Source organism: Oncorhynchus clarkii, chromosome 1 (genome assembly GCF_045791955.1).
Source record: "Oncorhynchus clarkii lewisi isolate Uvic-CL-2024 chromosome 1, UVic_Ocla_1.0, whole genome shotgun sequence".
Taxonomy (NCBI): domain Eukaryota; kingdom Metazoa; phylum Chordata; class Actinopteri; order Salmoniformes; family Salmonidae; genus Oncorhynchus; species Oncorhynchus clarkii.
The window spans coordinates 45,289,798-45,433,976 of record NC_092147.1 but is presented as its reverse complement, the minus strand read 5'-3'; the positions used below and the strand labels follow the sequence as shown (position 1 = coordinate 45,433,976).

Sequence of the window (144,179 nt, the reverse complement as noted above, 5' to 3'; positions counted from 1 at the left end):
GTATTCAATCCTCAAAGAAACATTCTACAAACTATATTAAAAAGAAATGGGAGGAGGAACTTAACATTGAAATAACTGATGAAACATGGTTGAACATATTAGAGACTCAACAAAGCTCCACCAACTCAAGGTCACGGAGAGAATTCTGTTGGAAGAATGTTATACGTTTCTTCATAACACCTAAACTGAAATCAAAACAGACTGGCTCACTACACCCTTGTTGGAGAGAATGCGGTCTATTGAGGGCAGACCACTCTCATATCTTTTGGACTTGCCCCGCAAACGAAACTTACTGGGGAGAAATAAGATCGAACATTGGAAAAATAATGGGATTTGACACAGAACAAACATTAATTTCTTTGTACATGGGTGAAATACCTGATAACTTACACAATAGAGAAAAGTACCTCTTGAAGGTCCTACTGGCAGCCAGTAAAAAGGCTATCACTAGGAAATGGCTACAAAAAGACCCTTCCACAGTGACACAATGGATAGACATTGTAGAAGAAATACACCACATGGAGCGTATGACCTTTGCTTTAAGAACTCAACAGGAGAGAGGTCAAGAATACTGGGGAAAATGGGTTTCGTACTTGGAAAAGGTCTAATACAAATATGTCAATGTAACTAATATGATGATATGATGATGAAGGTATGAAGTGCACTGTAACTGCCAGATCTCTTTTTTGTTGTTCTTTTATTTGACTTTGTTTGTACTTTCTTTGTGTTCCTACAATAAAAACTAAGTATAAAAAATTTAAAAAAAAGACTTGACTAGGTTGTTGATATCTATGTTGGCCTGGTATGGTTCCCAATCAGAGGCAGCTGTTTATCGTTGTCTCTTATTGGGGATCATATTTAGGCAGCCATTTCCCCACTGTGTTTTGTGGGATCTTGTTTTTGTGCTGTTGCCATTGAGCACTTCATTGACTTTATTTATGATTTATTTATTTATTTTTTCTTGTTCAAAGTTTCACTTTGATAAATATGTGGAACCCAGATCACTCTGCGCTTTGGTATGCTTCCCACGGCGATCGTGACACGGTATGTATGTATGTCACTGATAAAACAAACAGTTTGGTATGCTTCCAACGACGATCGTGACACGGTATGTATGTATGGTCACTGATAAAACAAACAGTTTGGTATGCTTCCCATGGCGATCGTGACAAGGTATGTATGTATGTATGTATGGTCACTGATAAAACAAACGCTTTGGTAAAGAGAAAAATGACCAAGGGGGTTGACCCTACAGCAGGAACCAGCAGCCCTAGAATCTTCACAGCCGAGCAGGGTCTCAGATGACATCACTGGGGGAGATGGCAGCATTGTTAGCGTCCCAACATGGGGCAGTGTATTAAATGCAGCATGAGCTTGATCCCCTTTCAGTCTTGACTTAGCTGCACAGACTCTAAGACCTATGACATAGTCGCACATTCTTAGTGTGACCTCACTCATGCAGCCTGTTGGCTCCCTTGGAGAGTTAAAAGTCACAAAGAAGAATGCTGATAGCCACCAGGAAGATTTCAGCACACTAACAATGCTCTTTTTCCCTGGGCCATGGGGTGAGTTAAAGAAGGACCTGCTCGTGATAGCAGTGGAGCGAGGAGCACCCACTTTGATTGACAGTGTCTGTCAGGGACAATGAACTCCACTTAAACATTGTATTTATGTGTTCCGTGTAGAGTTGTTCGACTGTGACCCTCCCATCTGTTTTTGCTAATCTGTCCATCATTTGGACCGGGCGTCTCTTGATAGGCATCCGTCCAGTCTCCTCTCGTTCTCTTCAGTACGTATAGACGGGTGTTTCAGATGGAGAAAAATGAAGAGGACAGTGAGCCTCACTAAGAACCTCACTTCAGTCGAGTTCAGACTTCACTGAATGACAACAGACGGAATACATTATGGAATATTATTGAATAGTTTGCGGTAGGCCTCGTCTCTGAGGAATGCTCATCCGAGCCAGATGTTGATGACAGGTTGCGGCTATGCTGGGTAACTGGCATCAACCCCCCCTCCCCCTGCTTTGAGAATGGGGTTTCCGATGACGGGCCTAATAAGTTATTATGCTGGGGGTGGTGGGGAGGTAGAAGGTTGGTGCAAAACATCAAGTGAGAGGCAAGGGGGGAGTTAACATAAGTACTCCCCTTGACGTATGCCCATTGATTGATTGACAGAAAGGGAAGTGATTATTACACGAGTGATCCCATAGGTTAATCAGAAAGCGTGGTGGAATTGCCTTAGTGTGCCATGCTCATTGGCTGAAGTTAATAGGTGAATGACATTCCCTACGCTTGCTAATGGTACAGACGAGGAGAGACATGACGCTATACTGATGAGGGAACATTAACAACTACCATATAAATACCTGCTTTGCTGATGAGGTAACATGGGCACTCCATATCAATACCTGCTATGCTTAGAATGCAGCATTATAAACACTACTATTAATACCTGCTATGCAGGTAGCCTAGTGGTTAGAGCGTTGGGCCAGCTGGATCGAATCCCTGAGCTGACGAGCTGATGCCAAGCTCAACAGATCAGAGGGCATCCAGAGGACTTTGAAGCTACTGCTTTAATCTGCATTATTACTGCTGACTCATTCAGCAGCAACATGTGCGCTTAGAGTATTTCTCAAAGAAACATGAGAAAGAGAAGATTTTCATAACCTTTGTTATTGGCCTTGACCCCATGTGTCCATTGACTTTAAGGGAACCCGAGAAAGCTGACATCAAAGCAGGATGAGGGGGGAAAAATACTCAAGGTTACTTGCGGAACCCAGGTTCTCTGATATTATGAGTGAGATATCTCACATGTGGGATTCACCAGAATCTCAGAAGCTTGAAAGAACCTATCACACACGTCTGTTGGATACAGACAGGTCGATTGGCGAATGAGGTGAGCCCCTCCCCTCATTACAAGGAGCCACTCGGCCGCCCTCTGTTCATTCTTGAACATACCGAACTTCCTCACACTTATGCTAGTAGGGGAATGAGGTGAAATACAGGTAACTGCCAAAATAAAGGAAACACCAACATAGTGTCTTAACAGGGTGTTGGGCCACCACAAGCCTCCAGACCAGCTTCAATGTGCCTTGGCATAGATTCTACAAGTGGTCTGAAACTCGTGTGTGTATTGGAGGAATGCGTCACCATTCTTCCACAAGAAATTCCTTTAATTTGGTGGAAAATGCTGTCTCAGGCACCTCTCTAGAATCCCCCATAAGTGTTCAGTTGGTCTGAGATCTGGTGACTGACACACACAACACACCTGGGTACCTAACCCTGAAATCTGAACATCTCCGGAATGACGTGTTGATCACACCCTGTTGAACATGCGGTCATCCGAGAGGGTTGCCTGATAAGAAAGAGAGGTATTCTATTCTCTGTGTTGGCACCAAACAGCCCTTTATCTGATTTGATCTTGAACCCTAGCTCGGAGAGGTGGGTTTAAAAGGGAAGTCGTGTCATGTACCTCTTAGAAACGGGATCGAAAAGCGGGTGGTCTCAGCGCAAACTGCAGTCTGTAGCCCTTCGTAACCATGGACCAGACTCAGGGCTGGACTGTGCATGCGCGCCATTTCCCTGCTCTTGCGGCGAGTACCCCACAGGTCGGTAGACTCTCGCTCACCAGTGGTGCCGGAGCGTCCTGTGGTGGTGATGGAGCGAGTCGCCCTTTCATTGTATTTTTGCTCTGTGTGCTTGGCATGATGCCTGGATACAACAGGGACTTTTATGTTGTTGAAAAGTGCAGTGTTGTCACACCCTGATCTGTTTCACCTGTCTTTGTGCTTGTCTCCACCCCCACCAGGTGTCTCCCATTATCCCCTGTGTATTTATACCTGCATTTTCTGTTTGTCTGTTGTCAGTTCGTCTTGTCTCATCAAGCCTTTCCGTACTCCTGTTTGCTCTAGTCGTCCCAGTTCTGACCTTTCTGCCAGTCCTGAGCCTGATCCTGCCTGCCGTCCTGTACCTGCCTGACTCTGATTTGGATTACGACATTTTGCCTGCCCCTTATAGTTTAATAAACTCTGAGACTCGCACTATCTGCTTCCTGTGTCTGCATCTTGGCCTTATCCTAAACCGTGATTAGTGTTGACACAATAGAACACGGGGACAGTGCTTGGTGGCACGTCACAATTTGTTTTCCTGCCCCGGGTGCCTGAACCAGAGCCGGGGGGGTAGAGTAAATTCCCTCCGTCTTCCTTAAGAGTGAACACATAGAAATGGGTTGCTGCACATAGAGAAGGGTTCTAGGAGCATAAGATGTAAAGTAGGAAGGAAAAACTTTGAGTGGCGATACAGTGCATCTGTATTTTACACTTTTTCAAACACTTCTAGGTTTTATATTTTTAACCTCTTAAATGTAATGGCATAATGTAGATTCTCGCCTAAATAGACATACCCATATTTGGAAAGAAGACATCTGAGAGATTATGAGGAATTGATCAGAAGATAGGACTTACATAGTTCAGAATACATAAGATCAAGCACACGCAAAATATGTATTTTGAAAGTAATCTTTCATTGACAAGCTATAAGTGAATTATTGATTCCCAAAGCTGTAAACACATCAGATGGCTTCCACAACATGTGAACAGTATCAGAAAAAAATGGGATTGATAGACCTAACAATTAGAAATGGCTAGATGTTTTAGTAAGTGGTATCAGATGTGGTCTCGGGACGTTTCCAAGTGTCCCTAAACCTCTCCAAAGTGGCATATGTCTGTAAATTAGATACTTCCAGTGCTATTACATATTTGCAATCCCTAAATGCCACTTGTTCAGAATAAATACACCATTTCTACCATATCAACCTCACTCAAACATTGTGGTGGTGTTATGGGGTATCCAGGGTACATTCAAGTGTCCTTTCGACCTCTACAAAGTGTCAGAACTTAGCTACCATCAAATGCTAGCATCAAATGCTAGCATCAAATGCAGCTAGTTAGTTTAGCCTACTCAAACACCCGGCGCAAACAGAGAAGGATGCTATGTTAGCTAGCTGGATATGGCTATCCAACACTGAAACTCTTCCAAGTCTGTATCAATCATTACAGGAATGTAAAAAAAAAAGGTGTTTCCTTGGAGAAAACTTCTGGGGTACTATAACTTAGTTCAGTTAAATCTCAATTTGCATCAACAGTTGACCAGATAAGAAAGGTTGTACCTAAAACGCAGGCTTTTTTAATGCCTGTTTCTGTTTAGTGTATGTATTTGTTTATTGTACTATACACACTAAGAAAAAAGGGTTCCAAAAAGGGTTCTACCTGTCAAAAGGGTTCTACCTGGAACCAAAAGGGGCTCTTCAACGAGTTCTCCTCTGGGGATAGCCGAAGAACCCTTTTTGGTGCTAGGTATGGTACCTATGGTACCTTTTTTCTGAGTGTAGTCAGCAAGAGATGAATCTCTCGGAGCTGAAACACAAAACATTGCACACCAGATGTCCATGTGAAGTCCCCCAAAAACGGCAAGCACATGGCCTTTAACGTAAAGTTGGCCATTAATTAATCCCTGTTTTTCTCTCAAAATACCCTATCCTTCGGCTCTTTTACTGTTTTCAACACACTCGGGAGCTGAACTATAGGGGAGTGAAAAGCTCCATAGAAGAAGTGAAGTGTCTTAATTAAAGCCCAGAATTACCAGCGCCCTCCACCTCTCCCTGCTCCTTTCTTCCAGGCCCAGAGAAGCAGGAGGAATGGTCCAATCCCACTTGAAGGCCCCCTTGTTTTCTACCGCCAATAGAAAGTCCCATTAGATACAATGACAGAGAGAGGGCTCAAACTAAAACTAAAACTCCTCTGTCTATGTCATCCCCGCTCATTATTTCCAAAATTAGAAAGCGAGAGGGAGTTGAATGTGGCTTCTTCAAATCCTCGGCATGGCAACACTTGATGCTAATTAACAGAGACTTATTGTCGCAAACCAATGTATATATAAGGGTTTAGTGGGCCTAGAGAAAAGCCCCAAAGTGAGGGCGAATAACTTAATGGATAACTGACACTCATTGGCTTTCACCCTGCCCAGCCTGGATGGAGCTACACTATATTGTCATTTTTAAAATGAACTAATTAACTACATAACTTCTCATAGAACTTGGTCTAGTAGTCAGTCAGTTCAGATAAATATGATGCACAGTAGATGGGGATAAGACAAGACAGTTATTTTCATTTTATGTGGGATACAGACAACTTAGAAACTGTATTATGTGGATCATACACAAAACTCCATATTCCAAAGCACCTTAGACTTGTTTTTCTAGGATCAAAGTGGAATATGGTTAGAGGAAGTAGAACTATAAATCACTTGATAAACAAATAACACGCTTTCTAAATACTGTAGACATTTAAGGAGTGTAGTAAAATATGCAGTTGCCATTTTAAGGAGGACGGATCTCTTCTTTTTTCCAGTTAATAAACAAATAATGTGACTCAATCCATCCAAAATGAAAGGCTCGAGTCCCCTGAATCCTTTCCCCGTTCCACTTTGGAGTGGCACAAAGAGAACGATCCAGAAGCCTTGGAGTCCGCACTTTCTGATAACTTTATACATGACTTGGCCGCTCACTCTATTATTCCCAGGCAGAGGATTCGTTTTCTTTGAGACTATGCTTTTCGAATTCATCCTCATTTTAACTTTTCTTTTCACGACCGCAACGTGCCCCTTCAAACAAATCAGGCTCTCTTTTCTTTCGGGTGGTGGATAGATGAGAGAGTATGTCAGTATGTAAATTGTCGGTACATATGAGGCCTTTTTTGTTGTTGTTCTCCTTTTTTGTTCACCCCCCCCCAAAAAAGAAACAATTATTTGGACCACAAAGGAGATGTGGAGGGGGGGATTCACGGAGCAAACGATATAAATCACATTTTGGGGAGTATTACAGAATAATTACACATATGCTTAGATGGGAGGCATTCATTGGGTTTCACAATATTTTAGGGATTAAAGATGTTTAGTGGTGCAGCCACTAAGGGACGGGGATCGTTGACACATTCAAATGCAAACGCGTAGCATTTGGAGAGTGTAATGCCGTCTGTCTCTGGCGCCTTCTACACATTTTGGAATGGCTTTCCTGCATCCAGGCACTGGGCCCTTGATTCCTAAATATGTTCCCTCGTATAAAGCAGGGGACAAAGGCAGGCAGCTTTCATTGTGTAAAAGTAATTACCTTTGAGCTGATCAGAAGAATCTCCTCCACCCCAAACCTCTGTCCACTAGAACAGGCAACTGACCACAAATACCACAGTGTTTTTATTTGTTCTCACACTTTAGTCCACCATTCTAACTTCATGGTGTAGTGAGAAAGCATAATACCTGCGGTGCTATTTTACAGGTGTACTTGTCTCTTCTGTCCCTTGAATGTCTTCAGAGAATATACCAGCGCAAAATAAAGTCAAAATATACAGTGCCTTGCGAAAGTATTCGGCCCCCTTGAACTTTGCGACCTTTTGCCACATTTCAGGCTTCAAACATAAAGATATAAAACTGTATTTTTTTGTGAAGAATCAACAACAAGTGGGACACAATCATGAAGTGGAACGACATTTATTGGATATTTCAAACTTTTTTAACAAATCAAAAACTGAAAAATTGGGCGTGCAAAATTATTCAGCCCCCTTAAGTTAATACTTTGTAGCGCCACCTTTTGCTGCGATTACAGCTGTAAGTCGCTTGGGGTATGTCTCTATCAGTTTTGCACATCGAGAGACTGAAATGTTTTCCCATTCCTCCTTGCAAAACAGCTCGAGCTCAGTGAGGTTGGATGGAGAGCATTTGTGAACAGCAGTTTTCAGTTCTTTCCACAGATCCTCGATTGGATTCAGGTCTGGACTTTGACTTGGCCATTCTAACACCTGGATATGTTTATTTTTGAACCATTCCATTGTAGATGTTGCTTTATGTTTTGGATCATTGTCTTGTTGGAAGACAAATCTCCGTCCCAGTCTCAGGTCTTTTGCAGACTCCATCAGGTTTTCTTCCAGAATGGTCCTGTATTTGGCTCCATCCATCTTCCCATCAATTTTAACCATCTTCCCTGTCCCTGCTGAAGAAAAGCAGGCCCAAACCATGATGCTGCCACCACCATGTTTGACAGTGGGGATGGTGTGTTCAGCTGTGTTGCTTTTACGCCAAACATAACGTTTTGCATTGTTGCCAAAAAGTTCAATTTTGGTTTCATCTGACCAGAGCACCTTCTTCCACATGTTTGGTGTGTCTCCCAGGTGGCTTGTGGCAAACTTTAAACAACACTTTTTATGGATATCTTTAAGAAATGGCTTTCTTCTTGCCACTCTTCCATAAAGGCCAGATTTGTGCAATATACGACTGATTGTTGTCCTATGGACAGAGTCTCCCACCTCAGCTGTAGATCTCTGCAGTTCATCCAGAGTGATCATGGGCCTCTTGGCTGCATCTCTGATCAGTCTTCTCCTTGTATGAGCTGAAAGTTTAGAGGGACGGCCAGGTCTTGGTAGATTTGCAGTGGTCTGATACTCCTTCCATTTCAATATTATTGCTTGCACAGTGCTCCTTGGGATGTTTAAAGCTTGGGAAATCTTTTTGTATCCAAATCCGGCTTTAAACTTCTTCACAACAGTATCTCGGACCTGCCTGGTGTGTTCCTTGTTCTTCATGATGCTCTCTGCGCTTTTAACGGACCTCTGAGACTATCACAGTGCAGGTGCATTTATACGGAGACTTGATTACACACAGGTGGATTGTATTTATCATCATTAGTCATTTAGGTCAACATTGGATCATTCAGAGATCCTCACTGAACTTCTGGAGAGAGTTTGCTGCACTGAAAGTAAAGGGGCTGAATAATTTTGCACGCCCAATTTTTCAGTTTTTGATTTGTTAAAAAAGTTTGAAATATCCAATAAATGTCGTTCCACTTCATGATTGTGTCCCACTTGTTGTTGATTCTTCACAAAAAAATACAGTTTTATATCTTTATGTTTGAAGCCTGAAATGTGGCAAAAGGTCGCAAAGTTCAAGGGGGCCGAATACTTTCGCAAGGCACTGTAAAACGTGTGTTTTCCTTTCACTCAACTGTGGTCATCTGTGATGAGATAGACAATAGAATTGTAGGATTTTTGGCCTGCTAAATTCTGCAGCTCAAATCAAGCTCTACTCCGTCATTTCACCTTCTCCGTGCCATAAAAAAAGAAACACATTTGTATCCAGACTGTAACAGAGACTCTGGATTTGATGTTCTCTTTCTTCTCCCTGCCAGTGTGGATCTGCCTGGCTGAAGTCGGGGCCATGAAATCCCTTTTTTGTTGATGTTTAGACATGGAAATGTAAAGTATTCATGGCAATTATAGGCATGAAAAATGGATGAAATTACAGTCTGTTTGTTGAAAGAGACCGAGCGGGTGCGAAACGAAAGGCGATTGGCTGTGTCTGCAGTGTGGTGGTGGCTTTCAAACAGGTGAAGGGCCCTGTGTGTGGGATGACTGGGATCGGCACGTGAATGTGGCAGGACAACAGGCCTCCTGCTGGGCCGGCACAAAGAGGGGGCACACACCAGAACCGCCAGGACATTGACTGAAATGAGCACCCACTCTTTCTCTGAGGGAAATCTTTTGGACCTCCTCGAGTGTTACAGATACGGCACATTTCACCAAACGAAGACCTTCAAATGGGAGGTGAATAGCTTAGTGCACGCTTTCATTTCCCCCAGCCCTTTTCAAAGGAGCGGCGATATGGGATGAATGAGCGCCGCTTGAGAATATCCTCCGTATCGCCTTTCTTTCTCTTTGTATGTGTGGGTGTGTGTGACTTTAGTCCTTGTGAAATTATTAAACAAAGCTGGTGTAGGAACCTGAATGAAAGCAGAGCATGCTGAGCGTGTGACTATAATCTGGTGAATGATGTTGTGGTGGACGTGATAACGTTTTCAAAGTGAAAATGAAATGAAAAAGCATGTATTTATCCACTCACATTGTGAAGGGAATTGTATTAGCCTTGACCCTATTTGTATATTACCAGTTTGAATATTGAATTCTCTGTTCTGTTTTGTAGCATTTGTCATCTTGCTTGTTGTCAATTCTGTGGGATTCCAAGAACCGATTTCATACTTCTTCAAGATCGTCCTTTTGTTTAAACAAAAAAAGTATATTTTAGTTTAAAAAAAATACTCTATAAGTGGCAAGTGTTTTTCTGCCTTTTATATTGAATGTGTTTTCACATGAGACAGTTTAACGGTGACACGGCAGAGTGCAAACAAGCCTTTCATTCAGAATCAATGCACCTCTGGGGTGGGAAAGGAAGTGGAAAGCAACTTCTTGGCCTCTCTGCGACAACCCCTTTAAGGCAGGCCATCTGATAAACCCTGTTAATGAAAACACACACACACACAGATCGAGGAAAGCAAATCATCCTATAGCCAAGTCCCATATTTCTTCTGCTGCACCCTGTGTGAAGCGCTAAGCTAACTGTGTCTTGAGATGTGGCAGAGAATGAAAGTCCAAGGAACCACTGTGGCCCTCTGTGGGTTCCATTCACAGCCATGCTTCCATGAATACAGCAAAATCTAAAATGAAACTTTCAATCTCTGCATCACATTCAGCTCCCTAAGAATGGGGACTTCCTTTTTAACAGCTTCCCCCACCAACCTTTTGTGTTCTCTCTGCTCGTAATAGTCTTTAGATTTCTCTCTGACCCAGCGAGCGTTATAGACTGCTGAAAGACTCCCCTTTGTCACACTCCGAGAGAATTATAAGGCAAAGGGGGGAAAAAAGGAGGCTTGTTTTTTTGTCCGAAAGTGATTCACTTTAAAAGAGAAAAGGCAATGTTTCCTGGATATGGACAAGAAAAAGGTGCATATGAGGAAGCAAGTAGTGTCCTAAAACTCCTCACCTTTTCTCCCTCTTTCAGAAAATGACTTCAGTCCATTGAAGGTCAGCATCCAGAGCGTGGCACCTGTTTAAAAATACACAGAAGTATTCATGTTTTATTCAGAATCAAATGTAGTATCAAGTTGAGAAAAGGTCCCGTAAAAATGTCTGGAGGGCCATTGGGACCCCCAGGACCTTTGTAAAGGGGACCCCTCCTCATCTGAAGGAGGAATGATTTCATGACTGAGTAAGAATGAAAAAACACCCCTCAAGAACAAACCTCAGCTCTTGTGACTATTTTTGTTATTTTCTCTCTGAGCAGTAACACCTACATTGTATTCAGAGAGACAGAGAGCATTCAATGGCCTCCGAAAGAAAACCCATTCACTTCAAGGCAGCTGGGCAGGCCAAGTACTCAGTCCAGCCTCTTCACTCTTGGATGGGTTTTGTACAAAGCTCAGATTCAGAAGCCTCTGTTTCACTCACTCTGACAGAGATTGACTATAAATTCACCTTGTGGGTATTTTTACAGAGCTTGCTAGCTTCTTGGAATGCAGGCCTCAGCGTATAGACACAGTGGCATATTATTCTACTTCACTTTATCCCCATTCATTTTTACTCACACAGATACAAGACATGAGAAAAGACTAAATGATGTTTTACTCATAGCGGAGTGTGTTTGGTGTGGGTGGCTTAGGCTATTGCAGAGGGCTTGCCTTTTCAGGTTTCTCCAGGCAGTATTTTAGGCACCCTGCTCTGTGTCTGTCCGTCAGGGAACTGAATACAGAGGACCCTGAAAGCCCCTCTTTAGAGGGCATCCCAGAGTTCAAAAGGTCCTGCAGAAATGTTTGGGACCTTTCTGTCCGCAGTCTTGACCATCAGAGGACAGGAGAACCACTGGAGGTTTCAGGGGCTGGTCACTTCATGAAGTCCCACGCCAAAAGAAGTCCCTTTGGGGGCGATTTCTTTATTCTCTTTATACCTCCACCTTCTCATGCATTGTGCTCTCCCTGGCCACTGTTTGTATAATCTAGAGCAGCGCTCCAACCTTTCATCGAAAGGGCCAGGATTTCTCAGAGTTTGAAACCGTACTCATTGCACATTGTTTGAATTGTATGTATTCTACTTCTGTCAATTACTCTTAATGCTATTGTCATTATCTCTCAGATGGATGCACAATGGAGAGCAATAGTAACAGAGTCTTTTTGTAGGTATTAAAGGAGGCCAAAGCCTATGGAGAAATGAGTGTGTTTTTTTTGAGAGTTTTGGGATGGACGTTGAAAATGAGGCCTGTGTTAAACACAGACTTAGGAGATCGTATACGTTTTTGTTCTATGAATTTTGAAGCATTTGTGTAATCACAATAGTTCATAAAGGTCATGTTAACTGACTGATATTATCTCATAGACCAAACTTTATAAGATCTCCTTAAAGCCTGTGTTATCCTCGGACCTTATTTTCGGCATTTATCACAAAGCCCCATTCAATTCCCCCATAGGAATGGCTGAACGAACCAGAGGTGACTCATTTCCGTTTTTTAGGACTACAAGCTGGCGAGCTCTATGTCATAGAGGTTATTCAGAACATTTGACGAGCATGGTAAATTCACCACTATTTTATAACGATATAAAGAATGGATAGAGCCAAATTCATATTTGGGCTATCAACAAAGCATGGAATAGTCCTATAAAAGTTGGTACTTACTCCGTTAGTAAAATATTTTCTGTCTTGGAAAAGAGTGTGGTAACAGGTGGAAAAAAGACAACTTGAAATATCTTTAAAGCCGTAGCCAGGAAGGTTTCCAGTGATTTCAATGAATGACTAGAGGATCATAGAAAGTCGGACAGAAAGGAACAGCATATGCTGAAAATGATGTCTCATCTCATTCACTTTGTATGGATCAACAGATCCTGCCCTCGCATGGTGTCATGACAACAATGATATTCAGTGGGGCAACCACATCAGAAGTTATTATACCTTTGATTCAGAGAACAAGGATACCAGCACAAGCAGCTTGGGATCAGAGGTTCTCCATATGGGGGTGAGGACGGGGGGGGCAATATCACCCACCTCTTCAGGAAGTGTACTGTGAAAGCCCAGAGTAGTAGGGAAGGGGCTCCCCACGGCCGTGTGGAGTCCACACAGCCAGCAGGCACAGCGGCTGGCAGCATTATCCCGTTGGAGGAGGAGATCCAGGGCTGCCAGTCCCCGTCCGCTGCTCCCCCATGCCTTTCAACCCCCGCGACCTGCCACACAGAAAAGGAGATTAGGATTAATCTTGCGTCTGACATGCTGATATTAACACCATTTTTTTCTGTCTTTCCTTTTAGTTGCTGTACATTTTTGGGCTTGTGAAAAAGGAAGGAGGGGTGGGGGCCAAAATCAAAGTCTGGGCCCTGGATTACTCCTAGAGAGGGAGGGGGCAGGTTCAAAGGGGTTTTCTTGTGATGGACACAGAAGGAGAATCATTTTGGCAGAGGACAATATAGTGTCAATATCACTCTTTTACTGATCTGATTTGGGATATGTGGGTTCAAATTGCCACGGGGAAAAAAGAGAGGGCTTCCATACTTTAGGTCTTATTTCTCTCGTCTCAAAATGCGCACTAACCAATGAAAATCGTCGATGTGGTTGCGCGTGATAAAACGCCACATGTTAGCTGTTCACACACTTAGCCCTACGATAACAAATCCTGCATTAGCCAATCAAAGATCTTAGACTTTGTATCCTACAACCAATGGCATTTTTAAAAAAAAAAGGTCAACTTGGCCATGAGACATATATATTTTATGCCTCCAAAATCAAGGTTCACTTTTGTTCCTCTTGGTCTGTCACAATTGTAGTGTGTCAAAGTTGCATGATGCATCCTTGACTAGGCTACTAACTACTAACGTTAGACAACTCTGGAGGCACGTTAGACCAAATTAAATAGGCACGTTTTCTCATATATGATAAAATATGACATTTTTGCTTATCACACACGTCCATGTGCTTTTATGCAAACATTTGAAATTAGGTTCAGAGTGTGAATACATGTCATTTAACTGTAAAAATGATGAATGAAATTCATCTGGTTGTCAAACAAATCACTTCAAAAAGTAGGCGACCTGCGGCAGCGCACATTCATCCACTTCATTTGCTGAATGGAAAGAGACATCTGTTACAAAAACCAGAGGTGACATTCGGCGACTGTCATTAAGCCTACTATAATCACAGATGCCAAGGGAAGCCATGCCTCTCAAAAATGGGAACAATAAAAAAAAGAATTAATTCTTTTTTCATAATTGTCCTTCAATTTGCAAGTGGCTCTTCATGTTTTTGTTTTGATGGACGATAAACTTACACAGAGTGCAAATTACAGGGGAGACATGAGCTCCTCTCTAAATATTGATCATTTGACCAAAACGTGCGCCTCCAGCAAGAGCATCAATCTCACCGGAGAAAGCATCCGAGCGAAACAGCGCCCCCCCTGTTTCTGTCTGGCCAAAAAGAGGGCCGCTGTTTCGCTCGCTTGGATGCTTTCTCCGGTGAGATTGATGCTCTTGCTGTCGGCACGCATCTTGGTCAAATTATCCATATTTAGAGACACCCCCCCTCCCCACTTAAGTTTGACTTTTGTTTCCTTAAGAGGAGCTCATGTCTCCCCCGTAATTTGCACTCTATGTAAGTTTACTGTATTAAATTAAATTAGATGAATGAGATGAATTAGATTAATTAAATGAGTCTTTGGCTTTCTATAAATGAATTGCAAGGCGAAGTCTCAATACAGGATCCCCACGCCGCGGCCACGCATATTATGCACTTGGCGAAATGCGAACCGACATGGCTCACTTTCAATCCGATTACTCGGCTAAACCACATCAATACCATCCAGCCAACAGGCGCTAGCGTCCCCCCATTCAAGTTGCCAGAGAACAACCCCAGCTCCTCCTTGGTACACAAGCACCCTCGCTGCCGCCGCAGAGCCCCCACGCTCAACCCATCAGCGAAACTCAAAAGAGCCCTTTCGACAAGGTGCTTTCCTCAGCTCTCCAAGCTCCGGCCTAAAAGAAAGCTAAGGATTGTGTCGACGTGCCCAAACTCCCACTGCAGCCCCGTCAGCACATACAAGTACTCAGGTTTAAAAAAGACTCTCCCCTCTAAGGACTCGGGGCTCTTTCGGTGTGCCATCTTATTGATTAGGTTTTCCCAATGTGTTCCCAGTATCAGAGACGTCATGCCCATAGGGGGCACAGGGGCACGTGCCCCCTCAGATTTGTCCTGTTTAAAAATATATATATATATATAATAATAATATTGTTGTTTCTGTGTAATACTACTAGCCACATAGTAATTTTAGGAAGTTGGCTTATAGCCCAGATCTCCCAACCTAATAACTAGCTACAAAGAAGCCATTTCAGGGTATCAATCAAATTAGAGTAGCTAGCTTGTCTAACTACAGGTAACTGCCAAAATAAAGGAAACACTAACATAAATTATCTTCAAGGGTGTTGGGCCACCACAAACCAGAACAGCTTCAATGCACCTTGGCATAGATTCTACAAGTGTCTCTATTGGAGGGATGCGACACCATTCTTCAATAATACATTCCAGAATTTGGTGTTTTGTTGATGGTGGTGGAAAACGCTGTCTCAGGCACCTCTCCAGAATCTCCCATAAGTGTTCAATTGGGTTGAGATCTGGTGACTGAGACAGCCATGACATATGGCTTAGATTGTTTTCATGCTCATCAAACCATTCAGTGACTAATCTTGGATGGGGACATTGTCATCCTATGGGGGCATAGCCATGGTAGCCAAAATAATGGCCTGCCCTGCATTTTTATACATGACCCTAAGCATGAGGGGATGTTAATTGCTTAATTATGTCAGGAACCACACATGTGTGGAAGCACCTGTTTTCAATATACTTTGTATCCCTCATTTACTCAAGTGTTTCCATTATTTGGCAGTTTCCTGTATCTTAGGTGGTATGCCTCCTGGCAAGGTTGGTAAGACTTTAGAAAAGCAAGCAATAACTTAATGTACTGAATAAGACTTTACCCAGGTTTTAGCAGAGATGCAGAGAAGCATATTTAGTTTATTTGAAAAAAGAACCACCAGCCAGGAGGATACAGACAGGTCAAGAGGTATGCTTAGATACGCAGAAAAATATACAATTTTTTTTTACATAACATTAAGCATACTGATTATGGCTCTAGATAACAGGATAAAGCTGTTTCAGGTGTTTGAAAAATACAAAATTCTACAACTTCTGGGCAGGGGGACTAGCCCTCCTACGCACCACCCCCAGCCTCATGTACTTTGTGCACCCTCAGATTTTTCGGGTACACGACGCCTCTGGACATTATAATGATCAATAACAACAATTCCACAGTTAGCATGACTAAGAGGTGTTAGCAACCAGCCTTTCATTTAAACTGGTGTTGACAACCACTAAGATTCCCCCCTTTTTGGGCTTTGTGGCAGCACTTTGGTTTTTCGTGGAGCACATTTTAACCAAAGGCGTTCACAAGACTTTTCTAAACAACCTGCCAGGTGCAGAGGGATCCCTAAAGATCCAACTAGGCAGTGTAATGCTATGAGGACCAAAAATATTAGAATTTTTATTAAATATGTCCCCTGAGCTCCCATGACTGATTTAAGACTAATGAGCATTCTATGAGGGTTTCAAAAAGTCCAATGTTTTTAGCCATCTATCTTAATGAGAGAAAATAACCAAGTTTTGAATTGAAATGGTTAGTTGAGCTAAGGGAGGGTACAAAAAGACAATGTTGAGGCAAATGTTTCCCATATACAGTACCAGTCAAAAGTATAGACACACCTACTGATTCAAGGATTTTTCTTTATTTGTATTATTTTCTACATTGTAGAATAATAGGGAAGACAATGAAACTATGAAATAACACACATGGAATCAATGTAGTAACCAAAAAAGTGTTAAACAAATCAAAATATGTTTTACATTTGAGATTCTTCAAAGTAGTCATCCTTTGCCTTGATGACATCTTTGCACACTCTTGGCATTCTCTCAACCAGCTTCGTGAGGTAGTCACCTGGAATGCATTTCATTTAACAGGTGTGCCTTGTTATTAAAAGTTAATTTGTGGAATGTCTTTCCTTCTTAATGCGTTTGAGCCAATCAGTTGTTGTGACATGGTAGGGGGGCTATACAGAAGATAGCCCTTTTTGGTAAAATACCAAGTCCATATTATGGCAAGAACAGCTCAAATAAGCAAAGAGAAACGACAGTCCATCATTACTTTAAGACACGAAGGTCAGTCAATCCGCAAAATGTCAAGAACTTTTAAAGTTTCTTCAAGTGCAGTCCAAGTGTTACCACGAAACCCGTGTGTCAATTGGTAGAGCAAGGTGCTTGCAATGCCATGGTTATGGGTTTGATTCCCATTGGGACCAGTAAGAAATTGTATGCTCTCACTATTGTAAGTCACTCTGGATAAGAGTGTTTTCTAAATGACAAAAACAATATATATAGTTAACTAAGCAAAACATAATTATGAATATATGACCAGATATAGCATGGACTAACTGACATTGGTAGGGGTTCGAGAGGAAAGCCATCATAGACAGATTGGCTACCAATGAAATTGGGGAACAGGTGCATTGAGAGCAACACACACTGAAACGCTTTGTCCGTTGGACTTGTGCCTCTCTCCGTTTGAAAACGGGGGTTATGTTTAAATGCAAAGTTAATATCGATGTAATGCTGGTCAGAGCTTCTCTGTATTTTAGGCCATTCCTAATCCCTTCAATGTTCCGCAGTGGCCGGATCCTAGTCAGAAACAGATGCTGAGCCAGACTTGAAGAGGGAGAGCCCGCGCAAGCAAGGCGGCTTAGCGAAGGTGTTAAGACCAAAGCAAAGCAGCGTGTAAAATAAATACCATTGCAAAAACACAATTTAAACTTGATGATTATCTTCTAATAATATAACCAATAATAGCCCACGTTACTTTTTAACAGATTTGGTAGTATAGTTTTTTTATTTTTTATTTCCCTGAATGTTGTCATAATTGGCAATCATGATCAAAACCCCTCCTTATTAGGGTATTTATTTGATTAAAGGAAAATCATTTAATTTGTCTAAATGCAAATGATGGGCATCTGCTCACTAAGTTGGCTACTCTTAAATATATTGAATAGACTGGCAGAGTGAAAGTCAGGTAAAGAGTCTATATATTCGGTTAAACAAATAGAGGTTGCAAGAAGGCAATATATATATATTCAAAATGTTAAATCACTTTACTTAATTAACCTGAATTTAAAACAGTTATTCTAGTAGGCTAAACGGTTCAAATAATCATGAGGCAGTATTAACGACTGAATCATTTTCATTTTAATGCAGCCACATCTTGTGTTTAGGGACAAGGAGGGTGGGTGGTGAGAGTGCACCTTATGTGGATATAATATCTTAAAAAATGGGTTTTGTTGTATTTTGTTGTATCTGTTGTATCTATATTTGGTTAAGAGAAAACAATCGTGCTGGCTTGGAAAGCTAGTAGAAATTAGTTACGGTCACTGGGGGCTAAGCTATACTTCCTGCAAACCATCTGCTTGATTTGTACAATAGGGGGATTTTCGAGGGATCGCGAAAGAATAAAATGCTTTGAACATATCAGTGCTGTTTTTTTTCTTCTGTGAAGGTGGGTGCTGTGTTAAGGTGTCTTAATATGGGTTTGGCTACAGTTTGTCTTTGCCCTGATAAATACACGATTCAATGGTCTGAGAGTAGTCTTCATCAATGTTAATGTGGAAGTGTTTCTGACGATGTTATTATTGTCATGGCTATTTTGCATAAAAGAGCCATAGCCCAACGCTATTAACCTGAAAATAGGTTAAATAGTCCAAAATAACAAAATCGGCCCTGCTTGCGTAACATGCAGGACTACTGGATCAGAGGGATGGATAGTGGGTAGCCAGCCTACTAGTGTGAGATCATTTGTCAAATATATTTAAATCATTACAAGTTACAAAAATTGTTAGCCCAAACTTAGCTTCAACATAAGAAAACGTAGGCAAAAAAAATCAGTACATTTAAAATCATGTGTTTGCTCAATTTGTCTCGTATGTACTTTCAACTAGAAATTATTATTTTGGCATTTTACATTAAAAAAATGTCTGAGGAACTAGTTACACACACTGCTTTTAATATACAACGTGTTCAACTAACATATTTGACACACGTTGACTACATTGTGCATGTTTATTTGTACAGTAATTAGAAGCCTATTAAACATGTCCTCACCTGGGATTTGAACTCACAACCTCATGGAGCGGTAGGTAGCCATAGGGGTTAAGAGCATTGGGCAAGTAACAAACGGTTGCTGGTTTGAATTCCCGAGCCGGCAAGGTGGAAAAGTCTGCCCTTCAGCAAGGCAGTTACCCCCAACAACTGCTCCCCAGGCGCCAATGACGTGAGACATCGATTAAGGCAGCCCTCCATGATTCAGAGGGGTTGAGTTAATGCGGAAGACGCATTTCAGTTGAGTGCAACTGTCTAGGTATCCCCCATTTCCAACAGTATTCCAAACTTTCTGTTACCCCACAATGTCTGTGTCAAGAACTGATTTCGCCTGTATTGGTGCACTTCAGAGTAAATCTCAGCTCTGTTAAAAGTACACTCAAGAAAAGCTATTTTGAAGGAGTAACATTAAAACAGATTAATATGTTCCACCATTAGACACCTGTACAACTGTAAACAAATACATTGAATCAATGATGAGATAATAGATTAACTGATAATATACACAGACATGGGGTGTATAGCAGGAAGATCGGAATGCCATGAACCAAGAGGTTGTGAGTTCAAATCCCAGGTGAAGACATATTGAATAATGATTACTCTATACATGAACAATGTAATCACGTGTCAAATATGTAAGTTGAAACCATTGTATGGCAAAAGCCTGTTCCACAGCCTTTTCTTAGTTGCATGAACATATGAGACAAATTGAGCAAACTCATCATTTGAAATGTATTTCACGTTTGAGTACACTTTATCATGTTGGTTGGTCATGTTTTTTCAGGTAACACTTTGAGCGAAAAGTTTAGTGAACAAAAACAAAGGAGGTGGAACCAGTAAGTTAATAATAATTAGTTGAAACAACTAGATTTGTTGGTTTGTTTTGTTGTTGTTTTTACAGTGCATGCATCTATCTTCCTGGGACGCGCCTATAGAGCATAATTTCATGGCGATTTACCTTTTGCGCCATCACTTAGGACACACCCGTTCTTTCTCTTCCCTTCGCATTCAAAGCAGAACAGTTGACTCTTCAGAAAGAAATGTGTAAGGTAACCACTTGAAAATGAATGGTTAGGATTTAGGAGAACAAACCCGAGAGCAGCAGTCAAACACCATTAGTTGCAGGTCTTAGCCAACAGGCCTCATGATTCACCTGTCCTGTCGTATCACACAGAAAATAACTTCGAAATACTGTATATTCTTCCTCAAATAAACTCTGTTGTTAACTCCCCCCCCTGTTTTATGATCTACTTCATCAATGGGCGTTTATCATTTTCCCCCTGCAAGCTATCCTGAAACGTTTTTGCTTTGACATACTACAATGAAATGAACCCACGTGTGGCCCAGCATGCGTCTGATCTAGCCCTCTAAACAATGTCTCCCTCTCTACCCGCAGTATACCGTGCAAGAAAAGTAAGTAACGGAAAAAAATCATGCCCTCCATCTATTTGTTTCAACTTGTTTCCAAACTTTTAACTCTTAAAAATATTATCGGACATTAATTGAATGACAGCCGTGTAAACTATGTATAGCTGTCATATTATAGGCTACCCAGTTTATTGGTGATTTATGACTAGGCCTATACATAGGGTACTAGGGGGTAACTACTAATTGATGACACACAAAAAAAAACATTTGGGAAAAAAATGGTATGTGGATGAAGGTCATGCTTAGGTGCTATAAACTATAAAGGGAAATAAATGGCTACAGTTGACACTTTTTTAGTTATGTCATGAAATCTTGTTTTTAGAAAAGGGGCGTTTTTCTTAAAAAATACCAGTTACCCCGGTGGAAGATTACGGCATAGGGTTTCATACATGTGTGCTAAAATCCATTTAATCCGTTTTATTTAGAGCTTTGTTAGTAAGTGATACTTAAAAGCTAAGTCTAGTTGTCTTATTTTGACGATTTAAATCAAATTTAGGGGGGGAAATGGTGTTGCACCATTAATATCTGCACTATGAGGAGATTTGATGTAAAGTCCCTCTTTCTAACTCACCTGCAAATTAATTGTATTTGTTCTTTCGTTTGTTTTTCCTTTTCCATACCATCCATTATGTACAATTGCACTAAATTTGATTTGAATAATGCAAGATTTTATTTCCCAGCAGTCTTTCAAATTACATTCGGGAGCAAAAGGTTTTCAACAGCTGTTTTTAATTAATACAAAAATAATATATTGGAATGGAATATAAATAATACAATTAAATAACATTGGAATATAACATTAACTTAACTAATTAACTCAGTGTAACATTGATGTGGCAACTCTCTTATGCTCTGCTATTGCACGATTCTAATTTGTACCTGTAGGTCACACATTTTTTATATTTTACTTTTATTTAACCTTTTTTTTAACTAGACAAGTCAGTTTTAAGAACAAATTCTTATTCATAATGACGGCCTACCCTGGCCAAACCCTAACCCGGACGACGCTGGGCCAATTGTGCACCGCCCTATGGGACTCTCAATCACGTCCGGTTGTGATACAGCCTGGACTTGAACCACGGTCTGTGGTGAAGCCTGCAGTATTGCAATGCCTTAGACCATTGCGCCACTCAGGAGGCCCCAAATAAAGCTATTCCCACTCACATTGGAGCACAACTCATGAGCCCACCTTCTGCACTGCTCACACCTAATCCAGTCTCCACCTGTGGCTAAAAACAGGGGGAGAGATACCAATTGAAAAGCTCTCTCTTAAAAATGTAGATAGCTACCTAGCTATATGACATAAAATGCTGTGTAAAATAGTTTAAAGGTTATACAGTTGCATTAACTTTAAAGCTATCAGTCACCAATTTAAACATTTACAACTGAAATGTAAGTTACGTTATCTTTTTTAATGTATTTTACCTCAGATGATCTCGTAGTAAGGTTAGTAGCTAGTACTCCTCGCAGCTTATGCTAACTAGCTAGCATTTACTGCTAGTGAAGTTGCTAGCTAGAAAGTTAGCATAAACTAGCGTTAACTGGGCTAGTCATGGGGAGCGGGGGTGAGTTGCCCCCAACACACTCATCCAACTTGTACTACTTTACAAATTTTTTTTTTTTCTCTTCTCTCTAAACAAGTGGATTATTTATCTTAAGGCCTTCCTACTTGTACATATGTATTAAAATATATAGATCTAACTTCACTGGAATATATCTACATCTTTTTCAAAATGTATATATTTTTTTTCGATCAATTTACCACAAAGGATTTTGTCACAGACAGGGAAAGTGTTGAGAAAATAATTTGGTGACATCTTGTGTTCTTTATGTGAACTACAGGGGGGGGGGGGGGGGGGGGGGGCTCGTTACCGCCTACTACCCTAACTATCATGAATTTTTAAATAAAAAAGGCCCTATGTCCTTTCATTTTCTTTTCTTTTTATAGATAAATCATAGCGTTCATTCTCGTTCTATATAAAGCTTAAAAGATAATAAGCATCTAATTAGGCTCAGTGCTTCTTTTTTTTGTCCTGTGTTTTGGTCTTCCAAGAAATAGGACACTAATTGCCAAGGCGCACACTGGAACACAACAATTATTTTGAATAAATTCAGTCCTTAAATTCAAAACCGTTTGGTGTCTTACAGCCCAAATTCACGTTCACTAAAGAATTATACTCTAACCGCACATTGAAATCAAGCTGAAAACGATTTTCCAGAAAGATTTGTGTAAGAAATAAAAAATGTTGAGAGTTTGACAGTTACTTCATGGATAAGAGATAAGAGCGCCAAGGCCAGAGCTGCACATTATTTTCAGCAGGACCATCGACATCAAACGTGATCGCTCAGATCACCAGTTTTAACACACCAGTTCAAATGCTCGGATATGAAACCTGTCTGATTTCCAATGAGAAAAACTGATTGGTACAGATGACAAAGCCTATTGTGCTCATAATATCCTACTGAATATGCTACAAAAAAAAATTTTAGACAAGAGAAAAAGGTCATACAAAAGAAATATAATACAGTCGGCTGATAATAATCCTCACAAAAACAATAATAATTATGATCATCATCATAATCATCATACCATAATAATACTACTAATACCCTAATAATAAAACAATAGCCTAACTACAACAATATTTTAAAAACAAGTGAATGTGGATAATATTTACAATTATGACATTTTACAATCAACTTTTGTGGTCATGTAAATTGTCTCACATTGCAACGCATCCTAATAGAAATGAGGGAATCCCTATATTATCCTAGTTCCTCTAACAAGTCCGAAACTAACGACATTATGCAGTTAGGTGCTCAAATGAAATGAATATATATTTTTTTTTATAAACCCCCTATTCACAGACTAACGTTGTTTTGGAGTCCTTTAAAAATAACATGTTTTATTAGTTTGTGTGTGCTGCCACCATTATCACAGTGAAAGTTATACCAGAGTGGTAAGTATATGTAAAACGGATGACTACACTTTCTTTGTTATAGGACATTGTCTAGTCTTTGCTTATGAAGTCTAATCCAATCATAAATTGTTTATTCGGACCAATCAGGAGGCACTGAATTTCCCCTGAAAGAAATTCACGTCGAGAACTTTGTTGAACTTCATTGTTAGGCTGTCAGTTCCGAAAGGGCTTTCGTAAAGGTCCACTATAAAACCCTTCTTCTAAAGGGAAGGGCCAGAAGAGAACTGTGAGTCTTTCCACTTGGATCCTATAGGCGAGGGGAAACTCCTTCAGTGAGAAAGGGCTCTTAACAATTACTTTTCCGTTACCCATCCAAACAGAGCAATGATGTTCCCTAATGCACTTGCGCCTCCCGCTATATGCCCAAGTCTTCTTCGATCGCCGGCGGCTCTCTCTCTGCCCCAGTCCTTGCATTCAGCTTTCCCCGCCCACTCGAGCTTTTTGGTGGAGGACCTGTTGCGGATCAGTCGTCCGGTGAGCTACTTCCACCGGACGATTCCCTCACCCAGCGTGTCTCCCCTGGCATCAGGAGCCACCACGCTGACCTGCAGTCATCACACTCACCAAGCTGTCATCTCCACTTTAGCACAGACAAGGACTGGTTCTCCTCAGACCGCACTCTCCATCAACCACGACCCTAACTATCTGAAGTTTGGAGTTAATGCCATCCTAGCACCATCAACGAGAAACGGTAAGATTATTGCGAAAGTATAGGCTAATGTAAAAATTGTTAAGAGTGAATTTAGCCTACAAACAGGCGAGCTGCTTTGAATTTATGCAAATGCATGGAGATTATGTATATTTTGTCTCTATGATTTAACGAAACGACAATTAATGTAAATGTTTCTTTCATTTTGAATCACAGCATCGTCTCCACGTTTAATGCATCATGCTATGCACGCAAAAGCCTTCCCTCTGCCATATTTTGACTGTTCGTTTCATCAGAGCATCAGAGCATCATATTTTCCAGGTAAATCCACTTAACCCTGTCATGCCCATGTATTCAGCTGATGTTGTTGAACCTAATAACAATCTGCCTTTATTAGTTGAACCTAAGGAGAATACAATCATTAGTTCAGAGGTTGGGAGCCGTAGAACGCCGTGGAATCAGTCTCGCCAATTTGATGCCCTATTTAGCAGTGCTGACATTTTGCATCAGTCCCCCTAATCTACAAATTAGCCGCAATTGTCATGGTCTAAATTTGAGGCGGATCCCCTCTCACAAGGAAGCTGCTGGCGTCTCTTCATTGCTTCTTTTTCCCACCGAGCCAGTGAATTTAGCTACTGATAACTCACAAAGCTTTCAGCACCATGACCAATTGGTCAGCTCCCTCCGGGAAGCCACACTTGACTTAAACATGCTGTTGATAGGCATTTACCAGTCATGGACTAATTCCCCATTAGAGGCTATTCACTATTTCAATATTCTCACAAGACCACATAGAGTGTTATGCATGTTTATGCATAGTGCTGTTGTGAGAAATCTAAAGTTAGCAAACAGTAAATGGCACAGGATCCTGGAGTAATGTAGTTCAAATATGACAGGCTAGCTAATGCTACAATGCTAGGTGTTATATATTTCAAGATTAAGAATAGCTATAGTGAATTCACACATCCTTTGGCTTTTGAATAGTCAACAATAAAGATAGTGATAAGAATAATTTAAAATGGCTACGCTATAAGGTACAGATCTGTGTTAAGAAGACTTATTTTAAGAGCAATAAAACAACTTCAGCCTTATGACTAGCTTTTTGTGTTGATTTAATGACAATGATGGGACAAAAATAGGGCCCAGCCATCACTAGGCTATTCTCCTGGACCCAATTTCCTAAAAGCATTTTTAAGGCTAAATTAATCGTTAGAACCTTTGTAGGAGCATCGCTAAGGGCTCTATTCAATCCGTATCACAGAAGTTAAGCGTTACAGCGTGGTTGAAATTTAATGGCAATGTTCACGTTGGCTGAGACAGCGTTCACGGTAAAAGCTGCATATGTCGGCTCAAAAGGAAATTACTTTTAAATGTAGCCCATTTGGCGCAATCAGTAACGCTTCAGCGATACAGATTGAATAGAGCCCTAAATATCTGAGCTGTTTCCCCAAAACAATCGTTATAGGCCTACTAAAGTTGCAATTGAAAACGCTCGTTATTTACCGACTGCCTCAGACCATGTAGAACAGCTAAGAGCGTATTTAGATGCTTTTTGCCCTTCGCGTCACTTCATATACAGCGGATTCCCAATAAACATATCAAGATGTGTAGGCCCTACAGTATCTGTCTCTCTGTGACCACCGATAACTTCAGAACGATGTTGCCTACAAATACAAATTAGCCTATGTCTTTGCAGTTGTTACAAACACGCGTAGGATAAAAAATGACTTAAAATGAAAACAGAGGGGACTGCATTCAAATATAAAACAGTAGGCTACATAGGCCTATTTTTATTCCCAATAGTTGACTTTTGAAATCAATATCATGTTCAATCTACTTAGTTATATTTTGCCAATTGTAGGCTACTGTATCATAGGCTGTAACAACATGTGCGCAATTATGTGCCAAATCTAGGCTAGTACTTTATTAGAGGGTAAGCCATTGGAATCGCTATTGGGAAACCGGGGCCAGATGATCTAGGCATGCGGTTGTGTTTAGTTTGAAAGTATAAATCTCTTTTGTGGCAGTAATATATGGCTTTAGTGTCCTGTCCTAAGCCTTTTTCAGTTAGTTCATTACTACACAATTACCGTTCACGCTTCATCAGCCCCTCTATCTTTCATTGGGGCTTTCGAAAGGGATACTCTGCCTTTTTACCATACCAATGCTATAAGGGACCAAGCAATGTGCTAATTAGCTGCTTCGTTCCAATTAATTCAGACGGACTGCATTTAAGAACTTAAGAACAAAAAAACCCGTCAATATTTATAGACTTCGAGATACTTTGCTTTAGACTACGAAATAATTCGCTTTTATGCACGTTTATCCCCCCCACCCACTCCCTGAAAAAAAGAAGGCTAGGCTACTTTGTTAAGCAAGGCTTACTTTGTTAGCCTATGTGTGCATTTCCTGGAATGACACGACGCAAAGCTAATGGTATGTTTTTTTCTTTTAGCATCCTCTTCAGTGGTTCCTATCCCCGGTACATTTTCATGGCCGCTGGCTGCAAGAGGAAAGCCCAGGAGGGGGATGCTACGACGGGCAGTGTTCTCTGATGTCCAGCGCAAAGCCCTGGAGAAAATGTTTCAGAAACAGAAATACATCAGCAAACCAGACAGAAAGAAGTTGGCTGCAAAACTAGGGCTTAAAGACTCACAGGTAAAATTAATAAAACAAAAATACAAAAACAACCAGTAGCCTAAGTGAATAAGACCCACATCAATGTAAAATATTCATTGTATGTATATTTGGATTACTGGCATGTTATAATATTATTAGAATAAACCATGACTAGATAGCCTTATAATATTTAATGTATTTTTCAAGGTGAAAATCTGGTTCCAAAACCGAAGAATGAAATGGCGCAATTGCAAAGAGAGGGAGTTGTTGTCCTCCGGAGGTTGCCGGGAGCAAACCCTTCCGACTAAGATGAACCCCCACCCGGACCTCAGTGACGTCGGGAAGAAGTCTTGCGAGGAGGAGGTAGACGCGTACAGCCCGCGCGCGGCCTTTTGCCGCTCACCATCAGAGCGCGAACTTTTGAACAGTGTGGAGTCGCACCTCTCTTCGCCTTGCAACTCCAGCAAGCACTCCGACTTCTCAGAATCAGAGGAGGAAGAGATTACAGTGTCTTAATTATGAATAATACACACGTTATGTTTGTATAAAGTTGTTGGGTCACATATATTGTTGCGTATATTGTATATATATACATTATTACCCAAATTAGATCCAAGCATCCTTTGATTTTAGTATATTATTTGTCCGTGATATTACCAATTCACCTAGCCCTATACATACATGTAGGGGCCATATTGGTTGTGGTAGATATTTCAGTGCTTATTAAGGGATTCACTTAGTAAATTAGATGTATTCTTGCAGCTTTTGCTATTTGTACCATATTTTGTAAGGGCCATTTTTATACCAAGAGGATTATACCTGATTTAAATGCTTATATTAGATGCATTGCTTTTAATCTATGTAGATGTTAAATCTATAACTTAAAAATAAATATATTATTTGTATGCTTTGTTTAAATGTTGTACTTTGAGAGTATTTTTTCAAATAAAACTAAAATGTAAAGAACGGCTGCTTTCTTGACAATGGTACAACAAACAGAATAACACTTAAATAGTTTCATTATATTCCCACTATAGCAAGTAAACAATGTTTGATAAGGTTTGTCACTGCTTTTCTTCTCATAAGAAAGACAAGAGTGTCTGAGAGAGTGCAGTGCCGTAGAAATGACAATGAAAAACTCTCCATCTGGGTTTTACACACTTCTACAGGTATTTTCATTTAACTAGGCAAGTCAGTTAAGAACAAATTCTTACTTTCAATGACAGACTAAGAACAAACAGTGGGTTAACTGCCTTGTTCAGGGGCAGAATGACAGATTTGTACCTTGTCAGCTCAGGGATTTGATCTTGCAACCTTTCAGTTACTAGTCCAACACTCTAACCACTAGACTACCTGCCACCCCAGTATAGGGCTATACAACAGGACGTCAGTCACATAGGTAGCCTAAATAATAACAGACCATTACATTATTTCCAACAATGCTACTGAGTTGAGACAATTGAAACGAGTTCAACACACTGAACATTGCTGAACAATATTTAAAACCACGTGAGGTCAAAAAAAAACTTTAACCATTTAAAACAACTTAATAAATAAACACTGGTTTATTGATTTCTCGATGAATTAAAAATATGAAAGATGGAAAGTACCGTGTTGTGACCAGATTTATTCTCACAGTCTCATAGTTGTTCACTCTTATAGAAAAAGGAACAACCTGTGGAGGAAGCCTAACTGTAGGCCTACACACATTACTCAGTAGTTTAGTAAAAGATGTACAGAATTTTTTTTGAAAACGTGGGATTCATGATCAAATATATACATCTTCACATTACAAAATAAAAATGTGCATAAACAAAATTCAAACTATTCAACAATTATCAACCACTAGATTCAATAGCATACCTTTCACGTCATTCCAACATCCTAACTGAGTGGGACCAAGAAAAGACAAACGACCACTTTGGTACCTGCAATACAAATCTTGACAATACTTAAAAATACAAGTAAACTGTTTTGGTTTCAGTCGAAAGTTCCAAATGAATGTTGCAAAGAATTTGTTACTAAGAACACTCATGGGATGAATAGCAACAACACTGACAGATAATGGGGACATTGTGAGGGGGAGCAACCAAAGTGGTACCTCGTAGTAGAGTAAGCTGCTCTGAGAATACTCAATTTTATGAGGGAATAAAGCCTAGTTACTCCAATACAGCACCTCCGAGGATCCAATTAACACTGGACGCAAATGGAACTGGTGCTAATTCTTCAGAGTGAGCGACTAGACACGGCAGCCTCCGTCTCAAAGCCATGCAGTCGCTCTGATCCTTTTCTAGCCAGAGACCTTTCAGATGTGGGTCTACATGTCCAATGCGCCTCTATACAGGGAAACACCGTGTTGGAACATTTCATGCAGGGATGGAGCTCTGTCTAGAGCTGAACAAAAGACAAACAAGGACTTTTGGGATACTGTCTGAAACGCTCACGAGGTGTAAAGTTCTCATCTTCCTCAGGAGAGCTCCAACAATCCGAAAAGTATCACTGATTTCAAGATATCCAAAACAAAAGCCTAGACCTTCTCGCTACCAGCTAGCTGCACATAAACGATGTGGAGTCATTTTCATCAAAGTACGAGCAAGTTAGCAGCCCCTAAACTCTGCACCGCCTCTATAGAAATCAAGTATATCAAAGGCATTGTCAATGCATGTGACCACCGTTGTTAATAAAGGCAGCAAGGCATCATTTGAAAGTTAAGCACCAAAAAGATGTCTCTTCACTAAGAAAATGCACACAGGTCAAGCTCTGTGAAGCGGAGTGACCGTATGTACAGTTTTTGCTACTCAGTTTGGACCACATAGCTATAGCCTAGATTAGGTCACAGTCAAGGCAACTGGTTTGATGTCTCATAAACTACGTCATTCATTCTATATGGCCGTGTCTTTGTCTGTGACTGTAAACAGACTCCTAATAAACACTGAACACAGTAGAAATACTGAGGTGAAATTATTCAGGCTGTTGAACTTCGACTGGGATTTCCATCTCGGGTTACCTGCACCCAGTACATCTATTTTTTATATTATGTATCAGTACACAGTGTAAATAGTGAGTTCCAACTGGTATATAAGATGCTCTGACTGCCTAAAGACATGAAATCGCAGAGGTCAAATTCTAACTTGAAATACATGACCGAACGTTGAACCTCATATCAATGGATGATTAACGCAAAAGGTATGTTCATTTAGGATGTGTCCCAGAGTGAGTACTAGCTGACAGAGGGAGACTCATAGTGTGTACTCCCGTGGTGAGTCCAGCATGTTGTCTTCATGGGGATCCTGGTTGCTGTTGGAGTCGCTGTCGTAACTCTGAGTGCTGCCGGAGCAGTGGGCTGCCTCCTTCAACCTCATCAGCATGTTCATCTGTGGAGATGTATAGAGGTCAGAGGTCAGATAGCTTGTCGCCTACATAGAGACACTCATGCTAAACATAAAGCCGCAGATAGTCTTTCAATAAGGTGCTTTTAAAGAGTATGTTCTTGGATACAAATATCAAGTCAAACCTTTGTTCATACAGACCATCATCACATACAGGATTATTGTGTAATGCCATACCAAACATACTTTCTTGATTATTTCCAAGTCCAACTATTTAGGTTAAAGGTTGTCAGAAAAGTTAACAGGAGGTGTAAGACTTATATCAACGTACCAGGGGGTCTCCGTCTGTGCATCCCTGGGGAAGCTGTTTTCTGGGACAGCCATCTTTGGAGATGGAGTATCCATCGAAGCCCACGTCCTCTGGCCGGAGCTGCAGCAGCTGGGGCCATTCGTGCTGCAGGGGGTTGGCTGCCCAGGGGTAGCTCTCCATCACCCACCGTGCTGGATCCTCCCAAGGAGCTCTTCTCCCATACATCTGGAGGATGGACAGAATCATAATAACTGCTCAGTGATTTTCATTAAGAACAGTAAGTGTGTGTCAGCTTATTATAAACAGTGCCTTCAGAAAGTATTCACACCCCTTGACTTTTTGTTGTGTTACAAAGTGGGATTAAAATGGATTTCATTGTCAGTTTTTGACAGCAATCTGCACAAACTACTCTGTAATGTCAAAGTGGAAGAAAAATCAGAACATTTGTAAAAAAATGTTAAATAAAACAGTAATATATCTTGATTCGATAAGTATTCAACCACCTGAGTCAATACATGTTAGAATCACCTTTGGCAGTGTGCCTTTCTGGGTAAGTCTCTAAGAGCTTTCACAAGTGGATTATGCAACATTTGCCCATTATTATTTTCTAAATTCTTCTAACTCTGTCAAATTGGTTGTTGATCATTGCTAGACAACCATTTTCAGGTCATGCCATAGATTGTCAAGCAGATTTAAGTCAAAATTGTAACTTGGCCACCCAGGAACATTCACTGTCTTCTTGGTAAGCAACTCCAGTTTGGCCTTGTGTTTTAGGTTGTTGTCCTGCTGAAAGTTGAATTAATCTCCCATTGTCTGGTGGAAAGTAGACTGAAATAGGTTTTCCTCTATGATTTGTAGGGAATTTCCTCCCGAGTCTGTAGGGGAGTTGCAGTGATGGGACAACCAATGCAACTACCAATTGGATATTACGAAATTAGGGAGAAAAAGGGGGTAAAAGTAAAAAAAATTAAGAAAAAAAAAACTTTCCCTTTGTATTCAGGAAAATAAGTTAATTCCTTTGGAACATTTTTTGCAGTATCACTTTAGTGCCTTGTTGCAAACAGGATGTATGTTTTGGAATATTTGATTCTGTACAGGATTCCTTCGTTTCACTGTCATTTAGGTTAGTATTGTGGAGTAAATAGAGTGTTGTTGATCAATCCTCAGTTTTCCCCCATCACAGCCATTAAACTCTGTAACTGTTTTAAAGTCACCATTGGCCTCATGGTGAAATCCCTGAGCGGTTTCCTTCCTCTCCGGCAACTGAGTTAGGAAGGACGCCTGTATCTTTGTAGTGCCTGGGTGTATTGATACACCATCCAAAGTGTAATTAATAACTTCACCATGCTCAAAGGGATATTCAATGTCTTCTTTAAAAAATGTATCTACCAATAGGTACCCTTCTTTGTGAGGGATTGGAAAACCTCCCTGGTTTTTGTAGTTGAATCTGTGTTTGAAATTCACTGCTCAACTGAGGGACATTACAGATAACATTTCAGCTTTTCATTTTGAATTCATTTGTAAGCATTTTGAAAAACAGAATGGGGTATTGTGTGTAGACCAATGACAAAAACATCTACATTGAATCCATTTTAAATTCAGGCTGTAACACAACAAAATGTGGAAAAAGTTAAGGGGTGTAAATACTTTCTGAAGGCACTGTACGCACTCTATGTAGTATCTCTCTGTGTCCGTGCGTTAGTTTAAGAACCATTATTAAAAGGGATAGCGCTACTACAAATGTAAATTGATGCCACATTTCAAACGTTATGTCATTGTACCTGCAGCCCCTCTCGGACAGCCTCCAGCATGTAGGGAATGATGGAATAGTTCCACAGATCTGTGAACCACACTCTGGATCCCTCCACATCCATGGGACAAGACAGGAAGAGGCGGGGCCCTGGGAGGTAGAGAGACAGACATTTTCAACAAAACATCCCTTTCATTCCATAGAACCTTCAATCTTGTCCCTCATATATATATATTCTTTATTGACAAATCTCAAATATACAATTGAAAAGTATGTGTTCATTCAAGTATAGTGTATTAATCTATTTCTATTTATGTGATTTCCTTTGAATCTTACCGATGGTGACATCCGAGGAGCTGTGGGACTCTAGGAAGCGGTTGAGGTGATGCCAGACAGTAGGGACCCACTCGATGATCCTCACCAGCTCAGTGTTGCGCTGCCGGCTGCTGATCTCCGTCTCCATCAGCCTCCTCCTCAGGAACCGACCCAGGAAGCCCTTCACTGGCTCAGTGTGGTTGGCACACAGCACCCACCTAGAGAGGACACACACAGGAAACAGACAACAGCAGAGAGGGTGATCAGTTACTGTTCAAACAGACCTCAAACCAGGGTTAGGCAGAGGACATATCACTGTTTAAATACCGCCCTCTTGTGGCGGCTACATAACACAGCAATTACATTTTACATTTCAGAATAGAGATGACATCAAATAACATTATCTTGTAACTGTAAAAAAGACAGTAACACATTATAGATATGATGTACCTGAAGTTATGATGAAGCTGCAGGTTGGGAGTGGATGATGTAGCCTGGTTCATTGTTCCAATGATATAAGGACTGGGAACAAACAAGGCAATACATTTAAGATTAAGAACAAGCAAATAAACACTGTGTGAGTGTGTGCACCTGTGTGTGTGTCTGTGTGTCTCTGTGTGTGTGTGTGTGTGTGTGTGTGTGTACTGACCATCGGTGGTGCTTGCAGCTGAGCAGGCCATTGAAGACCTCTCCTAGAGAGCTGACGTTGTGCAGGTTGTCCAGTACTACCACCAGGGGCATGTCCACCCCATGACTCGTACTGTTGCAATGGTCAGCCAGGTTAGAAAGGTACTGACGCAGCTCCTGGACACCAGAGAGAAGAGTTGACAAAGACAGTACAGTTAATCATTTCCACATGAACCACAAAATGATTCCCCATACAGCCTCTAAAATACCACAGTACATTACTAATGACATATCAAGCATTTCATCTATAGAGGGGTTGCAGGTGCGTCACAAATCACCGAGCAACCACAGCAGGCTCCATGTTGGAAGACCAGAGTCAGTCTGCTGGAACTTTGGTGCCTATGTGTCCTCCAATCTTCCACATGGCTGGCTGTAGTGATGGGAAACCGAGGCTTAGTGAACCCTTTGGGGCTTTCATGAAATTCCAATAGTGTGCAACTGCAGCCCGCAATTTGGGGTGTTCCTGCATGTGGGCATTCCATCATCTGCAAGAATACCTCTCCTCGAGCATCCCATTGGTTCCTTCATGAATATCCCCACCCCCCTTGAGTATCCCATTGGTTCCTGCATGAACTCTTACTAGTTAGATAGCACACAGTGTCGCCCCCGGCTCCCGCCTGCTGTGTACCAAAGTCCTCCTTCGGATTAGCTGGCTAAGCTAGCACACAGTGTCCTTTTCTCCCACCTGCCGAACAGCTGTTCTCGCCGTCGTTAACAGAAGTGCTGGAAAACATAGCCGAATCTAACTGCCTGTAGGTCAGGACCTGAAGCAAGGATATGCATATTCTTGATACCATTTGAAAGGAAACCCTTTGAAGTTTGTGGGAATTTGAAATTAATGTAGGAGAATATAACACATTAGATTTGGTAAAAGATAATACAAAGGAAAAACATGTTTTTTTCATTATTTTTGAAATGCAAGAAAAAGGCCACAATGTATTATTCCAGATTAGGCACAGTTTAGGTTTTGGCCACTAAATGGTAGCAGTGTATTTGCAAAGTGTTAGACTGATCCAATGAATCATTGCATTTCTGTTCAAAATGTTGTTTCAAGTCTGCCCAAACGTGCCTAATTGGTTTATTAATACAGTTTCAAGTTCATAACTGTGCACTGTCCTCAAAGAATAGCATGGTTTCACTGTAATAGCTACTGTAAATTGGACAGTGCAGTTAGATTAACAATCATTGAAGCTTTCTGCCCATTTCAGATATGTCCTTGTTACTTACAACCTTATGCTAATCACATTAGTGATTAGTAATTAAAAAAACTTTGGATCGATAAATTGATGATTACCAATAACAACTACTAGAGAGGTTTCATTTACAATCACTGTTTAAGAAAAAAAAAAAAAATCAAAAATCGATCCTGTCAAGATTCTATAAAAGTGTGCTATGATTTCAGGATAGATTCCTATGACATTTGGCTCTAGGCCCTGAGCTATCTTTCCACTTGATGTTGCGATTTGACCTCAGAGCATTTCACATGATTCTGTACGTAATTCCGAGACACATCATTGAGCATGATATGTTACGTTTCATATGGAATGTATTCATTTTTGGATGTCCCTCACCCATTTGTATATGTTACGAATTACAATGAGTATTATATGTTACAAATTTGCAGAACGTATAATATGTTTACGAATTTGCAAAACGTACAATATGTTCCAAATTTTGTAAATGTATGATATATTACGGATTCTAGTGACTAACATTAGCTAGTTCACTAACGTTAGCTAGGCTAGGGGTTAGGGTTAAGTTTAGGCATTAGGTTAGAGGGTTAAGGTTAGGGGAAGGGTTAGCTAACATGGTAAGTAGTTTTAAAGTAGATAAAAAGTAGTAAGTTGCTATGTAGATAAAATGCTAAAGCTGTCTGTGATGAGATTCGAACTCACAAAACTCTGGAATAACGCCAACTCATTAACCCCGATCGACCACACTTCTTTCATTTTTGACTTAAGTAACCATCTGTCTTATTTAGCCATTCCAAACGTAACATATCATACTAAATGGAGTGTCGCGAATTTGAGACCAGGTTGGCTAAGAAGGTATCTAGTTAAAAAACCGAAAGCTTTCAGCAGAGGTTGGTGCACTCGGTTACGAGTTCCAACACCTGTCTGATGATAGTGTGACGTCCAAAGCTTTGAACGTCATTATCACGTGGTATTGTTACTTTGATCAGAGAGGAAGAGAGGCCCAACTCGGCGGAAAATCTGTCTCCCTCCATCAGGTAAAAAAAAATGTATGGCCTATTTGCTACATGAGGTTTATTTGTGGAAAATAAGTTTCGTAATGCTGAAGTTGTTACGAGTACCGACATAAGTTGGACACCTGACATCCCGGCAACTGTGAGAAAATATCGGAGTTGTCTCTGCATATTCATGACATGAGGCTAGTAGCATAGCATCTCTCTCTATTGAATACAGACGGTTGACGGGATTACAATAATGAGATGTATCCACCAATCCAAAGAAAGGACAGGCAGGAACTAAACAGCCCACAGTGCCGCTTTGCAGACAAGGGCTTCCATTGTTAGAGACATGTATCTTGTCAGGAAATCCATAATCTTTGCTTTGATACAAGCATTGATATGTTGTGTCGAATCAGTATGCTTTGAAAATGGCATCAGAGCTCCGGTATCAATCATCCCATCACTAGCTGGCTGCATTTTGCTACCACCAAAAACCTTGGGAAGATTTCCCATTATTTTGTTTTTCTTAGGACCCAGAAAATGGAGGTAGTGGGAGAACATATTTATATTTACAAGATAAATACATTTAGAAAATGATCAAAAACAATATATTATTAGCTAGCTAGCTTGATACAGTAACTTCGTGTTAGTGTGCAGGCTAAAGTTAACCCAAATGAGCCTCTAATGTAATGTTATCTAGTGTCACACCCTGATCTGTTTCACCTGTCTTTGTGCTTGTCTCCACCTCCCTCCAGTTGTCACCCATCTTCCCCATTTATCCCCAGCGTATTTATACCTGTGTTCTCCGATTGTCTGTTGCCAGTTCATTTTGTTTCGTGAAACCTACCAGCGTTTTCCCCCCCTGTCTGTTCTAGTTCCTGTTTTAGAGTTTTTCCCGGTTTTGACGTTTCTGCCTGCCCCGACCTTGAGCCTGCCTGCCGTTCTCTACCTTGCCCCACCACACTGGATTATTGACTCATGCCTGCTCTGACCCTGAGACTGCCTGCCGTTCTGGACCTTTTGAACCCTATCTGGATTACTGACCTCTGCCTGCCTCTGATCTGTCATTTTACCTGCCCCTGTATTAGTAATAAACTTTTGTTACTTCGACACTGTCTGCATCTGGATCTTACCCGAAACGTGATACCTAGCTAGCTAGCCAACTTTACAGACGGTATAACTAGCTAAGTGAAAAAATATATCACCCGCAGGCTAACTCCCGAGTGGCGCAGTGGTCTAAGACACTGAATCTCAGCGTCACTGCAGTACCTGGTTCAAATCCAAGCTGCATCACATCCGGCAGTGATTGGGAGTCCCATAACGCGGCGCACAATTGGCCCAGCGTCGCCAGGGTAGGCCGTCATTGTAAATAAGAATTTGTTCTTAACTAACTTGGCTAGTTAAATAAAAACTTCATATTAGCTAGATATCTTGATGTATGTATCATTGAAAACTAAAAACTCAAAATGCATTTGTAGCTAGGTAGCTAACAGCCATGGACAGGGAAAAGATTAACTTTAGCAGCTCCAGCTGTCAGAGAATGGAGAGAGTAGGCTACTCTGGATAGGGCAAGTACCTTTGTGGTACTATTATGAAAATATTCTCCAGTACCAGTCCCTAGAGGGGAAAACTTAGGACAGAGATATACATGTAGCAACATAATATTCAGTGCTGTCTAATTTGAGTATATAATGAAACCTGTTTCTTTGATGTTTTCTGTTCTCAGGTAGAGAGCTGTGAAACCCTGCCTGCAGATGAAGATGTCCCAAGAGAACAAGGGTACTTGCAAAAGTATTCATCCTATTCCTATTTTGTTGCATTACAACCTGTAATTTAAATAGATTTTTATTTGGATTTCATGTAATGGACATACATAAAATAGTTCAAATTGGTGAAGTGAAATGAAAAAATTACTTGTTTAATTTTTTATAAACGTATTGAAAAAAGAAAATGGTGCGTGTATATGTATTCACCCCCTTTGCAATGAAGCCCCTAAATAAGATCTGGTGCAAACAATTACCTTCAGAAGTCACATCATTTGTTAAATAAAGTCCACCTATGTGCAATCTAAGTGTCACATGATCTCAGTATATATACACCTGTTCTGAATGGCCCCAGAGTCTGCAACACCACTAAGCAAGGGGCACCACCAAGCAAGCGGCAATATGAAGACCAAGGATCTCTCCAAACAGGTCAGGGAAAAAGTTGTGTAGAAGTACAGATCAGGGTTGGGTTATAAAAAAATATCAGAAATTTGAACATCCCACGGTGCACCATTAAATCCATTATTAAAAAATTGAAAGAATATGGCAGCACAACAAACCTGCCAAGAGAGGGCCGCTCACCAAAACTCACGGATCAGGCAAGGAGGGCATTAATCAGAGAGGCAACAAAGAGACCAAAGATAATCCTGAAGAAGCTGCAAAGCTCCACAGCGGAGATTGGAGTATCTGTCCACAAGACCACCATAAGCCGTACACTCCACAGAGCTGGGCTTTACGGAAGAGTGGCCAGAAAAAAGCCATTACTTAAAGAAAGAAAATAAGCAAACATGTTTGGTGTTTGCCAAAATGCACGTGGGAGACTCCCCAAACATATGGAAGAAGGTACTCTGGTCAGATGAGACTAAAATTAAGCTTTTTAGCCATCAAGGAAAACTCTATGTCTGGCGCAAACCCAACACCTCTCATCACCCCGAGAACCCCATCCCCACAGTGAAGCATGGTGGTGGCAGTGTCATGCTGTGGGGATGGTTTTCATCTATCTACGTCATATGTCACCTGGCAACACTCTTTTCCAATTACTGTATCCTCCAACAGTTCCAATTGAAGGAATGATGGATGGTGCTAAATACATGGAAATTCTTTAGGGAAACCTGTTTCATTCTTCCAGAGATTTGAGACTGGGATGGATGTTCACCTTCCAACAGGACAATGACCCTAAGCATAACGCTAAAGCAATACTCTAGTGGTTTAAGGAGAAACATTTAAATGGCTTAGAATGGCCTAGTCAAAGCCCAGACCTCAATCCAATTGAAAATCTGTGGTATGACTTAAAGATTGCTGTACACCAGCAGAATCCATCCAACTTAAAGGAGCTGTAGCAGTTTTGCCTTGAAGAATGGGCAAAAATCCCAGTGGCTAGATGTGCCAAGCTTATAGTGACACACCCCAAGAGACTTGCAGCTGTAATTGCTGCAAAAGGTGGCTCTACAAAGTATTGACTTAGGCTGTGAATAGTTATGTACCCTCAAGTTCTGTTTTTTTGTCTTATTTCTTGTTAGTTTCACAATAAAAAACATTTTTCATCTTCAAAGTAGTACGCATGTTGTGTAAATCAAATGATACAACCCCCCCCAACAAATCCATTTTAATTCCAGGTTGTAAGGCAACAAAATAGGAAAAATGCCAAGGGGGTGAATACATTCGCAAGCCACTGTACATCCTTCTATACCATGGTTTATATGTGTACCTATGTTAGCAAAAATACAGTTTAAAAGCCACGCACAATGTATAAACCTATTACAACTAGAGCAGACCAAACCTGCTGGGTTTGTAAACGTTAGACATTTTAGTAAGAAGTAGAGTATTACTACAAAAGCAAAAAAAGTCAATACCAGTGATGGCGAACCTCGCTCCACTGATCGTTGATCTACGTTGATCTATCTACGTCATATGTCACCTGGCAACACTCTTTTCCAATTACTGTATCCTCCAACAGTTCCAATTTGCAAATGTAAGGGGAATAAGCATTTCCATTTGTGAATCTCCTCTCTCATATATTTCCATATCGGTTACATTTTGGCACCTCCACTATCATACAGAAAGTATCCCTACATTCAACATATTAATCATGATAGTGTTTGACAGACCTTGCTGGACTTGTGGTCTACGTTGAATGTGGCAATGGTCCCATCGGTGACCTCTCTCCCTTCCCTAAGCACTATGTGTTCGGCCAATCGGCTGGCCAGGAAACTCTTCCCGGTGCCACTGGGGCCAGACAGGATGATCCGACGGTGCTCATGGAGCTGAGACACGTAGCGCTGCAGCAGGGGTTTGGGGATCAGCGTCTCAAACACCAAGTTGTCTTGGCTGTGCTCACATACACCTGCAGGCAGGGGGCAGCAGAGGACACATATATTAAAGTATAGGTTCACTGGTGTTGTTATTGACTGATCCAGACCGCTTTGAATTACATGGTTCAAATTGATTTAAATATTGACTGCTAGCAAAAACAATGCGAGTGGTAGAGGTATAGTTCTAATTTTCCAAACTTCCGAGAGTTCCATTCTTGCCCATACCTTTGAGGGAGACAGAGATGGTGTCACTGTCTCCAACGAGGTATCCACAGGGCAGAAGTTCAGGGGTGTCAGTCCCACGTGTGCGATGGATGTCCCCGATGCTATAGCCCAGGACACTGTCTGAGTTTAGACCCAGCTGGCTCACTGGGTCCACGTGGATAATGTACTCCTGCAGGACCAGGGACCAATCAAACATCAGATACAGGGCAATGGACCACCAACCAATCACATGTCAGATACAAGTGTCACTCTAGTCACTCCTATAACAGGCTGAGTTTTTAGTGTCTGTTGATTTACCTTAAAGAGACGTCTGACCACCCCATCCAGCACATCCCATTTGGTTTTCCCACTGACACCAATGCAACCAATCAGGAACTGGCGAGGTCTACGCTCCTATAAAATATGAGGACGAACTTATCATAAGATCTGATATTAAGGACAAATAAGGTGAAAGGCATACATTTTTTTGGTAGCCATTGTAATTTCTGGTGGGTTGGAAGTGTTAGAAGTTTCGTACCTCTTTCCACTTGGCATCCTCATCTAGAGTTACGACCACTTTGACGTGTCGTCCTTCTTTCCGTGAGCTACCGTCCCCGTTGTCCTCCAACAACATGTCTACAGAGACAGGGACATAGATATTAGCTACAGCAGACAGGACTACAAACACACACACACGGACAGGTGAATGCACGTGCTCACGCACAAAGACTAACACAGGCGCGATCGCATGCACGCACGCTCGCTCGCTCACTCACACACTCTCTCTTACCGAGGCTGGTGGACTCTGTTAGAGCGAGGCTATGCTGTGACTGGCCCACTGAGGGTGAGGCCACTGAGGCCTGTGAGGCTGCTCTGCTGCAGCTGCCCTGACTCTCCATCTTCAGACAATCGTTCTCGGTCTTCAGCCTCTCTATCTCGCCCTGCGGACAGGTTACAACACACCAGGTCACACACAGCTCATAGCATCGTACGACTTTGTATTTGGCATGCTTTGTGATGGCCAATGTTTGCGTGGTCATTGCTAGGGTGAGGAGTTTCCCCCTGACCATGCAAACCTTGACCAGGAAAATGCCAGGTCACTAGGTCAGGGAAACCTCCAGGCCCTCATCATGTCATATCAATGGTCACATGTGGTCCTGTTTCAGACACCCTCACCTGCATGCGGTTCATGGACTCCCTGAGCTGGTCCAGCTGGTGGGCGGAGCTGAGGGCCTCCAGGCGTATGTCAGTCAGCTTCATCTCCTTGTCTCGGAGCTCGCTGCGGAGCGCCATCACCGTCTCCGCCTCGCTGTCTGTGCACTCTGAGATCCTGCACACGAGACAGATGTCTGGTCAGTTCAGGGATAAACAGAATGCTAGTCCTCAAGAGCACATCCCCGAGAAACCTCATGGAGCACAATTATAATTTTCTTACAAAGATTTTTTTTTTTTAACTCAGTAACATGCTGTACAAATTATTGGTTTGTCACTGCAAAAAATTATTGTCGCTTATTCCAAGTTAATCCAGAGGCACTGAATCACTGTGCGATAGATAGGGGTTCAGGCAATTGTAAACAGGACAAGATCAAGGTCCTGTGAAGGATGTGTGTGATTGGCTCAGAATTCCAGTTGCAATGGCACAACATGGCATGAATGATCGAGTTGATATTAATTGGTTAAATAATAATTTGGTGCATCAAGGACATTTGTTAGGATTAGCCATCATCAGAATTGCTCATAAAGTGAATGTGGGTTATTCAGACATTTTTCATACTCTATTACCGAGCGAGAGAACCAGTCCTCAACACCCCAGTGATACCGCCCCAGGCACGCCCACTAACAGGCAGGGGAGAGAGAAAGGGACTAGAGACACACACAGACAAACAGACGGACAAGAGAAGAACAGCTTCAATACAAACATCCAACTATTGACTAAAACAATGAGGCCATGCAGTCTCTAATGATAACATACACATACATACACAGCTTGGGGTACTGGGATATACAGTGTATATATATATATATACACACACACACACACACACACACACACACACACACACACACACACACACACACACACACGGTACCAGTCAAAAGTTTGGACACACCTACTCATTCAAGGGTTTTTCTTTATTTGTAGAATAATAGTGAAGACATCAACACTATGAAATAACATATGTAGAATCATGAAGTAACCAAAAAAAGAGTTATTTGAGATATTTGAGATTCTTCAAAGTAGCCACCCTTTGCCTTGATGACAGCTTTGCACACTCTTGGCATTCTCTCAACCAGCTTCATGGGGAATGCTTTCCAACAGTCTTGAAGGAGTTCCCACATATGCTGAGCACTTGTTGGCTGCTTTTTCTTCACTCTGCGGTCCAACTCATCCCAAACCCTCTCAAATGGGTTGAGGTCGGGTGATTGTGGAGGTCAGGTCATCTGATGCAGCACTCCATCACTCTCCTTCTTGTTCAAATAGCCCTTACACAGCCTGGAGGTGTGTTGGGTCATTGTCCTGTCGAAAAACAAATGATAGTACCACTAAGCTCAAACCAGACGGGATGGCATATCGCTGTAGAATGCTGTGGGAGCCATGCTGGTTAAGTGTGCCTTGAATTCTAAATAAATCACTGACAGTGTCACCAGAAAAGCACCCCCACACCATCACACCTTCTCCTCCACGCTTCACGGTTGGAACCACACCTGAAGAGATCATCTGCTTACCTACTCTGCGTATCACAAAGACACGGCAGTTGGAATCTAAAATCTAAAATGTGGACTCATTAAACCAAAGGACAGATTTCTACCGGTCTAATGTCCATTGCTCGTGTTTCTTGGCCCAAGCAAGTCTCTTCTTCTTATTGGTGTCCTTTAGTAGTGGTTTCTTTGCAGCAATTCGAACATGAAGGCATGATTCATGCAGTCTCCTCCGAACAGTTGATGTTGAGATGTGAATGTTACTTGAACTCTGTGAAGCATTTGTTGTTTGGGCTGCAATCTGAGGTGCAGTTAACTCTAATGAATATTTCCTCTACAGCAGAGGTAACGCTGGGTCTTCCTTTCCTGTGGAGGTCCTCATGAGAGCCAGTTTCATCATAGCGCTGGATGGTTTTTGCAATTGCACTTGAAGAAACTTTCAAAGTTCTTAAAATTTGAAATATTTCCTTCTTTGAGTAAACTGATTGGCTCAAAGAAGGAAATAAATTCCACAAATTAACTTTTAACAAGGCACAAGGTTAATTGAAATGCATTTCAGGTGACTACCTCATGAAGCTGGTTGAGAGAATGCCAAGTGTGTGGGCAACTTTGAAGAACATCAAGGCAACATCAAGGCAACTTTGAGGAATCTCAAATATATTTTGATTTGTTGAACCCTTTTTTTGGTTACTACATGATTCCATGTGTGTTATTTCATAGTTTTGATGTCTTCCCTTGAATGAGAAGGTGTGTCCAAACTTTTGACTGGTACTGTATATATACAGTGGCAAGAAGAACCCTTTGGAAATACCTGTATTTCTGCACAAATTTGTCATAACATTTGATCTGATCTGCATCTAGGTCACAACAACAGACAAACACAGTCTGCTTAAACTAATAACACACTCGTGTTTTTATTGTAAACATTCATAGTGCAGGGTGGGAAAAGTATGTGAACCCTTGGATTTAATAACTGGTTGACCCTCCTTTGGCAGCAATAACCTCAACCAAACATGTTCTGTATTTGTGGATCAGACATGCACAACGGCCAGGAGGAATTTTGGACCATTCCTCTTTACAAAACTGTTTCAGTTCAGCAATATTCTTTGGATGTCTGGTGTAATCTGCTCTATTGAGGTCATGCCACAGCATCTCAATTGGGTTGAGGTCAGGACTCTCCAGAAGGCATATTTTCTTCTGTTGAAGCCATTCTGTTGTTGATTTACTACTGTGTTTTGGGTCGTTGTCCTGTTGCATCACCCAACTTCTGTTGAGCTTCAATTGGCGGACAAAGACACTTGGGAATGAATTTTTCGGTGATAGCAAGCTATCCAGGCCCTGAGGCAGCAAAGCAGCCCCAAACCATGATGCTCCCTCCACAATACATTACAGTTGGGATGAGGTTTTGATGTTGGTGTGCTGTGCCTTTTTTCTCCACACGGTGTTGTGTGTTCCTTCCAAACAACTCAACTGTAGTTTCATCTGTCCAGAGAATATTTTGCCAGTAGCACCGTGGAACATCCAGGTGCACTTTGGTAAACTTCAGAAATGCAGCAATGTTTTTTTGGACAGCAGTGGCTTCTTCCGTGGTGTCCTCCCATGAACACCATTCTTGTTTAGTGTTTTACGTATCGTAGACTCATCAACAGAGATGTTAGCATGTTCCAGAGATTTCTGTAAGTATTTAGCTGACACTAGGATTCTTCTTAACGTTATTGAGTATTCTGCGCTGTGCTCTTGCAGTCATCTTTGCAGGACAGTCACTCCTAGGGAGATTAGCAACAGTGCTGAACTTTCTCCATTTATAGACAACTTGTCTTACCGTGGACTGATGAACATCAAGGCTTTTAGAGATACTTTTGTAACCCTTTACAGCTTTATGCAAGTCAACAATTCCTCATCTTAGGTCTTCTGAGATCTCTTTTGTTTGAGGCATGGTTCACATCAGGCAATGCTTCTTGTGAATAGCAAACTCAATTTAAAAAATACATGTTTTTTTATAGGGCAAGGCAGCTCAAACCTACATTTCCAATCTCGTCTCATAGATTGGGCTCCAGGTTAGCTGACTCCTGACCCCATTAGCCTTGGGGTTCACATACTTTTTCCAACCTACACTGTGAATGTTTAAATGATGTATTCAGTATAGACAAGAAAAATACAATAATCTGTATTAATTTGTATTATATAAGCACACTATGTTTGTCTATTGTTGTGACTTAGATGAAGATCAGATCAAATTTGGTGACCAATTTATGCAGAAATCCAGGTAATTCCAAAGGGTTCCAATACTTTTTATTGCCACTGTATACTGAACAAAACTATAAACACAACATGTAAATTATTGGTCCCATGTTTCACGAGCTGAAATAAAAGATTCCAGAAATTTTCCATACGGACAAAAATCATATTTCTGTCAAATTTTGTGCACAAATTTGTTTACGTCGCTGTTAGTGAGCATTTCTCCTTTGCCAAGATAATCCATCCACCTGACAGGTGTGACATATCAAGAAGTTGATTAAACAGCATGGTCATTACACAGGTGCACCCTGTGCTGGGGACAATAAAAAGGCCAGTCTAAAATGTGCAGTTTTGTCACACAACACAATGCCACAGATGTCTGTGAGTTTTGAGGGAGCTCGCAATTGGCATGCTGACTGCAGTAATGTTAATGTAATCTCAGAGCTGTTGCCTGAGAATGTAATGTTAATTTCTCTACCATAAGCTGCCTACAACGTCATTTTAGAGAATTTGGCAATTTTATAAAAATGTAAAAAACTGAACCAATCACATTTGTGTAACTAGTCAGACCCTTTACTCAGTACTTTGTTGAAGCCCCACTGGCAGCGATTACAGACTCCAGTCTTCTTGGGTATGACACTACAAGCTTGACACACCTGTATTTGGGGAGTTTCTCCCATTCTTCTCTGCAGATTCTCTTAAGCTCTGTCAGGTTGTATGGGGAGTGTCGCTGCACAGCTATTTTCAGGTCTCCCCAGAGATGTTTGATCAGATTCAAGTCCAGGCTCTGGCTGGGCCACTCAAGGACATTCAGAGACTTGTGGCTGGGCCACTCCTGTGTTGTCTGACTGTGTGCTTAGGGTCGTTGTCCTGTTGGAAAGTGAACCTTTGCCCAAGTCTGTGATCCTGAGCGCTCTGGAGCAGGTTTTCATCAAGGATCTCTTTGTACTTTGCTCCGTTCATCTTTCCCTCAATCCTGACTAGTATCCCATTCCCTGCTGCTGAAACTCATCCCCACAGCATGATTCTGCCACCACCATGCTTCACTGTAGGGATGGTGCCAGGTTTCCTCCAGATGTGACGCTTGGCATTCAGGCCAAATAGTTCGATCTTGGTTTCATCAGACCAGAAAATCTTGTTTCTCATGGTCTGAGTCCTTGCTGGCTGTCATGTGTCTTTAATGAGGTGTGGCTTCCGTCTCACCACTCTACCATAAAGGCCTGATTGGTGGAGTGCTGCAGAGATTGTTGTCCTTCTGGAAGGTTCTCCCATCTCCACAGAGGAACTCTGGAGCTCTGTCAGTGTGACCATCGGGTTCTTGGTCACATCCCTGACCAAGGCCCTTCTCCCCCAATTGCTCAGTTTGGCCGGGTGGCCAGCTCTACGAAAAGTCTTGGTGGTTCCAGACTTCTTCCATTTAAGAATGATGGAGGCCACTGTGTTCTTGAGTACCTTCAAATGCTGCAGACATTTTTTGGTACCCTTCCCCAGATCTATGCCTCAACACAATCCTGTCTCGGAACTCTACGGACAATTCCTTCGACCTCATGGCTTGGTTTTTGCTCTGACATGCACTGTCAACCAGACCTTATATAAACAGGTGTGTGCCTTTCACAATCATGTCCAATCAATTGAATTTACCACAGGTGGACTCCAATCAAGTTGCAGAAACATCTCAAGGATGATCAATGGAAACAGGATGCACCTGAGCTCAATTTCAAGTCTTACAGCAAAGGATCTAAATACCTATGTAAATAAGGTATTTCTGTATTTTGGTGGTGGAGGCAATGTGATGGTCTGGGGGTCTTTCAACAGATCTTCTGTTGAATCTGACAATTAATCTTAATGATTGTACAGTCGTCTCAAATAAAACTGTGAAGCACCTCGGCGTTACTCTGGACCCTGATCTCTCTTCTGACAAACATATCAAGACTGTTTCAAGGACAGCTTTTTTCCATCTACGTAACATTGCAAAAATCAGAAACTTTCTGTGCAAAAATGATGCAGAAAAATGTATCCATGCTTTTGTTACTTATAGGTTAGACTACTGCAATGCTCTACTTTCCGGCTACCCGGATAAAGCACTAAATAAACTTCAGTTAGTGCTAAATACGGCTGCTAGAATCCTGACTGGAATCAAACATTTTTATCATATTACTCCAGTGCTAGCCTCCCTACACTGGCTTCCTGTCAAGGCAAGGGCTGATTTCAAGGTTTTACTGCTAACCTACAAAGCATTACATGGACTTGCTCCTACCTATCTCTCTGATTTGGTCCTGCCGTACATACCTACACGTACGCTACGATCACAAGACGCAGGCCTCCTAATTGTCCCTAGAATTTCTAAGCAAATAACTGGAGGCAGGGCTTTCTCCTATAGAGCTCCATTTTTATGGAATGGTCTGCCTACTCATGTGAGAGACGCAAACTCGGTCTCAACCTTTAAGTCTTTACTGAAGACTCATCTCTTCAGTGGGTCATATGATTGAGTGTAGTCTGTCCCAGGAGTGCGAAGGTGAACGGAAAGGCTCTGGAGCAACGAACCGCCCATGCTGTCTCTGCCTGGCCGGTTCCCCTCTTTCCACTGGGATACTCTGCCTCTAACCCTGTTACAGGGGCTGAGTCACTGGCTTAATGGTGCTCTTTCATGCCATCCCTAGGAGGGGTGCGTCACTTGAGTGCTTTGAGTCACTGATGTGATCTTTCTGTCTGGGTTGGCTCCCCCCCTTGGGTTGGGCCGTGGCGGAGATCTTTGTGGGCTATACTCGGCCTTGTCTCAGGATGGTAAGTTGGTGGTTGAAGATATCCCTCTAGTGGTGTGGGGGCTGTGCTTTGGCAAAGTGGGTGGGGTTATATCCTTCCTGTTTGGCCCTGTCCGGGGGTATCATCGGATGGGGCCATCGTGTCTCCTGTCCCCTCCTGTCTCAGCCTCCAGTATTTATGCTGCAGTAGTTTATGTGTCGGGGGGCTAGGGTCAGTTTGTTATATCTGGAGTACTTCTCCTGTCTTATCCGGTATCGTGTGTGAATTTAAGTATGCTCTCTCTAATTATCTTTCTCTCTTTCTTTCTCTCTCTCGGAGGACCTGAGCCCTAGGACCATGCCTCAGGACTACCTGGCATGATGACTCCTTGCTGTCCCCAGTTCACCTGGCCGTGCTGCTGCTCCAGTTTCAACTGTTCTGCATGTGATTATTATTATTTGACCATGCTGGTCATTTATAAACATTTGAACATCTTGGCCATGTTCTGTTATAATCTCCACCCGGCACAGCCAGAAGAGGACTGGCCACCCCTCATAGCCTGGTTCCTCTCTAGGTTTCTTCCTAGGTTTTGGCCTTTCTAGGGAGTTTTTCCTAGCCACCGTGCTTCTACACCTGCATTGCTTGCTGTTTGGGGTTTTAGGCTGGGTTTCTGTACAGCACTTTGAGATATCAGCTGATGTTCGAAGGGCTATATAAATACATTTGATATGATTTGATTTTTGGTGGTGGTAAAGTGGGAGATTTGTACAGGGTAAAAGGGATCTTGAAGAAGGAAGGCTATCACTCCATTTTGCAACGCCATGCCATACCCTGTGAACGGCACTTAATTGGAGCCAATTTCCTCCTACAACAGGACAACGACCCAAAGCACAGCTCCAAACTATGCAAGAACTATTTAGGGAAGAAGCAGTCAGCTGGTATTCTGTTTATAATGGAATGGCCAGCACAGTCACCAGATCTCAACCCTATTGAGCTGTTGTGGGAGCAGCTTGACCGTATAGTACGTAAGAAGTGCCCATCAAGCCAATCCAACTTGTGGGAGGTGCTTCAGGAAGCATGGGGTGAAATCTCTTCAGATTACCTCAACAAATTGACAACTAGAATCCCAAAGGTCTGCAAGGCTGTAATTGCTGCAAATGGAGGATTATTTTGACGAAAGCAAAGTTTGAAGGACACAATTATTATTTCAATCAAAAATCATTATTTATAACCTTGTCAACGTCTTGACTAGATTTCCTATTCATTTTGCTACTGATTTCATCTATGTTTTCATGGGAAACAAGGGCATTTCTAAGTGACCCCAAACCTTTGAACGGTAGTGAATATATGATATAACGCTGTTGAGAGAGCTGTATCAGACACTATGGGAGTCAGTAGTAATCATTAATACGGTCATGTGATCTTCCAGACCCCTGAGTTGACTGTATTAAATGAGAAAACAGGGAGCCTCCACTATGATCCACTATCCCCTCCCATTTAGAAACAGGTTAGTGTCTAATAGCCTGGGCCCAGGTACTCACAGAGAGTTGGAGTGGGAGTTCCGGATCATGGGTGTTGAGGCGGTGGAGCCGTTGTATGCAGTTAGCTTGGGGGAGGAGGGCAGGGAACAGTCGGCCATCTCTTCTACGTCGGAGTGGGAGGACGCAGACTTGGACGACTTCTTCTTCCCAAATGCCTGCTTGAAGGAGCTCCGCAGCTGCAGCCAAGGATGGGGATGGGGTCAGAGAAGAGAAGTAAACAGAGAGACCTGATTACATAGTAAAGCACACAGACATATAAGGGGCCCAGAAATACATTTTGAATCACAAAACAGTTTTCAAACTTCTACTCTTTCACTATCTCCACCTAATCAAGGAATAAAAGTCAATTTTGGAAATTAGTGTGTTAATCTTACCTCATAAACCTCCACACGGTAGGAGAGCACAAGAGGGGAAAGACAAGACCATAGCATGCTGATCATAGACCATTTCAACTTTAAGCGTGGAGACACAATAGAGGTAGAGTGGATTTGTAGAATAGAATAGGCTGTCCACAAGGCTACTCACTAAAGAGACTGAACGCAAACTATATCCTCACAGCTACAAACAAGGAATGAATAGAAGGCTAGGGAGGAAGAGTTATCACCTTTTATAAACTTCTCACTAATTGACACGACTACTCAACCACTAAAGGGGAGATGTAGATATTTAAACTCAGTAGTCATCTGCCCCCTTGTGGTCAAATAGTCAGGTACGCCACGGTTGTACTTCTAACTAATACACAGATACTAGTATCATCACCGTCTGCGTACATAGTCATCATTCACCTTCCCTCCAGCACACGCAACAGCATCATGTCAGGACAAAAGAACACACGCGCAGACATTTTCATTTGACTTCATAGGTTAGTACAGGCAGTGTTCAACCAACATACATACTGTGTCCACACCTCTTTTCTACAGGCAGAAAATGCATGAGTATATTGACCTAAGCTCGTGTCTCCCGACTAACAGATTACAGGTGACCTTTTCGTAGTGGCGTGCAGTTTCTTTGCGGTTTTGCCATGTGTAATAAGAGAACACCTCACCATTCTCAACTCACAATCTAGTTTCTAGAGCAGCTCACTAACAACAATAACCATATTCACCTTTGCTCCTGCGCAAGAAGGCTGAGCACAAACAGAAGGATTGGAGGAAAGGGCAAGAACATCTGACAGATTAGACGTGCAGACAGAGACAGAGAGACGAACGGACAGAGCGACAGACAGCTAGCCAGCCATGTTGATAAACAGACAGACAGAGGGACAGACAGACAGCTAGCCAGCCATGTTGATAAACAGACAGACATAGAGGGACAGACAGACAGCTAGCCAGCCATGTTGATAAACATACAGACATAGAGGGACAGACAGACAGCTAGCCAGCCATGTTGATAAACAGACAGACATAGAGGGACAGACAGACAGCTAGCCAGCCATGTTGATAAACAGACAGACATAGAGGGACAGACAGACAGCTAGCCAGCCATGTTGATAAACAGACAGACATAGAGGGACAGACAGACAGCTAGCCAGCCATGTTGATAAACAGACAGATATAGAGGGACAGACAGACAGCTAGCCAGCCATGTTGATAGACAGACAGACATAGAGGGACAGACAGACAGCTAGCCAGCCATGTTGATAAACAGACAGACATAGAGGGACAGACAGACAGCTAGCCAGCCATGTTGATAAACAGACAGACATAGAGGGACAGACAGACAGCTAGCCAGCCATGTTGATAAACATACAGACATAGAGGGACAGACAGACAGCTAGCCAGCCATGTTGATAAACAGACAGACATAGAGGGACAGACAGACAGCTAGCCAGCCATGTTGATAAACAGACAGACATAGAGGGACAGACAGACAGCTAGCCAGCCATGTTGATAAACAGACAGACAGAGGGACAGACAGACAGCTAGCCAGCCATGTTGATAAACAGACAGACATAGAGGGACAGACAGACAGCTAGCCAGCCATGTTGATAAACATACAGACATAGAGGGACAGACAGACAGCTAGCCAGCCATGTTGATAAACAGACAGACATAGAGGGACAGACAGACAGCTAGCCAGCCATGTTGATAAACAGACAGACATAGAGGGACAGACAGACAGCTAGCCAGCCATGTTGATAAACAGACAGACATAGAGGGACAGACAGACAACTAGCCAGCCAGCTAGATAGACAGAGAGTGGAGGACCTACCCAGTTCTTCTTCGTCTTTTTGTTCTTGGCGTCCAGCTCCAAGTTGCTGCCCACGCTGGAGTGGCTGGTGGCGCTGGTGATGCTCGACACACTGTCAGACGAGTGCTGTCTGCGGATACACAGATCCTGCTGAGACTGGGGGCTTTCATTGGCTGAGGCTGTGGGATGCACAAGAGAGAGAGTGAGACACAGACCAGCATAGAATTCTAATCCATTCTGATTCGGTGTCAGATGCCCTTTTTCTCACTAGCAAATAGTAATTTGTTCTTGTTGGGTTTCATGTTAATGTGGGAGGTAACTTCTCACCTGGCCTATCACCTTTGCATGTGAGCTCTGGCAGGTTGATGACACCGTCGATGGCTGCCTGGGCTGCTGTGTTCTGCTTCTTCATGTGCTCTACGGTTTTCCTCAGGTCGTTCAGCTCAGAATCCTAAAATACAACAACACGATGAAGCAACACAGGTAGCATCACAATCCATCCAAGGAAAGACAGACATATTTCTGAGGAAACCGACATTTTGACGGCTCCAGTCCTTACCTTCTGCTCAGCCGTGGTGGTAAGGCCCTGGAGTCGGATGTTCATGTTCCCCAAGCTCTGCTCAAACGCTGCTACCAGGTGAGCCTACGGACACAGCAGTACACATTCAGTTATCCATGTGTAAGTTTGCAAACTGACCTGCAGACAATGTCATTTGTCCTCCTTCAACTGACACACATTTGTAAGATTCGCAAGCGCCCCCCCCCCCCCCCCCCCCTCAGGCCTGGGAAAGTTTTAGGAAAAGGTCTCGCTCGTAAGAACACACCCACATACCTTTCACGACATGCAGACACAGAGCCAAAACAAAAACATACACAGGCGATGATGGCTTCCGTGTCAAGGTGTACATTGAGTATTTTGAGTAAGAACGACGGGAGTCGGGTTGCTCCACAGGGACAGCTGGGGGAGTCACTGCATGTTAGAAATGGATCCATGCTGATATAATGGGCCAGGCTCTCTGCCGACTACCTGTCTGGGCAGGGTTCCGTGGTTCAGTAGCCTGGTAGAGATGAAAATGAGGCCAACACGAGTCCTAAAAAAAAAACACTCTAGCTAGCCACCATCGGGCTTCGTGAAACCAGAGACCTGCTACCTTCTCACCGCCACAGACGAGCAGAGAGAAAGGAAAAAGAGGGATTCGGGTTAAGCGGAAAACATTTCGGATGTTTTCTCCTCGTACGCAGAGTAAACGGATCACACGTATTTGTTATCTTCTGTAGAGATACAGGTGTGAGAGAAACATGCTGCTTCAAGTCATGCTGGTTATCAACCTGCACGTCGATTTACTCATCAATGCCACAGCTGGAAATTTGACGAAGGTGTACAAAGAGATTGCAGACCGGCTCAGTACGCAGTCAGTTTGGCAATCATATGCATCCAAAGAAACCACCTGAAATGCATGAAATCAATGGATGGCTTGTGTTGTAGAAGATAAATGCTAAAACTATTCCATACCGTAGGTGCTAGGATTTCCAAAGCTGCGGTGGGTTTTAGATAGTACATATTCTCTTATGCATCGCTGTTGTTGATATGCTTTGCAAAGGACAAGAATCAGAGCAATCGATTCACATTACACAGAAAACCTAAAGCATGCAATTAAAAAAAAGAAGAAAAATCAAACATGAAATCAAACATCACGTTCCTGGTAGTTGATAACAGCTTTACAGGCTAAACAAAAGCAGAACATCAAGAGCATTGCAACAGAGACGAGCCTGTCCTCTGACATATCTAGGACAGACACACTGAGCTCCAACCTCTAGTTACAGCTCACAACCCAGCCATGTACTGTAGTAGCAGTAGTACGCAATACTGCTGTCTCCACAATAAACAGACAAATTACCCAGGATGTAGTAGCAGTAGTATGCTATACTGCTAGCTCCACAATAAACAGACAAATACCCAGGATGTAGTAGCAGTAGTACGCAATACTGCTGGCTCCACAATAAACAGACAAATAACCAGGATGTAGTAGCAGTAGTAGGCTATACTGCTAGCTCCACAATAAACAGACAAATACCCACAGGCCAACATACAAGATCACTTCCCAAACAAAACATCCAGAGACTCAAAGCTCCTGAAGCCCTGTGAGAGCCCAGAGGTTCCAGTCAGATCCCACCTCAGTGAGGTCCTGCTGTATGTTGCTGTCCTCCTTGTGGCCTGCAGGGCTGTAACTCTGGCTACGTCTCAGCCTGGGCTGCAGCTTGCGTCTGGCCTTCCCTCTGGTTGCCTCCTTCCCCAGGGACGGGTAGTGGTTCAGGGGACACCACGTCACCATCACCGGGCTGCTATCCCCCGGACTGGGGCTTTTGGCTGACATGGCTAAAGCGCCTCAGCTCAGGGTGATCCAGGTCCAGTCAGGGACCAGTCTGCCTTTGATAAAGAATGAGTCCGGTAGCAGACAGACGCTGAAGACGGATACTTAGGTGCTTCTGTTCTGATCATCACACAGAGGTATGAGTAAACACATGTTCTGATTCCTATCACAGCCCAGAGCCCGGCCGCCACGGAATATGAGCTGATAGCTTGGCAGAAGAGAAGGCGGGGAACAGATCTGGAGGGTTTCCATCAGACAGAGGGGCTGGTGTTGGGGCATGTGGCAGGCTGGCTGATTCCTCCACTATCAGGCTGTACAGTCTGTCAGGTCCTAGTGCAGGTATGTCTTACAGGGCTGGTAAGGCCAGGGGCTCAGGCCATACTCTAGCAGCCTAACTCGAGTTCTCTTACAAGGAACTACAGCCTTCATACTCCACCCAAGCCCCCCACAGCTGCTCTAGCCTGCTGTGTTGTGAAATCTCTGTTTGTGAGATCACATAACCAGTGTGGATGCGGGCCCGAGGATGTACCATTTCATTAGGCTGTTACTGACGCTGTTTCTGCTGCAGGGCTGTCATGTTTGTTTACATTCAGAGAGCAGATAATGGGGCTGAACGCCTGCTTCCCCTCTCAGACCATTACCCAGTGTCATGTTCAATGTGCAGTAGGAAGCCATGCAAAGGTAAACAAAAACACCACGCGCAATGCTGGAACTCTTTGACTTCTAGGCATTTTAAATTCTGGTAACACGCAACACTAGGACGAATCCATTCCAATGACCACAACCAAGGCATTATATACAGTTAGCAGGGTTTGGGTCAATTCCATTTAAATTCCAGTCAATTCACAACGTACACTGAAAGACCAATTCCAATTCACTTCCGTGCTTTTCAATGAGGAAAATGTGGAATTGGAATTTGGTTTACTTTATGAATTGACCGAAATTGAAATGCAATTGACCCCAACCCTGACAGTTAGTACCAGCGGAACCATGATGCCACAGTGCTTAGCATAGTAACCATTTGCCATCAAACTTACATTAGCACTCAGCTGAGTGGTCAAACCAGACACCTTCTCCTGGGAAGCGTCCAATTCTCTCCGCAGCTTACGAATCTGAGAACAGACAAACAAGGTAATGCTTATCGACAGGAAACATAATATTAGGATATAGAGTATGTCGTACCCAAATAACTTGCTGGCTCATTAACAGTTATGATGTTACAGTCCCAAAGGTAATCAATGGTGGAAGGTAAAGTTGTTCTCACCTCCGACTGAGATTTCTCCTCCGGCTATGAAAAAGAGGAGAGGAGAAGAGAAGAGAGGTTTATGCGGGTCACAGTATGCATGGGATAAGACAGCAAGGCAGACAATCTGAACATATTCAGTTTCCACCTCAGGCTATAAGGATTCACACAAGCAGTTGATTAGCAATGCAACTCGGCAGTCAAGTCAGACACATTGAGATGGCCCCTCTTCCCTTTCACCCATAAAGCTCACTGAGGGCTGGTTTCCCAGACACAGATGAACCCTAGTCCTGAACTAAAAAGCATGCTCAATGAAGAACATCAATTAAAATAACTTTTTATTTTTTAGCCCGGGACTAGGTTTAATCTTTGTCTGGGAAACCAGCCCTAAGTATATTAACATTGGTACTGTGTGTTTGGACAGTGTATCAAACATGAATCAAAGTGTCGCTCACCATGGAGTGGGCAGAGGAAGTGCTGGACACTAGAGACAGAGAGGAGCCGTGGACTGGAGAGAAACAAAAAAACAACACTCAACTCATTCCTCTGGTGACGTCAATCATGGATAATGGCTTCATGCAAGCTGTGATTCATCTCCCCTCGGACGACTTTGGAGACAGGAACGTGCATAAACAGCTCCCCTGGGTGAACATTTACAACAGAGGTGCTGCTCTAGGTGTGTGTGTGTGACTGCGCGTGAGTGCGTGCGTGGCACTGTTATGTTACTGTGACTCGTTCACGTTGTAGCCTACCCTTTAATTGTGCTGATATGGTTTGACATCCACACATCAGCCCCGATATCTAACTGTCTGACTACACTCACATAACCACATGTCCAGACTTAAAATCGCCCCGGTGAGACATACAGTATGACACATTCACACTTTAGCAGCAGTCATCAGCCTATACATCATCATTACGCTTTAGTGAGTGCTGTTACTACACTAACACAGCCTCGCTATATGAGCTGTCTCTCTCTCCATTAATCATAATGGAATGGAACCACAACATCACCGCAGGACTAAAATGACAGCAGGGGGAAGTGCCAAACTTAAAGGTCCAATGCAGCCATTATTATCTCAAATCATTTCTGGGTAACGATGAAGCACCTTACTGTGATTGTTTTCAATTAAAATAGTCAAAAAGAAACAAAAGAGCAATTTCGCAAGCAAGAATTTTGCTCGAACTGTCTGGGGGTGGTCTGAGTAGGTGCAGCAAAACGGAAAACTAGCTGTTATTGGACGAGAGGTTTGGAACTCTTTCTTATTGGTCTATTAACTATACTGAACACAAATATAAATTCAACATGCAACAATTTCAAAGATTTGACTGAGTTACAGTTCATAAGGAAATCAGTCAATTGAAATGAATTCATTAGGCCCTAATCTATGGATTTCAAATGACTCGGCAGGGGTGCAGCCATGGGTGGGCCTGTGAAGGCATAGGCCCAGCCACTGGGGAGCCAGGCCCAGCCACTGGGGAGCCAGGCCCAGCCACTGGGGAGCCAGGCCCAGCCACTGGGGAGCCAGGCCCAGCCACTGGGGAGCCAGGCCCAGCCACTGGGGAGCCAGGCCCACACACTGGGGAGCCAGGCCCAGCCAATCAGAATGAGTTTTTCTCCATAAAAGGGCTTTTCACATACATAAATGCTCCTGGGGCTGCAGGGTAGCCTAGTGGTTAGAGCGTTGGACTAGTAACCGAAAGGTACAAATCTGTCGTTCTGCCCCTGAACAGGCAGTTAACCCACTGTTCCTAGGCCGTCATTGAAAATAAGAATTTGTTCTTAAGTGACTTTTTTTTCCAGCTCATGAAACATGGGACCAACACTTTACATGTGTTTATATTTTTGTTCAGTATAATTTACTGCCTGGTGATGTTACCAGGCAGGCCAAAACAGGCTGTAATTACAGGTGGTCTTTTCAAACAGCTCTTAAACTAAAAGGGTATTATCATATTCACAATATTCCAGTATTTACCCAATCTCAAAGTGTGGAAATGTGTGTGTGTGTATATAATATATATATATATATATATATATAACACAGAGAAATCACGTTTTTGCCTGCACTGGGCCTTTAACTAAATGCTTAGCTGCTTGCCAAGCCTTTGTACAATTATTTAGAGCCCTGAGTGTGTTCTCTAATGTCCCAGAGTCCACTGAAGCGTGTGGATGTATAGTGGGGTAAAATCTTTCCATAACAGTCTGGATTTCCAGGCACTGGTGTCAAAACCATGAAGAGTTACGGGGGTTACAAGCTCAAGGAAACCCATGAAGAGTTACGGGGGTCAGCTAGTTACAGATAGTGACATTTAGCCCAGGTACACACTTAGTTGCCAGTTTATTAGGTACACCCATATAGTACCGGGTCGCATCCCTCTTTGCCTACAGAACAGCTTGAATTCTTTGGGGCGTGGAAACATTGCTCAGTTGGTATCAAGGGACCTATTGTGTGCCAGGAAAACATTCCCCACACCATTACACCACCACCACCAGCCTGTACAGTTGACAGCAGGCAGGATGGGGACATGGACTCTTGCTGCTTACGCCAAATCCTGACTTTGCGGACGCAACAGGAACCGGGATTCGTCGGACCAGGCAATGTTTTTCCATTCTCAACTGTCCAGTGTCGGTGATCGCTTGCCCACAGTAGCCGCTTCTTCTTGTTTTAGCCGATAGGAGTGGAACCCAGTGTGGTCGTCTGCTGCAATAGCTCCTCCATGACAAGGACAGACAAGTTTTGCGTTCCAAGATTCAGTTCTGCACACCACTGTTGTACTGCGCTGTTATTTACCTGTTATTTACCTGTTATTTTACCTGCACACCTGTTAGCTTGCACGATTCTTGCCATTCACCTTTGACCTCTCCTCAATGAGCTGCTTTCACCCACAGGACTACCGCTGACTGGATGTTTTTTGTTTGTCGCCCCATTCTCGGTAAATCCTAGACACTGTCGTCCGTGAAAAGCACAGGAGGCAATCCGTTTCTGAGATACTGGAACTGGCGAGCCCGGCACCGAAGATCTTACAAGGCTGAAAGTCACTTAGGTCACGCGTTTTGGCTCTTCTAACGTTCAATCAAACAGTAACTGAATGCTTCGATGCCTGTCTGCCTGCTTTATACAGCAAGCCGCGGCCGCGTGAACCATTTTCGTGAACGGGGTGGTGTACCTAATAAACTGTATAGCATTGCAGTAGGCCTATACAGTGCCTTCGGGAAAGTATTCAGACCCCTTGACTTTTTCCACATTTTGCTACCTTACAGCCTTATTCTAAAATGGATTAAATTACAAAGAAATCCTCAGCAATCTACACACAATAACCCATCATACATTTTTGCTAATTTATTACAAATAAAGAACAGAAATACGTTATTTACATAAATATAAAGACCCTTTGCTATTAACCTCGAAATTACTCAGGTGCATCCTGTTTCCATTGATCATCCTTGATGCTTACTCCCGCTCCTCGGTGCTCTACGTCGCTATTTGTCTAATCATTACGCACACCTGCCACCATTGTTACCTGCACCTCATGACACTCCCCTGGACTCCATTACCTTCCTGATTACCTCCCCTATATCTGTCACTCCCCTTGGTTCTTTTCTGAGGCAATATTGACTCTGTTTCTGTCTGTACACTTTTCGTGTTTCTTGTTTGGTACTATGTTATTTTTATTATAAAATGTGCACTCCCTGTACTTGCTTCCCGACTCCCAGCGTACACGTTATAGAATAATGCCTCCCCAAGGGGAAGCAGCAGCAGGGATTATATATATATTTTTTATTGATTTCGTCGACTCCCGCGCATTCACTATACTTGCTTCCTGACTCCCAGCATACACGTTACACTTGAGGTATTTCTACAACTTGATTGGAGTCCCCCTGTGGTAAATTCAATTGATTGGACATGATTTGGAAAGGCACACACCTATCTATATAAGGTCCCACAGTTGACAGTGCAAGTCAGAGCAAAAAAACAAACCATGAGGTCGAAGGAATTGTTCATAGAGCTCCGAGACAGGATTGTGTCGAGGCACAGATCTGGGGAAGGGTACCAAAACATTCCTGCAGCATTGAAGGTACCCAAGAACACAGTGGCCTCCATCATTCTTAAAGGGAATAAGTTTGGAACCACCCAGACTCTTCCTAGAGCAGGCCACCCAGCAAAACATGAACATGATGGTCACTCTGACAGAGTTCCAGAGTTCCTCTGTGGAGATGGGTGAACCTTCCAGAAGGACAACCATCTCTGCAGCACTCCACCAATCAGGCCTTTATGGTAAAGCGGCCAGACGGAAGCCACTCCTCAGTAAAAGGTACATGACAGCCCACTTGGAGTTTTCCAAAAGGCACCTAAAGACTCTCAAACCATGAGAAACTAGATTCTCTGGTCTGATGAAACCAAGATTCAACTCCTTGGCCTGAATGCCAAGCGTCACATCTGGAGGAAACCTGGCACCATCCCTACGGTGAAGCATGGTTCTGATAGCATCATGCTGTGGGGGTGTTTTTCAGCGGCAGGGACTGGGAGACTAGTCAGGATCGAGGTAAAGATGAACGAAGAGATCCTTGATGAAAACCTGCTCCAGAGTGCACAGGACCTCAGACTGGGGTGAAGGTTCACCTTCCAACAGGACAATGACCCTAAGCATACAGCCAAGACAACGCAGGAGTGGATTCATGACAAGTCTCTGAATGTCCTTGAGTGGCCCAGCCAGAGCGCGGACTTGAACCCAATCGAACAATGAGGGCCTTCTACACCTTCAGAGAAGGGCTAAGGATTTATATAATAATTCAAATAATAATAATTCTAATTACATTATTCTTTTCAATGATGTTCTGATTCAATCTTTTCAGTTTTTGTTGGAATGGGTTAACAATTAAGTGAAAAGAATATCCAATCAGGATTTTTCTTTAGTGGTCTCAGGAAGAAATTACGAGTCCTCACTGTCCTAGAACGAGTCAAGACAGAGTACAAATGCATCAGACTCTGAGACAAGACCGAGACGCTCAAAATGTGGTCTCGAGACTGGACACGAGACCTACAACACTGATATGTATACTGTTACTGGAGCAGGGATTTCCCCATGTTTACTCTATAATCTGTGATCTCCTGTCAGGAGGCTGGTGTTGAGTCAGATGCCTGTCTGCGATGGGGGGAGGAGAGGAGATACTTATCAGCCTTTCTCCTCCTCCTCCTCACCCTGGCCTGCATGCCACAACACCAACCAAGAACCTGGCATCATAGAGGGATCAGCTAAAGTGAGAGCCTCAGGACAAGCACAAACCACAAGAGCAACAAGCCATTCAGAGCCAAAGAAGTGCAGTCAATCATCAAACCTCAGTCTATGTACATTTCGCAAATCGAACAAAGTGCTTCTTTCTATTTCCCAATTCAACTGTAGATGTGTGGAAAGTCAACACAGGTTCCAAAAGACACTGGCACACTAAATGTAATGAATGATTTCACTGGTGATTTAAGTGGTTGGTTGAACAAGCATGTCGATTCAATAAATATTAATTTTGTAAGAAAAATATGAATCTTTCACTAGCGTCCTGTAAAGAATGAAAGCTTTCAAAAAATTATCTTAGTTAAAGCAAACGCTTGATTTTCTAAGGGAGTTATAATCCATTCAGAAGTAAAATGATAGTTCCGTCATGCATGTGGAGTGTCAAAAACAACCCTCTGAAAAAACTTGAATAAACAAAAAATGACTTGACCCGTATTTCTCTGAGGCCATGTGTGAGAGCAGATACTGTAGGTAGAAGAGTGTGTCAGTCTGTCTTACCCTCCTCTAGTCCATCCCTGAAGGACCCAGAGCTGCTCATGGTGCGACTCTTCTCCTCCAGAGACATGGACGAGTTCCTCAGGCGTTCACTGTACGGGTCATACGGCCCTTCCTGATTGGCCAGGCCGCTTCGGAGGTTGGCCAGGTTGATCTGTGCAGCTGTGGTAGGGCTGCCTGCTGGGACACATCCGTTACGTAACACAGGTCAAAGGTTATCTTAAAAACAGACATGGGCAGAGGGCATTGATTAGACATCTTTGCTTGCTGTCTGTTTCTCTTCACTCCAAGTGGAAAGTAAGAGTGAAATACAACATTTAAGTGATAATGCCAGAGCCGTGCAAACCGTGCCAATATGTCCTCCAAACACCGGCTTCGAGGGTATTATCACTTTTGTACAACGGGTTACCAACATATTCAAATAATGATTGGCATATTTTCATTAAAAACTTTATTTTAATGAATTTATTCATACTATTTCATGCTGACACAAATCTAGGGTTGCTACCCAAGCCGGCTGGTCATTCGTTCTATCGGTTCGGTTACTAGAGACTCGGCGACCCAGTCATTCAGTCTTTTTGTTCTGTATCTGTCATGTACTGTCATGTTGTGTCTTGTCTCTGTCCTTTCCCTTCACCCTGTCTCCCTCTGCTGGTCGTTGTTAGGTTACCTTTTCTCCCCCGCTTTCCCCCAGCTGTTCCTTGTCTCCTCTGACTACCCATTCACCCCGTTTCCCACCTGTTCCCTTTTTCCCTCTGATTAGGTCCCTATATCTCTCTCTGTTTCTGTTCCTGTCCTTGTCGGATTCTTGTTTGTTGTGTTTCATGCCTGAGCCAGACTATCGTCATGTTTGCTGTAACCTTGTCCTGTCCTGTCGGAATCTGCCGGTCTATCTGAGCCTACCTATGTTTGGTTATTAAAGAAGCTCTGTTTAAGTTAGTTCGCTTTTGGGTCCTCATTCACTCACTCTAACAGAAGAATCCGACCAGGAATGGACCCAGCGACTTCGGATCCTCTCCACTCAGCCGTCGAGATCCAGGGAGCGATGCTAGGCAGACACGAGCAGGAATTGTCTGCTGCTCGACATGCCGTTGAGACCCTGGCCACCCAAGTCTCCAACCTCACAGAACAGGTTCACCATCTCCGCCTCGATCCACCGGCCACTTCCAGGGCTTTCGAATCTCCGGAGCCCAGAATCAATAACCCGCCGTGTTACTCTGGGGAGCCCACTGAATGCCGCTCGTTCCTCACCCAGTGTGATATTGTGTTTTCTCTCCAGCCCAACACTTACTCCAGGAGCACTGCTCGTGTCGCCTACGTCATATCTCTCCTCATTGGACGGGCTCGTGAGTGGGGCACGGCAATCTGGGAGGCAAGGGCTGAGTGTACTAACCAGTATCAGGACTTTAAGGAGGAGATGATACGGGTTTTTGATCGATCTGTTTTTGGGGAGGAGGCTTCCAGGGCCCTGTCTTCCCTATGTCAAGGTAATCGATCCATAACAGACTACTCTATTGAGTTTCGCACTCTTGCTGCCTCCAGTGGCTGGAACGAGCCGGCTTTGCTCGCTCGTTTTCTGGAGGGTCTCCGCGCAGAGGTAAAGGATGAGATTCTCTCCCGGGAGGTCCCTTCCAGCGTGGATTCCCTGATTGAACTCGCTATTCGCATTGAGCGACGGGTTGATCTTCGTCACCGAGCTCGTGGAAAGGAGCTCGCGTTCTCCGTTGCCCCCCTCTCCGCATCACTACCATCTTCCTCTGCCGGCTCGGGAGCTGAGCCTATGCAGCTGGGAGGTATCCGCATCTCGACTAAGGAGAGGGAACGGAGAATCACCAACCGCCTCTGTCTCTATTGCGGTTCTGCTGGTCATTTTGTCACTTCATGTCCAGTAAAAGCCAGAGCTCATCAGTAAGCGGAGGGCTACTGGTGAGCGCTACTACTCCTGTCTCTCCTTCAAGATCCTGCACTACCTTGTCGGTCCATCTACGCTGGACCGGTTCGTCAGCTTCCTGCAGTGCCTTAATAGACTCTGGGGCGGAGGGCTGTTTTATGGACGAGACCTGGGCTCGGGAACATGACATTCCTCTCAGACAGTTAAGGGAGTCCACGGCCTTGTTCGCCCTGGATGGTAGTCCTCTCCCCAGGATTCAGCGTGAGACGCTACCTTTAACCCTCACTGTTTCTGGTAATCATAGCGAAACCATTTCTTTTTTGATTTTTCGTTCACCTTTTACACCTGTTGTTTTGGGCCATCCCTGGCTAGTTTGTCATAATCCTTCCATTAATTGGTCTAGTAATTCTATCCTCTCCTGGAACGTCTCTTGTCATGTGAAATGTTTAATGTCTGCTATCCCTCCTGTTTCCTCTGTCTCTTCTTCACAGGAGGAGCCTGGTGATTTGACAGGGGTGCCGGAGGAATATCACGATCTGCGCACGGTGTTCAGTCGGTCCAGGGCCACCTCTCTTCCTCCACACCGGTCGTATGATTGTAGTATTGATCTCCTTCCGGGAACCACTCCCCCCCGGGGTAGACTATACTCTCTGTCGGCTCCCGAACGTAAGGCTCTCGAGGATTATTTGTCTGTAGCTCTTGACGCCGGTACCATAGTCCCCTCCTCCTCTCCCGCCGGAGCGGGGGTTTTTTTTGTCAAGAAGAAGGACGGGTCTCTGCGCCCCTGCATAGATTATCGAGGGCTGAATGACATAACAGTTAAGAATCGTTATCCGCTTCCTCTTATGTCTTCAGCCTTCGAGATCCTGCAGGGAGCCAGGTTTTTCACTAAGTTGGACCTTCGTAACGCTTACCATCTCGTGCGCATCAGGGAGGGGGACGAGTGGAAGACGGCGTTTAACACTCCGTTAGGGCACTTTGAATACCGGGTTCTTCCTTTCGGCCTCGCTAACGCTCCAGCTGTCTTTCAGGCATTAGTCAATGATGTCCTGAGAGACATGCTGAACATCTTTGTTTTCGTTTACCTTGACGATATCCTGATTTTTTCACCGTCACTCCAGATTCATCTTCAGCACGTTCGACGTGTCCTCCAGCGCCTTTTAGAGAATTGTCTTTTTGTGAAGGCTGAGAAGTGCACTTTTCATGCCCCCTCCGTCACATTTCTCGGTTCTGTTATTTCCGCTGAAGGCATTAAGATGGATCCCGCTAAGGTCCAAGCTGTCATTGATTGGCCCGCCCCTAAGTCACGCGTCGAGCTGCAGCGCTTTCTCGGCTTCGCGAACTTCTATCGTCGTTTCATCCGTAATTTCGGTCAGGTGGCAGCTCCTCTCACAGCCCTTACTTCTGTCAAGACGTGCTTTAAGTGGTCCGTTTCCGCCCAGGGAGCTTTTGATCTCCTCAAGAATCGTTTTACATCCGCTCCTATCCTTGTTACACCTGACGTCTCTAGACAGTTCGTTGTCGAGGTTGACGCGTCAGAGGTGGGCGTGGGAGCCATTCTTTCTCAGCGCTCCCTCTCTGACGACAAGGTCCACCCATGCGCGTATTTTTCTCATCGCCTGTCGCCGTCGGAACGTAACTATGATGTGGGAAACCGCGAACTGCTCGCCATCCGGTTAGCCCTAGGCGAATGGCGACAGTGGTTGGAGGGGGCGACCGTTCCTTTTGTCGTTTGGACTGACCATAGGAACCTTGAGTACATCCGTTCTGCCAAACGACTTAATGCGCGTCAGGCGCGTTGGGCGCTGTTTTTCGCTCGTTTCGAGTTCGTGATTTCTTATCGTCCGGGCTCTAAGAACACCAAGCCTGATGCTTTATCTCGTCTCTTCAGTTCTTCAGTAGCCTCCACTGACCCCGAGGGGATTCTCCCTGAGGGGCGTGTTGTCGGGTTGACTGTCTGGGGAATTGAGAGGCAGGTAAAGCAAGCGCTCACTCACACTCCGTCGCCGCGCGCTTGTCCGAGGAACCTTCTTTTCGTTCCCGTTCCTACTCGTCTGGCCGTTCGTCAGTGGGCTCACTCTGCCAAGTTAGCCGGCCACCCTGGCGTTCGGGGTACGCTTGCTTCCATTCGCCAGCGTTTTTGGTGGCCCACCCGGGAGCATGACACGCGTCGTTTCGTGGCTGCTTGTTCGGTCTGCGCGCAGACTAAGTGCGGTAACTCCCCTCCTGCCGGCCGTCTCAGGCCGCTTCCCATTCCCTCTCGACCGTGGTCTCACATCGCCTTAGATTTTGTCACCGGACTGCCTTCGTCAGCGGGGAAGACTGTTATTCTTACGGTTGTCGATAGGTTCTCTAAGGCGGCTCATTTCATTCCCCTTGCTAAGCTTCCTTCTGCTAAAGAGACGGCACAAATCATCATCGAGAATGTTTTCAGAATTCATGGCCTTCCGTCAGACGTCGTTTCGGACAGAGGTCCGCAATTCACGTCTCAATTTTGGAGGGAGTTTTGCCGTTTGATTGGGGCTTCCGTCAGTCTCTCTTCCGGCTTTCACCCCCAGTCTAACGGTCAAGCAGAACGGGCCAATCAGACTATTGGTCGCATCTTACGCAGTCTTTCTTTTCGCAACCCTGCGTCTTGGTCAGAACAGCTCCCCTGGGCAGAATACGCCCACAACTCGCTTCCTTCGTCTGCGACCGGGCTATCTCCTTTTCAGAGTAGCCTCGGGTACCAGCCTCCGCTGTTCTCATCTCAGTTCGCCGAGTCCAGCGTCCCCTCCGCTCAGGCTTTTGTCCAACGTTGCGAGCGCACCTGGAAGAGGGTCAGGTCTGCACTTTGCCGTTATAGGACGCAGACTGTGAGGGCTGCTAATAAGCGTAGAACTAAGAGTCCTAGATATTGTCGCGGTCAGAGAGTTTGGCTCTCCACTCAGAACCTTCCCCTTAAGACGGCTTCTCGCAAGTTGACCCCGCGGTTCATTGGTCCGTTCCGTATTTCTCGGGTCATTAATCCTGTCGCAGTTCGACTTCTTCTTCCGCGATACCTTCGTCGCGTCCACCCGGTCTTCCATGTCTCCTGTATTAAGCCCGTTCTTCGCGCCCCCGCTCGTCTTCCCCCCCCCCCCCCCCCCCCCATCCTTGTCGAGGGCGCACCCATCTACAGGGTCCGCAGGATTTTGGACATGCGTCCTCGGGGCCGTGGTCACCAGTACCTCGTTGATTGGGAGGGGTACGGTCCTGAGGAGAGGAGTTGGGTTCCCTCTCGGGACGTGCTGGACCGTGCGCTGATCGAGGATTTCCTCCGTTGCCGCCAGGTTTCCTCCTCGAGTGCGCCAGGAGGCGCTCGGTGAGTGGGGGGGTACTGTCATGTACTGTCATGTTGTGTCTTGTCTCTGTCCTTTCCCTTCACCCTGTCTCCCTCTGCTGGTCGTTGTTAGGTTACCTTTTCTCCCCCGCTTTCCCCCAGCTGTTCCTTGTCTCCTCTGACTACCCATTCACCCCGTTTCCCACCTGTTCCCTTTTTCCCTCTGATTAGGTCCCTATATCTCTCTCTGTTTCTGTTCCTGTCCTTGTCGGATTCTTGTTTGTTGTGTTTCATGCCTGAGCCAGACTATCGTCATGTTTGCTGTAACCTTGTCCTGTCCTGTCGGAATCTGCCGGTCTATCTGAGCCTACCTATGTTTGGTTATTAAAGAAGCTCTGTTTAAGTTAGTTCGCTTTTGGGTCCTCATTCACTCACTCTAACAGTATCTATTCGTTCATTCTAAATGTTCCATTGCCATACTGGGTGGCAATGTTCTTATCCCTTGCTTGCTAGCTAGCCAACTAATGCTAACTTACAGTTACTTCAAAAAAGTGCAGCCAGAGTAACAGCAAAGTAGCCGCATTTGTTTAAGCTGTTTTCTAGTGACATTTACTTGGATACATCGATAACAATGAGCTAATGAGGTGCGATCTTCGCTTGGCATAGAAAATGTGCTCACTCATCAGGACACTGTTGTTGTTCAGAGGAACTAGCCAACAACACAGTTAACACAATCACTTCAAACTGAAGCCGGAAAGACTGCAAACTAGCTGCGCTTCATTTAGTTGTACCTTTTTTCATTGAAATTTCTTTGTATATATCCATACAAATGAAGCCAGCTGACTCATGACTTGGCTGAGAAACGCAGCCTGTCTGTCTCATTCCGTCTCCTGACACGTTCATTACTATGGGACAGCTGGAGATCGAATTTGAATATTGAAACAATGTTGCAAACATTGCAGAGACAGACAAGGTTTATTCAAATCTCAGCTTTTGAAAACAAAATGTTAGTCAAAAAGAAATGTGAGATAATGTCTGGATGATTTTTATAGAGGAGATCATGTTTATAAATTGCTTGGCTGGGCTGAAGAGACAGTGGATTGCACAGTCAGATGGAACAGAGTAAATAGGCATTTTAACATAGATTTAGCTGGTGGCAACTGGAATGCGGTTTAACCAATCAGCATTCAGGATTAGACCAACCCGTTGTATAAAATAGATATAATCACTACTACTTTTCCTTACGTCACCACTAATATCACTGTAGTCTCTTGAAAGAGACAAAACATTAAGCCAGCATGCACACAATATTTAGTTCTGGGTGCAGAGATGACTATCACTGCTCCTGCAATGATTATCATAGCGATGAGTAGAGAGGGTTGAGGCTACACCTACCAAGCTGGGAGAAGTTGAAGCGGGCTCCGGAGGGTGAGGTGAGGCTGGAAGCGGGGGAGAAGGGGGAGCTGCCGGCAGACTCCTGAAGACCTCCTGCAGAGTGGGAACGCAGCCAGTCCCGGGGGTCGTCATGACTACGCAGCTGGGGCAGGTGGCCGTACCTTGAGAGAGATGGGAGATGCTGAAAAGCCACCTCACATCCACATCTATGTGTGAATGTTGCAAGTCACTAGCTGCACAGATATAATGACCTAGGTTGTTGATGGACAGGGAGCCACGTGGATAACGTCAAGGCTGTCTGATAATGTGCATCTAGTACAATCACAAATCACAGGTGGAAGTTGCACGTCAATGTACCTTCATGAAAACAATGTTTAAGTGCCTGTTTTTGTGTCTATTTTTTTTCCTGAGTAAAAATCTCATGGAAATGGTGATTTACAGAGAAGTGTTTTGGGAGTTCTGCCCTTGTTAAAGTAAAAGAAAACTGGTGTAATATGCATCTAATCACAGGGCCAATTCCTGTGTTGGTGAAGGTAGGTGTGTTGTCATTCTGAACATATAGAGACAGGAGACAGCTTCAGCTAACTGATCTCTTATCTATAGAAGCATCACAGCTGCTGTGTCCTATATGCTTTGATGTACATCTCAAGATTAGGCCTCAGACTACAGGCCTGCCCTTCCTAGTTCAGCCAGAAGATGGCGCTGTGCATGCGGTGAAAGAGATGCAGGCAGTGAAAACGCTCACTTCACTTCACAACACAGGACACCACACACAGGCAGCTGTTTCACTATAAAGCAAGCCTAGCTCCATATAGACACATTTACCTGTCCTGTTTCCGGGGTAAAGTGTTTCTGCTGAATTTGGGACTAGCTGAGGGAGAGGAGAGGGGGCTAAGACTAGGGGGTAGGGAGAAGGGGGTTAGGGGGTAGGGGTAGACAAAACAGAGAGAGGAGCAGCACCAAGAGAAGGGGGAAAACAGAGAGATCATCAGTCATGATAGAATCCATGCTTTCATCCCACCAACACCTGCTAGGAGTCAGTCTCCTATCATCTCCTTTATCATCAATATGGCCAGTCAAACACTTCTGTTAACCCTCATGCACACAACAGTTTAAAGGTCGAGATACAAAGGGAGAAAAAGGGAGGGGAGTTTGTAGTAGATATACAAACACATAGCCACACCTGGCCGTTCCTGGAACCCCCCCCCCCCCCCCGCTCCTACCTTTCTGAGATTCCCGTTTTGATGCCGTTGTTCCTGACGCAGGCTGGCAGTGTGTCGTGACCATGTCCGTGGTGTCCGTGGCCACCGCTGCCCAGGGACACGTCGATGGACTCGCTGCTGGTGGCAAGGCTGCTGAGGGAGGGGTAGCCGGGGCTCAGGGTGTCCCTGCTCAGGGTGCTACTCCAGGCCAGGCTGTGGGAAGGGGTGGACAGGGCCGAGCCGGGGCTGGAAGCCAGGGGGGAGAGGGAATGGGCCTCAACACCCAGACGACCTCCACCCCCATACAGAGGGCTACTGCCCCCGCTACTGGCCGAGGGAGAGTCCAGAGCGCCGCCCTGCTGGCCAGAGTTGGCGTGGGGGTTGGAGATGACGGTGGAGTTCTTCATGTTCTCTGCGGTGGTGACTGGAGCCTGCTGCTTAGCCTGCTTGCCTCCGAACAGTCTGGATGGCACGGGAGAGGGGAGAGGAGGGACAGGGGAATTATATGTGGTACATGGGTTTTAAGTAGAGAATTGTTGAAGGAATTTGTCATGAAAATGCTGGTTAACGCAAAGAGAAGCGAAACAAATACATATCATAACGTTGCCACGGGAACACAATACCTACTTCATGGCATAACCATATGATCACAAGAAAATTTAATCTCTCTCTCTGTTCACACGGACGCCGTTTTGGGCGTCCGTGTGAACAGCTATCATACATCTTCTACCGTGGCTTTTAATCAACAGGTCATTTATATGAATTAAAGCAGGATGTAAAGCGTGTGCCACATTTGTTTTGACAACATTAAATCAACAAGGTTTAAATGAGAAGGGAGACTCTCAGACCACTGAGGGAAAACAGCTGCTCTCTTTTCTCATTACCTCATCAGGCGATTAGTCAGATAAGTCCAAGCACCAGCAGCATCAGTTAAAGCAACACCAGGCAGCCCAGTCCTGGGTTTGAGCTAGAGAAAACACTGGCCTCTCAGTCTGGGCCGTGTCACCCTGCTTTTAATGAGCAGTGATAGGCCATTATTTCACAGGCCACAAGGGAAGAGAGGCCCTCTAGCTGCCTAGTGATAAAACAAGCCTTTTGGTTTATGGTAAAAAAAAGTCCCCTGATAAGGGCTCTAAATGTTCTTCAATGCCGATATGATGATTATCCCAACTCAAATCTGTTTGCACTGTGCCTGAATACATCGCCCCTTGAAACACAAGCAGGATGGTGTGGTAGTGCTGTCAGGGCTGGAGGGAAGGAACTATCAGACTCATCGACAGTCAGTGTAAGACAGACCCTGATATATGGGGGTAGGTGGACTTTAAGTAGACTGTAGTATGGAGGTGATGGGCTCACCTGCGCAGAGTAGGGGAGGAGATGTCTGGGTACTTTCCCCCTGGCTGCCTGGCTCCCTGAGGGGGTAGAGTTGCTGAGCCCTGGGCCATGGGATTGGCTTCAGAGGACACCCCCTTCTCCTTGTCTGTCTGGTTAGATCCAGAGCCAGGCAGAGGGATGCCACCGGCGCTAGGCTTGGGGACTTGGCTGCGGCTTTTGGGGCCGTGGTGCGTGTTGGACCTGGAGCTGAGGTTGGACTCGATGCTGGTGCTGGAGGAGCGGTTGGCGCTGCGAACCCCGCCAGAGGCTCTGCTGGGCCGGGGGAGGCTGCGGTACTGCAGGGTGGAGTGGGAGCTCACAGGCAGGTAGCCATCATCCACACTGGCCTGGCGACCAAGACCCCGACCCCCGTGGAGCTGCACTGATTTGGGGATCTTCCCCAGGGTGGCAGAGCCACCGGTGATGGTGACTCCGCTGGCTGTCACCATGGTCATACCTCCTCCTGCGTGCTTCTTGAAGCCAAACGTGTTGGTGGTGGGGGTGCGGCTGGAGCTGGAGGTGGAGGGGGTCTTCTTGGCTTCGTCTCCACTGCTGCGGCCCGTGTCTGATGGGGAGCGCTGCATACTGCTGTTGGCCCGGGGCGAGAGATGATGCTGGCCCTTCTCAGACACCTTGGTGTCGTCCGTTTTACCTGTGGGTGGAGACATGACACAGTCTGTCAACCATGGACCAAGCACATTCACTCAGCAGTGCAGTTATACAGTAGCATCAGACATCCTGCTGAGTTCCAACACGTTTCAACTCAAAGGCCTCTCTATCTACCACTTCAATAATAAAAAGGTAAGAGATCACGTCTTCAGAACAGTTCTCCGGAGAATGGTTTCATCACCTGGCAACCTGAGCCCTGATCTCACCAGATAAAACCTCTCTGTGGTTGACTGTTGGCTGTCTTTTCACATGCTCCAGGAACCCATGCAGTTCCGACTGACAGAGCATAATACACAGACAGTGTGGCTGTTGGGACTGCAGACAGAGACAACATAGCTCTACTCTGTATGTAACGTGCCTGTCCCATGGGTCTTCAGCGTGCCGCAGACTGGCGTGACAGGTGCCTTGGTCCTGGGCGAGGTCACGCCCACCTGGGCACTCAGGCCTCGCCTCCAGGAGCCCGTGTGGGCCATGGAAGGCGTTTTGCGGTCCGAGGAGCTCCTGCCCGACTCGTCCGACATGTCTGAGGGGCGGCGGCACCACTTGGAGCCCGATTCCATTTTGAACCCGCTGTCCGAGCCCCCGTCCGACCTCTTGACCTCGTCGCTGCCGGACCACACAGAGTTCTGCTCGACGGCTGAGTGCTTCTCCGCGTCCGTCTGGAGCTGAAGGGGAAACCAAACATAAAACATCTGTTACTTCTGTTTATTCAAGTGGTGTAGATACTATACATACCATATCAGTACAATAACAGGTGAATCATCTCACAAGGAGAGCAAGCAGAAAGAAAAGCAACGATCTACTATAGCATCTCCCCTCATAAGCTCACCCTTATGCTATCATTCCAGTCAAACAACTCCACATGCCCCTATTACTGTGAATGCTTTAACATTCTCATCAGCACACAGCCCTCGTTGAAGAAACACTGTCAAGACCAGGGTGCTTTTCTTAGTAGCGTAAGCCCAGGTCCACCTGAGGATCTGTCTTTTTTCAGTCATCTATCTCCTGTGTTTGAGGGTTGCAAAATCCACTTGTCATTTCAAACTTGCTGAGACTAAGTTATTCTTTTTTTTAATGTTTTTTTTTTCACCTTTTATTTAACCAGGTAGGCCAGTTGAGAACAAGTTCTCATTTACAACTGCGACCTGGCCAAGATAAAGGAAAGCAGTGCGACACAAACAACCACACAGAGTTACACATGAAAAACAAACGTACAGTTAATAGCGCAATAGAAAAATATATGTACAGTGTGTGCAAATGTAGTAAGATTAGGGAGGCAAGGCAATATATAGTCCATAGAGGCGAAATAATAACAATTTAGCATTAACACTGGAGTGCTAGATGTGCAAGTAGAGATACTGGGGGTGCAAAAAGCAAAACAAATGTTTTAAACAATATGGGGATGAGGTAGTTGGGTGTGCTATTTACAGATGGGCTGTGTACAGGTACAGTGATTGGTAAGCTGCTCTGACACCTGATGCTTAAAGTTAGAGAGGGAGATATGAGTCTCCAGCTTCAGTGATTTTTTAAATTCGTTCCAGTTATTGGCAGCAGAGAACTGGAAGGAAAGGCGACCAAAGGGGGTGTTGGCTTTGGGGATGACCAGTGAGATATACCTGCTGAAGTGTGTGCTACGGGTGGGTGTTGCTATGGTAACCAGTGAGCTGAGATAAGGTGGGGCTTTACCTAGCAAAGACTTATAGATGACCTGGAACCAGTGGGTTTGGCGACGAATATGTAGCGAGGGCCAGCCAACGAGAGCATACAGGTCACAGTGGTGGGTAGTATATGGGGCTTTGGTGACAAAACTACATCCAATTTGCTGAGTAGAGTGTTGGAGGCTATTTTGTAAATGACATCGCCAAAGTCAATGAACGGTAGGATAGTCAGTTTTACAAGGGTATGTTTTGCAGCATGAGTGAAGGAGGCTATGTTGCGAAATAGGAAGCCGATTCTAGATTTAATTTTGGATTGGAGATGCTTAATGTGAGTCTGGAAGGAGAGTTTACAGTCTAACCATACACCTAGGTATTTGTAAGTTGTCCACATATTCTAAGTCAGAACCGTCCAGTGTAGTGATACTAGTCGGGTGGACGGGTGCGGGCAGCAATCGGTTGAAGAGCATGCATTTAGTTTTACTAACATTTTAAAGCAGTTGGAGGCCACATAAGGAATGTTGTATGGCATTGAAGCTTGTTTTGAGGTTTGTTAACACAGTGTTCAAAGGAGGGCCAGATGTATACAGAATGGTGTCATCTGCGTAGAGGTGGATCAGAGAATCACCAGCAGCAAGAGCAACATCATTGATATATACAGAGAAAAGAGTCGGCCCGAGAATTGAACCCTGTGGCACCCCCGTAGAGACTGCCAGAGGTCCGGACAACAGGCCATCCGATTTGACACACTGAACTCTATCTGAGAAGTAGTTGGTGAACCAGGCGAGGCAGTCATTTGAGAAATAAGAATTAGGTAGTGGACTACAATGGAGGCCTACAAATCCTGACAAGACCTGAAGTGATTACCACAGGAAATCAGCAAAGATGGCTCTTTCATGCTTCACGAATCAACATTACCGCCTTGAAAAAAAAAGAAAAAAAGTGGAGACTGGAGAGTGAGGCGGGCGAACAGGACCATTACGTTGGGCCTACAAATAAACAATGTGTTGTAGCAGTATTGTGTGTTTTCCCGGCACTCACCAAGCTTACTTAAGCCCCAGTTATAACAGGGTATTGTTTAAATAGCTACTGAAAATACTAATAAAAATGGATTGCCAGGGAAAGAATTTTAATGGCCTTGTTCTTTATCAGCATGAATCTGAAACACTAATCTCTAGGCCTATACCTGCAATAATATATCCAAACTATATTTTACAGAGCAGCAGAAAAATGCAACACAAAGCAATGATTGATTGTTGGCTTGAAGAGCTGGTTTTGGGGCCGGACTTCAATCATCTGTTGATGTTTAAGTCACTCGTTGGCACAGGAGGATGCAGAGAAAATCTTAATGGTAGAAAACATGAAAACTAAACGGGTGCCAAAGCAGCAGTCTCTGCTCTCATCTACCAGTACTTTTTCTATGACTGGAAACAACCTTGCTGCAGTCTTCTACACTGTAAAAAAATATATTTTGTTTTTACGTTAACTTACTTGCAGCCAGTTACCTGTACTTTACTGTAAAAAAATGTACAGTATGTTACCGTATATTCCAAAGAACCTTTGGTTTAACAGTATATTAGTGTCTAACGTTTACAGTAATGTACTGCTAAACCAAAGTTTCTTTGGAATTTATGGTAACATACTGTACCTTTGAGTTTTTTACAGTCACTTAAAGGTAACTGGCTGCCAATAAGTTACCGTAAAAACAACTGGATTATTTTTTTACAGTGTACAATATCACAACCACGCCAACTGCTTTATTCCTGAGAAAACTAATTCAGTGCTGTTCTCGGGATGTTCCATTGAAAAGAGACGGTCTCTATAGGAGCATTATGTGGTTAACTTTGGAAAAACATGAACTGCTTGGAACGGCTACAGACTTCTACCACACAGACTTCAACATAGGCAATGTGGACAGACATAACCCACTGGGCACAAACTGGTTGAATCAACTTCATTTGTCAACTTATTGTGATGTGGAATCTAGGTGTAAAATACATTGGATTTGAAAATTCTTTAATGTTATATCCAATATCAGAAAAAAACTATAGGCTGGGCAGTACCTCCTACTGGAGAGTTGACCTATAGCCACTACCCTTTGGTCTCCCATCCAGGGTTTTAACCAATCCCAGCCATGCTATGATACAGTACTTGTCAGTCACTGAGTATTGCCAATGTGCTATCGTGAGAATGATTGTTGATTGCGCTCCACTTAAAAACTAAATAGATTCACTGTTGCTATCAAAGTCATTCCAAACAGTAGATTTAACAGAGCAAATCAAATGTGACCAATCTTTATCACTCCTATATAGTCAATGGTGCTATTTAGGCCTATATAACATTTACAAAGTCATCAACAATGGTGCTATTTAGGCCTATATAACATTTACAAAGTCATTAACAATGGTGCTATTTAGGCCTATATAACATTTACAAAGTCATCAACAATGGTGCTATTTAGGCCTATATAACATTTACAAAGTCATCAACAATGGTGCTATTTAGGCCTATATAACATTTACAAAGTCATCAACAATGGTGCTATTTAGGCCTATATAACATTTACAAAGTCATCAACAATGGTGCTATTTAGGCCTATATAACATTTACAAAGTCATCAACAATGGTGCTATTTAGGCCCATATAACATTTACAAAGTCATCAACAATGGTGCTATTTAGGCCTATATAACATTTACAAAGTCATCAACAATGGTGCTATTTAGGCCCATATAACATTTACGAAGTCATCAACAATGGTGCTATTTAGGCCTATATAACATTTACAAAGTCATCAACAATGTTGCTATTTAGGCCTATATAACATTTACAAAGTCATCAACAATGGTGCTATTTAGGCCTATATAACATTTACAAAGTCATCAACAGCAATTGTTTCAATTCAACCCAGAATTCAACTAAAAATAGACAATACAATAGTCCTTTGGTTTCAAGCTCTGGTTGATTTCAAATGTCATGATATTTAGTGACTTTGAATTGTGTTTGGTTGTCAACGCAACCAAATATCAACATTTAAAGGAGATGTATCTTCTGCTTGGATAGTTCAATCTGTGCCACTGACTTAGTCTGGCCTTAATAACATTTTGTCTACAAATGAATCATTGATATGTTAGATTCACGTCTGCATCTCAACCAAAAATCTAAGTTAAAGAATAGGACTGAATCGAATCATACTTTGATTAAAGTGCATTTAAAGTTTGATTTGATTTAGTCCTATTCTTTAATAAATAAATAAATACTACTCAAGCAGTCAATACAGCTCCTTTAAATTTGGATGTTTTTGTGTTGTCAACTAAACACAATTCAATATTACTTTCAAAGTAAATAGCCTAAAGTTAAGGCTCTCTTACAAACTAATGTAACAGTATTTATTCAACCTTAAAATGAGTAACAGATCCATGGTCCTATTTTGAGGTGACTGTAACTCTACAATTCTTCTTATATCATTATATAAAGTCTGCATGTTCAAGATAGCGTGCATAGGTCATCGCAGGTCTGTGTAGATATTCACAATAGCTGTAATAATCTCTGCAGGATCTCAAATAGCATTGATCACTTGCACCATGCACTTCTAATCAGGGCAGGTGTTGTGGGCGGGCCCTAGGGGGTCTGGCACGCCCTACCGTACCTCCTTGACTGTCCTAAATAAAACATTGAAATATCAATAATTGATTTGACCGACAGGCAGAACGACACATCAATCTCATATAAAGCATCCGTGCGAGAAAAAGAGCCCCAGTACGTGTCTCAGTACGTGTAGCCCATGTATCTGATGCTGCCTGAACAAGAGTATGGCATGTCATACTCTTTTTGTCCAGACAGCATCAGATACATGGTTCACCTACAGTGAGACAGAGGGCCGCTGTTCCGCTCACCCGGATTCTTTCTCCAGTGAGATAGTTTCAGCCACTAGCGAGTTGAACAGGGATGTAGTGCTGCCGGAGGAGTAGTAAAATAATATTTCTGGATACATTTTAAATAAATGATTTAATTGCTACAAAAATCAATGAAAACGATAGAATGACAAACCAAATAAATATGTAGGCTGTAGCAGCCTATAGGTAGTTAAATGGTGCTTTCTTCCCGACCTCTCAATTCAATTCAATTCAACGGCCTTTATTGGCATGGGAAACATATGGTAACATTGCCAAAACAAGTGAAGTAGATAATATACAAAAGTGAAATAAACAATAAAAATGAACAGTAAACATTACCCTCACAGAAGTTCCAAAATAATAAAGACATTACAAATGTCATATTATGTATGTATACAGTGTTGTAATGATGTGCAAATGGTTAAAGTACAAAAGTGAAAATAAATAAACATAAATATGGGTTGTATTTATGTAATGTAATTTGTTCTTCACTGGTTACCCTTTTCTTGTGGCAGCAGGTCAAATCGTGCTGCTGTGATGGGCCACTGTGGTATTTCACCCAGTAGATACTGTATGGGAGTTTATCAAAATTGAGTTTGGGTTTCGAATTCTTTGTGGATCTGTGTAATCTGAGGGAAATGTGTGTCTCTAATATGGTCATACATTTGGCAGGTTAGGAAGTGCAGCTCAGTTTCCAACTCATTTTGTGGGCAGTTTGCACATAGCCTGTCTTCTCTTGAGAGCCAGGTCTGCTTATGGCGGCCTTTCTCAATAGTAAGGCTATGCTCACTGAGTCTGTACACATTCAAAGCTTTCCTTAAATTTGGGTCAGTCACAGTGGTCAGGTATTCTGCCACTGTGTACTCTCTGTTTAGGGCCAAATAGAATTCTAGTTTGCTCTGTTTTTTTGTTAATTCTTTCCAATGTGTCAAGTAATTATCTTTTTGTTTTCTCATGATTTGGTTGTGTCTAATTGTGTTGCTGTCTTGGGGCTCTATGGGGTCTGTTTGTGTTTGTGAACAGAGCCCCAGGACCAGCTTGCTTAGGGGACTCTTCTCCAGGTTCATCTCTCTGTAGGTGATGGCTTTGTTATGGAAGGTTTGGGAATCACTTCCTTTTAGTTGGTTGTAGAATTTAACGGATCTTTTCTGGATTTTGATAATTAGCGGGTATCGGCCTAATTCTGCTCTGCATGCAGTATTTGGTGTTTTAGGTTGTACACGGAGGATATTTTTGCAGAGTCTCAATTTGGTGTTTGTCCCATTTAGTGAATTCTTGGTTGGTGAGCAGACCGCAGATCTCACAACCATAAAGGGCAATGGGTTCTATAATTGATTCAAGTATTTTTAGCCAGATCCTAATTGATATGTCGAATCTTATGTTCTTTTCGATGGCATAGAATGCCCTTCTTGCCTTGTCTCTCAAATCGTTCACAGCTTTGTGGAAGTTACCTGTGCCGCTGATGTTTAGGCCGAGGTATGGATAGTTTTTTGTGTGCTCTAGGGAGTCTAGATGGAATTTGTATTTGTGGTCCTGGTCAACTGGATCTTTTTTGGAACACCATTATTTGGTCTTACTGAGATTTACTGTCAGGGCCCAGGTCTAGTAGAATCTGTGCAGAAGATCTAGGTACTGCAGTAGGCCCTCCCTGGTTGGTAACAGAAGCACCAGACCATTAGCAAACAGTAGATATTTGACTTCAGATTCTAGTAGGGTGAGTCCGGGTGCTGCAGACTTTTCTAGTGCCCCTTGCCAATTCGTTGACCTTCTCTCACTCTCTCTCTGGCGGTGGCGCAAATGATGAAGAACTGCAGATGTGTGTAAAGAGGCCTGTCAGTGGGAGGGTTGACCTCTTCGAGTGGGCCAAATCCAAGAACAGCCACAGACTGAAAACAAGACCAGGGGGTGATGACACGTCTGTCCTCAAAAAAGTTTGTTACGGACTTGGGGTTCATGTACGACGCATTTGAGCTCGCCCTACTGTCCGAGTGTTAAGCTTAAGGAAAAGTACTACCTCTATTGCGCATGCAGGCAAACTGATCTACCACATGAGGCGGCAGGGTAGCCTAGTGGTTAGAGTGTTGGACTAGTAACCGGAGGGTTGCAAGTTCAAACCCCCGAGCTGACAAGGTACAAATCTGTTGTTCTGCCCCTGAACAGGCAGTTAACCCACTGTTCCTAGGCTGTCATTAAAAATAAGAACTTGTTCTTAACTGACTTGCCTAGTTAAATAAAGGTAAAATATAGTACAACATGTTTCCTCATGTGGCCAAAACTCAATAGTGCACAGGACCCAAGTGGTAAATATAAAGATCCAGTCCATTTTAAATTTTGGAGGCCCAATACACTTCAGCGTTGTGATGGAAAAATTCTAGTAAAATGCATAGAGCACAGAATTAAAAAGCTATTGTCGCATATTATTCAACCTAATCAGACAGGTTTTTTACATGGACAAAAATGTGGAGATAATATAAGGCAAGTACTGGAAACAATAGAACACTATGAGAAATCTGGGAAACCAGGCCTTGTTTTCATAGCTGACTTTGAAAAGGCTTTTGATAAAGTATGATTGGAATTTATATATAAATGCCTGGAAAATTTCTATTCTATTTTATTTCTAAAATTTCTATTGTGGAGAATCATCTCTTATACAATGGGTTAAAGTTATGTATAGTAACCCTATGTGTAAAATATGAAGTGAAGTGAACATACTCGGTATTCATATCCTGAAATAAAGAAACGATCTCACTACAATACCTTTTAACAGAACATTAGCAGAACAGAACAGAACATTAGCAAAAATAGATAAGATCTTGCTGCAGTGGAAAGGAAAACACCTGTCTATTTGTGGAAAAATCCCCCTGATTAACTCTTTAGTCATATCCCAGTTTACCTTTTTGCTTATGGCCTTGCCTACAACTAGCGAACAGTTTTTTAAATTATACGAGCAAAAAATTCAATTTTATTTGATACGGCAAGCCAGACAAAATTAAACAGGCCTATTTTATATAATGAATATGATTTCGGAGGGCAGAAATGAATAAATATGAAAGCATTAGACCTCTCACTAAAGGCTTCAGTCATACAGTTATACTTAAATCTGAACTTATTTCAGCTCATGAAACATGGGACCAACACTTTACATGTTGAGTTTATATTTTTGTTCAGTGTAGTTTTAATTAGTGTTCAGCGGCGTGTCTCCCAGGACCTGGGGGGCTGCTGGGTAAGAGAGTTTCCCACCACACCACATCTTGCCTGTCACCAACCCTGATGGGCCCTAACCAAGACACCGTTTTAAAGGAGGTTTTTGTGGAGGCCAGGAGATAAGAAATAGTTGGGATGTCTGGGTCTCATGCAAACTGCCTTCTGTATAATGACAGACAGCTCCACACCAGGGCCTCCCTGTGGGTTCACACCGAGGAAACCTTTAATTACAGAAGTGGAGGTCTGACTGAAAATGTTGCTATTCTCAGGGCCAGATTTAAAAAATGTAACTAACTTGGGGCTGGTTTCCTTGTGTTTTCACCGGGGTTTTATTGCTCAAAAAAATTGCGTGCCCAAATAAAACCAACCGCAGGCCAAATTCGGCCGCGGGCCACCAGTTGGAGAACCATGACCTGAAGGAAATGCACCATAAGTCTCTAGAACCAAGATTGAGACAGGTTTACTGTATGGCAAACAAAGTCTGCACCTCAGATCGATGGTCTAAAAAGTTGAAAATGTGCACTTAAGAAAAAATACCTACTGATGGGATTGTCGGGATAAGATGAACCGTGAACCTGGGTGGTGGTGTGCCTGGCTGCGATTTCAATACACACTTTGAAGCAACCACTTCAGCACATACTGCAGAACAGACACAGATGTGTATTTTTCACTATGCTTATAACTGCAGTGAGAAAGTTGAAGTGAAGCCTAGTGTATGCAGTTCCTCCCAGCTTACGATACCCATTCAAATGATTGGGGCCAAGAGAATCAAAGTATATAAACTTAGATACCCTATAAGTCCTTGGTATATTACATAGGAGAGCCTAAGCGCTCATACATTAGACTAATAAGAATATAAACTATGGTAACGTCTGGCTGCAGACATCATGTGATCTATATACTCTGAGTCTCTTAAAGGGAAATACAAGTTTAATAAAAATGTTTCAAAGCCAAAGATGCTGCCACCCTAGAAATAACATGTTCATTCACCCTTCTAGTAATTCTAATAATATGCCACCTCCTACAGTGTGATTGGGGCAGAACCTACCTGGCCCTCTAGGTCCTTGCAGGAGACGGACAGAGTGTTGACATAGGAGCTGACTGAGGAGCTGGTGTTGATGTCATCTGTGTCGACGATGTCACTGATCCCACTGCTCACCGAGCTGCTGTCGTCCCAACTGGGAGCGAGGAACACAGAAGAGAGAAAGAGTATGAGTTAGAATGTTATGTGGTAGGAGTTCGTAGCGAGAAAGGGGGAAGACATGATAGACCGAACGACAGGGAGAAAGCAAGATACACTGTAGAGCAGGGGTGTCAGACCAGACTCTGTGACAGAGGAGTGTAAATGCTTTTTTTTTTAGGCTGGATCATGTTGTTGTATTGTTTTGTTGTATGTTTTAATGATGTCATGTATTGATTGTTGCTGCCTTCTTGGCCAGGTCTCCCTTGAATAAGAGACTCTGAGTCTCAATGGGTTTTTCCTGGTTAAATAAAGGTTAAATAAATAAAAATAAAATCAGGGAGGTTCTGAGGGTGGAACTTAAAATGTGTTATATTTCCTTGTCATCAAAATGTACAAAAGACTGGTCTCCTCCCTGGCTGTCTAGCGACATGCGGTCGGGGGTGCCCACCCTGTGAAAATTAATGGAAAAAAATAACTGTCATGTGAAAAATAAATAAATACACATTTTTATCAATAATCATTTTATCAATGAGCTCAAGGACATACAGCAAAAGAAGGAACAGAAAATAACAGGATCATTTCAAACTGAGCGTTATCAACGGAAAAACTGTCTCTGTGGCTGCGTTGCTCGCAATCAACTGGACTGCTTCCCCTGTCTGCTGTTCTCCACCAGCAACAGCGTGTGGACAAGAGCCGGTTACTGCGACTTGAACAACTAGCCCACAGCACTCAACAAGCATGAGAAATCTGTGCCTCACATCCAGAGCCAGATAGCTCTGAAGAGATTCAGTAGGTCACCGCTAGATCTGCCATTGAATGAACAACGGAGGTTGACCATCAGCATGCACAATATGCAAAGGTAAACGAGAACCGTGAGATTTTGAAAGACCTAGCTAATTAATGCTACATGCTACCTAAACAGGAGATGACATTTCGTGGCAACGATGAGAGTGCCAGCTCATCAAACAGGCCCAGGGGGCAACCATGTGGAACTTGTACACGCCTTAAGACCGAGCTGAAAAAGATGAGCAGTTAGCAACCCGTCTAGAGACGCCACCGTGTTTGATTTTTGCTCCCATGGAGTTTTCAAAGAAACAGTCGCGCTCTTCTGTGTTCTGCGGAACCAAAAAGATGAATATCGGTTTCTGCCGTACCCGTAACGGCGACACAATGAAAGAGCTGGAACGGCAGCGACAAGACGTTGATCGTTTCTATGAGCGATTCAAGCAGAAATCCAATGACCTGGGCCTGGCAGAAAGCGAAACTCGTAGTGAACAGCCGATCAGTAGAGAGGGGGCAAATCTACTACGACATGCTGGACAATATTAATGTTCAGATGAGAGCCAGGTTTGACCACTTTGGTGACTTTCATTTCCTTGGCTTAGAGGACTGCAAAAAAATCGAAACAACGTCACACATTTCGACACCAGCAAACGAGAGCCTGTCAAATTATGCCAATTACTTCGATTTCGTTTAGACCTAAGGAAGATCTCGTCGGATTGTACAGGACAAATCACACGGACAGCTCCTCAGCTTTTTCTTCCAGCATGACCAGACACAGACAGAGTTACTGCAGCTGGTGCTCACTATACCAGCCACAACAGCATCCGTTGGGAGGTCATTTTCGCCGCTGAAACGGATAAAGACATACAGACGAAACCGACCGATAAAGGGCGACTCTCATCCCTTGCCATCATCTCCATTGAGAATCGAGACCGAGAGACTTTTAAAACGGAGGGCCAACAGGGAGGAGTTCTACAGTTCAGTCGCTGATGTCTTTACCCAGAGGGAAAGAGGGAGGGAGCGCCACTACTATAATCACATTACATGTCTATTGTGTTAGTATATATCTCAATCAGTAGCACCGACTACTAGGCATTTAGTGTGTGTAGCGCTGTCTACAAGTAGCCCTACTCGCTGGCATTTGGGTCGCTGTCTGTGGTGCTGAAAGTTGCCTGGTCGTGCAGGGCAGTTGCGCATTAGGGTCTGTGAATGTGTGCATAAAGGTTGTTCCGCCTACCTGCTGCTGTTTGATGGTTGGTTGCGGTTGTTTGATGGTTATCTTTGTGATCGTGTCATACTGAAAAACAGCGTAGCAACAAATCCGCTTTATGGGTGCGTGCGTGCGCGTGGAGTGAGTGATAGACAGTAGAAAGTGTCGCCCCGGCCTCGGACCTGACCGCACGTCACTGTTTGCTTCGACGACATTAGCAAGCTGGACAGAGTGAAAAGACTTTAGGCGTAGGCCCGTTATCCTTTCTTCACGGTTTCAATTTGGTTTCAGCCATTTCAACGTCGATTCAAATACTCAAACCACCCGCGGGGCCTTGAGTTTAACACGCGCTGCAGAGAGACAGAGAAACATTAATAAGACTGGACAGGGTAGAAAGAAGAAAAGAAAATCCTATTCTTCTCCCTCTTTCTTATTCTCCCTCTTTTACCAGGTCTGTTGGCCAGAGACAGCATTCCCATCATGCCTGTGACGTTAGGAACGTCTCCCTCCAAATTCCTAACTAGTTTTAATTAGCGTTCAGCAAAGTGTCTCCCAGGTCCTGGGGAGGGGGGGCTGCTGGGTAAGAGAGTTTCCCACCACACCACGTCCTGCCTGTCACCAACCCTGATGGGCCCTAACCAAGACACCGTTTTAAAGGAGGTTTTTGTGGAGCCCAGGAGATAAGAAATAGTTGGGATGCCTGGGTCTCATGCAAGCTGCCTTCTGTGTGATGACAGACAGCTCCACACCAGGGCCTCCCTGTGGGTTCACACTGAGGACACCTTTAATTACAGGAGTCGAGGTCTGACTGAAAATGTTGCTATTGTCAGGGCCAAAGGCTCTATCTGTGTGTGAACGGACTTAAAGATGTGTGTGTGTGTGTGTGTGTGTGTGTCTGCGTGCATGTAGATGTGTGAGGAGTTTATCATCCAATAGTCTGTGTGACAGAACCACTCCTTTCACAGTACTCACAGAGGTGTTGAAGTGTGGAGGGAGTTGGGTGGGGGGGAGGGGGGGGGGGGGGGGGGGTTCTCTTTATGATTCTAAGTTCACACGGATCAGGACACTCACTCCTTCCAAGTCTGCCTGTCTGTCTGTCCTCAGTCTCCCATGCCAGTGTGATTGTTGCTGAGCTAACCAAAACAAACTCGGCCAGCCACAGCCAGACACTGCTGAGTGTTCCCTGTGAGAGCATCAACACCTCAGCCAGAAGCAACAGACCCCTCAATTCACAGGTCTACTCAGTCACTGTCTCAACTAAGTCCAACCCTTTCAGTATAGTACCACGTTTACTGTGAGGAATATAAAATGGTAGCAGGGGGAAATCAGAGTCCATAGATGACCATAATGAATGATGAACTGACTCAACAGTAGTTCTAAACATCACCCGCAGGTTCCAGTCTGGCAGGTAGGTGGGCAGAGGTTTGGCTCTGATCTAACACTAGCCAGGCTTGGGTTGCAAAGCTACCGGTAATTTACCAAAGTTACCAGAATCTACAGTAATTTTGGTAATTACCCAAAATGTATGGCAATCTATCGTATTTGATCATTTAAACTTGAATAACCTACTTATTTGTTATTAATATATAGTATTGTCCATAAGTTTGTAACAGATAGACCATATGATTCAAGAGAAAATAGCACAATTAATGAAAAAAGCATCTTAAATCAACAACGCCAATATTTTCAATGAACTCTGCAACTCTTCCATTGACATGGTCAAATGAGGTGTGTAGAAAATAACAGATAGGTTCATGCTGAAACCCTCATATTAAACATCAATGGTATTCACTCAGTTGGTTTGTATTTAGGTATAATGTTTTACAGCTTTGTCATTCTATTTTGTATTTTAAAATCATCTTATTTAATTATTTCATATATTTTACATGTGATGAGGCCAGACAGGGGGCCAAAGATAATTACAGACACCTGCGATAATCTGAAGTACCCAAAATGGCCACCAGATGTCTAGTGATAGATTACATAAAATCCCACATTCTGGTAGTTTACTGGTAAAATGTGAAAGTTTCCAGTAATATACCCTCCCTCTGCAACCCTAAGCCAGGCACAGTTGCTACATTTCCATTGAGGATTTACCACAATGTTTTACCCAAAAGGCTCAGACTTTTCTGTTTCCATCTACATGGGCTGGCACCGGTGTCTCCCTAGGCCATGGCTCCGGCGGACCTACTCTAACTTGGAGCCAAGGCAAGTACCCTGGGTACTTTTCAGCTTGCATTTACATAACAATGTCTAACTGTGAACTTTAACACCTTCTCACAAAGCAACAGTCTTGAATGATGCCGAGGTTGTTGATTCTGATCGCCAGAAGTCTTTAGTGTCACACTCCTGATGGAAACACCATAACACTAGAGCTGGCATTAACATAAAACACTGGCGGCCCACTGGAGTGGGGGTAAGTGTCAGTGGTAAAGCACCAGGTGTGTTCTGCTGGCCAGATGCCTGCCCGGTGTCCTGCAGTGCCCAATCCAGCCCTTGTTTCACTGCATTGGTCTTTGCGAGCGCGCACACACACACACACTAGAACTCCATCCACACAGCTACACCAAAACAATTCATCTTTTCACTGAGCCAGGGCCGAGACATGCAAGACAAGGCCAGGGGCTGGAGTGGGGTGGCAAAGGTGGAAGAGGTCCAGCACATAGACACAGTCACTCAGTATTCGGAATGTCTCCCTTCCTCCGTTTCAGCTTGGGAGAGTTCTACTGTATACTTTATGGACTTGTGAGAACTGAAGTGGTCAAAACAATACATATTTCAGATGGACCCATTCTGCTTCTAGCCACCCAGCACAGGACTAATCATGGCTGGTGGGCTGAGGTTCAGACAGGTTACGGTTCACCCTTTGCTATGCTATCAACCCTGATTATTTGTTAAATGGAGGAGGGAGTCTCCTGGGGGTGTTCTAGGCTGTGAGTCAGAGATTGACTGGGGGTAGAGTGAGCTCTCAACCCATGTAGACTGACTGATACTGTAGCTCCTCCGGGGCCTGGGGGAGATATAGGTTAGGTACAGGTTAGGCCCTCCCCTCCCCGGCTCCTGGTGCTGCAGTGCTGCTGTCTCTGCTTCCTCCAGTCTGAATAATGAGCAGAGACTGGAGCTGGCAGGGTACACCTGGTCCCTAATCAACATCGCCCCTAAGCCACCATTAGAGTCTCTCTCTCTCTCTCTGTCTCTCTTCCCTTCCCTCCTCTCTTCCCTTCCCTTCCCTCCTCTCTTCCCTTCCCTCCTCTCGTTTCCCCCTGACTGGGAGATTGTCTCTTGTCAAAAATGTGTACTTGTAAAGAAAGATGACCAATATATTCCATGACCGGAAAAGGATGTGAAAGACTAAGGTGGGAAGTTGGGAGTCAAATGAGTTGATATTGTTGTTTAGATATTAAAGACTGGAGTCTCTATAGAGCGAGTTGGGGGTGGTGTGGCGGCACACACTGTATACCCCCCTGTTTCTGTGTGGCGAATGCAGGATTAAAGACACAGGGCGCCAGAGGAGTGAGGGGATCAGTGGACACTCTCTGGGACAGGACATTGGGTGACTTTGGTCTGAGAGGCCAGTGGAGGGAAGTGAGCCGAGCTCAATCCAGAGGCCCCCACACCACACTGCCCTGCATGTCCACTCTGTTTGGTCAGGGTGGGAAGACATTAGTTCTACTAGACTTCTCACCCCCTCAGCAATATATTCAAAGCTGTTGCCAAGCGATGAACACCTAACTCCAAGCTGCTCAAGTCATTACACAGACAAAAGTACCACATAACTGTTTTATACTTGCTTTTAATAAAAACAACACCATAACTATAATTTGATAACAAATTATATTAGAATGGCTGATTGCTGACATTAAAAAAAAGCCAGTCTGTCAGTACACTAAAGCAGACAGATTAGAGAGAAAACAAACCAGGCAAAGACAAACCCACTGGGCACACCGCATCATTTCAACGTGGAAATATGGGTAATTTTCGGTTGAGACGTTGATCAATGAAATTTCAACCTTTATTCGCACAATCAAAAAGACTGGCAGAAGCTTGTTGAATTCCCAATGTTTTATCATTATGCACCACCAGATTCCAATAGAAAAACCATGTCTGATGCTTGGTTTAGCTGTCATGTAAATGTGTTATCACTGCACTTTCAACCATTTCAAAGCAGAACAGAATTCTAATTGGAATACAATGTCAGATATTTCTGTATTTATACAACATAATGTGCTCTCACTGTGCTTCCTTTAATACCACAACTAAATGACCTGGATCGCAGTTGAGATTACAATCAAAGTACATGGTGCAAGTGGTCAATGCCGTTCGGGATTCTGCACAGATACCTGTTTTGTGAAGATCTCCACAGACCTTTGCATAATACGATTTTGTTATTGATAATGTGGCCATGGATGAGTTACTCATTTTAATGTTGAATTAAAACTGTTACATTAGTTTCACAGACTAGGCGTAACATAGTAGATGTAAATCCGGGACAATCCAATTGGTGTGATATGTAACGTTTGGTATGGTTACATAAGACGAAAGGTTGCTTAATGCAAAAACTAAAGGAGGGTGGTTGGCCGGTGTGGATGGATGGGCGTATAACGCGAACGTCTAGCAACCCAAATTGAGACATGGATTGTGTATGTGTGCCATTCAGAGGGTGAACGGGCAAGACAAAGATTTAAGTGCCTTTGAATGGGATAATGTTCCCCCAAGCTTCCCCGGCACTGCTGCTCAGAAGAAATATCAACCCACACAGAGAAGCACAAGATTGAACTTGAGAGTTTTCCCCCTTAGTTAACACTATCAACGTTTCCCTTTACTGTGGCAACTGTGATCGAATCAACGCAATATTAGCCAGTTTCAATGCAACACACCGAAACAAAATGAACTATGCAAGAGATTTTGTTGTAGGCAGAAGGCATTGGAGTAGGATTCTGTTGCATTGACAAGCAGGACTCAGCCAGTACTCCACACATACCGGTGTGTATAACCAATCAGAGCTGCAGTAGGCCTGTATGCAAATAGACCATTGCCAGGGGTAGGGTAGCCTAGTAGTTAGAGCGTTGGACTAGTAACCGGAAGGTTGCAAGTTCAAATCCCCGAGCTGACATGGTACAAATCTGTCGTTCTGTCCCTGAACAGGCAGTTAACCCACTGTTCCTAGGCCGTCATTGAAAATAAGAATTTGTTCTTAACTGACTTGCCTAGTTAAATAAAGGTAAAATAAATAAAAAATATATGGATCTGTGCCATTCACTTTGAACTAGACTGTGTTTACAGCATGAGTGGTCATGAGTTGATGCGCTTGTTTTGAGATCAAAGCGAGAGCTGCACGTAGCAACGTGTGCACATTATGTTCATATCCTTTACTAGTTAGTGAGTTATTAGCCCAGTTATAGATCATTTGTAGTCAGCAAGGGGGGAGTGATTGCTTCCTACAAGGGCACAAAACGTGCACATTTCTAGACACCTTTGGAAAGCAAGTCAGGTAAAGAGCTTTTTTTTTGTCTTAAAGGGGCAGTGTTGTATTTTGAGACGGTCTTGAATAAGCTAAGTAGCCAATAGGCAGAGGGTAGCATAATTTGTCTGATTCTCTGTAATAATGGTATGGGAATAATGATGCATTTTATTTTGTAAAGTGGTTCCTTGCAACAAACAACAATTCTCTGGAGAGAATTGCTTGTGGAAGATTAACGAGTGCATGTTTCCATGGGATATCTGTTGCTGCTAAGGAGTACCGTCTGCATTGATAGCCGTGCTTGCTGTGGATCTTGTGAGGACACCTGCACGGAACTGCCATACTTCGCCGAGGGAATATCTACGAGTCGTGAGGCGGGGGGCTTCGGGACTTTATGTGTGTCGTCATTTCTTTTGAGCTCCAACGCGCGCCAACGGGTTTAAGCAGGCTTTGCAAGTCATTTGGGCATAGGTTGTGAGAAACCATTGGGGTTGAGTCCTTTTATTTCTTTTGATGTGGTACATTGAAAATGTGATAATATAGACCTTGAACCTTATGTCTGTTCTATCTGAAGTTAATACTCAAGTTGTCATCACCCTAGTGAGTTTACAATAGGGATTCTTCTTGGAGACGTCCTTCTTAACTAACATCCGTGGAGATATTCTAAGTAAGGTCATATCGTGAGAGTCAAATTCGAGCCTGGTGAGAGGGTTACACTAGCAAGCAAGGGATAAGGACGCTGCAAGCCAATATGGCAACGGAACATTTCGAACAAACGACTGGCTTGCGTCCATAGATACCGAACAAAATGACTGAACGACTGGGTGTCGTCTCTGGCAACCGAACCGATAGATCGAACGACCAGCCGGCTTGGGTAGCAACCCTAGATTTGCGATTCTTCTTGGAGACGTCCTTCTTAACTAACATCCGTGGAGATATTCTAAGTAAGGTCATATCGTGAGAGTCAAATTCGAGCCTGGTGAGAGGGTTACACTAGCAAGCAAGGGATAAGGATGCTGCAAGCCAAAATGGCAACGGAACATTTCGAACAAACGACTGGCTTGCGGCCATAGATACCGAACAAAATGACTGAACGACTGGGTGTCGTCTCTGGCAACCGAACCGATAGATCAAACAACCAGCCGGCTTGGGTAGCAACCCTAGATTTGCGTCGGGACTGTATCTTGTGGAAGGATGAAATAGTATGAATAATGTCATAATAATAAAGTTTTGAATGAAAATATGTAAATCATTATTTGTATATGTTGGTAACTCGCTGTGCAACAGTAATAATGCCATCGAAGGCGGTGTTTGGAGGATATGTCGGCACGATTTGCCGGCCCTTGACTTCGTCTCTGGCCTAACAGCACCCGTGCCAATATATCCTCCAAACAACGGCTTCTCGGTTATTATCACTTAAATAGCCACGGTAGCCTACTTGACCCCTGTCTGAAACTGTAAGTTAAAGTGGGTTCAGCCTCAGTGTTCACAGTAAACACGCGCTGGAAGTTGCATAGAATTTTCACAATGTTAAAAGTTTGTGCTCAGCAGACCGGAAATTTGCTCAGTACCAAAAAAAATAGAGGTAACATTGGTAGTAGGTACCAGGCGCACCAGTTTGTGTCAAGAACTGCAACCCTGCTGGGTTTTTCACACTCAACAGTTTCCCCGTGTGTGTCAATAACGTTCCACCACCCAAGGACATCTAGCCAACTTGACACAACTGTGGGAAGCATTGGAGCCAACATGGGTCAGCATCCCTGTGGAACGCTTTTGACATCTTGCAGAGTCCATGCCCTGACCAAATTGAGGCTGTTTTGAGGGCAAAATGGGGGGGAAACTCAATATTAGGAAGTTGCTCTTAATGTTTTGAACACTAAGTGTTTGACTTACATTTGGTTACATTTCATTTGCTCTGTTAAACCTTCCCTTTGGAATAACTTCTCAATAGCAACAGTGAATCTATTTAGTTATTAAGAGATCTCTCAATAGTCATTCTCACGACAGCACATTGGTAGTAGTCATTGACAAATATCAATGCTGGGCTACGTTAAATCCCTGGATGGGAGACCAAATGGATAGCTGTAGATAGATCAACTTTTCAGTAGGAGGTGCTGCCCAGCCTGTTGTTTTTTTCCGATAGCGGATATAACATCGAAGACCTGACGTTGATTCAAAGGCACAAATTCAACATATTTTAAACAAGGTTTGTCTATGTTGAAAATTGGTTAGCATTATGACACAATTCTGTTGTTGAAATGTCATCCTCAAAACAACAGTGAATGACTTTCTGCAAATCCAATGTATTTTCCACACAGATTCTACGGCACAATACGTTGACAAATTACGCTAAAACAACGTTGATTCAACCAGCTTGTGCCCAGGGTTGAAGCTCTCTGTAACCATTGTCTGTAGGCCTTCAGCACTCGGCAATGAACCGTTCACATGAATAAAACACATCACTCAAAAGGAGCAACACTGTTTAAGGACAATTTGCATGCATGAATAGGAACACGTGGCCTGACATTAAGCCATGCGCTACATTCAAGGATAAATGACATTTAGCTGCCATTTTAGGAGCTCCTGTGAAGGTTTTGTCACATATTCACTACGTCTAAAAAGAATCCATTGAAACAAACACACCTGTAAAAATGTATAAGAAATGTACCCGTTTTAAACTCCAACACAAAATTGTATAGCTCCACAACACCACAAATACAGATTCTCTATTCTAATCTCACACAAACAAGACAATGATAGTGAGCCAAAGCCAACTCAGACCCACATGGCTGTGGTCCTGCAGAATTGTCTGTCTGTCTGTCTGTCTGTCTGTCTGTCTGTCTGTCCATACCTGAGAGAGCCAGCAGCAGTAGCAGCCCACTGAGATATCCCCTGGCTGCAGTAGGAGCTACTAGGAGCTCGCTGAGGGAAGCAGCTGAAGTTGGACTGACTACACTTCCCCCGTCCTACTCAGTCCTCCGCTACAGCACACTGACTGACTTACTGACTGATCTCTCCCCCTGCAGCGAAACAGACAGCCACACACACACACACACGGGGGGGGGGGAGCGGCCTCACACACACAAACACACACACACCCTCAGAACTGCCACAGAGGGGAGTAATCTGAACTGGGAGCAGAGTTAACCTGGGAAGTACTTCAAACACCACTTCAGCTTCTGAGTCAACATCCAGACAGCCAAGTCAGAGCTGATAAAACAGAACAGAACCTGTGAGGTCCTTCAAACATAGGTAGGTAAGCCTCAGATCTCAGAACAGCTTTACCTCTGAGATGTTCAAACAATAATAAGCTTTTAACATGATCTCAGAACAGCTAATCTAAGAAGCGCTTTAAACCCATATTTGTCCAAACCAAATGCTTTTATTTTGCAAGGTGGATGGTGCGTATGCTTGGGGGGTATTTGTAAAGACAACAAGCCCAGGAGGACACGTTGGTGGATTTTCCTAAGCCAATCTAAATTGTACATTCCAATGAGGCTCATTTTCTTTCCCTGCTTTCCCTTAAAAGGATTGTTCAGGGTCACGTCCCCGGGTCAGGGATCAAGTTTTAAAAATGGCTGACTCACTAACTTAGAGGAAAACATCAACATTAAGCAAGAAAGCCAAACCAGCCCCCTGGTCATGTTCAATATCTCTCCACTTCCCAGTGATATTCAAGTGACATGCATTTCACAAAGATCTTTAGAATGACTGAAAGTAAGGTGGTCGCCCAGGACTCTTAACAAACTCTAACAAGCTGACTGACCCATATTTTAAATTCGCTTCATAAGCAGAAACCAACAACACACATATAGCAGAACCGCACTTGACAAGCATAAAATATAAAATGTAGTATTATATTTATATGCGTGTTTTTTTTTTACGCACACTTAGAAAAAAGTTGTCATCTAGAACGTAAAACGGTTCTTTGTCTGTGCCTATAGTAGAACCCTTTGAAGAACCCTTTTTGGTCCTCGGTAGAACCCTTTTGGTTCCAAGTAGAACAGTTTTAGGTTCCAGTAGAACTCTTTCCACAGCGGGTTCTACATGAAACCCAAAATGGTTCTACCTGGAACAAAAAAGTTTTTTTTTAACCTGGAACCAAAAAGGGGACGGCCAAATAACCCTTTAAGAACCCTTTTTTTTCTAACAGTGCATCATAAAACGGGACTGCTATACATTTAGCTTCAAATTCAGTGTGTAGAGGGAGTTTGATTGGCACATTCCAGGCTAGCAGGCTAGCAGCCCAAACCTCTGAAGCCAGTCGTGTGTAATGGCATGGCTGCCTCAAAGCCGGAGGACTGCCAGGAATTCAGCAGAACAACACATCTCTCGACGGACTCAGTCTCTCTCTCTCTCCCCTTCTTTCTCTCGCTCTCTCTTTCTGACGCGCGTGTCTGTCTCTCAAATGAGTGGAGTAATCAAGCAGCAGAGAAATGACACAATTTCCACTGTATTCTGTAGTTTCAGCTGTCCTGGAAAAAAAAACATTCCACTTCTGAATAAATTCGGTTCCGAATGAAAAAGAAATGAAGAAAAAAGACATTGCTGACAAGCTGACCTAAATATAATTAGCTAAGTCAAATTGTTTCTTTTCTGAGCATGTGCAGTACCTTAAGTAGTCCAGTTTCTTCGCAAGTTATTGGCTTCTAGCTGCTACCAGCAAAACATTTGACCCAGAGTGATCATGTGTTATGTGCTCCTCTGGCCTGGTCCGGCTGTGACTTCACATCTGTGATGTGAACCCAAGCCGAGTTCCCTCTCCTTGTTCCAGTGTTACTCTGCTGAGACGGTGGGAGCTGGAGTCGGACTGTGGAATAGCAGGTCACAGGGCGGAGTAGTGCTCTACACACACACACACCCCACACGCAAAGTTACTCAAGCACACAAACAGTGGGGCAAAAAAGTATTTAGTCAGCCACCAATTGTGCAAGTTCTCTCACTTAAAAAGATGTGAGAGGCCTGTAATTTTCATCATAGGTACACTTCAACTATGACAGACAAAATGAAAAAAAAACATCCAGAAAATCACATTGTAGGATTTTTAATGTATTTATTTGCAAATTATGGCGGAAAATAAGTATTTGGTCAATAACAAAAGTTTATCTCAATACTTTGTTATATACCCTTTGTTGGCAATGACAGAGTTCAAACATTTTCACAAGGTTTTCACACACTGTTGTTGGTATTTTGGCCCATTCCTACATGCAGATCTCTAGAGCAGTGATGTTTTGGGGCTGTTGCTGGGCAACACAGACTTTCAACTCCCTCCAAAGATTTTCTATGGGGTTGAGATCTGGAGACTGGCTAGGCCACTCCAGGACCTTGAAATGCTTCTTACGAAGCCACTCCTTCGTTGCCCGGGCGGTGTGTTTGGGATCATTGTCATGCTGAAAGACCCAGCCACGTTTCATCTTCAATGCCCTTGCTGATGGAAGGAGGTTTTCACTCAAAATCTCATGATACATGGCCCCATTCATTCTTTCCTTTACACGGATCAGTCATCCTGGTCCCTTTGCAGAAAAACAGCCCCAAAGCATGATGTTTCCACCCCCATGCTTCACAGTAGGTATGGTGGTCTTTGGATGCAACTCAGCATTCTTTGTCCTCCAAACACGACGAGTTGAGTTTTTACCAAAAAGTTATATTTTGGTTTCATCTGACCATATGACATTCTCCCAATCTTCTTCTGGATCATCCAAATGCTCTCTAGCAAACTTCAGAGGGGCCTGGACATGTACTGGCTTAAGCAGGGGGACACGTCTGGCACTGCAGGATTTGAGTCCCTGGCGGCGTAGTGTGTTACTGATGGTAGGCTTTGTTACTTTGGTCCCAGCTCTCTGTAGGTCATTCACTAGGTCCCCCTGTGTGGTTCTGGGATTTTTGCTCACCGTTCTTGTGAACATTTTGACCCCACAGGGTGAGATCTTGCGTGGAGCCCCAGATCGTGGGAGATTATCAGTGGTCTTGTATGTCTTCTATTTCCTAATAATTGCTCCCACAGTTGATTTCTTCAAACCAAGCTGCTTACCTATTGCAGATTCAGTCTTCCCAGCCTGGTGCAGGTCTACAATTATGTTTCTAGTGTCCTTTGACAGCTCTTTGGTCTTGGCCATAGTGGAGTTTGGAGTGTGACTGTTTGAGGTTGTGGACAGGTGTCTTTTATACTGATAACAAGTTCAAACAGGTGCCATTAATACAGGTAACAAATCAAATCAAATCAAATTGTATTTGTCACATACACATGGTTAGCAGATGTTAATGCGAGTGTAGCGAAATGCTTGTGCTTCTAGTTCCGACAATGCAGTAATAACAAGTAATCTAACTAACAATTCCAAAACTACTGTCTTGTACACAGTGTAAGGGGATAAAGAATATGTACATAAGGATATATGAATGAGTGATGGTACAGAGCAGCATAGGCAAGATACAGTAGATGGTATCGAGTACAGTATGTACAAATGAGATGAGTATGTAAACAAAGTGGCATAGTTTAAAGTGGCTAGTGATACATGTATTACATAAGGATACAGTCGGTGATATAGAGTACAGTATATACGTATGCATGTGAGATGAATAATGTAGGGTAAGTAACATTATATAAGGTAGCATTGTTTAAAGTGGCTAGTGATATATTTACATCATTTCCCATCAATTCCCATTATTAAAGTGGCTGGAGTTGAGTCAGTGTCAGTGTGTTGGCAGCAGCCACTCAGTGTTAGTGGTGGCTGTTTAACAGTCTGATGGCCTTGAGATAGAAGCTGTTTTTCAGTCTCTCGGTCCCAGCTTTGATGCACCTGTACTGACCTCGCCTTCTGGATGATAGCGGGGTGAACAGGCAGTGGCTCGGGTGGTTGATGTCCTTGATGATCTTTATGGCCTTCCTGTGACATCGGGTGGTGTAGGTGTCCTGGAGGGCAGGTAGTTTGCCCCCGGTGATGCGTTGTGCAGACCTCACTACCCTCTGGAGAGCCTTACGGTTGAGGGCGGTGCAGTTGCCATACCAGGCGGTGATACAGCCCGCCAGGATGCTCTCGATTGTGCATCTGTAGAAGTTTGTGAGTGCTTTTGGTGACAAGCAGAATTTCTTCAGCCTCCTGAGGTTGAAGAGGCGCTGCTGCGCCTTCTTCACGATGCTGTCTGTGTGAGTGGACCAATTCAGTTTGTCTGTGATGTGTATGCCGGGGAACTTAAAACTTGCTACCCTCTCCACTACTGTTCCATCGATGTGGATAGGGGGGTGTTCCCTCTGCTGTTTCCTGAAGTCCACAATCATCTCCTTAGTTTTGTTGACGTTGAGTGTGAGGTTATTTTCCTGACACCACACTCCGAGGGCCCTCACCTCCTCCCTGTAGGCCGTCTCGTCGTTGTTGGTAATCAAGCCTACCACTGTTGTGTCGTCCGCAAACTTGATGATTGAGTTGGAGGCGTGCGTGGCCACGCAGTCGTGGGTGAACAGGGAGTACAGGAGAGGGCTCAGAACGCACCCTTGTGGGGCCCCAGTGTTGAGGATCAGCGGGGAGGAGATGTTGTTGCCTACCCTCACCACCTGGGGGCGGCCCGTCAGGAAGTCCAGTACCCAGTTGCACAGGGCGGGGTCGAGACCCAGGGTCTCAAGCTTGATGACGAGCTTGGAGGGTACTATGGTGTTGAATGCCGAGCTGTAGTCGATGAACAGCATTCTCACATAGGTATTCCTCTTGTCCAGATGGGTTAGGGCAGTGTGCAGTGTGGTTGAGATTGCATCGTCTGTGGACCTATTTGGGCGGTAAGAAAATTGGAGTGGGTCTAGGGTGTCAGGTAGGGTGGAGGTGATATGGTCCTTGACTAGTCTCTCAAAGCACTTCATGATGACGGATGTGAGTGCTACGGGGCGGTAGTCGTTTAGCTCAGTTACCTTAGCTTTCTTGGGAACAGGAACAATGGTGGCCCTCTTGAAGCATGTGGGAACAGCAGACTGGTATAGGGATTGATTGAATATGTCCGTAAACACACCGGCCAGCTGGTCTGCGCATGCTCTGAGGGCGCGGCTGGGGATGCCGTCTGGGCCTGCAGCCTTGCGAGGGTTAACACGTTTAAATGTCTTACTCACCTCGGCTGCAGTGAAGGAGAGACCGCATGTTTTCGTTGCAGGCCGTGTCAGTGGCACTGTATTGTCCTCAAAGCGGGCAAAAAAGTTATTTAGTCTGCCTGGGAGCAAGACATCCTGGTCCGTGACTGGGCTGGATTTCTTCCTGTAGTCCGTGATTGACTGTAGACCCTGCCACATGCCTCTTGTGTCTGAGCCGTTGAATTGAGATTCTACTTTGTCTCTGTACTGGCGCTTAGCTTGTTTGATAGCCTTGCGGAGGGAATAGCTGCACTGTTTGTATTCGGTCATGTTACCAGACACCTTGCCCTGATTAAAAGCAGTGGTTCGCGCTTTCAGTTTCACACGAATGCTGCCATCAATCCACGGTTTCTGGTTAGGGAATGTTTTAATCGTTGCTATGGGAACGACATCTTCAACGCACGTTCTAATGAACTCGCACACCGAATCAGCGTATTCGTCAATGTTGTTATCTGACGCAATACGAAACATCTCCCAGTCCACGTGATGGAAGCAGTCTTGGAGTGTGGAGTCAGCTTGGTCGGACCAGCGTTGGACAGACCTCAGCGTGGGAGCCTCTTGTTTTAGTTTCTGTCTGTAGGCAGGGATCAACAAAATGGAGTCGTGGTCAGCTTTTCCGAAAGGGGGGCGGGGCAGGGCCTTATATGCGTCGCGGAAGTTAGAGTAACAATGATCCAAGGTCTTTCCACCCCTGGTTGCGCAATCGATATGCTGATAAAATTTAGGGAGTCTTGTTTTCAGATTAGCCTTGTTAAAATCCCCAGCTACAATGAATGCAGCCTCCGGATAAATCGTTTCCAGTTTGCAGAGAGTTAAATAAAGTTCGTTCAGAGCCATCGATGTGTCTGCTTGGGGGGGGATATATACGGCTGTGATTATAATCGAAGAGAATTCTCTTGGTAGATAATGCGGTCTACATTTGATTGTGAGGAATTCTAAATCAGGTGAACAGAAGGATTTGAGTTCCTGTATGCTTCTTTCATCACACCATGTCACGTTGGCCATGAGGCATACGCCCCCGCCCCTCTTCTTACCAGAAAGATGTTTGTTTCTGTCAGCGCGATGCGTGGAGAAACCCGTTGGCTGCACCGCTTCGGATAGAGTCTCTCCAGTGAGCCATGTTTCAGTGAAGCAAAGGACGTTACAGTCTCTGATGTCCCTCTGGAATGCTACCCTTGCTCGGATTTCATCAACCTTGTTGTCAAGAGACTGGACATTGGCAAGAAGAATGCTAGGGAGTGGTGCACGGTGTGCCCGTCTCCGGAGTCTGACCAGAAGACCGCCTCGTTTCCCTCTCTTTCGGAGTCGTTTTTTTGGGTTGCTGCATAGGATCCACTCCGTTGTCCTGTTTGTAAGGCAGAACACAGGGTCCGCGTCGCGAAAAACATATTCTTGGTCGTACTGATGGTGAGTTGACGCTGATCTTATATTCAGTAGTTCTTCTCGACTGTATGTAATGAAACCTAAGATGACCTGGGGTACTAACGAGTGGAGGACAGAGGAGCCTCTTAAAGAAGAAGTTACAGGTCTGTGAGAGACAGAAATCTTGCTTGTTTTTAGGTGAACAAATACTTATTTTCCACCGTAATTTGCAAATAAATTCATTAAAAATCCTACAATGTGATTTTCTGAAAAAAAATTCCTCATTTTGTCTGTCATAGTTGAAGTGTACCTATGATGAAAATTACAGGCCTCTCCCATCTTTTTAAGTGGGAGAACTTTCACAATTGGTGGCTGACTAAATACTTTTTTGCCCCACTGTACATGCACACTGCATTTCAGAACAAAAACGCGTGGGCGAGCACACACAGATACAAACATAAACACACACACACAATCAAAGCTCAAAATGCAGCTCAAATCCACTACATGACATGCCACAATAACAAACGCTGATAGAGTCACACTAGCGTTGAGTGTTCTTATGTTATCGCTCTCTGAGTGTTCAACATTCTATTGCTTCTGCAGAGAAAGACGCAGGGAAATGACAGAGCACTTCATTCACTTCCACATTAAATCCACTTCCATCATCCATCGCTCCAGGTGACAGAGTACGATTTACACCTTCCCTTCCTTGCTTCCTTTTCACGCCGACTCATTTGCATGCCAATCGGCTGCAGGGTGTTATTCCTCTCAAGCATAATTAAGACTATTGTCTGGAGCACTCAATTACCACAATTTAGGGTGTGAAACGCCTCTATTTCGAAACACTCTGACTGAAGGGCCAAACACAATGTAGTTTCACATCAGCGTGGCGAGGAGTTTGAAGAGGCCTCTCTTCTTATCCACATGACATGTTGAGGTCAAGAGCTGAGATGTAACAAAAAAAAAGCTATTTTCATTCATTGTTTTCCGTATAGGCTTGGCTTTCCATCTGATTCTCATACAACAGTCCAATCACGTGCAAATATATCTGCATCCATCCACTCAGCCGTCAGCGAAAAAGCATTTTGATCGCCGACGTTCCAACGCATCGCTTGTGTTGATCTTGCTCTGCGAAGTGGTGGTTTCTTAACCAGATGAACGGATAAAACACGTTGTCCCATCGCTCTTTCTCTCTTCCAGACGTTGTGTTTGCAGAAAGCCCCCCCCCCCCCCCCCCCCCATTGCTGTATTAGCTAAGCCCCCTCATAGCCAAGACTCACCAGACCAGACACAGCTCTTGGGGACGGGCATGAAACACAGCCAGCAACACATCGCTAAATCACTTTCACACCACTCTGGACTCCTCTATCTCTCTGGTTTAACTCCTTGACAATAAAACAATATGGTGTTTGTGTTCACGTAGTGTTTGCCGAGATTTCAGCCAATATCACACCGTGTCCTAAACTAAATCACATGGGCCGCCTTTAACTGTGTCAACAAGTGGCATCTGCTCAGAAGCTACTGACGCGAATTCCATGGGAGGTCGTCAACCTTTCGTAGCCGTTCCCCGTGTTCCAGCGGCATAGTGTCATCCCTAGAGAACCAAGGGAAGTCCTTCACTTCTTCCCAGGGCGCAAATCACATGGACATAAAGAATGCTCATTCTCGCTGTAAGTTCTCACACTTTCTGCTTGTACCGTTAGAGCCCAATGACACTGCACACTTATCTGTTGTGTAGTGGGCTGTTCCTCTGGTTTTCACAGCTGGACTTCTAGCTTGTGATTGGGTAAGAGAGCCAGTGGGCCACTCCGAGATCATAACGAATGGCTCACCGTTCATCAACATTACACGAGATAGGAAGTCTTCAATAGCAAACAGGCCCGATCACACCGACCCTGAGAACACATCACATTTAAAACATGCCAATTCACATTAATAAACAGACAAAAAAAAACACTTACTCCGCAGCTTACATTCTCCACTTTGTTATATTGTTCTCTGTATCCAGTTTGTCCCGTTGCGTTGCAGACAGCCTCTCATTCCCACTGCATGCATAACAGAGCAGAGCCCGGTCTGCACACCAAGGAGCTGCACTCAACAGGTAAGCAGCCCAGCAGACAGACAGCACGGTCACGACGACAGCCCTCTGCCAGCCACCCAGACAGCACAGGGTTATCACTGATCACTATCAGCCCTCAGCCCAGACAGACAAAACCGGAGGATTCTAAGCTATCAGCATTGTGCTCCCCGACAGACTGGAGTGGAGCCCCTCCCTGCTAGTTCTCTCTCTGGCTGAGGTGTGTGTGTGTGTGTGTGTGTGTGTGTGTGTGTGTGTACAGTCGAGAGTCCTGGGGCTAGAGCAATGAGACACGGAAGATCCTCCCCTCTCTCTTTTTCCTCTCCACCAGATTCAAGCCCCCTCCAGCGCACTCTGCTACTCCCACATACATTGCCGGTGCTCCACTCCTCTGTGTGTGTGTGTGTGTGTGTGTATGCCTCTCTGATCATCATCTGAATACAAATGCATGTTTGTACTGTAGCGGTGTACTGTAGGTGTAGCTTTGAGGGGATGGATTCTCACTTGAAATGCGTGGGCGGCCGAGCTAAACGCAACGCAAATGCTCAAACAGACCGGCGGAAAGAGCTTTTGGCGAACACAAGTACTCTGGAACTACTGTAAGAACTATAAAAACGGGCCAGGTTTCGACACCAAATCAAATATCCGATGCATCTCTGTCAGAGACAACACAGTCCTCCCTCCAAAAATGCTGCTTTCCAAAAGCCCTTGTAGGGCTGAGATTACAGAGTGGAGCATCGATCAGAGTCCGAGAGACACAGCGTAGGGGCTTTTTTTAAAACCGTTGTCAGCATCTCAAAGACAATAAGGCTGAGCAACTGTGACGGCTGGGGGACAAGAAAGCATGTAATCAGGCAGGGTGCCAGGTTACACTGTCCTGTCTACCTCAGACTGCCTCGAGGCAGCGGACTGCCACCAGACCCCCCCCACACACACACACGGGCTCTGAGCCTCCAGAATACACATGCATACATTTACACAGCCATGGTTAGGACACAGCTTACACCGTCCTGTCAGCCACATCACAGGTCTGATTTTACGGCGTACTTCCTCTCCGTCACCTAATTTGAACCGTTGGTAAAAAAAAAAAAAAGACGCAAAAGTAGGTTTTCATTAAGGCTCTCTTGTTCGTGTTGTCACAATCTTCACCTGACCATGCCGAGCAATCTTTACAATTCTAAAGATGTATAATAAAGAGCAGATGAAACAGGGGGGGAAAAAAAGTATTTCATTTTTTACATTTTTTTTATGACAAAACAACTGGTTTGCCATGTTGCCAGAGTTTTGCTGGTCCTCTATGTCTCCTGTTGGAAGCAGAAGCTCAGTGTGTCTGTGTCGAGTCGTGGCCTGTGGACTTTCCACTGGAGCCCAGGGTAACAGGGGGGAAGGAGGACTGAGTTTCCATGCCTGGAGTAAAGAGGGCCTTGTCCAGACAGGTTGGACACAGTGGGGTGGGTGGGACTATCTAACATTCTGCAGGATGGATAGTCGAATAAAAAAATCGGCACCCTCATGCGTCTAGGCTACATGTACAGTTACTTCACAGGTACACGAAAGACGGCATAGGTACGGCAATAAAATTGTAATTTTCTTTTGCGAACGTGCATGACAGAAGTCCGTGCAATTATCAATGGTAGCGATACTGTTTCTGCTGTTATGGTTGTTATTCCTGCCAGTACGTGAGCTCAGCTGCTCTCCTGTAAGGTGGTCCATTATTACAGCCACTAGAACCCCTCTAATGTGTCCCATTAGCTCTAACTCTGTGGGAGGTGGGCTGGCACCGGGTTTGTGCTTTATACTAATCTTGTTAAGACGTGGAACCACCTTAATTAATTATCCCCCCCCCCCCGTCTGAATTCTTGATCTCTCAACAAAGGCCCAAACCAAAAACGGTACTGTTAACAAGTGTTGACTGTGTTGCCATACCATCTGTGATGTCTATTTAAGATAGTAGTGTCCTTTCTGGTGTGAACCTTTGTTCACAACTGTAGACACCTTCATCAATAAATCAGGACACCCCTGTCGGTTTGTGCGTAAAGCGCACAGGGCAGTTTTCTGTGCGGAGGAACACAGCTGGATCGTCTTTGTGTACCTCTCTAACCTCCATTCATTAGGTTGTAAACACCACAAGGGAATCAGAAAAGAGATGAGCCTGCAATGTAGTCTAGATCTGTAACACAGGCACATGGGAGAGGAATCAAGAAAGCGTACAGCGTTGTATAGAGCCATTAGAGAACTCCCTTCTCATATTGCTCAAATGAACAGCAAACCAGTTTTAAAGATAATGAAAAACCTCACGGCACAATACCTTGTGTGTATGTACTGTTATGTAGGCTACGTGTGCCATTTTAAAATGTATGTAGTTCTGTACTTGAGCTGTTCTTGTCTATTGATGTTCTGTATTATGTCATTCTGTATTATGTTTCATGTTTTGTGTGGACCCCAGGAAGAGTATTATTATTAGGGGATCCTAATAAAATAGCAAAATACCAATTACCTCCAAAAAGGAGTTGGTTGGCTGAAGACAATGAGGGGGGAGGGGGGAGGGGGGGGGGGACTGTGAGTGTCTACTGTCTACTCCGAAACCATCCATTACCCATCCATAGCCTGTAGCACTGAGGAAAATGCAGTCTGTTTTCACTCAGACTCAGTCAGCCTCCCAACAATGGCAGCTCTGTTGCTTCTAGACTGATCCTATTGGATGACTCAACATTCTACTGGATTCTTTGGCAGAAGCAGGGACCTAATCCACAAACCAATCCAAAATTGGCCAAACTTACAGTAAACCTCTGTCCGGTACATGGTTCCTCGATAGGAACGTGTGGCTGTACAGAAGCCTCACCTCACCCAGACACTGCAGGTGGGGTGAGGGGACAGGGGAAGGGGTGGTGCTGACCTACCTGTCAGTGGCGTCCCCTTGGCCCTTGAATGTGTTGCGATGGAGCGTCTCTCGGACGGCGGCCATGCCATCTGGCAGGCGGTTGAGGCAGTGCGTGTACCGGCTCAGCCCGCCGTCCGTCATGTAGCTGCAGACAGACAACACAACAGGCCTGTCAGTCACAGTCTCTGTACTTGTCTCAATATCGGTGTCTGTCCTGGTCTCTGTCCTTGTCTCTGTCACAGTCCCAGTCTCAGTCCCTGTCAGTCTTGGTCTCTGTCCATGTCTCTGTATTTGTCCCTGTCCTTGTCTCTGCCACAGTCCCTGTCTCTGTCCTTGTCTCCGTGTATATCTATGTCCCTGTTTCAGTCTCTGTCTTTGTATATGTCCCGGTCCCTGTTTTTGTCCCTGTTTCAGTCTCTGTCCTTGTCTCAGTGCCACTCTATCCCGGCCTCGGTCCCTGTCTCTGTCCCTGTCTCAGTCTCTGTCCCTGTCTCTATCTCTGTCCCGGTCTCTGTCCCGGTCTCTGTCTCTGTCCCTGTCTCTGTCCCTGTCTCTGTCCCTGTCTCTGTCCCTGTCTCTGTCCATGTCTTGGCCCCGGTCTCTGTCCCGGTCCCTGTCTCGGTCCTAGTCTCAGTCTCAGTCTCGGTCTCTGTCTTGGTCCCTGTCTTGGTCCCTGTCTCGGTCCCTGTCTCTGTCCCTGTCTCTGTCCCGGTATCTGTCCCGGTATCTGTCTCTGTCCCCGTCTCTGTCTCTGTCCCTGTCTCTGTCTCGGTCCCTGTCTCTGTCTCTGTCTCGGTCCCTGTCTCTTTCCCTGTCTCTGTCTTTCTCCCTGTATCTGTCACATCTCTGTCTCTGCTGTGTTACATGACAGGCTGAACCGATCCACTTCACTGACAGGATTACAGCCTTCAACACACTACAATCCTGTTATATACTTTTATGCTGTGTCTGACCTGAAGACCCCTATACAGAACAACCATGACGTATGTCATCCGGAAAATGCACTGGAGACAGCTCAGTTGGAGACGCATATTTGGTTCGTATCATCTGGTAACACTATCATTGTTATTCCACATAGTGTGTGTGTGATTTCAGTGCCAATAATACCGCAAAAAAAGAAAAACCACGATATCTCCTGTCAACATGGCTACAGAATATGGCACGGGCATTCAGAACGGTCACACCATCCCTGCAGTTGGAGAGGTGGGGGTTTGACACAACAGAAGAAATGACAACATATAAAACAGAAGAACGTGCCCAACGTCATCTCAGCATACGAGACGATTAACCCCGCCGCAGCTAAATAAACATTCACATTTGCTCTCAGTCAACACCAACTAACCCCCCCATAATTACCCATTTTCAGTTACTCATTTCGAGGGCCATTGTCATGCCTTCAGCCCAGAGCAACGCCATAGGCTTACCAGCTTAGGTTGAGATAAATTCATTGAGGCAGTCCTATTGAAAGCACAGCTTTACTGTCATCCCTGCAACTTCACAAAATCCCGAGCACGGTTTCACGCTAATCCAGGTGACGCAGGGATTCTCGGCTTGTCTTGGAGTGTGACAGGAAATCATGGGAAACTGCCTCTGTTTAAACTACCACTCATTAAACACATACAATTGCTTCCCAAGCCTGTAGTACTACTTTTGTAAAAATGTTTATGGGTTTGTTATTGCAAAGCATTTTCTATCTCTAACTGTTAGGAGAGTTGAGCAACACCCAACCTGAGGGCTTGGTTTTCGAAACAAAAAGTGAGGAAGTTTACGTTACCATTGTCATGTTGTGTGTCCCAGAGCCATTTATAACCATGTATATTAATGACTGGTGTGTAGAGACACGACAGCTCCCAAATCAATGTTGAAAAGGTGAATTTGAGTCATAACGAAAGCCACATTTCAATGAGACTACTGATTAACTTGGGTTTTGTCCACACATTTTGGGAGTCATTACTTGGGTTAGCACACCCACCTCGGCATAAGGTGCCTGACCCTAAACTGAAGTCCTTCAGTCAGTTTAGGCTTTTTCACATAATTTTTTTTATTTTCTTCTGCTTTTTAAACAATTTGAGTAGATTGGAAAACATACCTGTCAATATTGAGCTTCTAGAAAATGCCAATCCTGCAGGTTGGTCAGAGGAGAGATTTCCCTACTGAATGGTGAACTCAAGGTGGTCCAACACAAAGTCATCCGAGTCACCCAGCCAGTTCTCCTTTACTACTATCCTCTCTTTCTTTGTATATCTTTCTCTTTCTCTGTCTCCTTAACACAACTGCCTCTCTCTCGCTCTCTACCCCTCTCATCCCCGTCAAGTCTGCTCAGATGGCGGAGCTCTTCAGGAGGAATGATGGGGTCATTGGTAACAGAAGGAGCAGACGAAGGACCAGGGAGCTGCAAGCTCAGTGTTTCAGGCGGAGGCAGAGTGAGAGGAAGAGGGGAAGGACATGGCAGTACAGGACAGGAGAGCCCCAGCACAGGAGGGGAGGGGGTGTTGTTTGCGGAAGGGGTAGGGGTAAGAGGAGGGGCCGGGGTAAATGTCTCGGGGGTATGGGCTGTGAGTCAGGGAGTAGCTGATTAGAATGATTTTCCTCAGAGCATCTTCCCCCATTAACTGGAGGAGGGATATGATTCGTTAAGGCCACAATAGGTCACTTTTTGGTCAACCCAACCAAATTCACATAGAAATGTGAGTTATTGATCTGTCATTCTTATTGAAAGCAAGTATAAGAAGCCGTAGACATGTTCTATGTGCGCTATTTCTATGCGGCCCATTCCTACGTTTCCTATTACTTTCGGTTTTATACACCAGCTTCAAACAGCTGAAAATACAATATTTTTGGTTATGGAAAATATATTTCAAAGCGGTTTAGATGGTACAATTATTCTCTACACAATGACTGCTTTTTTTGTCAAATAAATTAGGCAAACTTTTAGAATTGTAGGAATCAGGAAATTACCCTCAAACTGAGCAAACAGAGAGACTATGATTACTCCCCAAAATAATTTGTACAAAAAATCCTTACTCTCTAAAAAGTTACTGTTGAAGCCAACCTGATTATGGGCTTTAGGTAATAACACTTCATAGTGAGTGATGAAAGAGAGAGACACCAACCTAAATTCAATATCACCTTTCATCTCAAAGATCAGGAAGTACCAATTACACGCAAGCCCCGGCAGCACTAGCATGAACAAAAGGCCCAGCATTTCCTCTGATAAGCAAAAGACCTAAATAACGAACTCTTTTGAGTGGTTCGAGGTGGACAGTGACTGATGTGACTGGAGCTATACTGTAGGCAGCTATTAAAGCAGAGTCAGACCAGTTGTTGACTAACCAGCCGGACAGGTAAAAACCCCTAACCGTTGTCAAAGGAGGGAGTGGAGTGTGTGCCTTATGCCTTCCTGTAAACAAAAAACAGCACCGACATGGGGAAACAAAAGACAAGTTTTGATTTTGAATTAACCGCCTGCTGCCAAGAGACACGCCACAGCGGATGACTCATTGACTGGCTCACTTTGTTATTAAGGAATAGCGCAAATGTAATTCAATGCAAGCAAACCAAGTACAAAGCAATATATTTCCAAGCAGGTCAGTGGTATATGGTATACATATGTATATACACAACCCAAAGCACAAGTTCATAGAAGTACAAGTTCATAGAAGTACAAGTTCATAGAAGTGGTCTGATGCTGGTCCCTACCTCTTCAAAGGGCATAAACATCAATAACTTGAATATCTGCCAATGTTTAGGTTTTAGAGTTGCGTGCTTGCAGTGGGCCATCCACTAACTCTGGTTACTGAACAACACCGGTCGGTTTGAGCAGAGACAGTTAACCTGCAGCAGGTCACTCATTTGTACTAAGTCACTCAACTCTCGACCACGTCAGGCCTTGGTTCAAAACAGAGTGAAACCCAGTAGAGTTTAAAGGTCACGTTAGTATTAGGCCTATGTGTTAACCCAACCAGAAAAAAATACTAAATAGATAAAAAGAATATTGTGAAATATTTATACATTTGAAATACATTCCAAAATATATAACAGCATTCATGTAAAATGTATATATAAATATAGGTCAAATGTATATCACAATATATGTTAAATGGATCAGAAAATGAATTTAATGTATTTAAAAATACATTCTGAAATAGATTAAAGAATGTATTTTAGAATATATTTTCACATGCTTTTTCAAACCGCTTGTGTTGCAAAATGCGACATCCCACTGACTCTTAAGTAAGTAGTTTTTGGGATATCTGTACTTTACTATTTATATTTTTGACAACTTGTACTTTTACTCCACTACATTCCTAAAATAATGTACTTTTTACTCCATACATTTTCCTTGACACCCAAAAGTACTCGTTACATTTTGAATCCTTAGCAGGACAGGAAAATGGTCCAATTCAGACTCTTTTCAAAATAACACCCCTGTCATTCCTACTGCCTCTGATCTGGCGGACTCACTAAACACAAATGCTTCGTTTGAAAATTACTTCTGAGTGTTGGAGTGTGCCCCTGGCAATCCGTAAAAAAAGTAAACATTTATAATCGTGCCGTCTGGTTTGCTTAATATAAGGAATATGAAATGATTTATACTTTTACTTTTGATTCTTAAGTATATTTTTGCAATTACATTTACTTTTGATACTTAAGTATATTTAAAGCTAAAGACCTTTACTCAAGTAGTAGTATACTGGGTGACTTCACTTTTACTTGAGTCATTTTCTATTAAGGTATCTTTACTTTTACTCAAGTACTGTAGGACAATTGGACACTTTTTCCACCACTGACCATACTTACAAATATAGTTAGGATTTAACAAAAAGTTTCACCTGACTGGTATCTTAGCAGGAAGAGTAGGGAACTATGGCACATTCAAGGACCTGAGGGTATGAGGTCAAATCCCGTTTAAAGGCACACTATTTCGATAAAAAAAGAAGTGAAACCACAGTTTCTGCGCTGTTGTTTAAATCATTTGTTTTATAGTATAGTATAAACTTCTGTCTTAAGCATCCTAAATAATGCCATAGATTCAGTTTCTGAAAAATTGTAAACTTGAAGGCAAAAAAGGGAAGCATGATGTGAACTCGGTGTGTATTCCAACTGACGACAGGCTACTAAAGCCAACGACTTATCGCTGCACCACAGCGCTTCGATGAAAACAGTGGAGAAAGAAATACTTGTATCTGATCATTAAACACTGCTATTGAATGGTGACCAGAAGATGTCACTAATCTGCATTGTGAACAGAGCTCAGAGTAATGAACTGTTTTTCAGCACAATATAGTGAAAGCCTTTGGAAAGCCTCAGTTTTCCATCACTAACTGTTGACTGTATTAACGATGAAACTCCAGATGGCTCTTCAGTAGCACATGCACTTATGCCAGTCTCATTGCTCCTGCAGAACAGGCAGTGTACAAACTTAACCTTCAACCAGAGAACACAACATAACACATTAACTGGCATGACAATCCGTCACATGGTGAGGCCAAAAAGCACTACGACAAAGCCACACCCCCAACACGCCCTGCCTCCAAGTCTTCTAATAGGCTACTGCTGCTACAATATATTTTGTCAAAATTTGGCTTGGGCTGTGAATCCGTATATACCGTATACCAGGGTACTTGGAAATAGCCTGGGGCTTGGTTTTTCAAAAACCCTCAGTACCATTGAAACAAGTTTTTCCAATACATTTTTATATGTGTAGCTACACTTTAAGAAAATACCTGCAGTCAACTTGTGCAATATGTTAGGAGATAAAGCAGATCGTATTCTTCATTTCATCTCTCACATTATTTTACATTATGAAGTTTACCATACTGTAGTTCCCCAGGACAGTTGAGCCAGTCACACATTTGTTTGTACATTGCACAATGGGAGAAAGCGGGAGCAGGTGAGTCCAGCTGTTTATTGACAGGGATCTGGGTTTACATTGAAAGTCAACAGTGTTTTTTTTGCTTCAATAGAGTGATAAGAGATGTGCAACTATAGATTTCCTTCACAAGTGCAACACATTAGGCAGAAAATAGCTTCATTGTAATCAGATGACAACAGAAGTAAATTAGTTTACAATGAAAAAGCAAGGTATTTTTTGGAAAAAAACAACAACATATTTCTAATGTTTATCATAGAAGGAATGTAACCAGCTACATTTCATCATGTTTTGCTTAAAGTTAATATGGCATTTTTCTCGGTGTAGGCTGGCTACACCGAGAAAGGCTACACATCAGTCAGAGCCCTGTCTTTTGATAGAAAGCCCATTTGTGAATTCTCATCTAAGTGGAGATGCTCGTGGAGAAGCGCAACTGAAGCACAACATTTGTTTGATGCTGAGCAGAAATTACAATAAGAAGCATTTTAGATATGCGTTTTATCTTTTTTTCCTGCGTTAAAAATGAAGAATTCTGCGTTAGGGCAACCCCTAAGTTTAACTTGCTAGTTATCTAAGTAAGTGGCTGAATTAATAAGATCACGGAGCATCATAGTGTGTTAGCTTTCTGCCGTGTTTGAGAAGTCAAAGCCCTTTGCATGAGTTATCTACAGCTGCCACTGCAGCTTGATTTCCTTGCGTTTTTCCTACTCTCTCTTCAGGGCCGTCTGCTTCTCCCCCCTATCTTCTCCTGAGCAGAGCAGGCAGGCCCGTTGCCGTAGAGACTCCCAGACACCACACAGACACAGAGTGTACACAGTACTCTTCTTCCTTCAGACAAGCATGCGTCAAAACTTTGTTTATTTGCACAATGTCTCTTGTTCACATTCGCTTGTAAATATCCAAACTCACCAAAAAATAACATTTGGTAGCTCCTACCTACATATGTATTACTTTTTGAGTTGGACTGCCTGTCTTTACAATTTGTTTATTTTCATTTGCACTAGTTAGCATATTTAGGTAGCAGCCTCCATGGAAATTCGCTATTACTTGTGCAAATTTAGTTTGCATTCTGGTAATAGACAACCAATGGCTTTTTTTGCGTTTTTGGCGCCCCCTTGTGTACTAAGCCAGTGATACGGTGAGAGAAGGACGGTATGATGATATGAAAATCTGCATACCGCCCAACCCTAGTCAAAATGCATTTTTTATTGCTCTTGACAAATTCCAAAAGCATACCAAAAGTACTAACATGCATTTAAATTACTACAAAAATGACTACAAACACAATACATTATCGGTCATGTAGTGACTCCATGTATTTCATGCGCATATGACAAATAAACAAATTAACTTGATGAGAGAATTGCAACTAACGTCCAACGGGCAGAACTTAACATGTACTGGGTCGTTCCACGAAATGAGTGCTTTTTTTGTTGCGTCCCTTTGATAAGTTAAGTAGAAATGATGCACCCATATAGAATTTTAAAAGCCAAATATATCGTGCCCTTAAAAATACACCACATGGAGAGCTCAATAAATCTGATTTTCAATATGAATAAAGACTAGTGCTCTTTTTGGCAATTTTCTGGTGTTTTGGGGTGAAAACTGAGCATAACATGTTAACCCTGTTAACCATTGTTAGACAGGCTAGAAACGTGTGAATAATGACATTTTCTTTTGTGAATCTTGCATTCAATTGCCCTTCCCCGTTGCACACAACACGCTTATATTCCTCCTGTCACATGGGGATTCATGGCTGATTTAACTAGTAATTACCAGTTGGGGGGCCGTTCAAGTGGATTTTTACCAGATGTTCCCACTTCCCACTTGGTTACGAATGCACCATAACACCGCTAACCAGCCACCGTATAATACCACTTATTAAAAGCACAAGACCTTGACATATTGTGGTGTGTTGTACGATGTATAGTTTTTGTTTAAATCGATAAAAATGAGAAATAAAAAATAGCAAATACAGGCACTAGATTTCTTTTCATTATTTAATTAAGCTGGAGCGAGGCACTTTGCTATAGTCTTTTTTTTTTACCTCTCGAGATGGGAGAATCTTTTTTTTTTTAATGAGGTTGAACATGTGCTATTCATGACAGAATGTAAAGAATGATGTGACAATTCAAATTTATATCACTTCCAAAGAGTAATTTAAGAAGCCGAATTAGGAACCACTTTGTCCACCCTGTAGACTCGATGTCATAGCCAAGCATTTCTGGAATATTGTCAGGCATTAAACGCATTTGAGCAAAAGATGCAAATATATCTACTGTACACGTATTTTTAAATACATTTCACATCGCCATGGAGACCATGGGGTACATGGAATAATTATTATTTGTTTCTTTGTATGGGAACTCGCACCCTTTGACAGGTGTGGTCGTCCTATCCTTTTTTGACAAAGTGCTATCACATCACCAAGACATTCATAATGAACTTGCATAAAGCCTTTCCAGAGCAAGGACCCTGTCACCACCGACCTTCTCCATTGCTTCCGGGTCCTAGAGGACAATCAGATAATAAGGACGATTGTGGTGAACAACATCCAAGTTCTCCAGCATCCAGTGCCGGTTTCAAGCTGACAAGGAGATGATGGTAAAGTAAACAGCCTATTTTGTCCAATTCCACTGAGATGAAACACACAGCATTCTATGTCATCACATCATCTACAGACATAACCTGACCTGCATTTGGCTCCGTGTCACATGACTTACCTCTTTGTGGAGACCTCTGGTTGACTGTGTGAGGTTGTTACCACAGAACCTCTCGAGGCCCAGTAAAGGAGAGGATTCAAATCGAAGCGGGACCAGCATTCTTTCTCTAGGAGTGCATGTTGCATATGAATAAGAGCTCTCACTTTCTCATGTCATCTCAAGGCTAAGAAGAATATTTCCCATGAGCTGATTTCTCTCTAACGCACAAAGGGCAGTTTATTTTTTTGAAATCAAAACTCTCTTCCCTCTTCTCTTCCAAATAAGACAGCATGTTACCAAGCTATCTTCCAAACGAAAGACGTTGCCTGATGTCTCAAGTGATCTCTCATCTGTCGTTCTCTCTGAGCTACCACTGACAACTAAGAGACATTAGCAGAGAGGACAGTCACACTCACAAGGAGAGAAGACAGAAACACTACCATCTAGTGACAAGAAAGCAGAAAACAGAGGTGGTCCATTCATAGCGGGGTTATTGCTCTTCCCCTGGTTGCTTTCGTCAGTTGAATACATAAAAGTACAGATGTTGTGTGCACTCACCCACTGGAGACTTTGTCCATGCGGAGATTCTTCCCCAGCACGTCACCGTCGCTCATGTACCCCATGGTCTCCATGGCGATGCCCTCCAGCTCCTCCATCTTATCTGGCGGGTCCAGGTCACACACACTGTTCCTCTCCTGGCCTGGTGTCTGCCCGCCGCGGAGGTAGCGCCCGCTCTCGGGGCTCACCATGCGACTGGCACTGTCCCGTGTTGCCACCTCATACCCGTTCCCCACTGAGGGGGCGTCGCCCGCCTGCAGACGGGGGCTGGAGGGGCCCAGTCGCCAGGGCAGCGCTGGGTTGGGGCGGGGGGACAGGTTGAGCATGCCTCTCCCGCTGACCTCTGTGGTGACACTGCCGTCAAAGGTGGTCTCCAGGGTACTGGGGAGAGAGAGGGAGGCGAGGATGGGTTGAGGGTGGGGGAGGGGTAAGATCCAGATTCAAAATTAGACAGACCCCTGCTGCGAGAGGCTGTGGTGAGTCAGGAGCCAGACATGAAAAAGTCCCTGTCCAGGGCAACGGGCTGTCACTCAAATAACTCAAAGGTTTGTTCAGGGGGTGAGTGGGTCAGGACAGGAGCCTGCTGAAACCAACAGCATAGCCCAGCATACATTTCAATATGTTGGTCAGATGCTGGTCAAGCTGGTCTGACCAGCATTGTCTAGCTGGTCAAGCTGGTCTAACCAGCATGGTCAAGCTGGTTTTGTTGGTGACCAGCCTTCGCTGTGTTTTGGACACTGGTGACCAGCCTTCGCTGGGGTTTGGACTAGAGGTCGACCGATTAATCATTAATGGTTGATGATATTACTAGGTTAATTAGCTTGTCCTGCGTTGCATATAATCAATGTGGTGCCTGTTAATTTATCATCGAATCACAGCCTAATTCAACTTTGCCAAACGGGTGAAGCTCATTCGTGAAAAAAGCACATTCGTTGCACAAATGTATCTAACCATAAACATCAATGCCTTTCTATGATTTGATATTTGATAGAGCAGTCTGACTGAGCGGTGGTAGGCAGCAGCAGGCTCGTAAGCATTCATTCAAACAGCACTTCACTGCGTTTGCGAGCAGCTCTTAGCAATGCTTGAAACACAGCACTGTTTATAACTTCAAGCCTATCAACTCCTGAGATTAGGCTGGCAATACTATAGTGCCTATAAGAACATCCAATAGTCAACGGTATGTGAAATACAAATGGTATAGAGATAAATAGTCGACGCGTCATAATTCCTATAATAACTACAACCTAAAGCTTCTTAACTGGGAATATTGAAGAACTGGGAATATTGAACCACCAGCTTTCATATGTTCTCATGTTTTGAGCAAGGAACTTAAACGTTAGCTTTTTTACATGGCACATATTGCACTTTTACGTTCTTCTCCAACACTGTGTTTTTTGCATTATTTAAACCAAATTGAACGTGTTTCATTATTTATTTGAGACTAAATAGATTTTATTTATGTTTTATATTAAGATAAAATAAAAATGTTCATTGTTCATTCAGTATTGTTGCAATTGTCGTTTATTACAAATATATATACAAATTGGCCAATTAATCGGTATCAGCTTTTTTTGGTCCTCCAATAATCGGTATCGGCGTTGAAAATTCATAATCGGTCGTCCTCTAGTTTGGACATTCATGACCAGCCTTCACTGTGTTTTTGACACATACCAGCTTATGCTGGTGATGCTGGTATGCTGGTGACAAAGCTGGTCCAGCTTGGTCTAGCTGATCTGACTAGCAGGTCTGACCTTGCCCAACATTATCATATTTCCCAGCATTCTCTATTGCAGCTGATTTTTAGAATTGTTTGTTGCAATATCTTTATTTGTTTGTTGTGTTTTTGCATGTACATTGATTCATTAATCTTATAGTAAACAAAGATTAATAACATGTTGTTTAAAAAAAAAAAAAAATCTAAACTAATCCAATCTGTTAGTTGGATTTATCGCACTGGATACTGAAATGGTTGTTCCAGTTTAGATGGTTTGTGCCGTCTCATTTATCATACTTTCTAACCCTGGCAGACATTCTGCAAACATATTATGGGTGAACAAAAGTTCAAATTGTTGGATATCCCCACTCTGGCTAGATTCCAGTAGGAATTAAACGTCACTTTGCAAGCCAGCATGATGTGACTTGATGCTGGTTTTGCTGGTGACCAGCATAAGTGTCCAAAACACAGTGAAGGTTGCTCACCAGCAACAACAAAAAACACAGTGAAGGCAGGTCACCAGCAAAACACAGCGAAGGCACCACAAAAACACGCCGAAGGCACCACGAAAACGCGGCAAAGGCACCACGGAAACACGGCGAAGGCACCACAAAAACAAGGCGAAGGCACCACAAAAACACGGCGAAGGCACCACAAAAACACGGCGAAGGCACCACAAAAACGCGGCAAAGGCACCACGGAAACACGGCGAAGGCACCACGAAAAGACACAGATGAGGCTAATCACCAGCACCTATGCTGGACCAACCAATGCTGGTCTATGACAGGGTTTTTTTTTCCAGCTGGGGAGTTACCTCTCTCACTCACTGACAGACTAAAGATCAGACTGGTCTTGTAAGAGGTGGATGGAGAGAGCGAGAGCGAGAGCGAGAGAGAGAGAGAGAGAGAGAGAGAGAGAGAGAGAGAGAGAGAGAGAGACATGAGATGAGCCACTTCAACATGAAAAGCTGCATTTACATGCCGTTCAGAGAGCATGTCAATCAAAGCCCCATTCGAATGCATATACTATGAACATGTTTGTCCTGGCTGAACAATCCTACGAGTTGAACTGAACTTTTCCCTCCCATATGATGCTAAAGAGTGTAGAAATGCTTTTGGCATTGTAGATCAGCCCACCAGGAGTGCTTTTCATGTATGTTCTCCCCTTTTATCGACTCGGAAGACAAAAGCAGCTTTTAACCCAGTGCTGGCTGACCACGGGGGTCCAGTCAACCCCTCTGAGACGATTTTCACGGCTGGCCTCAGGACGAGGCGACTGGGCAACACATCAGATTCATCAGACCAGAGACAAAAGAGGATGCCTCCAGATCAACATCTGCTCTACCAGTCCAACTGCCAATCAGGCTAAAGCCTTTAGACCCCGAAGGCAGACTCTGTCATGTAGACAAGATGGAATCCAAATGGTTCACATGCTGCACATAATGGTCCTCATTTTGAACGCTTCCTTCCCACATCAATCAAAAATGAATGTCATGTTTTTGTTTCACCCTGCTGTTCTTCTGCCCTCAGTAATAGATCGCCGATGCATTACAGAGCTTGTGAAGACCCCGACATTAAATGCTCCGTGGAGAGCACTTTGCAAAGTAAGTATCCAATCATGTTTGGGAAGTGCGGCGCCAAACCACTCAAATAAACCTCTCAGTCCATAAAGAGCATCAGAAATGACACACACTCGCACTCGCATAAAATGGGTGAGTAATGAGTGACACACACAGATGGTGCTGAAGCAAGGTCAGTGATCTACCTGTGGCTGATCTGGGTTCCCCTCAGGCTGGACATGGTCTCTTCCAGGTTCTGCCTCAGATCGGCAATGTTCTTGACCGTCCGCAAGCGCCTGGCCTCAGGGTCTTCACCTAGGAGCGGAGGGGGCGGGTCTGTTAGAGACAGCCTACCTGAAACAGCTGCTACGTCAAACCACACACGTGGCACAGGCTCGCCAGGACATCCTCAGAAATGTGCATCTTTCCTTCAAAAGGTACCCATTAACACTTGAAACAGACCATTCACAACAAGAGGGCCCCAAACGTTGCATTACAGTCCTGTAGCTCCTTCAGGGCCAGAAGAAATATACATACAAAAAAACGGCATATGAATTCTCTGTGCTTTTGAGGAAAGAAAACGTTGATAATGTTCTTACGATCAGTCAAAACAGTTGCTGGGAAGGAGAAAAGCTTGGCCAACTAATTCACCCTTTTTCCAAATAAACATGAGCGGTAGGTGAGTGGAGGGTGTTGCTGGGCAGATTGAAATGTATTTGCCTATCACACACACACACACACACACACACACACACACACACACACACACACACACACGCTGCCGTGACATGGAAACGTGGGCTGGAGAGCTGAGGAGCACTACCAGTCAAGGCATTCCAGGGGGGCCTTGAAGGGAACACAAACGAGCCCATTCACAGGGCTAAACCTGCCCTTTACAACACCACTAACTCCTTACAGGCAGCCCTTTGATGGAGGGATTGTGTAACTTTTCTCCCGTTTTAAAGCTGACCTCCCTTGACCAAGTCCCGATTCACGTCAGCTTCACTGAGAAACATAACGGTGAGGGCTGACAGAATGTTCCGCCGGCAGAGTAACGGTAACATGCTCTGAATGCTCTGAATGCTTTGAGAGCACGCATGCACACATACACAAGTACTTACTCTCGTGTTTCTCATATATCTCCAGCATGGTGAGGAGGATCTCCTCGTTGAGTTGAGCGATGCCGTCCCAGACACAGGTCTGCTGCAGGTGCACCTGGTACAGCCGGCTCTGCCTCCGACTGGACACATAGTTCTCCTCCCAGGTCACATGCTTGGTTCTGACCTCTGACGTCCTGGCTGTCTGCCTCAGGGTCACAGGGTCACAGCTCTCGGCGCCCTCTCTTCCTGGACTCTCCAGAGTCTCCACAGAGGTGTTTAGCTCAATGGCTGGTTGTCTAGTTTCGTCTGGCGTTGGTCTGGTGGGGATGGGGATGTGACAGGCGGGGTGGCTGTGCTGGCTGGAGCCCCTCAGGGTAACACTACCCAGAGACAGTCTGGTCCTGGTTCGGTCTCTGCTGTGTCCTACCTCTCTGCCACTGGCTCTGCTGGGTGAGGAGTCATTGCTGCTGCCATTCTTACCAACACCCTCCTTGTTTCCGTGAGGAAGCATTTCTTCTCTCTCCATGTAGTCCTTACTAGGTGCTCCAAGTCTCTGACACAAGTCCTGTCTGATATTGACACATCCTCTCCATGACACGTTAGGATTCGGATCGGAACAGAACGTAAGTGAGTGCTCGTTTTCTTGAAAATCCTTCGGCCTCGAATTGACAGAGAGAGAATGATGTCGCTGACACAACTGCTCCAGCGTTGCCCACTCCTCCTGTGGCGACTGGTTTGTCTGGAGAAAGGCCTCTCCAGCCATCCACAACGCACGCACACACACACACACACACACACACACACACACACACAGTGTGGTGAGGAGCCTTGGCAACTCCATGACATCCACAGCCTTTAACATGCAGATGAGCTTTTCCTGTTCCATTCAGTCAGCCCCTGGCCTTTTCTCTCCCCCCTGGCTGCCATGTTAGACACAGAGACACAGATTCCGGGCTGGGGCTGCCTCAGGACAAAACTCCATCACTTCACCAGTCAACACCAGGGTCAAAACAAGCCTCTCTCTCCACACTCTCTCAACGAGTCTTGCAATTCATACAAAGCTCAATAGGAATCCAGTGTTTCACTTTTCTTTATTTTTCCATCTCAATATTTTTCTGTTTTCTGTGTGGCAGCAGAGCAGCTCTCCAAATGAACAGTACCAACCAACATAAACCCACTTACTTCCTGGCTGAGAAACTAAGAGTTTCCAATAACGTTTTTTTTCCACAGTGCTGTTAATTGAATTCAGACAGACTTTGTGTGGGCCTGCCAAATCATTGTGAACTTTGAGGCAATATCTCTGATCCATTACGAAGAGGCTAAAAAGAATCCACAGGGAACTGAGGCTTTTGCCCTCCATGGTGGCATTTTGATTCAGTCCTCGCTATAGAGTACTGACATGTATAGCTGGGAAGAGAGACCCTCATTTGTGCCTGGGAACAATACGAGGCTGAAAAAAAATGGTTTCCATGGACAGGATCCTTTGATGCTAATGAGACTTAGCTATTTATCACCAGAAACCGATGCTGGCACTAAGACTGCACTCAATGAGCTGTAGAAGTCCATAAGCAAACAAGAAAATCCTTTAATGCAGGAAAACTTACATATTTTTTACCTGCTTTCTAACATGACGTCACAAAACACTCAAGGCCACCTTTATTCCACAAACAGAGACACATGCAAAGCTCTCCCTCGCCCTCCATTTGGAAAATCTGACCGAAATTCTATCCTGATTCCTGCTTACAAGAAAAAACTAAAGCAGGAAGTACAAGTGACTCGCTCTATACTGAAGTGGTCAGATGACGCGGATGCTAAGCTACAGGGCTGTTTTGCTAGCACAGACTGAAATATGTTCTGGGATTCCTCCGATGGCATTGAGGAGTACACCACCTCAGTCACCGGCTTCATCAATAAGTGCATCGATGATGTCGTCCCCACAGTGACCGTACATACAGTGGGGAGAACTAGTATTTGATACACTGCCGATTTTGCAGGTTTTCCTACTTACAAAGCATGTAGAGGTCTGTAATTTTTATCATAGGTACACTTCAACTGTGAGAGACGGAATCTAAAACAAAAATGCAGAAAATCACATTGTGTGATATTTAAGTAATTAATTTGCATTTTATTGCATGCCATAAGTATTTGATACATCAGAAAAGCAGAACTTAATATTTGGTACAGAAACCTTTGTTTGCAATTACAGAGATCATACGTTTCCTGTAGTTCTTGACCAGGTTTGCACACACTGCAGCAGGGATTTTGGCCCACTCCTCCATACAGACCTCCAGATCCTTCAGGTTTCGGGGTTGTCACTGGGCAATACGGACTTTCAGCTCCCTCCAAAGATTTTCTATTGGTTTCAGGTCTCGAGACTGGCTAGGCCACTCCAGGACCTTGAGATGCTTCTTATGGAGCCACTCCTTAGTTGCCCTGGCTGTGTGCTTCGGGTCGTTGTCATGCTGGAAGACCTAGCCACGACCCATCTTCAATGCTCTTACTGAGGGAAGGAGGTTGTTGGCAAAAGATCTTGCGATACATGGCCCCATCCATCCTCCCCTCAATACGGTGCAGTCGTCCTGTCCCCTTTGCAGAAAAGCATCCCCAAATAATGATTTTTCCACCTCCATGCTTCACGGTTGGGATGGTGTACTTGGGGTTTTACTCATCCTTCTTCTTCCTCCAAACATGGCGAGTGGAGTTTAGACCAAAAAGTTATATTTTTGTCTCATCAGACCACATGACCTTCTCCCATTGCTCCTCTGGATCATCCAGATGGTCATTGGCAAACTTCAGACGGGACATGCGCTGGCTTGAGCAGGGGGACCTTGCGTGCGCTGCAGGATTTTAATCCATGACGGCCTAGTGTGTTACTAATGGTTTTCTTTGAGACTGGAATCCCAGCTCTCTTCAGGTCATTGACCAGGTCCTGCCGTGTAGTTCTGGGCTGATCCCTCACCTTCCTCATGATAATTGATGCCCCACGAGGTGAGATCTTGCATGGAGCCCCAGACCGAGGGTGATTGACCGTCATCTTGAACTTCTTCCATTTTCTAATAATTGCGCCAACAGCTGTTGCCTTCTCACCAAGCTGCTTGCCTATTGTCCTGTAGCCGATCCCAGCCTTGTGCAGGTCTACAATTTTATCCCTGATGTCCTTACACAGCTCTCTGGTCTTGGCCATTGTGGAGAGGTTGGAGTCTGTTTGATTGAGTGTGTGGACAGGTGTCTTTTATACAGGTAACGAGTTCAAACAGATGCAGTTAATACAGGTAATGAGTGGAGAACAGGAGTTCTTCTTAAAGAAAAACGAACAGGTCTGTGAGAGCCGGAATTCTTACTGGTTGGTAGGTGATCAAATACTTATATCATGCAATAAAATGCAAATTAATTACTTAAATATCATACAATGTGATTTTCTGGATTTTTGTTTTAGATTCCGTCTCACAGTTGAAGTGTACCAATGATAAAAATTACAGACCTCTACATGCTTTGTAAGTAGGAAAACCTGCAAAATTGGCAGTGTATAAAATACTTGTTCTCCCCACTGTACATACCCCAACCAGAAGCCATGGATTACAGGCAACATCTGCACCGAGCTAAACGCTAGAGCTGTCACTTTCAAGGAGCGGGACACTAATCCGGACTCTTATAAGAAATCCTGCTATGCCCTCAGACAAACCATCAAACAGGCAAAGCATCAATACAGGACTAAGATTGAATCCTACTACATCAGCTCTGACGCTTGTCGGATGTGGCAGGGCTTGGAAAAATATTACGGACTGCAAAGGGAAACCCAGCCGCGAGCTGCCCAGTGACGTGAGCCTACCAGACAGGCTAAATGCCTTTTATGCTCGGCAAGCAACACTGAAGGATGCATGAGAGCATCAGCTGTTCCGGATAACTGTGTGATCACGCTCTCCGTAGCCGATGTGAGTATGACCTTTAAACAGGTCAACACTCATAAGGACGCAGAACCAGATGGATTACCAGTGAAGGCTCCTCAGATGAGGAAGGGGAGGACCATCCTCCTCAGTGAATTTCATAAAAATGGTAAAATATTGAAAAGTTACCTTTTTAGATAGAACTATACTAAATATATTCACTTGTAACCAAATAACTGATTAAAACACACTGTTTTACCTCTTGGTACATTGACTTCAATACAAAACCTAGGTTGCTCTTGGTTCTCACCCCCTGTCATTGACCCCCACAGTAATTATGACAACAAATGCAGCTGGCTAGTTTAGTTACTCAAACACCCGGCTCAAACAGAGGGATGCAATGTCAGCTAGTTGGCTATGACTATACAACACAACATTAGAACTCTTCCAAGTCAAGGTAATCTTTTGGCTTTTTTATTGCCACCAGGGCCAACCGGCGTAACTGCTTACTGACTGTACACTGTAACGTTACTGCATGATTGTAGCGGGTTTACTAACGCATTTGTTCTATTAGCTGTGTTACTTTAGCTAATATGGGAACAACGATGTAGGCTGTGTGTAGGAGTTATGACATGGTTTGGCTTGGAATGGTTTTTTCGCCTGGTCACATACAGCTGATGTGTTGTTCATTGAAGTCCACAAATGAAGGGAAAGGGTGAAAGGAGGAGAGTGCATAGAGGCGAGAAGGAATACAATGTGGCTGCTATGAAAGTGAACTATGTTTATGCATGATCAGGGGTGAATTCATTCCGCCGATCCTGTTGAAAAACGTTTCTTAAACGGAAACAAATGAAACGGGGATAAAAATACCTGAATTTGTTCAATAGAAACTCTCGTTTGTAACTGCTGGACTAATGATTACACCCTAGATAAGCTAGATGCAGGCAAGAGTGTGCAAGGCAGAATTTAATGTGTCACTGTCTGTTCATGTGTCACTGTTTGTCATCTCAACATTTTCTCCCGACCTGTTGTGCACCAACGTTGTAAACTTTCATTCACAGGCTAGGTTGTAGCATGATGGGTATAAGGAAAATGCAAGTATCATGTAGTAGCCTAAACCTATCTATGCTACATTGAGCTGGGTGAATGGAATATGAATGACAGACATCCAACATGCGGTCATGTATAGAAATAGGGCCATGCTCATGAAAAAAAATTGTCCTCCCTCATCATAAACGGCACTGACCGCCACTGGTCTTCACTGACATTTTCAACCTCTCCCTGACCGAGTCTGTAATACCTACATGGTTCAAGCAGACCACCATAGTCCCTGAGCCCAAGGAAGCGAAGGTAACCTGCCTAAATGACTACCGCCCCGTAGCACTCATGTCTTTAGCCATGAAGTGCTTTGAAAAGCTGGTCATGGCTCACATCAACACCATCATCTCTGAAACCCTAGACCCACAACAATACGCATACCGCTCCAAAAGATTCACGTATGACGCAATCACAATTTCCCTCCACACTGCCCTTTCCCACCTGGACAAAAGGAACACCTATGTGAGAATGCTGTTCATTGACTACAGCTCAGCGTTCAACACCATAGTGCCCTCAAAGCTCATCACTAAGCTAAGGACCCTGGGACTAAACATCTCCCTCTGCAACTAGATCCTGAACTTCCTGACGGGCCGCTCCCAGGTGGTAAGGGTAGGTAACAACACATCTGCCACACTGATCCGCAACAAGAGGGCCCCTCAGAGGTGCGTGCTTAGTCCGCTCCTGTATTCCTTGTTAACCCACGATTGCGTGGCCAAGCACGACTCCAACACCATCATTAAGTTTGCCGATGACGCGACAGTGGTAGGCCTGATCACCGACAACAACGAGACAGCCTATAGGGAGGAGGTCAGAGACCTGGCCATGTGGTGCCAGGACAACAACCTCTCCCTCAACGTCATCAAGACAAAGGAGCTGATCGTGGACTACAGGAAAAGGAGGGCTGAATTCTCATCGACAGTGCTGTAGTGGATCAGATCGAGAGTTTCAAGTTCATTGGTGTCCACATCACCAACAAAATATCATGGTCCAAACACACCAAGACAGTCGCGAAAATGGCACGACACTGCCTATACCCTTTCAGGGGACTGAAAAGATTTGGCATGGATTCCCAGATACTCAAAAAGTTATACAGCTGCACCATCGAGAGCATCCTGACCGGTTGCATCACCGACTGGTATGGCAACTGCTCAACCTCCAACCGTAAGGCACTACAGAGGGTAGTGCGAACGGCTCAGTTCATCACTGGGGCCAAGCTTCCTGCCATCCAGGGCCTCTATACTAGACGGTGTCAGAGGAAGGCCCAAAAAATTGTCAAAGACTCGAGCCACCCAAGCCATAGACTGTTCTCTCTGCTACCGCACAGCAAGCTGTACCGGAGTGCAAAGTCTAGGTCTAAAAGGCTCCTTAACAGCTTCTACCCCCAAGCCATAAGACTGCTGAACAATTAATCAAATGGCTACCCAGACTATTTGCATTGACCCCCCCCCCCCACACACACACACTTTACCCCCTACCTACATGTACCTATTACCTCAATTACCTCGACTAACCTGTACCCCAGCACATTGACTTGGAACTGGTACCCCTTCTATGCAACATAGCCTCGTTATTGTTATTTAAAAAAAAATATTTTTAAGCATGAGGTTATAAGTAACAAGAACATTTCCTAGGACACAGGGTGAAACAGTGAAATAATACCATTCTATTGTTTGAGGAGAGTTCAGTTTTGAACATAAAAAGTTATTAATAAACAAATTAGGCACATTTGGGCAGTCTTGGTACAACATTTTCAGTCTAAAACTTTGCACATACACTGCTGCCATCTAGTGGCCAAAATCTAAATTGCAGCTGGGCTGGAATAATACATTACGGCCTTTCTCTTGCATTTCAAAGATGATGGTACAAAAAAATACAAAAGAACAGTTGTTTCTTTCTTTGTATTATTTTTTACCAGATCTAATGTGTGTTATTCTCATACATTCCTTTCACATTTCCACAAACTTCAAAATGTTTCCTTTCAAATGGTACCAAGAATATGCATACAGGCAGTTCGATTTGGGCATGTCATTTTAGGAGAAAATTGAAAAAAGGGGCGAATCCTTAATAGGTTTAAGGGGCTCGTAAGTAAGCACTTCAGTCGTATTTAGCGCATCAAATTTGATTTTGATTTGAATTTCGATTTTTGCCGTTCACAACACTCATCTTCTTAACTACAGTCTTTTACCGGAACAGTGAAAAAAAGACCCCGTTTCAATCTGCATGTGCAGTGTGAGGAGAATCTCTTGAATAACTACTCAGCAAACACAAATGATGTCTAGTATGCTCGGAAAGCTGTGAGATTTGACCAGTGAACGGACATTGTGATGTACAGCGACACATGTACTCATACATCGTAGTGAGCCAGTCTTACCTGTGAGGTCCGACAGGGAGTTGTGTGCTGATTTGCTGTAGGCTGCAGTCTCCCTGTGACACTCCAGTGACCCTGCTGCCTCCATCATCATGTCTAATCCGGTCACATCTGGCTGAGACCTATAGGACATGACAGTAACAACAAAGACAGTGAGAGATGTCACAGAGCCCTCTCTCAGTCTACCTCTCTGTGCCTCTCTCTACCTCTGCGCTCCATCAGAAGTAAACAGTTGCCAGAGAGTATATGTAGTTCAGTCCTCTCCAATTAGTCATTTAATATCATCTTTAAGCTTATACAGATCCTCGACAATCGGTAAAAAGGTTTGATATGTGGTATGTATAAAATGTTTGACATTGTGGTATATTCCTACTATCAAACTATGAAAGCTCAAATTCTGTACATCAAAGCGGGCGTAGTACCTGTACATGAATGGTGCAACAGTAGCAGTGTTGGGGTGGTTGTATTGCTGCTGAGGATGAGGTAGCTGAACACTGATGGTGTTGCTGGCTGTGGTAGCGACTGGGGGCACTCCGTTGGTGTGGTGATAGTGAGACCTCCCTTCAGAGGCGGCCAGGCTGGAGCAGGAGCTTCTGCTGTCCAGCTGGCCCTTGTGCACCGAGAGACCACCACCCCCACCGGCCCTCAAAGTGCGGGGCCTCTCTCCATCTCGACCAGAAGAGGTCTTCCCTGCCTTGGAACCTGGCTTTGGTATTCCACTGTGTGCTGCTGAGGCTGAGCTCTCCTTTGTGCCACTGCCAGCCTTGCCTCCTTTTGGGATGAAGCTAGTGATCTTGGCATTCCTCTTGGGCTCCGCTGCGTCTGAACCTTCTACCTCCTGCCTGGTGTTGTCCCTGCATACCTCCTGCTCTGTGACTGACCCCAACTTGGAGCCTTCCTCCTGGGCCTTGTCTCTCTCCTTGAGCCTGGCCTTGTCTTTCTCCTCCCCAGTCTTCAGAGAGCTCTTCCTGGGGGTGAGGGCCCGGCTGAAAGTGCGCTGGGCAATGCCCTTCAGGGCCAGTTTGGGGCTGGTCGCCATGGAGCTGGGGGGCCGGGAGTTCCCATTCGCCTCTTCCAGGGGATCCACGCCGGTGGGGCGCACCTCCATCGCTTCCGTCTCCTTCCCCGTCGGACTGTTAGTCAGGACTCCAGCTGCCTTGGAGGTTCCTTTGGTGTTGAAAAGCTTGAGTTTCTCCAGCATGGACTTCTGGGCAATGACTTTAGGGGGGACCTCTAGGGGTGGGACCACGGGCTGCCTGGTGGGAGGGTCCTGCTTGACGGACAGCATGGAGGAGGTGGCGCTGTGCTTGACGTTCAGGGACTTACTCCTCCAGGGCTTGCTGCTGTTGCCTGCATCGGGCTGGGGTATGGAGGAAGAAGAGCAACCATTGATGGGCCCTGGAGACAGACCATGCTCAGTCATGATGGGGGAGGCCATGGAGCTTCTCTCTGTGGAGATACACAAACAGAGGCAGGGAGAGATGAGGGAGGACAGAATGCCTGCTGTAGATCGAGATCTCTCTTTGAATAGTTATGGTTGGGATAAGGGATCGAAAGCCATCGATCAGGTGACACCATTCATTCCAATGTGAAGACTCAGTAGCGCATTGAAGCCAAATGAAGTCGGTTAAGATGGCATCTCATGGAGACATAACATGCGCTGTTTGAGCTTCTCCAGGAAGTGACATTGCAGGCTAGTTCAGCGCTGCCCCCTCTCATTGAGTAACTCCAGTTGAAGGCTGACTGGAGTACTGCAAGCTGCCATTAGAAACAACAATTATCTTCTTCTGTGTGCAATAAAAAAAAAGATGGTTCAAGGACATAGATCTGATGTATTAGAAGCAATTATTTGGTACCATGATTGTCTTCTAAACATTGACCACAAAGATTGACCACGAAGATTGTCATTTTTCCATTCACTGTAATGGGGGATCCTGTTTTCTGCCTGCCTGCAGAACCAAGGTTGGCCTTGAACCTCTGTGACTTCAATGAGAGGCGGCAGTCGTTCTCCCCTAGGATGTCTGTCTGTCTGTCTGTCTGTCTGTCTTTCTGTCTGTCTGTCTGTCTGTCTGTCTGTCACTCACTCACTCACTCACTCACTCACTCACTCACTCACTCACTCACACTGGTCTCCATGGCTACACTGGGCTTCACACAATACTGATCTAATGCAATACAAAATTATTACTCTACGAATTACATGCTGAGTAAACACATACTCTATCTACAATTTGGTATAAGAGTCATGAAATACACTCCAAAACTCGAAATATTAATTGCAAACAGTTCTGATCAAAAAAATACATTTCTCAGTATAATTTAGAGTACCCCAGCAATCTTTAACATGCAGATATTTAATTATCAATTAGCTGGGAAATCTATTGTTATTAACATCCTTTAAGCATATCTGACCTACCTCTAAGTCCAGTAGTCTACATGGGCAACAACAAGCAGGGAAACTCGCTTCAGACGTTAATCCACTCTCAGTAAGCACACCTTCAGAGTAAACCCAGCCACATACCTGTCTTTTACCATGCCTGAGGGGAGGTAAACAAAAATGTACTGCCCCAGCTAGCAGACGTTTAAATTTCAAACCCAAACATCAGCGGCCGGTTGTGTACAGTTTAGAGTGCAAGGCTATGCAGAATACCTGGGAGAGAGAGAGTCAATCATGAAAGCCTGTCTGTTCTTGCCAACTCAACACTGAACACCAGTGACCATATACAACTGTCACACACACACACACACACACACACACACACACACACACACACACACACACACACACACACACACACACACGCACACACACACACACACACACACACACACACACACACACACCTCAGCTCAGCTCACAAATAACGCTCTAACAATGTTGAGCTTTGTAACACATACATGCAGTAAATCGCACACATGCATAATTAACTTAGCTTATACGCTGAGTGTACAAAACATTAAGAACAGCAGCTCTTTTCCATGACATAGACTGACCAGGTGAAACCAGGTGAAAATGGTGATCCCTTATGGATGTCCCTTGTTGATGTTAAATCCACTTCAATCCGTGTAGATGAAAAGGAGGAGACAGGATAAAGAAGGATTTTTAAGTCTTGAGACAATTGGGACATGGATTGTGCATGTGTGCCACTTAGAGGGTGAATGACAAAAGATGTAAGTGCCTTTGAAAGGGGTATGACAGTAGCTGACAACTGTGGGAAGCATTGGAGTCAACATGGGCCAGCAACCCTGTGGAACGCTCGCGACACCTTGTAGAGTCCATGCCCAGACCAAATTGAGTCTGTTAATGAGGACAAAAAGAGGAATGCAACTCAATAGTAGGAAGGTGTTCTTAATGTTTTTTTTACTCTCGGCGTATGTTGTTTTTAGACCTCAGAGGCATCAACGACTTGATTTGTCATCAGGCTCACTTGTTAAGCTCATAACCCTGGCTAGGAAGTAGCGTGTTTCAAAGGGAAACATTTATCAGCAGTGTTGCGCACCAGTCTCCAACAAAATGTACAACTCAACACCAAACCCTTTCCCTCCCCGAAAAGTGTTGATTCTTTCCCAACAAATGGATACCCAGCAGGTGTCCTGGCCTCTCTGTGTCCACCACTAGTGCTCAGGTTCACAGGTCAAATCACCAGAGGCACTTGGCCAAAAGCACTCAACTCCCCGTTAGTTACACTATATACTCAGTAGCTTCAGACGCTCCGTACCGTATACTTCCCAGTGTCCCCGTGCCGTGGAAAGGTGTGCTCACAGCATTCCCAGCCCGGCAGCTGCTCCAGGGTCTAATGGTCAAGTGCAGCGGGAAACTGTTTTACATTCTCAATTACTAGACCGTAATTCTGTTTGTGTGGGAACCCTTTAACGATCATGAGTACTTCCTTTCACCTCAGTCACTCGCGGCGACATACGAGTGTTCTGTTCCACCGGGTGTAACTAGAAACACATTGGACCTTTCACATCATATAGTAGGACAGAATTGAGGTGAACAAGATTTTTTCTTTTGTGATTGTGGCGAATTCATTGTAGTCGTCATGTCTCTCATTCACCGCCTAAAGAAATGCATCTACGTAGCACATGTATAAGTGAGTTAGACAAAATGCTCTGGTTCTTTATAGACATTGGTAGCTCAGTTGGCAGATCATGGCACTTGCAACGCCAGGGTTGTGGGTTCGGTTCCCATGAGGCACTTGTATGAAAATGTTGGCACTCACCCCTGTAAGTCGCTCTGTGCAAGAGCGTCTGCTAAATGATGTAAAAAGTGAAAGTTCCTTCACATGAATAAACACAAATAGAACACCATCTGGGATAATCATCCTGTTCTAGCAGAGAGGAACGACAGTGACTTTACTTCATCAAATCTCCTATTGACTCCACTACAATAAACATTTTGTAACGCATAAGGACAGACAGACACATAAACAATCTACAGCCAAGCTCTAGCGTCTACTGTTTCACTAGCATAACCCTATACCCCCCCCAGTCAAAATTTGGCAACAAAAACAAATCTATTTACTCCCCCCCCCTACTCACCCTCTCAGATGCTCCTTGATTGACAGGTCAGGAATGACAGTGGTCATTGTATAGTTCCAATCATGCTTCTATCCTCTCCCAAGAAGTGAACACTAACCCTTTCTGATTCCCGTAACTCTCACTGTGTCCTTTCCACCAGAGATCTACACTTAACAAGCTATGAGGCTCTCTCCCTCACCGCCTATCTTTTCCCCTCTCTACCCTTTCCTATCTGTTCAGCTCTCGTTCACTCGCTATCCCACCCTCCCTGTCGCTATCCCACCCTCCCTGTCGCTATCCCTCCCTCTCTGTCGTTCCCTTTATCCCTCCCTCTCCTTACCACAAGTACACTAATTAGGGCTCAATCAATGCACAGTGAATGCCTCATCAACACAGCAGCAGCAGCTTACCACAGGCTGGCTTCAGTAGACCGTAGACTGGGTTATCCAGGCCCCGGCCCAGCCAGAGCGCTAACTCCCACTGTCACGCTGCTCTGCTCGGCTCTGCTCTCACTAACATACATCACAGTACTTGGGGAGTACCGCCTGTCTGGCTTCATACCACCGAGGACTCAAACAACGTCAAACAAGGCCATCTTTTCATACAGATGTATTTACACCACTACGATTGTAAAGCCATGGTGTGATGTGACGTCCACCACACTATAATCCAACACAGAGGCAGGAATAAACAGTAAATATAGGCTTCAGAAAGGAGAGGAAGTGACACATTTGTTATGTCAAATGTAGCACTTTGCAGTACTCAAATAGAGGATAAGAGGTGGCAAGCCAGCTGAAATGATAGGTGCCGAAATAGCTCTTTACTTCACAAACAGAAATGGCAACGGCTTAAAGGTTCTCTTTGAAGCATTACAAATAAAACCTCAACCCTAAACCTAAGACCTAATGTAGAAAGACACCGGAATAATTCATATCTTTCATTTCGTGTAACATTTTACCTCGAACGATCCACAGGGGAGCCTGTACGCCACAAGGTCAGCTTGAGTGGCACCCATGTTTGTTAAATCATTACCTGCTCCTCTTAAGAGCAGAGGAAATGTAAAGGCAGAAACCACGTTTACATAGGTCATCTATCTATGTGTGTGTGTGTGTGTGTGTGTGTGTGTGTGTGTGTGTGTGTGTGTGTGTGTGTGTGTGTGTGTTTAGGATCACTGTCTATGCGGTTAGCTATTTAGGTGTGGTGTGTGTGTGTGTGTGTGTGTGTGTGTGTGTGTGTGTGTGTGTGTGTGTGTGTGTGTGTGTGTTCCGGCTCGGGGAAACCATGCCTTCTCACCTCCCTGTGGTCCAGTCTGTTAATGTACCTCTAATGGTGCGACTGTTGACAGTTCAGTCACACGGTAGTGGATAAATGGTTCTCTCCCAGCAGACAGCTGTTTCCCACACCATTCTTCTAAGGAAGAGGTCTTTAACTCGCAGCACGACTCTAGCTACAACCAGCTAACAGCACACAACTAATAGACTGTACGATAGACAGGATTGCTACCAATCCAGATGTGTTTAGATATTTCTCTGTTGTTGTCGCCCTGGACGACCACCCATTGATTTTTAAAAAGTGGTTTTCCTCTAAAAGCACAGACCCGACATCCTCCTGTACTGTAACTCACCTCTGTCGCTCCTGGAGGGCTTGGGCTTGTCGTAGTGGTTGAAGCTCTGGCTGCGACGGTTGCCGTTGGAGGCCGCGCAGGGCTTCCCCTCGCTGCCTGGAGCTGAGACCCGCATGGTGGGAGCTGGCAGTCTGTGGGCCACAGGGGGGGGGGGGGGGGACAAAAGTTACAGATTCAATAAAACACCCAACAGTATAAAAAACATCTCCTAAAGAGGATTAAATAATATTCCTCAAATCAGTCTAAATAACTCCCTTTTAAGGAGTGCATTCAGCATCTCGTGAGTACTTGAACAGACAATCTATGGACAAGAGCTCAAGAAAGGCGCATGTGGTTGCACAGTTATTCCAGTAGGTGGTGCTATTGCATAACCTCATGCTGGGCATTTCCCGAACTCATCAAAAGCTACTGCACACACTCACACACAGTAAAACAGAATACTTTTTTCTTTAAGGACAAGTTGAAAAGCACTTCCAGTCTACTGAAACCCTGCACACAGCAAACCCACCAGGAAGCAAGTGTTAACACATCAAAAGTAGTCTAACATACTACAAGACAACCTGAAGTTAGGTGGGAGAATGGGGATGGTGGCAGCTTTTCAAACACAATACGTGGTGCCTCTCCAGTGTGAGTGGATTGCGGCATGCAGTGTCTATGGAAGTGAGATAGAGGAGAGCTGACCTAGAGGATTTTCTCTGAGCCACAGAGAGCTTTAGCCCTTTACTCTGAGTGGAAGAAGCCTTGGATGACAGACTGCATGGAGGAGAAAAGAGAGAGACAGGTAAGAACGAATGTTAAGAGTAGACAGAGATATGAAAGCTGATTGGGTGAGACCAAGAGGATCACAGAGATTTGGACCAGTTAACGGAAAGCGAAGCGATTCACAGACGTGGAATGAAGGTGGCCCGCTACGCATGGAAGCCGCAGAAGACGAGACCACGCGCAATTCGAATGGATGACATAAACAAACCTGAGAAACCAGTGTCATGAGGAAACATGAGGAATCAACGTCACATTTTATGGGGAATGACTGGGGGGGGTCACTCACAAATAACCTCGCATACTATATCTGAATCTTCTCCAAACCATTGATCTCTTGCCATTTGTGAAAGCTGGAGGTTGGGTTGTTACAAGGTACTGTTACCTAGACAGCATATCTGATGCTGCTTTGTGTGCTGGTGCGGTGGAGCTGTGGGTATGATGGGTGTGGGTCTGAGCGGGGGCCGGTGACCCATGGGGAGTATGTCCAGGCTGGTTACTGTGCTCTGGGTGATGAGAGGCCTGCTGCTTCAAGACCTTCTGCTGCTGCTGCTTGTAGCGGGACAAGCTGAAGAACAGGCCCAGGATGGTCTTCAGGTTCCCATGAAGGATCTCTGCAATAGGAGGAGAGACCGAGAGGTTGGTCATCTTTGGTATCATTTCCTCTTCACAGTCGGCTCTAACGTGGAGTTACTCGTTAGAGGCTCTAGATGAGAAGTCGATATGAGGGAGAGTGTCCGGTAGATGACGTACCTTCTGCACTGAGTCCCTGGATGTTCACCCCTTTAGCTGCCAGGAATCCTAGGCAGGTATTGATGTTCTCAATCTGGGGGAGAGGGGAGAGGAGAGAGGAGGGCATGGTACTTTGTCAGCGCAGATAAAGCAGAGTCATCCATTAACAAATATTTCCCCTCATACAATGATAAGGTAATATTAGGCTTGATGTTCGTCTGCGATGTAGGAAAACCTGAGTCAAATCAAGAACCATATGGTCCTCTGTGGATTATATCCAACCACTAGTGATACAAGGTGAAATAATTATGTCTAATCCACAAGCAGAAATCATCCTTCAGACAGTTCAAACATAGTAGTAAAGGAGTAGAACTAAACTAGCATACAGGCCACAAGGGAATGATTAACCTCTCTTAATTCAGACCTTACCACAGATCTTTTCATGCAATTCACAATCACCCATTGGTAAGAGCAGGGACGTTTCCCAACAACTAAAAGCAACATGTTTCTGAGGAAATCTAAACGTGTTCCCACCCATTACACTAAACTCCAGGAAGTTCACTTTGAGGGAGCACAGATTACTGAAAGACTTCCATTCATAGAGCTACTCCTTATTTTAATAATACTTTCCCAATTTCTGGCCCGCCACAAGAGAAAAAATGTTGTACAACAATGGGATCTGTCATTTAATGTGTAGGGGAGCTGGTGCTGGTGGGTGAGCCAGGGTGAGTCAGCTAGAGTGAGATATATTAGACTGAGGGAGGTGGTCCAAGTGACAGACAGTTTGTAGGAGTGAAATAAGGTCAGAGAAAGAGAATGAGCTGCAAAATTGAAAGCAAGGGAGATATCTAATAATATTAAAGGTCCAACACAGCAGTTTTTATCTGAACATCAAGTCATTTCTGGTTAACAATTAAGTACCTTTACTATCATAGTTTTTAATTCAAAGGGCCAAAACGTCAACAAAAGTAGCTTTTAATAAGCAAAGAGCAATTACTCAAGCAATATTTTGCTAGGACTGCCTAGTCTGAGTAAGGGCGGGAAACCTGAAAACGAGCTTTTATTGGAAGAGATGTTTGGTCTCTTTCTTAATGGTCTACTAACTAATTTGCCGCCTTGTGATGCCTCCCGGCAGGCTAAAACTCCGTCCCACCGAAACAGGCGGAAATTTCAGGCTGTCTTTTCAAACAACTCTTACACTGAAAGGGCATTGTCAAAACGTTCACAATTTCACAGTATTATTTTAACTTCAAAGTGTAGAAATATATATAAAACACATGAATATCAGGTTTTTTGACTGCACTGGGCCTTTAACCTAATTATCTTGAATTATCATACAACCAAAATAGAGGCTTCTAGAGTATGTCGAGCGCGATCACAACAATAACGAAGTGAACGGATGTTTAACCCATGGATCCACGGATAAGTATGATAGGCAAGGGAGGTTGTTTGGGTGTCAGCGGGATACCGTCTATTTAATGCCTCCCCACAGCCTCCCTACCGTGTTAGTAAGGCATCAGTAGAAAGGCCGTTCTCAGGAAACAGTGAGGAAAGAAGCACATGCCACCAAGGGTCCTCACTCAGCGTCAGGATTTCAGATTTGGCACGAATCATCCGGTTGTGTTCGCACAATTACCACACATGCGATAGCTCATTATCCGTACTATGAAGTACTGCTAGGCTCACGCCTCCCTGTTATCACTGTTTTAGGGGCTGGAGGGCTGGTTCCCTTATGTTACAGAATAAACACAACACTCACCATCTGAGTCTGGCTCTTTGGGTAGCCATTGATGTCTTCTATCTTCTCATTCGCTAGAAAAGAATGATGAAAAGAGAGCGAGAGGGCATGAAAAGAAAGAGGACATTTAACGATGACGTAACACATCCTCCTTGGGACTTCCCCTGCACTACGACGAGTCACATTGAAGACGCCCGTACAGTGTCTATCCTAAAGCAGTAATAACTTACGCTAACCGTGGGAAGCAGCCGGATTTTGCACCTGATGCCATCTCAGTCAAATACCACCGCTATGATCCTCATTTAGCCTCCGCTAACCACGCTGCCTCTATTCACCCCACTTAAATATAATGTACAGTGCAGACACACAGGAAATAATGACAGGCTTGGCTGCTCCACCTCTCATCCACCCTGGGAGGCTAAAAGCAGAGCTGGAATCTCAAATTGCTGAATTTCCGAGCAGGAAAGACTTGATTTTAAAGACCCTCCTGACCTAAAGATCCCGCCTAACCTCTCCACAGTAAAGACCCGTAGAGGCCACTTGAGTTGGAGGCCAGAGAAGAGAGAGGCAAGAGGCCACTGAGTTGGAGGCCAGAGAAGAGAGAGGCAAGAGGCCACTGAGTTGGAGGCCAGAGAAGAGAGAGGCAAGAGGCCACTGAGTTGGAGGCCAGAGAAGAGAGAAGCTCTGTGACATATCATACTCATCATAGCACACTAATATTAGGCTATATAAAATGATAAGCATGCAAAAAGTTTGTTCTTGTCATTGCATTGCAATGGAAAGCCAATAGGAAACGCATAATGGTTACATGGAAGCATTCCAATTTATCTGCTGATTTAAAAAAAATAAGTTACCAATAGAATGCCAGGCAAGTCCTTACCGACAACCTGTATGATCTCAGCCAATAGCACTCCATCTGTAACATCCTGCTGCAAGTCCTTGATCAGTCGCTGACGGCCCGACTTCACCAGGTAATGGTTGGCCCAGTCCGTGTAAATCTGCCCAACAACAAAACACATAGGAATACAATTTGACATATTAGAAATACAAGCAATTCACTTAATACCAGACCATTACCAGTTAATGCAGGCAAAGCAATAGCCTGTAGATAACCCCTTTCAAACACCTTTCAGAACACACTCGCTTTTCAAGGCGTGACACTCACATTCCTCCAGAAATCAGGCCACCGAGCACAACGTACGTTCTGCTCTGAGAGTGAGGAATCATGTCTTTCAAAGAGTAGGAAGTATGACGTCACGTATTAAGACAGAAACTCACTGGCTGAGAGCACCGGTGTGTGGTGTCTGTAATCTGAGGAGCTTTGCTCATAATTGGATGATTACTGCTCCTGCATTTTAACATCTCAGTCATTTTAACATCTCAGTCATTTTAACAATCTCAGTCATTTTAACAGCTCAGTCATTTTTTAAGTCTGTTTGATCTGACAGAAAATAGTCTACACTTTTTTTTGCCCCAAACTGTTTATGAGATTATTATGCTTATACTGTAGCTAGATAATACAGATCCACCCAGAGTTTACGCTCTATGAGAACCAGGGGGATAAGTACTTCACCATGGGGTTAAGAGGAGTTACCAGGGGGATAAGTACTTCACCATGCTGTTAAGAGGAGTTACCAGGGGGATAAGTACTTCACCATGCTGTTAAGAGGAGTTACCAGGGGGATAAGTACTTCACCATGCTGTTAAGAGGAGTTACCAGGGGGATAAGTACTTCACTATGGGGTTAAGAGGAGTTACCAGGGGGATAAGTACTTCACCATGCTGTTAAGAGGAGTTACCAGGGGGATAAGTACTTCACCATGCTGTTAAGAGGAGTTACCAGGGGGATAAGTACTTCACCATGGGGTTAAGAGGAGTTACCAGGGGGATAAGTACTTCACCATGCTGTTAAGAGGAGTTACCAGGGGGATAAGTACTTCACCATGGGGTTAAGAGGAGTTACCAGGGGGATAAGTACTTCACCATGGGGTTAAGAGGAGTTACCAGGGGGTTAAGAGGGAGGCACCAGACGGGTAATCGGACATGAAAGTGAAACAGATGAAGACAATCTGTGGGTTTGAATGGAAAAACTGAACAGGTGATCGAGGGTAGGTAGATTGCTTAACGTGGACAACAGAAAGTAGCCTGGCAGAGAAAGATGGTTTTAAGAAATGTACATCTTTCAAGGTACTATAAAGACATTACAAAACAGCTAAGAGCACAACACAAGTTTGCTATTCTGTTTCCTGCATGGTGTTTCGCTGATCTGTTTCTGGTGGATTTGCATGAGAAAAAAAAGAGTGTTGAGTTTGACACTAAAACCTCAGGCTGTCTCCTATAGATAAAGCTATGACTTTCAATATGGAACAAAACACAACGCAATAATAGGGTCAATGAAAAGTCCCAAACCAATCAAGTAGCTCATGAAGCTCAATATAGATAAATAGTTACAAATGTGCATAATTGCTTTCAGAAACTGAAAACTTAATGTGAAGAACTTGAAAGTAAGATGGCGCCAGAGAGGAAGGCAGATGTTTTACGTGTCGCCAACCTGTTGTGTTTTTTTGTTTGCTTATTTACGTTGTTTGTAACTTATTGTTTCACTTATGACCGAAAATAACTTCTAGACATCAGGACTGCGATTACTCACCACAGACTAGCAGAATGCTTTTTTGCCTTACACGACACTGACGAGCCCGACACGAAGGATGTCCTGCTTTCTCGGGAACAGGCCCAGATCCCCGTGATTTGCGTGAAGAGAAGGCAGAGGAAAAGGGTCCAAAGGGCGGGCTGCTTTCTGATAATTCGTAGGCGATCGAATAAACCCCCACTTTCCTCCATTCTGCTAAAAAACGTACAATCTGTGGAGAATAAAATCGACGGAGCCGTGGCTGAATCACGACACTATCAACATACAGCTGGCTGGTTATACGCTGTTCCGACAGGATAGAACAGCGGCGTCTGGTAAGACAAGGGGCGGCGGACTATGTATTTTTCTAAATAACCGTATCTAAGGAAGTCACAATATCTAAGGAAGTCTCGAGCTATTGCTCGCTTGAGGTAGAGTATCTCATGATAAGCTGTAGACCACACTATCTACCTAGAGAGTTTTCATCTGTATTTTTCGTAGCTGTTTACATACCACCACAGTCAGATGCTGGCAATAAGACAGGATTGAATGAGCTGTATTCCACCATAAGCAAACAAGGAAACGCTCACCCAGAGAGGGGGCTCCTAGTAGCAGGGGACTTTAATGCAAGGAAACTTACATTTCTATCAACATGTTAAATGTGCAACCAGAGGGGAAAAAAACTCTGGACCACCTACAGTGACTTGCGAAAGTATTCACCCCCTTGGCATTTTTTCCTATTTTGTTCCCTTACAACCTGGAATTAAAATAGATTGTTGGGGGGGTTTGTATCACTTGATTTACACAACATGCCTACCACTTAGAAGATGCAAAACATATTTTATTGTGAAACAAACAGGAAATAAGACAAAAAACTGAACACTTTGTAGAGCCACCCTTTGCAGAAATTACAGCTGCAAGTCTCTTGGAGTATGTCTCTATAAGCTTGGCACATCGAGACACTGCGATTTTTGCCCATTCTTCAATGCAAAACTGCTCCATCTCCTTCAAGTAGTATGAGTTCCGCTGGTGTACAGCAATCTTTAAGTCATACCACAGATTCTCAATTGGATTGAGGTCTGGGCTTTGACTTGGCCATTCCAGACATTTAAATGTTTCCCCTTAAACCACTCGAGTGTTGCTTTAGCAGTATGCTTAGAATCATTGTCCTGTTGGAAGGTGAACCTCAGTCCCAGTCTCAAATCTCTGGAAGAATGAAACAAGAATTTCCCTGTATTTAGCGCCATCCATCATTCCTTCAATTCTGACCAGTTTCCCAGTCCCTGCCGATGAAAAACATCCTCACAGCATGATGCTGCCACCACCATGCTTCACTGTAGGGATGGTAACAGGGTGATGAGAGGTGTTGGGTTTGTGCCAGACAGAGTTTTCCTTGATGGCCAAAAAGCAAAATTTTAGTCTCATCTGACCAGAGCTTTGCAGCTCCTACAGGGTTATCTTTGGTCTCTTTTTTGCCTCTGATTAATGCCCTCCTTGCCTGGTCTGTGAGTTTTGGTGGGCGGCCCTCACTAGGCAGGTTTGTTGTGGTGCCATATTCTTTCCATTTTTTAATAATGGATTTAATGGATGCTCCGTGGGATGTTCAAAGTTTCTGATATTTTTTTATATCTCAACCCTGATCTGTACTTCTCCAAAACTTTGTCCCTGACCTGTTTTGAGAGCTCATTGGTCTTCATGTTGTCGCTTGCTTGGTGGTGCACCTTGCATAGTGGTGTTGCAGACTCTGGGGCCTTTCAGAACAGGTGTATATATACTGAGATCATGTGACACTTAAATAAAGTCCACCTGTGTGCAATCTAACTAATTATGTGACTTCTGAAGGTAATTGGTTGTACCAGATCTTATTTAGGGGCTTCATTGCCAAAGGGGGGAATACATATGCACGCACCATTTTATTTATTTATTTTTAAATCTTTTTTTTTTTTTATATAATTTTTATTTTCACTTCACCAATTTGGACTATTTTGTGTATGTCCATTACATGAAATCCAAATAAAAATCTATTTAAATGACAGGTTGTAATGCAACAAAACAGGAAAAACCCCAAGGGGGATGGGTGGGCATTCTATGTTCATGTTTCTATGTTTTCTATTTCTTTGTGTTTGGCCAGGTATGGTTCTCTCTTAGGAATCATACTTAGCTTTTTTTCCTTCCTTCTGTGGATCTTGTTCTTCGTTTGTGACCAGGTAGTCTGCACAACAATGCTGTTCGGTCGTTGGTTTCTTTCTTTATTGGTTTTTTTTTGTCTAAAGTTTCACATCAGTAATAAATATTATGTGGAACTCAAGGACCGCTGTGCCTTGGTCTCACCTTTCCGACGACACCCGTTACAGGGATGAATATTTTGAAAGGTACTGAATACTCCACACACAGAGACGCATACAAAGCTCTCCCTCGCCCTCCATTTGTCAAATCCGACCATAATTATATCCTCCTGATTCCTGCTTACAAGCAAAAATGAAAGGAGGAAGCACCAGTGACTAGATCATTTAAAAAAGTGGTCAGATGAAGCAGATGCTGAACTACAGGACAGTAAAATGTAAAATTCCTCCAATGTCATTGAGGAGTACACCACATCAGTCACTGGCTTCATCAATAAGTGCATTGATGACGTCGTCCCCACAGTGATCGTACGTACAGTACATACCCCAACCAGAAGACATGGATTACAGGCAGCATCCACACTGAGCTAAAGGCTAGAGCTTCCGCTTTCAAGGAGCAGGACTCTAACCCGGAAGCTTATAAGAAATCCCGCTATACCCTCCAATGAACTATCAAACAGGCAAAGCGTCAATACAAGACTAAGATCAAATCGTACTACACCAGCTCTAATGCTCATCGGATGTGTCAGGGCTTGCAAACCACAGACTAGAAAGGGAAGCACATCCGAGAGCTGCCCAGTGACACAAGCCTACCAGACGAGCTAAACTACTTCTATGCTCGCTTTGAGGCAAATAACACTGAAACATGCATGAGAGCACCAGCTGTTCCGAAAGACTGTATGATCACGCTCTCCGCAGACGATGTGAGTAAGAACTTTAAACAGGTCCGCAAGGCACTAAAGGTAGTGCGAACGGACTAGTTCATCACTGGGGCCAAGTTTCCTGCCATCCAGGACCTCTATACCAGGTGGTGTCAGAGGAAGGTGCTAAAAATTGTCAAAGACTCCAGCCACCCTAGTCATAGACTGCCCTCTCTGCTACTGCATGGCAAGTGGTACCGGAGCGCATAGTCTAGGTCCAAGAGGCTTCTAAACAGCTTCTACCCCCAAATCATAAGACTCCTGAACATCTAATCAAATGGCCACCCAGACTATTTGCATTGCTCCACCCCCCTTATTTACACTGCTGCTACTCTCTGTTGTTGTCATCTATGCATAGTCACTTCAATAACTCAAACTACATGTACATACTACCTCAACTAACTGATGCACCTGCACATTGACTCTGTACCGGTACCCACCTGTATATAGTCTCGCTATTGTTGTTTTACTGCTGCTCTTTAATTACTTGTTACTTTTCTCTTATTCTTGTCCGTATTTTTTGAAACTGCATTGTTGGTCGGGGGCTCGTAAGTAAGCATTTCGATGTTGTATGCGGCGCATGTGACTAATACAATTTGATTTGATTTGAACAGCCATTTATATCCTATAGCTAGCTACCACTGAAAACAAAAGGCTCAGGGCTTAAGTTACCTCTCCAACCAGACAGAGAAGGGGTGTGTAGATCATAGACTTAGACATTACATCATTGTATCTGTCCCATTATGGTGTCTGTGAGTAGTACATTTTATTAATCTACTACTTCCATGAGTTGGCAAACAAACTGAAAAGACAAATACTGCCACCGGAACTGTGTTGTTTGAACAGGTATAAAGCCAAGGTGGGCGATTTACTGCCACCTGCAGTTATGGAATGTTTGCTTGAGAGTATAACTCATTGGCTGATCCCTCCCGATGACCTGGACGGAATTATATGATCTTTCTTAACCCATAGGAAGTCCCACCCAGTTAACTACTTCAAAATGCTGAAAGTCATCAATGGCGCTTCCCATACTAAAACATACTCCATCTATCGCTATGGTGTCGATCCTCTTTCTTACATCTCACAGCATGCGAACGCTGCGTGAGCCAAGAAACACGAACCACAAAGTGCGGCAGACAGTGAGAATATTCTTGATATAACATTGAATGAGGCGAGCACCGCTTTCACCATCCAGCTGGGGTGTCCATTAGTAAGCATTAGTCATGTCTAACACCGTCATTGTTTAACAAAATATCAAGAGGCACCTACTGTCCATCACAGTTCTACACCCCCAGTAGCTTGACTTTCTGTTTAGAACCAGAAATCTTGCTTGTTTGTAGGTGACCAAATACTTATTTTCCACCATAATTTGCAAATAAATTCATAAAAAATCCTGTAATGTGATTTTCTGGATTTCTTTTCTCATTTTGTCTGTCATAGTTGAAGTGTACCTATGATGAAAATTACAGGCCTCTCTCATCTTTTTAAGTGGGAGAACTTTTGGTACAATTGGTGGCCTTTGGCACAATTGGTGGCTGACTAAATACTTTTTTTGCCCCACTATGGTGAAAGATTAGAATGAAAATACCTCTTTCTGGGATTTTTTTTTATCTCTTTTGCGTCTAGTTTTTATTTTATGATTTGTTTGTTTGTCCACACTGCTAAATATGTGTGATTTATGGTCATTAGGTGGAGGCTACCCGACAAGCCCTTTTGTGCTTTTTCCCTCCTGCGTGTAGCATTTTAGCTTTTTTCAGCTGTTACAAACTGTCTCTCTATTTGTGCAAATTAAAATAAAATAAACTAGTCTAAACTCTATGGTCCACCAGCTCCATCGTCTATATCCTGTCCTGTCCAGGTGGGAAAAGCCAACACCAGGGGGCAGTGTTGGTGTGTGTGTGTGTGGCCAGTGCATCCCGTGTGGCCAGTGCATCCCATGTGTCAGTGGACCAGAGGTAATCTATTCTAACACATCATGTTACTGTTCCCCCCTCCTCCTCTTCCTCCCTCAAAGCCACTCTATTTCATTATTAATGTCCTACACACACACACACACGCACATACACACACACACACACAAATAACTCATCCAGAATTAGGCTGCGTCTGATCCTACTTTTTGTTTGTTTGTAGTATTGCAGAGAGAAACCGAGCACTACTCCACCCAACCAAACCTTATGCATTACGGCACCACTTCAGACCATTGGCGGTGTTCATCTGATCCTCACATAAATAAACACGTAACCATCCTGGTGGAATGGAACCCTGTCTGTGGTGGTGTTCGGCTGGAAGTCAGTGCAGGCCAGCTGGACGTGTGTTTACTGCAGAAGAAGGCTGTGGTTGTGTTCGGCTGGAAGTCAGTGCAGGCCAGCTGGACGTGTGTTTACTGCAGAAGAAGGCTGTGGTGGTGTTCGGCTGGAAGTCAGTGCAGGCCAGCTGGACGTGTGTTTACTGCAGAAGAAGGCTGTGGTGGTGTTCGGCTGGAAGTCAGTGCAGGCCAGCTGGACGTGTGTTTACTGCAGAAGAAGGCTGTGGTGGTGTTCGGCTGGAAGTCAGTGCAGGCCAGCTGGACGTGTGTTTACTGCAGAAGAAGGCTGTGGTGGTGTTCGGCTGGAAGTCAGTGCAGGCCAGCTGGACGTGTGTTTACTGCAGAAGAAGGCTGTGGTGGTGTTCGGCTGGAAGTCAGTGCAGGCCAGCTGGACGTGTGTTTACTGCAGAAGAAGGCTGTGGTGGTGTTCGGCTGGAAGTCAGTGCAGGCCAGCTGGACGTGTGTTTACTGCAGAAGAAGGCTGTGGTGGTGTTCGGCTGGAAGTCAGTGCAGGCCAGCTGGACGTGTGTTTACTGCAGAAGAAGGCTGTGGTGGTGTTCGGCTGGAAGTCAGTGCAGGCCAGCTGGACGTGTGTTTACTGCAGAAGAAGGCTGTGGTGGTGTTCGGCTGGAAGTCAGTGCAGGCCAGCTGGACGTGTGTTTACTGCAGAAGAAGGCTGTGGTGGTGTTCGGCTGGAAGTCAGTGCAGGCCAGCTGGATGTGTGTTTACTGCAGAAGAAGGCTGTGGTGGTGTTCGGCTGGAAGTCAGTGCAGGCCAGCTGGACGTGTGTTTACTGCAGAAGAAGGCTGTGGTGGTGTTCGGCTGGAAGTCAGTGCAGGCCAGCTGGACGTGTGTTTACTGCAGAAGAAGGCTGTGGTGGTGTTCGGCTGGAAGTCAGTGCAGGCCAGCTGGACGTGTGTTTACTGCAGAAGAAGGCTGTGGTGGTGTTCGGCTGGAAGTCAGTGCAGGCCAGCTGGATGTGTGTTTACTGCAGAAGAAGGCTGTGGTTGTGTCTTAAAGGGATTCCCTCTTCCTGGTAGGACCGAACGAGCGGTTGCAGACCCCCCCCCCCCCCCCCCCACGCACAGTAGGCCTGCTAATCTCATTAAACTCATGCCGCCAGCAGCAGGTGTTGTCGAGTAGCAAATGACTACCAGCGATCTTCACTGTACCGAATGTCATGTACTGTGTGAATGTAGCTGATAAATCACGTTTTAGGTGGAAGAGAAGCTGTGTGTATTCTCATTTGGTAGAGAGAGTGCAGGTAATCAGCAGTAAGATTCACTGTGATCTTCTTCACTGACGTGCTGAGACTGTGTCAAGGAATCACTCATCTTGTCTGGTTCACTGGGCGTACAGTGTTCATTGTGAACATACTGTGCTTCCATTCAGGAAATATCTGGGATCTGAAGACTGAGATCTGGTTGTCGCTTCTCCAAACTTTCACAATATGTAAGACAAACACACCCCAATCCCACTGGGCACACACTGGTTGAATCAATGTGGTTTCCACGTCATTTCAATGAAATGGACGTTGAACCAACGTGGAATAGACGTTGAATTGACGTCTGTGTCTGGTAGTTCTACGCCACAAAACACCACACTGGCTAACTCTTCATGATTCCATAATGTACCAATCCCAGAAAGAGGTATTTTCATTCTAATCTTTCACCATATGTCCCCCATTAGGGTACGCCAACAAAATAAAAAAGAAATATGAAATTCGACAATATTATTCTAAGCTTGTGTGTTCCCGTTTCCTCTCCAGTGGGCCCCCTGGCACCCCAGCCCCATGAGCTCTGTAGCCGGGCTGCAGTGTGGAGCACACTGAGCCACAGCACAGTACTGCCACTCCAAATAGAGCGCTGGAGAAAACCCCCTGACCGCTGTTCACTCTCACTGTGTAATGACAGGCTATGCAGGAATCTTTCATCCTCCCCACCACATGAAGAGGAACATCAGCTCCTGCTGCCTGCCTGGGACAGTAGGCTATGGGATAGGCCAAATTCACATAGGCTACATATAGGCTATACATGGCCAGGCCAGCAATATAGTCACAAGACCGGCACTCCTGGACTATAATCTATAGTCACTTTCAGTTGAACTATAATCTTTGTACAGTTCTGCAAATATACGAATATAAAGGCATACGTTAGCAGACATCAGCCAGACCAGGTGTGTAGAGCCCATCTGCCAGCCACTCACACATCTGCCTGCCACTCACACATCTGCCTGCCACTCACACAGGCCAACATAAGGGGGTAAAATTCTCACACCAGCAACTGCCATGAGGCCAAACCCTGCTGTTGTATTCTGTTCTCACTGTGAACCTTAGTCTTTTCAAATTTCCCCGTGAGAAAGTAACTAAGGTACGTCGAAGAGAATTAGATATCTATTGAAATGAATGCATTACACACAGAGGATTTCAAACAAACACTTCCTTGCATGGGGCTCCATGAGTGGCGCAGCGGTGTCAGGCACTGCATCTCAGTGCAAGAGTTGCCACTACAGTCCCTGGTTTGAATCCAGGCTGTATCATATCTGGCTCGTGATTGGGTGTCCAGTTTGGGCAGTGCGCAATTGGCCCGGCGTCGGCCGGGTTAGGCAGTCATTGTAAATCAGAATTTCTTCTAAACTGACTTGCCTAGTTAAATACGACACAAGCTCCACATAGTAGTGACAGTGAAGACAAGGGAAGAGTCGTCGTTCTCTATGTGCACCGCTGACTGACCGTCTGATTAGAGTATTAACTCCTCCTCCTCACTGCCTTAAACAACATGCGACTAATGCTTTAACCTGTGACATATGTTTACATTACTTACCACACACACACACGCCATTCATCATTACGTGCCTTAGACACATTAGCCTGCATCTCTCCTATACACACAGCAGCTGCAAAACGCCGATAGTGTTCGCTGTCCAATTACGCATGCTGAACAGGTGCAGAGATCCTATATTTTATCCCAGTTCACTCCAGTCTTGTCTTTTTAGTATGTAACAAATATGAGATGGAGAAGAACAGTGCTCTGACCTGAGGGTCCTCTCGGTCTTCACTCTCTGCGGTGGAGAGGCTTCTGTTGGGGGTGGGGGTCGTCTCTCCCTTTCCCTGGCCCTCTCCCTGCCGGTGAAGGGCTTTCAGGGGGCTGTGTCTGAGGGCTGGAGGTCTGGCCCTGTGAGGGCTGGAGGTCCTGGACCTGGCAAGGTTCTGTGCCTGAGGGATGGGCAGGGCGCTGTGCACCGGTTTGGGTAGTCCTGACTTCATCTTAGAGGCGACCAGAATTGCCAGCATCTTCCACTCATCTCAGAAACCTCTCCACACACTCACACACATACAAGCACTCCAAATCTCCCTCTCTCCCTTTCTCTCTCTCTCTCTCCACTGCTTTCTAGGAAGGTTGGCCAAAAGCAGCCACTCTCACACAGAAGCTCCACAGCTGGGGTAGCTCAGCCTACATATAGACATGTACAGCAGGAGAATCTTTGTGGTACACACAAACTCACCAAAACTCACACACACACACACACACACACACACACACACACACACACACACACACACACACACACACACACACAGACAGTCCAATAGTAAACCTTTGGAAACGGCTCTGGATGCGACGCTCGGAGAGATCAGAGCTCTGTTTGTCCAGGCAGACAGCAGAAGTGTCTTAGAGACTCTAATGACTAAACACCGTTGGGTGGCAGCCTGGAGGGACGTACAGCAGTATCCTCCTCCTCCTTCCTCAGCTTGTCAAGTAGTCAATGGAGACAGCCTCTCTCTCTATCTCTCTCTCTCTCTCTCTCTCTGTACACTGATACTGAGAAGTGGGAGAGGAGCCCGATTCTAATTGGCCCAGTGTTG

General features: G+C 44.2%; 2 protein-coding genes across 2 annotated transcripts; one reads left to right on the top strand and one right to left on the bottom strand.

The window, feature by feature from the left end:
• The first annotated feature begins 23,832 nt into the window (after positions 1 to 23,832).
• Positions 23,833 to 27,292, top strand: LOC139416349 (homeobox protein DBX1-B-like). The gene is made up of 4 exons (XM_071164875.1): positions 23,833 to 24,199; positions 24,374 to 24,478; positions 26,613 to 26,815; positions 26,984 to 27,292. Exons 1-4 carry the CDS (start codon positions 23,833 to 23,835, stop codon positions 27,290 to 27,292), a joined length of 984 nt encoding a protein of 327 aa, XP_071020976.1.
• A 1,030-nt stretch (positions 27,293 to 28,322) lies between these two features.
• On the bottom strand, positions 28,323 to 143,539 carry LOC139407868 (neuron navigator 2-like). Its single transcript, XM_071151741.1, has 38 exons — positions 143,349 to 143,539; positions 133,215 to 133,332; positions 132,356 to 132,408; positions 130,618 to 130,690; positions 130,250 to 130,478; positions 129,106 to 129,236; positions 123,383 to 124,409; positions 122,964 to 123,082; positions 114,717 to 114,825; positions 111,236 to 111,616; positions 102,123 to 102,248; positions 80,082 to 80,211; positions 70,638 to 70,944; positions 69,593 to 70,262; positions 68,258 to 68,698; positions 67,860 to 67,931; positions 67,035 to 67,195; positions 60,451 to 60,627; positions 55,119 to 55,171; positions 54,685 to 54,708; positions 54,458 to 54,532; positions 51,608 to 51,691; positions 51,376 to 51,499; positions 51,070 to 51,227; positions 48,859 to 49,034; positions 41,420 to 41,500; positions 40,814 to 40,967; positions 40,428 to 40,578; positions 40,176 to 40,273; positions 39,956 to 40,051; positions 39,659 to 39,827; positions 39,230 to 39,465; positions 33,130 to 33,284; positions 32,931 to 33,002; positions 32,502 to 32,698; positions 32,197 to 32,315; positions 30,437 to 30,640; positions 28,323 to 30,150 (listed from the first exon to the last, which is right to left on the bottom strand). The coding sequence occupies exons 3-38, from the start codon at positions 132,356 to 132,358 to the stop codon at positions 30,016 to 30,018; spliced, it is 6,717 nt and encodes a 2,238-aa protein (XP_071007842.1). The 5' UTR covers positions 132,359 to 132,408; positions 133,215 to 133,332; positions 143,349 to 143,539; the 3' UTR covers positions 28,323 to 30,015.
• Between the last annotated feature and the right edge of the window lie 640 nt (positions 143,540 to 144,179).

What these genes read in the sequence shown, in the direction of transcription:
- LOC139416349 (XM_071164875.1), top strand. Translation starts at nt 23,833, where the DNA reads ATGATGTTCCCTAATGCACTTGCGCCTCCCGCTATATGCCCAAGTCTT. An exon ending in AGCACCATCAACGAGAAACG is followed by an intron (nt 24,200 to 24,373) that starts GTAAGATTATTG and finishes TTTGAATCACAG; the next exon opens with CATCGTCTCCACGTTTAATG. An exon ending in TAGGGCTTAAAGACTCACAG is followed by an intron (nt 26,816 to 26,983) that starts GTAAAATTAATA and finishes GTATTTTTCAAG; the next exon opens with GTGAAAATCTGGTTCCAAAA.
- LOC139407868 (XM_071151741.1), bottom strand. An exon ending in CTCCCTGTCGGACCTCACAG is followed by an intron (nt 114,826 to 122,963) that starts GTAAGACTGGCT and finishes CTCCGCTCCTAG; the next exon opens with GTGAAGACCCTGAGGCCAGG. An exon ending in CTCCTCGGATGTCACCATCG is followed by an intron (nt 32,316 to 32,501) that starts GTAAGATTCAAA and finishes TCTACCTCCCAG; the next exon opens with GGCCCCGCCTCTTCCTGTCT.